We start from the raw sequence: 144,179 nt of genomic DNA on the forward strand, positions 1-144,179 counted from the left end.
ATAAAAATGACAATACAACAATAAAAATAATACAAATAAAAATGCAGTATAACAACTATTTGCATAGCATTTACATTGTATTGAGTATTACAAGGAATCTAGAGATGATTTGATGTATATGGGAGGATGTATGTAGATTATATGCAAATATTATTTTATATGTGTATAAGGGTCTCTAGCATTTTCAGATTTTGACATTGGGAGTGGAATCCTAGACCCAGTTCCCTGTGGACACTGAGGGATAACTGTACTAAAAAGCAATTGATTGAGGTTTATGATACCAAGGACTTAACATGGCAGTAGAAATGAAGAAAGTATATTGAGTAGAGATTTTAAGGAAGTAAATGATCTGGTTTGGTGATAGATTGGCAAGCTGACAATGCAGTGCAGTAGATAGAGCATTGGGCTAGGATTCAAAAGAACAGAGTTTTAGTTGACCTTTAACCAACTCTTGTTCATCATCCCCTTTCTCATCCATCTCAATGTCAAGAGATATTTACTTAGGCTACTGTGGGTTGAATCCTGTAAAGGATTCTGGTGAATAGAACAAAGTAGCTACTTTCTTAGAGCACACTAGTTGAGAGGATAAATTCTAGGGTCTAAAGTTATAAATTTGTGAAATAAAGTTCCAAGAGAAAAGAAAAGTGTTATTGGCTTTTGTTTTGTTGACTTGGGCAACTAGAAGAATTGAGGGTGTTCAAAAAGAAATGAAAAGGTTGGGAAAGGATTTGGAAGGGGAAGGAGTGTCGGAGGTGAGTAGCATACCCAAGTGGAGACATTGCATAGGCATTTAAAAATGCGGACTTGAGTGCAAATAGGATTTGAACTGGAGTTGTCCTCATAGAATTAATCGTTTCTGAAACAGAGCATTGGGCTTGTGCAGATAATTAGAATAAAGAAAGGTGTTAAGCAGAATAAAGTTCTGAAAGGAAGGAGGATGCTATTTGTAAAGGAAGATAAAAAGGGATTTAAGGAGGTCATTTGAATGGTCAACAATATAAAATGTCTTAGGTTAAAAAAAAGACCTTGTTTTCAAAAGAGGCAAGTGATCGATAAGCTTTTGGGAGTAGAACTAGAAGCTTTTGGGAGTAGAACTAGAAGCTTTTGGAGAGCTGGTAGATGTGAGTTCACACACATTATTTCGTAGCCAGGAGAGATAGAAGAGCATGTTATGTTAAAAAAAAAAAAAAAAGAAAGAAAGAAACTATAACAACTAGAGTGGCTTCATGCTTGTTATGCTTCAACCCATTCTACACAATGCCACTAGATTTGTCTTACTAACATAACATGCCTGTCCCTTAATAAAACATCTTTCATAGGCTTCCTTTTGTCTGAAAGACAAAAGTGTAAACTCTGGCGTTAAATATGTGGTCTGGCTCAAACCTTTTGTAATTTATATTTTCCACTGTTTTTAATGCAGACTTTCTGTTTTAGCATGGTTAGCCTGTTAACCTGGTAGTAATTTATTTGGGGACTGTCTTTGTAGTTTATAATTGAAAACTAAGGCAACAAAAGTATTGTGCCTTGAGTTTTATAGGCTAAATACGCCTTACCCAATTTCTTAAATATATCATTATCAAGTAAGTTTAATGTATAATTATTTTCAACAGCTTTGAGGACAAGTTGTATTGGCAAAATTTTTAATGGTGTGTTGTGATATCAAAACTGAACATACTACGTTGTTTTGTAAGTGCTTCCCTATGTTGGATCAGTGAAATTACAGATCGATTTAGTGAAACAGTCCTCTAATAGAACTTGATATGTGGAATATTTAAGCTTAGAGAATCCAAGACCTATCCTACATCAGAGTGAAGATTAAAGATCAGAAGTACTGAAATTCAAAGGTTTGATTAAAAACAGGCACTAGAACATAAGAGCTTTTTTTAGCTAAACTGTAGTGTTCCAGGTGATTTGACTGTGGACTGTTGAGGCAGCCAGATAGAATAAAAATTGGAAGGAAAAGGGGCCATAGTGTGCTTGTTGGCTTATAGATCAAGCAGAAGAGAAGCAATCTTAAAGGAACCCCAAACTGATACTTGATTAAGAAGAATATTTGTCTTTTAGTAAAACATTGTGATTGAAAGAAAATAGGGAGTATATTGGCAAGGGCACTGGAGGTCCAGTGATTTATTTGATCTTTCTTTTTTTTTTTTTGAGTTGGAGTCTCACTCTGTCACCCAGACTGGAGTGCAGTGGCCGCTCCCGGCCACCGCAGCCTCGACCTGCTGGGCTCCGGCTATCCTTCCGCCTCAGCTTTCCAAGTGGCTGGAACTACAGGCACATGCTACCACGCCCGCTAATTTTTGGTTTATTGTAGAGATGAGGTCTTGTCAAGTTTTCCAGGCGAGTCTCCCTTGGGCTCAGGCAATCCACTCACCTCGGCCTCCCAAAGTGCTGGGATTACAAGCTGAGCCACTGAGCCCGGCCGGATCTTCTTTTATTACTGTTTGACCAATGTGGTTTTCATATTATGCACTCGCTTCTCAAAAGTTTCTCAGTACTTCATAGGATTTCTGTGTTTTTTTTCCCACCAAATTTCCAGGCAGTAGTATTTTTAAAAACTATAGTTTTCACTGCTACTTTAACCATATGGCTCTTAATTAAATGATTGACACTACATTTCTGTACAAGGGATTAGATCTGAATTTTTGTTTAAGAAGCAATTTTTCATTGCACAGTTCTGTTCTTATTTTTGCCACAAAGTCTTCTCTGATTCTCCCTTTTGTTGAAAGCTTTCCCAATCCATAGTTAAAGCTCAATAGATTACAGTGCTGGGAACTGGGTTATAAGTTCTCTGTCCTGGAGGTGCTTAGTCTTGTGTGAGAAACATAAAAATAAACAGTTAATTCCAGTTCAGAGTGTGTGTGCTCAGATGGAGATAGCCAAAGGGCTGTGGGGTTATAAAGAAGGGCCACCATCAAATCCCAGATTTTGGAAATCCGGAATGCCTCCTAGTTCCTGACTAGTTCTTGCCCCCAGAGGAAAGAAGAATTACAAGGATTTAGTCAGTTTTTAATTTTAATTTTTGAGTTGTAGAGGTGAGGATTTGTTACAGAAGTAAATTGTGTGCAGATGAGGTTTGGGCTTCTAGTGAGTCCTCTTCCCTGGTAGTGGACATGGTACCCTATGGGTGGTTGTGTGTTCCTTATGTGCCTGCCTCCCCTGCCCCACTAGTAGTGCCCAGAATCAGGTTTTGAATGGTGGGAGTGGGAACAGGGGCAGAACATTCTTAAGGGAGGGAATAGTATGAACCAGAGATTTGGAAGCATGAGACAGCATGGTCTTAGTTCAAGGAACTACTACAGACGGTTCTGTATGACTGAAGTATAAAGTGGGAGGCAGGGAGTGACAGGAAATAACGAGCTGAAAACTTAGACAATAACAGAATTTTAGAGATTTTTAGATATGTGGGGAGAAGCTCAAATTTTGACGTGTAGTTAATGATGTCTATAAAAGATCTTAAGCAAGGGAATGGCAGTCTGACAATTTAGTGTTAGATTTTTGGCAATGGTGTGAAGGATTGATTTGCAAAGGTAGCAAGATAGGAATTAGAGGGCTCTGTTAGGAGGTTGTTGTAGATAAGAGACGAGAGCCTGAGCTAGGGCAGTCGTGATAGGGTTTGAGAAATGGTTTTTAAAAATTTGGAGTAAAATAAACTGGAGATGGTGAAAGGAAAATGAAGGCAAAGTAGTAGTCACAGATGTTTTTCAGGTTTCTAATTTGAGGACTGGGTGGGTGGTAGTAGCAAATGATGGGGGATGTAAGAGGAAGACATTTGAAAAAGGGAGATAATGCGTTCAATTTGAGATTTAGTTTTTGAAATATCTTGGAATATGAAGACAGATCCAACTTTTAAATGAACTTTATTCATTCCCAACATTAATATAGGATTTCATTAAATAATTTTAAGGAATGAACCAGTCAGGAGAAGATAAAGGTTAAAGATAAAAGTTTTGGTAGCCATCAGCTAAAAACCATGAGAGTAAATGAAGTCTCCCATGTAGAATATAAAGTGAAGATTCAGAGTAGAACCCTGGGAGCATGATAATTTAAATAGTGAGCAGAAGCAGCATATCAAAGGAGACTCAGAAGTTAGTCAGAGAGAGATAAGCAGAAGTGAGTAATTTGACAAGTCAAAGCAGAGAGGGTTTCAAATGGAAGCAGCAGTCAAAGATTCCACATGCCGCAGGGAAATTAAAAGACAGGGAAACTCTGCTATACCATACCAGTTTCAGTGGCATGATGAGAGCAGAAACTAGATTTCAGTGGGCAAAGGACTAAATAAAAGATGAAGTTGAGATTACAAGTATACACTACTCTGAAATTTGATAAGTGGAAGCAGATAGAAAAGAAAGTGACTATTAACAGCTAATACTTAAGTGCATTTTCTATGCTAGGCTAAGCCCAGCACATACATTTATTTCAGTTCCTCATAGTAACTCCATTTTAAGCGTTGATGTGGAGGCCTACAGGTTTTGTAACTTGCTCAAGATCATATAACCAATAGGTGGGGGACCTGGGATTAAAACTTGGTTGGGTCTTTTGACTTTGAAGTCAGTGTCCCTAGCCACTATACTATGCTGTCTTCATATTTATCACTTGTTGCCACTATCAGAATCACAAAGTGATTAATCAGTACCCCTCCTTTGTAATAGTTTTGGTATTTTTGTATAACTAGCCTTGACTAGTATCACCAAATCTTGAGTGACTGGGTGAATCTTATTTTCTCCGCTTTCTTTTCATTTGTCTGTTGGCCAGAAAATACTTTGGGGAGAGAGAGAGAGAGAGAGAGAGAGAGATCTAAGTTTGCAGTCACAAGTTTGGTGACTTTGGGCAAATTACTTCTGAGCTTCCATTTCTTTATTTGCAAAAATTAGATTAAGACTTTAATCCAAACATCTTAAAACTTTTTTTTTTTGAGTTGGCGTCATACTCTGTCGCCCAGGCTGGTGTGGAGTGGCACGCTCATGGCCATCCCAGCATTGACCTGCTGGGCTCAGGCGATCCTTCCGCCTCAGTCTTCCAAGTAGCCGCAGCATACAGGCATGCACTACCATGCCTGGCTAATTTTTTGATGTATTGTAGAGATGAGGTCTTGCCAAGTTGCCCAGGCTGTTCTGGAACCCGTGGGCTTAGGCAATATCTTTACCTCAGCCTCCCAAAGTGCTGGGATTACAGACTTGAGCCACCACGCCCGACTCATTATTACTCTTTTGTCTTCTCTCTCCAGTCTCACTCTTCTCTACCTCCATCCTTAGACATTCACCCTAAAGTACATTTGGTGAGTGTTTTGCCAGTCACCCTTCCATGTATTTATTTAGCTGTATTTTATTCCAAAATAGTGTTGTTTTGTTGATATGTTTAAGATTTACATAATTGGTTTAATACTCTTAATCTCATTCTTTTTCCTACTTTTCTCCTTGCTTTAGTTGCTTTTTAAAACTTGCCTTAGTTGCTAGGATAGTTATCAAAATGAATTCTAATAAATTAACAGGGTGGCAAATGACTTCAGGAAGGCTTGAAGTCATTCATTTCATTTGTTTAGGTATTCATTGAGCACTTTGTGTTTAGACTGGTTGTAAAGAGAGACTTTATAACAATGATTGTAGTTGGGAGTATTCTGTTCCATTTGCCTGTCTTTTGCTATCCCAGTATCAAAGTCTAATTATTTTTGCTATCACGGTATCAAAGTCTAATTAGAGTAGTTTTAGAATCTTAATTATCTAGCAGGGTGAATCACATGTCTTTGCCTTTTTTGTTAGTTTAGTTATTCTTGGACCACTTTTTTCCATAAAATATTTATCCTTATTTACTTAACTCTTTTTATGATCGTCAACATAGTTAAACAAGTTATCTCTACATATGGTTGTGAATTATTTTTCTTAGGTTAATTTCTCAATTATTTTTTATCATTTGTTATTGCTAATAGTTTGTTATTTTCTATTTGGTTATGACTGAGGAAGAAATTTTTTGGCTTTTTTGTTTCCTGTATTTTGAAATGGAAATAATTTACACACAGTGAAATGCACAGATCTAAACTATATAGTTGGATCAGTTTTGACAAATGTACATACCTGTGTAATCCACATGCCATCAAGATGTAGAATATTCTTATTACCCCTAAAGGTTATCTCATTTTCCTTTCTAGTGAATCCCCCAAAGGCAACCAGTGATCTGGTTTCTGTCACCATGGGTTAGTTTTGCCAATTCTGGAACTTTATTTAAATGGAATTGTACGGTATTTACTCATGTATCTGACTTTTTATTTCTTTTTTTTGAATTGGGATCTCACTGTAGTACTCAGGCTGGAGGGCAGTGGCACAATCACCACTTACTGCAGCCTCAACCTCTTGCACTCAGGTGAACCTTCCACCTCAGCCTCCCTAGTAGCTTGGAACTACAAGTGTGCACCAACACACCTGGCTAATTTTTCTATTTTTTGTAGAGGTGATGTCTCACTATGAAACTTACGCTGGTCTCAAACTCTTGGCTCAAGCAGTTCTCTCACCTCAGCCTCCCAAAGTGCTGGGATTACAGGTGTGAGCCACACTGTATTTGGCTGACTCTGACTTCTTTTATTCAGCATGTTTCTGAGATTGAGCCATTTGTTTCATTTGGTACTAATTAGTTCCTTTTTATTGGTAAGTAGTACATTGTATCAATATACTGCGGTTTGTTTATTCTTCATGTTGATGGTTATCTTCATGTTGATGGTTATCCGGGCTGTTTCCAGTTTTTGAGGTATTAGGAATTAAAAACTACTGTGGACATTCATGTGCAGTCTTTCTGTGGACATAGTTTTTGTTGCTCTTGAGAAGTACCTAAGAGTGAACTGCTGGGATAGATGGATATTGTATGTTTCTGGATGTAATACTCTGAAAAAAGATACAGCATCACTTGTGAAGCATTCTGGCCAGGAATACATAATCTGAATCTAGTCATGATGAAATATCAAGCCTCACATAAAGGCCCATGTTATTGAAAAGGTAAAGGACTGTATCCCTTAAAAATATTAGCGTCATCTATAAAATAAAGGCCAAGAAGTGTTCCAAGTTAAAGAATGCTGAAGAGACATGACAAATGCAGGACATGATTGTTGACTGAGTTTTGTACTAGGGAAAGGAAGAATTTTATAAAGGACATTACTGAGGTAATTGACAAAATTGCAGTATGAACAGTAGATTAAATTGTTTTATCAACATAACTTTTACTGAAACTGATAACAAATTTCTTTGCCTTATTCTATTTCAGTTATTCTATTTCTTGCACTGGTTTTGTTGTTTTTCTAGAAATGTATCCATTTCACTTGATGTTTTCAAATAAATTTGTACATACAGTTTGTAATATTTTGTAATTTAAAAAGATGTTTTGTCTATGGTTATTTTATCTTTTTATTTCATATTTTGTTAATTTGCATCATCATCTTTCTTTGATTGGTTTGCCAGAGGTATGTCTGTTAATATTTTCTTCAAGAACCAACTTTAGATTTTCTTAACTTTTTTTGCTCTTTGTTTTAGTGATGTCTGTGCATATGTCCTTCTTTGTTTCTTTGCATTTGCACTATTTTTTTTTTTTTGAGTTGAAAAAAAAATAGTGTTTGTCTCCTAATGTGTTAAAAAACTTAGTATTTCTGTTGTTATCTTCCCTGCATCTCATCAGTTTTAACTGGTAGTCTTCATAAGTATTTCATAATGTTCTTTATTATTTCCTATTTAGCTGAAGGATTATTTTTCTACATATTTCTTGCTTCTGGGCTTGGGATATTATTAGCTATCTTTTTGTTATTTCAGATTTGTTTTGACATAGTTGGAGAGTATAGTCTGTTAGATCTTGAGTCTTTGGAATTTGAAGCTTCTTTTGAGGCTTTATGGGCAGTATTTGGGAAATGTTCTATATGTGATTGAGAAAATGTTTTAATTTGTATTTGCTATAAAATTCTGTGTGTTTGATTAAGTTTATTTCTTAAAAACCTCTTGTTTGTAAGTAGGTTTTGTCTACTTATTCTTGTATTTTGTGAGAAGTAATTTAAAACAGGCAACCATAATTTTTGATTATTCTGTTTCTACCTGTAGCTTTGTCAGTGGTTGTAGTATATATTTTATACTCTCAGTTGCATCTGTATTTACAATCATTATTTCTTTTTACTAATATATAATGTGCCTCTTAACATAATGTTCAGTTCTTAATATCTAGTTCAGTAATTCTATGCTAAGCAGATGTAAAAAAGCTATTAGTGTCACTTAAAAAGAGGTGTTTTTTCATTTACTTTTCACATTAAAGAACCTCTTTTTAAGTTTTTTGCCTTCTTATGAAATCTTCTTTGGCTATTCAGGTGGTATATCCTCTAGAAAAATTTTCTTGAGTCTCTCTCCTGTTCTCTTTGGTGAGAACTAATTGATTTCCCTTTGACATTTCAGTCTTAACCATTATTTCTTGAAACACTGTAGTTGTAACACACCCTTAAAACAACAGGATGCCTAGCAGTCATAAAGACTGTAGGTTGCCACTACAAGAAAAATTTCAGTCATTATACATTCAAGTTGAAACTCTTCCTTCAGAAAGAAAATATATAATTTCTAAAATGAAGGCAATCAGGTTTAAGAAAAGATTAAATCCCCAAAGTATGCCTTTTGAACCTAAACATTTCTTCTGGTGTTATTTGGATGCAGACATTCATTCTTTCTGTACCTGGAGTATTATTTTTAACCTAGTAATTATTAAACCATACCTAAAAGAGGTTTTGTGAAAATTACAGGCAAATAATATCTATTAAAAATAGATGAATACATATGTATTCTAAATATGCATATATCTTGTACATGGAGAATGAACAAAAAAAGAACATGTTAATGATAACAGTAGAAAATTAAAATTGAGCATTTTATGATTCCTAATAATCTTTAAACTCTGCAGTTTATACTTTATGAAGAATGCTTTTTGTCCATTTTATATTTATTTATTTATTTATTTTTGAGTTGTAGTCTCACTCTGTCGCCCAGACTGGAGTGTAGTGGCCACTCCCGGCCACTGCAGCCTCGACCTGCTGGGCTCCAGCGATCCTTCCGCCTCAGCCTTCCAAGTAGCTGGAACTACAGGTGCGCGCTACCACGCCCGGCTGGTTTTTGATTTATTGTAGAGATGAGGTCTCGCCAAGTTGCCCAGGCCGATCTCAAACCCGCGGACTCAGGCAATCCACTCACCTCAGCCTCCCAAAGGTGCGGGATTACAGGCTGAGCCACCAAGCCCAGCTTTTTGTCTATTTTAAACAATTCTAGTCTGGCAGCTGTGCTCCAGCTGGGTTTTAGGATAATATTTGTGAAAAATACCTCATTGAATTTTTTTTTTCTGGTTTAAAAATGACAGAATTCTGAAACTTTTTCTCAGAGGAATTCAAAACCATACTCAAAAGTAGCACCAAAGTATAATAATCACCATGTACTCATCACCTAACTTTGATAATGGTAAACCTTTGCCAATCTTGTTTTATCAATCTGCTCCACTTTTAAAAATTGCTTTACTGGGGGCATAATTGACATAAAATAAACTGCACTTTCTTAAAGTATACAGTTTGATACCTTTGGCATTTGTACACATCCATGAAACCATTAGGAAGATATTGAACACTTTCATCACCCTGAGAAATTTCTCATGCCCCTTGGTAATCCTTTCCTTCTGGTCTCCCTTCAGGTAGCCACTGATCTACTTTTTGTACCTGTAGATTAGTTTTTGTTTTTCTGTAGTATTGTGTAAGTGGAATCATACACTATATACTGTTTTTTGGTCTGGTTTCTTTAACTCAGCACAATTATTTTGAGATTTATTCATGTTGTGTGTATTGATAGTTTATTTCTTTTTATTTCCTAGTAGTATTCCACCATATGAGTATACCACAAGTTGTTTATTTGTGTATCTGATGATGGACATGTGAGTTTTTTCACTTTTTGATCACTACAAGTAAAGCTGCTATGAATATTTGTGTTATCTTTTAAGTACCTAGGAGTAAAATGGCTAGATCATATGGTAAGTGTATGTTTGTTTCATTTTTTATTCTTTTTTTTTCCTTTCTTTTTTTTTTTTTTAAGCTGGGGGTGGGAGGAGTGGGGTGCAGATAGAGAGATCTGTTTAACTTTTTAAGAAGTGCCAAATTGTTTTCCAATGTAGTTTTCCAATTTTACATTCCCATGAACAATGTATGCAAGTCAGCCCTTCTCCATCCTAAGCAATAATCGGCATGGTCAGTTTTTTTAATTGAGCTATTCTGCTAGATGTGTGGTGGTATTTCACTATGGTTTTGATATGCATTTCCCTAGTGACTAATGATGTGGAACATTTTTCATTGTTTGCCATCTTTATGTCTTCTTTGGTGATATGTCTGAAAATCTTTTGCCCGTTTTTATTTTTTATTTCTTATTACTAAGTTTTAAGAGTTATTTACTCTGGGCACAACAACAAAAATATGTGCTTTACAATATTTTTTCCCAGCTTATGGCTTTCTTTTTTTTCATTTTTTTAACAGTGTATTTTGAGGAACAGAGTTTTTAATTTTGATAAAGTCCTATTTGTTAGTTTTTTCTTTCATGGGTTATGCTTATTTTTAAAATAAACTTTTATTTTGGAATAATTTTGGATTGTATAGAAACGATTTACAAAGACAGTACAGAGAGTTTCCATATAGCCTTCACTCAGCTTTCCCCAATACTAATACCCCATATAACCATGGTACATTTGTCAAAACTAAAAATTTGACATTGGTTTAATACATGGACCATGCTTTTTATATCATATATAAGAGAACACTTTGCTTTGCAAAATTTTGGGGTGGTGGTGGTAGAATATTTTAAAACTAAGATATACTAGAGTATTATTTATAGTATCACTATAGTATCACTTTAGTGAGAGGAAACACATTTTTGAAGGCAGCTTCATGTACAGGGTGTATCAGTCTAACTTCCCAGCTAATTTAAATTCTTCATGTAATTTTGTTCATGTCAAGGCCAAAATCTAACGTTTAACAATGTAATCAAATGAATTGACATAAAAATCATGTGTAAATAGACATCTCCAAAAATAAAATTTTAAAGTAATCATTTGTTCAGTGTTGTAGAAGTATAGGAAGAGTACAGTTTGATGTCAGAGACATTTCTTTTACAGTAGTTTTATGTGGATCAGAGGATGAATGAACAAGTTAGAGATAGTTCAGAAGTAAAAATTAACTTGTAGTACATCCAGGCAATAAAGTATAGAAATAAGCTGTCAAGCCATGAAAAGACATGGAGGAAACTTAAATGCATATTACTAAGTGAAAGAAACCAATCTGAGAAAACTACATACTGTGTGATTCCAATTGTATGACATTCTGGAGAAGGCAGAACTGTGGAGATAGTAAAAAGATCAGTGATGGTTAGGGAGGGAGGAGGATATGATTAGGCTGAGTTCAGAGAATTTTTTTGGGCAGTGAACTAATCTGTAAGATACTCTAGTGGTAGATACATGTTATAGTAAAAATTTCCAAACCCATAGTGTGTACAACACCAAGAACAAACCCTAATTTAAACCATGGATTTTGAGTGATAATGATACAGGCTCATCAGTTGTAGCGTATGTACTACTCAAATGGAGGATATTGATAATGGGAAAGGCTTTGCATGTGTAGGGGCAGGGGATATAGTTTGCCAGGAGTCCCTAACCCCTGGACCACTGACTGGTACTGGTCCTTGGCCTGTTAGGAACTAGGCTGCACAGCAGGAAGTGAGTGGTGGGGGAGTGAGTGAAGCTTCATCTGTATTTACAGCCACTCCCTGTCACTCACATTACAGCCTGAGCTCATCTTCTGTCAGATCAGCTGCCTCATTAGATTCTCATAGGAGCGTGAACCCTATTGTGAACTGCACTTGTGAGGGATCTAGGTTGTATGCTCTTTATGTGAATCTAATGTCTGATGATCTGAAGTGGAGCTGAGGCAGTGATGCTAGCACTGGGGAGTGGCTGCAAATACAGGTTAACATTAGCAGTGAGGTTAGACTACAGAGACCATAATAAATCAATTGCTTGCAGACTCATATCAAAATCCTATCAGTGTGTGACAAGTGAGTTGATGTGCTTCAGTTGCACAGCTGCATCTGGTGGCAGGCTTTAAGTTAGAGTCTGACAGAAATTTTAGTCCGCATGTGGCTGCCCGCCCACCCATTATTTTATTTACGTCTTTTGTCCCCACCTCTTTTGTCTCATGCTGAGTTGTATCATTATTTCATTATATATTACAATGTAACAACGATAGAAATAAAGTGCACCATAAATGTTATGTGCTTCAGTCATCCTGAAGCCATCCCTCCCAGTCCATGAAAAAAATGTTTTCCATGAAACTGGGCACTGATGCTAAAAAGTTTGGGGACTACTGTAGTAGGTTATATCTCCGTACCCTCTGCCTAGTTCTTCTGTGAATTAAAAACTGCTCTAAAAAAATAGTCTATTTAAAAAGTTAACTCAAAGCAGTTCCCATCAGTTTGTTATTCTCACAGAGCCATGTTCTCAGGCAAAAACATCACTAATTTTCATCCTTTCTCTTATAATTGAACTTTTTTTCTCTTTAATAAGTATTATAATGGCTACTATTCTATATTTACTATGTGTTGTCCTCAGTTCTAAGCACTTTAAGCAGTCTCATCAAATCCTCAAAACAGTTTTATGAAGCAGGTAATATTATGAGGAAATAGGAAATAAATATTTGTTTAATGAACTTGCCTGAGACTATATAGGCTGTATGACTCTAGTCCTTACTCCTGTAATCCTTATTAGTACTTCCAGGCAATAGAGCATTATATAGTGCTGAATAGAAGTGAGCTGTCAAGCCATGAAAAGACATGGAGGAAACTTAAATGCATATTACTAAGTGACAGAAAGCAATCTTTTGACCATCCTGCAAGGCCAACTACAGTTTATCATGATTGAATGTACTTTTTTTGTAATTGCATGTGTCTCTACAAGTCCTTGCTATCTGTTATTGTGACCTCCTGACGGGATGGAAAGACTGTACTACTATATTCCTTTTATGCAGTTTTATCGTTATTCTTCATTAGTGGTTATTTTGTGTACCAAATTCTAAATTAGTGATTATGATTTCAAACCTCTTATCTATAAACTAGCAGTAATTATGATTTAACACCATCAAATAACTGATGTAGTAGTACTTCATTTGCTTATATTCATTTGAATAGCTTTTTCTGGAAACAATAAATAAAAGAAGGGTCCTAATAGGCATTTTTTTGAAGTACTATTCTAGCTTAAATTTTATTTTTATTACTTTCCACTTTTCATAAGACCCTAATAATTATTTGCTGTAGGCCAGAGAATTTGAAACTGTTGCAGTTTAAAGGTCTTGAGGTAGTTATGTAGTAATGATTTACTACATACAGTATACATGAGCATATGCATACATATATATTTAGTTTCAACTCAATTTCAAAAATTTAGAAGAATTTACTTAGTTATTTGGTGAACTTTGTCTTGTGCCTTTGCTAGGCTTCCTAAAATATGTTGCTTGGTTATATTATTTAGATTAGAGCACCAACTAAATGAAAAAAAGTAAATTACCATTTGATTGGCAGAACATTTACACAACTATTGTCTTGATAAGGTATTAAGTGGATATGATTGCCAAAAAAATTCCATTTCCAACTTACTCTGTATAAAGAAAACTGTGTGATCTAAGATCTGTTCAACACAAATCTCCTAAAGATATTTTTCCAGCCATACAGACTTGTTTCATTTTGTTCGTGATTTACTGTTTTAATTTTTAAACATTTTTCTTGCTCAAGACATTAGATACACTGTGGTTGTTTCTGCTGAAAAGCACGCACACACATACATGTATATATTTTATAACTAGTTAATACTAGTGACTTAAGACTTTCAGAGTTGATGTTAATGATATTTTCAGTAAGAACAGTAATAGCCTAATGGCTCCAAAGTGTGAGAGAGTAGCGATGCTGGCAATTTGGATATACCAAGGGAAACCATTGGGTCTGTAAGTGAAAAGATGAAAGTAAGAGCTACAGTAAGAATGAATCTTCTATCTGTGAAATTGTGGAGAAGGAGAAAGAAATTTGTGCTAGTTTTACTGTTGCAACTCAGATTGGTTATGCACCTTAAAGTTATGGCCACAGTGTATGATAAGTGCTTAGTTAAGATGGAAAAGGCTTTCTGTGGGTGAAAGACATGAACAGCAACATGTTCCTATTGACGGCAGTTAGGTTTGGTACCATTCGTGGTTTCAAGCATCCGCTGGGTTCTTGGATCATATCCTCCGAAGATAAGCAGAGACCACTGTATATCATCTTGTTTTCTTTAGTGAAAAGTACTTCAGTATTTCTTTTAGGTAGGGTGATCTTCTGGATACCTGGAGTAATGGCAGTAATAAAGTTTCATTTCTAAATAGTCATAATTGAGGGGAACGGAATGTGATTATATGACAGTAAAAACAAGGATCATGAGATTTTAATGTACATTGGCTATCTTCATACTAACTTTCACACACAACTCTTGATTTACAGAACTAATACATGCTCATGGTAGAAATTTGCAAAGTATAAAAAGGGACAAAACAACAAGGGGCATAATCATCAGAATTCCAGTACCCCTAGTTTTGGATATTTCCTTCCAAACGTTATGTTGTGTTCATTCTCTCTCTTTCTCTCTCTCTCTCTCTCTCTCTCTCTTTCTGTGTGTATGTGTGTGGATTGCTATATGCATAAATTTTATATTCTGTTAATATTGTAGTTTGGAAATTCTCCATAAAAATTAAACATTTTGCTTTTTTTGAAAAATGCTTTTTAAAAGTTATGAATAGGCAGTATATTCTTGTGGTTCAAAATTCAAAAGACATACATTATATACAATGAAAAATATCTTTCTATTGCCATTGACATGCAGTTACCCAGTTTTCCCTCACGGAGGAAAGCAAGGTGGTCCTTTAAATTAAAAAAAATTCTTGTAGAGAAATTTATGCACATACAAGTAAGTGTACACACATGTATAAGTGTACACACAGTATACCATATGTATTATATACTAAGCTTTTTCCCTTTTTTGTTTTAATATATTCCTACTTTAAAGTCAAATAGCTCTAAAAGTGTTTTTTTCCCCCAAAGAAGCCATTCCTTCCTTTCTCCTTCCTCATTTTCTCAAGAAAACCACTTGCATCTCTTAGCTGATTAATTTGGCATTCACCTTTTTGCCTCTAAAGTAATTGCTTTTATATCAGTTTCAGGTGTTTTTTTTTAACTGCATGCTGCTAATATAGTTCTGTCATAATTTGGGTTAGATCAGTATTCAGTGTTTATATTATTAGAACTTATACATTCTATTCATGACTGAGCCAAATAGTAAAATCTGATTACTTTTTATTTTCTGTACTATTGCCTTTTCCTGAAACCAGTATTTGACTTCTTTTATTAAGTTTACTTGTTTTTCTATTTAATTACAAACTACAGTATTTTGCCAATTGTGTAAATTTCTATCCAAGACTTTCAAAGACCCATCCAGATGTGCTGTAAATTTTGTCCTTCTAAATAAGGCTTTTCTAGAGCTACTGATAACCTCTAGTCTAGATTGGTTACCCACTGTTACTTGTTTACAGCTAACATCCTAGAATTTCCTTTTTAGTCACCCTGGGATTTCTTTTGCTGCTATCATTTCAGTTTCTTTTTTTTTTTTTTTTTGAATTTTTTTTTACTAACTAGTATTTTTTATTGTGATATTGTGGGGTACAGTTAAGGGTTAGGTATACCAATATGTTCGTTCAGGTACTCTTGTTGATAAGGGGTGTCTTCCCGTCCCCAGATAGATATTTACTACTGTTAATTCCACCTCCCTTCCCCTCCCCCCCATGGTTTCCCATTACTGTCGATCCTTTTCTTATAGTATTATGATAGATGTTCAAGGTCCACTATATGAGTGAGAACATGTGATACTCAGATCTTTGTTTCTGTGAGAGGTCACTCAGTATTAGTATTATAGACTCTAGTTCCATCCAGGTTGCTGCGAAATTTATGATTTTGTTCTTTTTTATGGCTGCGTAGTATTCCATCGTGTATATGTACCACATTTTTTTAAACCATGATGATGGACATCATGGTTGATTCCAGGTTCTTGCTATTGTGAACAATGCTGCGATAAACATATGTGTGCAGGTATCTTTTTCATAGAGTGATTTGAGTTCTTCAGGGTATATTCCCAGTAGAGGAATTGTGGGGTCATATGGGAGTTTGATATTTAGAACTTTTAGGAATCCCACACTGTTTTCCACAGAGGTTGCACTAGTTTGCACTCCCACCAGCAGTGTATAAGTGTTCCCTTTTCACCATTTCAGTTTCTTATAGGTCTAGTTGCCTCATATAAGAATCTTCTTGATTATTTCTGGCTTTTTGTATAAAAAGTTTCCCTTTTTACTTCATCACTAGGTGGTTCACATATCTTCCTGATACATTATTTTGAATTGTTGTGAAATTGACATTTTTTAAAGTGAAAGAGTTGTCAAATATTGACAATTTCGTTTATTTGTTTAATTTTTGAGTTGAAGTCTCACTCTACTGCTTTGACTGGAGTGTAGTGGCACGATCATAGCTACCACAGCCTTGACCTCCTGGGTGCTGTCTCAGCCTCCTGAGAAATTGGGACTACAGATGTGCACCGCCATGCCTGGCTAATTTTTTTTTTAAATTTATTGTAGAAATGAGGTCTCACCATGTTGTCAAGGCTGGTCTTGAACTCCTGGGTTCAGGCAATCCTCTTGCCTCGGCCTCCTGAAGTGCTGAAATTACAGGCATGAGCTACTGCACCTGGTCAAATACTGGCAATTTCAAACAGTTCTAAGGATAGTTTTTGCTACGTTTGTACCTTAGTATTTTATTTTTTTTAATTGTAAGTGGGTACTTTTCTTAGATTATATCTTATAACTGGTGGCGATGGTTTGAATATAGAGAGTTACTTGATTTGTTTCTGTGTTTTATAGCTAGTAATATAATTTTTATATCTAGGACTTCATTTAATAAGTGATTCTTTTGAATTTTCCAGTTATATAAACTCATCTGCAGCTAATACAGATAAACTCATTATTTGCAACTGTCTCCTTTTTCATTTATATATCTTTTATTCTCAAATTTTGCAATACTAATGATAATGGATATTCTTGTCTTATTTCTGACTAATATGAGTATTTTTATGCTTTTTCACTAAGTATGTTATTGGCACTTATGCTTATGGATCATATGTACATGTCCCATGTTAATTACATAGTTATTTCTATTTTATTATTGCTTTTAAAAAATCTTGATGGATGCATAAGTTTATCAGATGTCTTTCAGCGACTCTGTAGATAACCATAAGATGCTTTTCCTTGTACATGGCAAATTAAACAGATTGTGTTATATTGAACCAGCTTTGAATATCAGAGCTAAACTCTACTTGATTATAACAGTGTTATAGTCCTCTTTTGGTATGTTCCTAGAGACTTTCTTCTTTTTATTGTTTTCTTTAAGTGTTTTGCATCTTATTCATTTGTGTGCTGTTTTTGTTAATTTTGATATCACTGTTAAGTTTGCTATGTAAACATAATCTGGAAGCTTTACTTTTGTGTTTTGAAGCAGTTTAGATAACTTTAGAATTATTTGCTTTTAAATGTTCAATAGAATTTAGGATAACATTGGCATCTGGTACTTTCTGAGAAGGTTAGCTCTTTGGCAGCTTTCTCTGTTCCTTCTATGCAGTATCTTTCAGATACTGCTTCTGTGAAGTCTTTCCTGTTGTACCTTTGTGGAATTTATAATGCCTTACTTGGTATGCTGATGAAAATTTTTATGTTTTTCTTAAGGCATGAGAAAGCCCTTGTCTTATGTATATTTATTACTTACATTGTTAAGGGCGTTAGGATAGGAACCATCTGTCTGTTCATTGCCTGAAATTCTAGTCCTATAGAAAATATGTTGACTTAACTTTTCCTTCTTTTCTTCTTCTTGGTGGGTGTTTTACAGGCTTCCCAGTTGGCGTGTATGTTGTAAAGAGAGTTCTTCAGCTTCAGCAGCATCATATTATTCTCAAGATGACAACTGTGCATTAGAAAGTAAAGATATACAATTCCAGAAAAAGGTGCTTTAAGTGAAGTTAACATAATTTGTGTGTCAGCTTTCTAAGACTGTCTCAAAATATTCAAAATAAAAGTAATTTCAAAAACATGCCATAATTTTTGGTGGAGATTTTTATTTTTCCTTGCTATTAGGTAATTCTGAAATTAAGATGGTTTGGAGATATTTATTGTTTTTGTTTGTGTTTGGTTTTTTTGTAGCATCCTTAGTCCTATAGTAGGGAGAAAAATAACACATGTACAGTGAACTGAAAACTAGTACTCTTTTTAATCTCAAAATTCTTAAAGTGTTAAAAAAAAACCCCAATCATATAAATTAATAGCTATTAGAAATGAGTATTATAAAGAGAATCTGCAGTCAGTGACTTTGTAGTTTTATATAATTAGGTATAGTCAGTAGAGTCTAAGAAACCTGATGGTCTCTAAATCGTGTATTATTGTACCATTTTAAACAACAAACGGTGATTAGTAAATGGATTTGGCTTTTACCTCCAACTTCAGTATAATTATTTAAAATTAGAAGTAATTTATACCGACTACAAAATATTTGTATTTGTATCCCATTTCTCTCCCCAAAGAAACAACTGTGTACTGTTTCTTGCAAAAATGTTCAGACCTTGTTTTGTGGGTATAGATATACTTTATATCTATGCCCACAAATTAATATGTCATTTCCATTAAGATGTCATATAAATATATTACAATTTGACTCTCCCACCTTGAATGATATCTCATGTTACCTTTTTGTGTTGATACATATTTTTGGCTGCATTTTTATTTCATTATACATCACCATCTATCAATCATTTCTTTATTGATAGACTTTTTCATTGTGTTCTCAGCTGTGTGTATACCTGTATCAACACATATTTACAGTTAAATTTCTTGCTTGGGCTTTTTTAGTATTTCAAGTAGATTATTTAAACTTTGAGTTTTGCTGGATATATTTCTGAAATACAGTATTTAAAATTTTTGAAGACTTGCTAAATAGCTCTTCAAAAAATATCATTAATATTTTCATCTGTAGTCTATAAGATTTATATCTAATTTATTTTCTTGATGAAGTATTTGGAGACCAAAGTCACAAAAATGAATTTAAGCAAATCATTAAGGGGGAGAAACATATTCCTGCAGCATTTAGACACCTGGAATGTGCTAGGTAGAGTCACATAAACAAAGATGAATATTAACTTTGTTTTTATGAAATATATATTCTAGAAGACACGTTTAAAGATATAAAGATGTTGGAAATCCTAGCCTGAATGTGAATAAAGTTCAAAAGAGAAATGAAAGAGCTTTATGTACATTCATCAAATATTTATTGAAGTTTTACTATATGCCTAACACATAGTTCTTAGTAGTGAGACTAAAGTACTTATTAAGAAACCAAATGAAATTTTTGAAGTCATGCACTGTACGTTTTAAGTGTAGTGGCAAGGGAGTGGGATGCAGGAGACAGATAAGCATGTAAACAAGTGAAAGTGATTCCAGTCAAATACACAAGTCAGTTTTCTGGCTTTAAAGTATAGGAAGGGATGGTCTTTCTTATTGCTTTAGGACTGTTTTGTGAAACAATTTTATCACTTAGTCTTTTATTATTGTTATTGCTATATAGGATGAAAGAAAGGGACCTATCAATGCCGAATTATCTGGAAAATTGCATTCAAATTTACCTGTTTCTCCAGAAGAACAAAAATTAAAAGATGACTATGCTGTGGATGTGCAAGTAAGCTATATTGCTTTGATTTTTAATGATATACCCTTTCAAACTACTTTACAAGGTAGTATGTGCGACCACCATATTGTGTATTGTTATTTTTTCATTTTGAAGTATCGTGTAACTGGACTGAGAAAATGTAAGACTACAGATTTAATAATAAATGTGGCCAGGTGTGGTAGTTCATGCCTGTAGTCCCGGCACTTTGGGAGGCCAAGGCAAGAGAATTGCTTGAACCCCGGAGTTCAAGATCAGCTTAAGCAACATAGCGAGACCTTATTTCTACAAAAAATCAAAAACTAACTGGGCGTGGTGGCATGCGCTTCTAGTACCAGCTACTTAGGAAACTGAGGAGAGATGATTGCCTGAATCCAGGAAGTGGAGGCTGTGTTGAGCTGTTTGATTGTGTCACTGCACTGAGCCTGGGGGACAGAGTGAGACCCCAACTCAAAATAATAATAAATGTGATTACTCTTTTTGTGGTTAAAAACTCGGTATAAGTTCTCATTTCTTTTTAGGTTCCGTTTTGGCTCATTATAATGTGTCTTGTCTTTTCACATTTTTAACTGTCAGGAAATTTTCTTCTAACCTGCTTGACTTTTAACAAAATAATTATTTGTAGGATACAGAATATTTCAGTACCAACATTTTCACTTATTGTGGAGAATGAATCAGATAATGGGTTAAAATATGTTTTCTCCCTTTTTCTCGTATTACATTCTGAATATTGTTATTTATTTTGTGTATCAGACATTATGAAAAATTAAAAACTAGATTATATACACTGTAAGCTGACCATAATGCTAAGGTGTCTATAAGCCATTTATTATCAGTAATGGGTGAAGGAACTGGCGATATTTGATCTGGAGACAGAATCATTAAGAATAAACTAAGTATCTCAAATAGTAAAATAAATGAAGAAAGAAAAATTTCTGTTCAGAATGAGAGGGAGTTCTCTTCCTCTCTCTTTTTTAAATACAGCCAGGACTATTTTATAACTTACTGGGTTATCTAAGGATATAGAGTGAGTTTCATTTTATTGGATTCTAAAAGATATTTGTCAAGGGTTTGTGCATAGGGGTTTGTGCATTATATAACCCTTCTAATTATATGACTGTCCTGAGCAGTCTTGCTGTTACTCATTTCCTAGAATTTTTATCATGGTACACTCTGGCTCAAAAACTTTTAAGTGCATACCACATCTAATATACCTATGCTGTTCAATATAGTAGCCACTAGCCACATGTGGCTATGGAGCATTTAAATGTGGCTAGTCCAAATTGAGAGATTTGCTGTGAATATAAAATACACAATGAATTTTGAAGACTTAAAGAAAAAAAGAATATAAAATATCTCATTAATTTTTTAAATATGTTGAATACATATTTTTTTGAGATGGGAGTCTCACTGTGTTGCCCAGGCTGGAGTGCAGTGGCACAGTCACTGCTCACCACTCCTGGTCTCAAGTGATCTTTCTACCCCAGCCTCTTGAGTTGCTGGGACTACGGGCCCAGGCCACCACGTCTGGCTAATTTTTTTATTTTTCTGTAGAGACAGGGTCTGCCTGGGCTGGTCTCAAACTCCTGGGCCCAAGCTATCCTCCCATGTCGGCCTCCCAAAGTGCTGGGATTACAGATGTGAACCACCGTACCCAGCCATATGTTTTTTGATAATTAGGCAGTAGTCCTTTTTGCAAGGCATCCACCATAAAAATGCAAACTACTATTAGTATTCCTTTGTGAAGTTTTCAATGTAAATAATTTCCCAAATGATCATACTTTGTATTCTCCTGACTCTATGCTTTGTGTTTTTTTCCTGTTCCCGGGCTTCAAGGCCTAGTTGTTGTTCTTTTTTTTTCTGAGTTGGAGTCTCACTCTGTCGTCCAGACTGGAGTGCAGTGGCCGCTCCCAGCCACCGCAGCCTCGACCTGCTGGGCTCCGGCGATCCTTCCGCCTCAGCCTTCCGAGTAGCTGGAATTACAGGCGTGTGCTACCACGCCTGGCTAATTTTTTGATTTACTGTAGAGATGAGGTCTCGCCAAGTTGCCCAGGCGGGTCTCGAACCTGCGGGCTCAGGCAATCACTCACCTCAGCCTCCCAAGGTGCGGGATTATAGGCTGAGCCACCAAGCCCGGCTACCTAGTTCTTCTAATTCATAATAGTTCATAGTTTCTCTTTCCCTCGAACTCATCATGGTGAGAACCTCTCACTTAATATTCATTAATTGAACATTTAAATGCCAACTGTGTGTTAGGTGTTGTGCTAGACACTGGGAATATGAAGATCAAGAGAACATAGTTTATACTTAGGGCATGTATAGTATAGTTGAAGGAAAGAAGGAGATTTGAATAATGGCAATTGAGGTGTTATATGAGTTGCTGTCATAAAAGTCTGTAGAGAGAACAGTGGAGGTATAGAGACAGGGGAATGGCTAATTCTATTTAGAGTTGGTTGTGGGAGAGAGGTGCTGATATGAAACAAATATGAACAGGTGTTGGGTAGATTTCAGATTGTATATTGGAGGAGTGAATGACCAAGGCATTTAGAACTGAAGGAGCAGCAAGAATCGTGTACTGCTTTGTGATGTTACTTGAACATTCCTTATATTATTGTTTATTGATGCACATTGTTTGCTAAACCGCTTAGGGACAAGAACTAACCATGTTGGACTGTTTTGTATATTTACAGAGGATTTCTTTGTTGCTGCTAGCATTTGTTTGTTACAGTAAGAGGGAAAGGGAAATATTTGTTGGTCCCGATAACAAAGTAGGCAATGGGAGGGCAAGAGGAGTTTATGAAATATCATGAAAAATTTGAAGAGCCTGAATTTTAATATGAAATACATTCCTTAGGGTGATAAAGTTGAAAGAAAGGATTTTTATAAAAGTCCTTTTTTAGTGAAGTTTTTTAATATTGTCATTGTTTGGAAATAGTGTCTATAAAACTCTTGTTCAGTTAAAGAGGTGATTTCTTAATTCTTAGCATTTAATACAGCTGACTCTTTTTTGACAGAATACAGAATCAAAAAAGTTAAGTCCACCTGTGGTTGAGACACTCCCTACAATTGATTTACATGAAGATTCTTCCAGTGTAGTTGTGGACAGTGAAAACACTGAAAATACTTCTAGTACATCTACCTCAGAAATCACTCCAATCTCAAAGCTTGAGTAAGTAATTACAACAACTACAAAATAGAATCTCTCTAGATAATGATAGAAAAATTTCTTAATGAATAAGATAGTTTGATACTCAAGTTTGAAGTTTAGACTGTATATAGGTCTAAGTTATAATTAATGCCTGCGTATTGTGTGTCTGCGTGTGTGTGTGTGTGTGTGTATGTGTTTTAAGAACTAATGAAGGTATTTAGAATTTTTTAAGTTAAATATTTATTTCAGAAAGAATTTAGCAGTAGATATATCTTGAACAATGAACCTTGTTCTCCCATTATGTTAAACATGTCTGTTTAGTGAAATAGAGGTGAGGGAGAGAAAAATATTAAGGTGTGTATATATATATTTTTTTGAGTTGGAGTCTTACTCTGTCACCCAGACTGGAGTGCAGTGGCTGCTCCCGGCCACCACAGCCTTGACTTGCTGGGCTCCGGCGATCCTTCCGCCTCAGCCTTCCAAGTAGCCGGAATTACAGGCATGCGCTGCCACACCTGGCTGATTTTTTGATTTATTGTAGAGATGAGGTCTCGCTGCCCAGGCGGGTCTTGAACCCGCGGGCTCAGGCAATCCACTCACCTCAGCTTCCCAAAGGCGCGGAATTACAGGCTGAGCCACCGAGCCCAGCTTAAGGTGTATATTTTTTAACAAAACTCTAAAAATGTCTTAAAACTTTAGTGAAATATCTTAATATAAGAGAACATTTTTGATGCTAAAGGCAGCAACTTGATTGCTGGTAGAATTAATGTAGTGATAGAAATTAAACTTTAGAAAAGATATGTAGAATAATTTTTTAAAACCCTATTTTTGGTAAGAACAAATATTAACCTTTAATATTTTGTTTTAAAATTTGGTAATTAGTTATTTAGAAGCTAAGGACATTAACAGATGGAGTTATCAATTGACTTTACACAATGTAAAATAAGTGAATTTGTAAAAACATTCTGTACAGCTCTTCCTTTGGCTTAGATTATGTTTTCGAAATAAATAATAGCAATTTTAATTTATGTTTCATTGATTAAAGTCACATTAAGTTCATTTAATTACCAGATTGTCTTTTTAAATTTTTTTTTTTTAATTTTAGTGAATTAGAAAAATCTGGTACTATCCCTATAGCCAAACCAAGTGAAACTGAGCAATCTGAAACTGATTGTGATGTTGGTGAGACTCTTGATACAAATGCTCCAATTGAACAACCTTCCTTTGTTAATCCACCTGAAAGGTGGGTATGAGCAGTTGTTTGTCCTTGGTATGACTCTGTAATAGCAGCAGTGCCACGTTTCAATGGACTTTGGTGCATGCGTAATTCCACCTTTTGACTGACAGAAAGCTGATGCTCTCTTTGTGTTCTTTTCTTGGTTTACTTTATACATGATAGTTATGACAATTTAGATTGTATGAAAGTTATTACCCAACTGATTTTTTGAATTTAATGTATCTTGTGTTTTCAAATAGCCTTGTTGGCCAGCATATAGAAAATGCATCATCTTCACATGGCAAAGGAAAGATAACAAAATCAGAATTTGAATCAAAAGTTTCGACAAGTGAACAGGGTGGTGGTGATACAAAATCTGCATTAAATGCATCAGATAATTTAAAAAATGAGGTAGGTATATAATTTACACCATATCCTAGTTTAGTATGTAATATCTTTTTGTAGTTAGCTCATCTTGTAGTAATTTGCTAACCATATTTATCATGAAATCAGGGCGATTAAGTACAAGAACGTGTGGAGCTGATGTGAACTGTGCTCCCTGAGAGCAAGTGGTTACTTCATGGCATCATTTCAAGTGTAATATTTATACATAAGGTTGTTCCAAGTATGAAATCTCTTTGGTTGTATATTACTAAATGGTTTTCTGCCACCACTAGCAGTTTCATGCCAGCTACACAAAGTCCCTACTTAAGCAATTTTCTTATAAAGCTGTGTAGAAGAAGCACAGAAACAAAAATCTGAGAACCATATGTTCTCACTGAACATTTACCATAATGCTGTAAGAAAGAGATTGGCAGTAGCCGAAAACGGCCAGGGGAATGGGATGGGGAGGGCACATAACATTAATAAGAGTACCTGATCTCAAACCAGGCAAAGTGGGGACCAAAGGTGGGTCCAAACTTTACCTGTACAATGACCACTTGTATGCTTAATCCTGAATCGTATGTACCATGCCTAGCTGATTTATTTATTTTTGTAGAAACGAGGTCTCACTATTGCCTTGTCTGGTCTTGAACTCCTGCTCAAGCAATCCTGCTACACCCTCTTAATTTTAATAAATTTTACAAAGAGAAAAGAAAGTTGTGTAGAAGAAGCTATGACAATTTAATTGTCTTCAGAATATAAGTTAATAATACAAGATTAAATTTAGGCTCTTTAGCCAGAATTATTTTAATGGGACATTTTACCTTTCATTGTTTGTTTGCCAAATACAACTAAGCCAAATTATATTTAAAAGTGTGATTCTTGAAATGGAGAGGGCTTATCACAGTGGAACAGTTTTGCTTTCTTTTCTTCTGAGTTCTACCTTGACTTCATATAGAAGTGTCAACATAATGGTTTAGACTCCCCTCAGGTAAGTTATATTTAAGCAAAAGAGATAAAGTCTACTCCATGAACCTAACAAGAACAAAACAAATGTCATCAAAGAGTAGCTCAAAGTGCTGAGTAGTACCACATCCACATTTGTTCCTTTTTAATTTGGAGTCTTCTGTTTCCTGTGTTCTTTTTCACATATTTTCAGTGAGTCTGCACTTAGAACTAACTAAAACTTCATTCTGGAGACTTTCATTATCACTTTACTATGTTTCTATGATGCTTCTTACAAATATAGGAGCTCAGCATTCCTGTAGTCCAACATCTTAAAGGACCTCATTTTCCCAGTGAAACCAAATCAAGTGTGTTAAAATTTAATTGTCAAATGTCACATTCATCAACAAAATTAGACAAATGTTAGAACCTGTCTCTTTTGAAGCTATTTAATAAATGTATCAGATGTAAAACTCAAGCATGACAGCCAGCTTTGAACTAGATTTGCTTGTTCTCCTAGACTTACTACAACTGTTCTATATTACCTAAGAGACTTAAACTGTTTGTAAGTCTGTGCTAATAGACAAAAGAGTATAATTTAAACTATATTAATTACTTTCTAAATAAATTAGTATCCCAGCAAAATCATCAGGGATAAATGAGCACTTTATGAGTAATACCCAGTAGTTTTATGTAGTATCCAATTCAGATTAAAAATTAAGTTTTTGAAGGTAGGAGAGTTTGCTTTCTAATACAAGTAGATCTTTGTGCTATTCAGTTACCTCAAGGTTCTCTGAAACATTGTTTACTATGCTTATATACATTGCTTCAAAGTGATTTTATTTTATTGTTTGTAGATACTGTATTACAAATCAGTAATTTGTAATCAGTGATTTTATTGTATTGTTTTAGTTATCTTATTTGCTGCTAAGAGAGTTTAGTGATTACATTGTCTGGGCCTCAAAGGGTATGTATATGTTCTTTTTTGTTGTTGCAGTGTTTGTATTTAGATTTTACTGTTTAACATTTTTTTTTTTGAGTTGGGGGTTTCATCACTCAGGCTGGATTATGGTGGGCCTGCCGCAGCCTTGACCTTGGGCTCAGGTTATCTTTCTGCCTCAGCCTCCTGAGTAGCTGGGACTATAGACAGACACATTCTACCATGTCTAGCTAATTTATTTATTTTTGTAGAAACGAGGTCTCACTATTGCCTTGTCTAGTCTCAAACTCCTGGGCTCAAGCAATCCTGCTGCAGCCTCCTAAGATGCTGGGATCGTAGGCATGAGCCACCGTGCCTGGCCAGGTTTTACTCTTGAGTGTCTCAGCTAGGTTAATTTTTATAAGTATGTTTCTTATTTATGCTCCTCAATGTATTCACACTAGCTTTTTATTATTTAATTAAAAAATTAAATTAGTAAGTTATACTAACTATTTAATCTTTATTTTCTGCTATGTATTGTTTTTTAAAATAGCTGTATACTTCATTTAGTACGTTAGCTAATTCTGCAAAGCCCTCTAAGGTGGAAGTTGGGTGGGGACCAAATTGCTAAGTATTTCTAAAGGGGGCTTTGGAAATGGTTCTACTTCCTTTTTAGGGCAAAAAAATTTTTAAAGAATGGCCAGGCACAGTGGCTCATACCTATAAAGAGAGAGAGAGAGAGAGAGAGAGAGAGAGAGAGAGAGAGAAGGAAGTTATACTTCCAGAAGTTATTGGTGTTTCATGTTGGTGCTTGAAAGCATGCCCTACAGCAAATATATACTAAATAGGACTTGTGTTATTTACCAGAGTTAGCTGTCTAAATAGACTTTGTGCACATCTCAAGACACTGTTATAAATACACTAAGCATTGTTATAGGAATACAGAAATTAAATAATGGAATGAACATCTGAATATTCCTTATTTATTTTACAAAAAAAAAAAGCACAGATTATATTTCCTTCTCCACGTACATTTTTCTTCTTTTCTTTTCAGATACAACCACTATCTTAAATTTGGTATTCTTAAAGTTTTTATTTTAGAGCTTTCCAAATATAAACAATACATACTATTTGCCATATTTTGAAAAAATATAGAATTACATTCTTGCCTTTAGTAGCATTTTACCCCACATTGTTTTTGAGATGTTGATTTATTGTTTTGACTGCTTTGTTACAGCGATTCTACTACATTTTATTTGATCTCCAGTTAATGGATATTTAAGTTGTTTCTCATTTTTTGATATTTTTTAAAAGCAGTGCTGCAATGAGCATTTTTATACATTTTTGTAGGCACGAGTACATTTCCACTGACATACATAGGAGTGAATTTAATGGGTATGCACATCTTTACTTAATGTTGCTAAATTTTAAACTCCCTTTAGCAGTCTGATAGATGTCCCATGGCTTAGCCACAAACTGTCACACTATATCTCTGTCAGATTGGTATAATCTATATAATATCTCTGGCTTTTATCTACATGCCATGATTATTAACTGAATTTTTTTCCCTGAATTTATTGTTTTTGTTCTTTGCCCTTCCTCTGCCCTCTGCTTCTGTACCCTTATTGATTTGTTGGTATGCTTTATAGTTGGTAGTAACTGTTGGCTGAATATGTTGCATGTATTGTCTCACTCTGTGGCTTAGACCACATCTTTTATTTAATCTTTTAATTTTAATCTAGCCAGAAGTATCAGTGTTTTAAAGTGAAAATGCTTTTATTAATGTGATTTATACAGATGCTTTTCTTTCTTCTAAAATGTAAAGTTTGGGGTTTTTTTACATTTAGATTTTATTTATTTTTTATTTTAAAGATGTGGGGTACAATTCAGGGTTAGGTATATAAATGTTCATTATGTTGATAAGGTGTGCCTCTCCCTCCCCTGGCAGTTTCCATCAACTGTCAATTCCACCCCCCTCTCCCCTAGCAGTTTCCCTTTCTCATAGTATTATAAATTGTTCAGGGTCCACTTATGAGTGAGAACATAAAGTACTATGTTTTTTGTTTCTGTGATGGATCACTGAGTATGATAGACTCTAAATCCATCTGGGTTGCTGCGAAGTCCATATGTTTGTCCTTCTTTATGGCTGCATAATATTCCATTGTATATATATACATTTTTTAAATCCAGTCCAGCTTCAGTGGGTAGCATGGTTGGTTCCATGTTTTTGCTATTGTAAATAGAGCTGCAACAAACATATGTGTGGAGGTATCTTTTTTGTAGAATGATTTGAGTTTATCTGGGAATATTCCCAATAGGGGGATTGCTAGGTCATATGGAAGGTCTATTTCTATTTCTTTCAGAAATTGCCACACTGTTTTCCAAAGAGGTTGCACTAGTTTGCATTCCCACCAGCAGTGTAGAAGTGTTCCTTTTTCTCCACATCCTCACCAGCATCTGTTGTTTGTTTTATTAATGATGGCCATTCTTACAGGGGTGAGGTGGTATCTCAGTGTGGTTTTGATTTGCATTTCTCTGATGATGAATGAGGCTGAGCACTTTTTCATGTGTCTGTTGGCTGCCCGATACATTTAGATTTTAAATTCACCTTAAAATTTTTGTGTATATTATACTACTAGTTAGGGATTTTGTAGAAATAATATACTACATCTAAAATTAGTTGACTTTCTTTAATAGATGGATTATTTCAACTTAAATTTTAAGGTGGGTACACCACAAGTGTAGCATTTATTAAGTTGTACAGTTTATGTTTCTGTAATTGTTTGCTTAAGATATATAGATTTTTGAGTTATTAATGATGACTTTCCTGACTGGAGTTAGGTGGTTTGTCAGTGTGGTTTTGATTTGTGTTTCTTTGATGATTAATGAAGCTGAACATTTTTTCATGTATCTGTTGGCTGCTCATATGTCTTTTGAGAAGTGTCTAGTCATATCTTTTGCTCGCTTTTTAGTAGGGCTGTTTGTTTTTTTCTTTTCAGCATGTTTGAGTTCCTTGTAGATCCTGGATGCTAGGCCTTTGTCAGATACACAGTTGGCAAATATTTTTTTCCCATTCTGTGGACTATCTTCTTGCTCGCTTGATGGTTTCAGTTTGATGAGGTCCCACTTGTGTGTCTTATCTCTTATGGCATGGGCTTTTGGGGTTTTCATCAGGAATTGGTTACCTATTCCAATTTCTGTAAGGATGTCTCCTGTGTTTTCTAGGATTCTTATAGTTTGAGGTTTTACATTTAGGTGTTTGATCCCTTTAGAGTTGGTTTTTTAGGGTGACAGGAGAGTTGAAGTCTGCTTCATTCTTCTGCATGTGGTTAGCCCGTTTCCTCAGTACTGTTTACCTAATAGGTTCTCTTCTCCCCAGTGGTTGTTGGTAGAGGCTTGTCAAAATGAGTTGGTTGAAAATTTGAGATTTTGCTTCCAGAAGCTCCATCCTGTTCCAGTGGTCTATATGCCTGATCTTGTATCAATACCAGGCCGTTTTGATTATTGTGGCCTTATAATAAAGTCTGGAAGTTTAAAGCTGGAAGTGTGATACCTCCTGCTTTGATTATTTTGCTGAGGATTTTTTTGGCTATTCGTGGATGTTTATGTTCCTTATGAATTTCTGTTTTGTTTCTAGATCTGAGAATTTTTTTTTTTTGTTACAACCTGTGCTTATATGGCTAACATGTTGAAGAAATACCTCCTAAGTAAAAGACTTGATTTTTTCAAGAGAAATTTAAGTTTTATGTAAACCAAAACTTTTCTTCATATCTTTTTCGTTTTTTTAAAGAATATTGTCATTCATTACAATTGGACTTTTATATAATTTGACAGAAACATTTGTATTTTAATGGTATATTAATTTGTATTGTTTGAGAGTTGAAGTCTGCTTTTTTGGGGGCATTTCTTTCAGAGTTCTGATTATACAAAACCAGGAGAAATTGACCCTGCGTCTGTAGCAAGTCCCAAAGATCCAGAAGATATACCAACATTTGATGAATGGAAGAAGAAAGTCATGGAAGTAGAAAAGGAAAAAAGTGAGGAAGCACTGGAATTCTTTAAAAAATTTATATAGTTTTTTTAATTTGGGGGTGTGGTTTAAATGTCCTTTTCTCTTTTTTGAATGGTAAAATAAAATAAAACTTGAAAATTTTTAAAGATGAAACTTACTAAGTTGCCTTTGATTACTCATGTCATTTACCTGTATATAATTATATTTAGTTTTAATCCTAATTAAAATCCATACTTGTAGATTATTAAGTGAGGATAAAAGACAAAGAAGGTAGAGCAGTGATTTTCATCTCAATTTACAAGAGGAAAATTAGGCAAGGATAGGTGACTCATACCTGTATCTCCAGTATTTTAGGAGGCTGAGGATTGCTTGAGCCTTGTTTGTTATGTAGTGAGACCTCGTCTCTACGAAAAGTAAAAAAATTAGCTGGATGTGGTGTTGCACACCTATAGTCCCAGCTACTCAGGAGGCTGAGATGAGAGGATCACTTGATCCAAGGAGTTAGAGGCTGCGGTGAGCCCTGATCACAGCACTGTACTCTAACCTGGGTGACAGAGTGAGACCTCAACTGAAAAAAAGAGAAAAATTGAATTATGGAAAGTTCTGAGTCAGAAAGATTTAAACTGTAAATGGTGTTGCACAGTATTAAATTTTCTTTTTGCTTTTGTAGAATAAGTCTCAGAGTTAAGAATTCTTAATATTAGTGCTACAGATAGACAACACATCCTTAATAGAATAAAATGTAAATTCAGAAAGCTTTTATTCTCATGGACAAGCTTCATTCTGTGAGTTATGTTACTTAGACATAAGCAGTGTGGGTTTTTGTTATGAATTTATTTATTGAGGATATTTTAAAGCTACTGAAATGAAGCATTTTGAATTTCTTTTGGATTTTAAAAATATATTCTGAAGCATTAAAACCTATTCTCTAGAAGGCAGCTTGTTGCTTTTGAGAGCATTGTATTGCTGGGGTATTTTCAATCATAGTAATCAGATATAAATGTTTATAATAAGGTTTGTCTGCAGGTCAGTCAATGCACCCATCTTCTAATGGAGGGTCACATACCACCAAAAAAGTCCAGAAAAATCGAAATAATTATGCCTCAGTAGAATGTGGTGCCAAAATTCTGGCAGCTAATCCGGAAGCCAAGGTACTTAATTATAAAATGTTTTTATGCATATAGGAAACAAGTGACTTTAAAAAATACTGGCATTTGTTTTCTGGGAACTATATTTTCATGTGAGCTATTTTCCAAATTCACTAATAAATGCAGAGTATGTTTTTCAAGACATTTTTGTATATGAATTCTTAGTTATATTGAGTGATAAGTTGCACCTTGTTTTTTAACTTTTAAAACCTGTATGAAAATAAAAAGGAAATAGCTAATAAATTTTTTTTTTTAAAGTAACAGACACTGGATTTTAAATATGTTGTAAGGCTTATTTAATGCTGTGGCCGTAACTGGTAAATCTTAAACACTGTATTGAATGTTTCAGAGTCTTGAGTGTGTTTTAAGATCTAACAATATAGAAATCCTAGAAAACTTTAGAGTTGAGATAATTTTTTGTATTTTTTTATGTTTTCATGTTATTCTTTAAGTAATTTAATGCCTTTCCCTTTTTTGGAAATAGAGCACATCTGCTATTCTTATAGAAAATATGGATCTTTATATGTTGAATCCTTGCAGCACTAAAATTTGGTAAGTAATAGAAAAATTTAAAAAGTATATTCTATATGTGTACTCATTATGTTAAGCTTTTACATTTGACTTATCTATATAATTATTTAATAAGCATTTATGATTGATTAGTGCTGGTACTATACAGAATTGAGGACAAAAAGCCTTTTCATTTAAGGAAGTCACAAAAAGCAGTGCAGACTTTTTAAACAGTTATGAAATGGTATGAAAAGTACTGTTGAAAGGGTATTAATAGAAAGGGAGATGATGTATAACTGCAAAAGGGGATGAGAGAGGGCTTTCTGGAAGAGGTAATTCCTGAGCTGAATCTGGAAGGATTAATAGGAAGTCATAGATGAGAAAGCAAAGGTTTTCAGGAACTGTAAGAATAAAGAGACAGAAATAAAGAGAAAGAGAACACATTTCTCTGGGCGACTATTAAGTGTGACAAGAATAAACGTACAACTAGAGTAGTGGTGTAACATGAGGCTGGAGCACTAGTTTCTCTATAACCAGGCCATCCAATGCTATGTATACCCAGTTTTTAAAAGTTTGAACTTTATCTTAAAGACTGGAGAATGAAATGAAAGTGCATTTGTTTTAAGTAAGAAAGTGACATAATCTCATTGGCATTTTAAGAAGCCTTGTCCTCTAAGGATGGCCTACAGAATGGAATTGGAAACAGAGAAACCAGTCTGGGACCTGTTGTCATAGCCCAGGTGAAGAATGGGGACTTTAAGGCATAGGCAGGTTGGATACAGAGGAGAGTAATATATCCGAAAGACATTTACAGCAGGTAAAATTGGCAGCTCTTGGTTAGTAATTGGATATTAAGAAGAGAGAGATATCTAAGAAATCTCCCAGGACTTTGACTTTATTGTATGGATCTATGATTCTTCCATTAACTAGGAATAAGGAAAAAGAACAGATATATGGGGGAAAATAATATGTGATATGCTAACAATTTTATTAGATTACTTGATTTTATTGCACAACACAGCTGTTTAAAAAAAGAACTGAGGAAATCACCACCATCACATTAATTTACTAGATTGGATGAATAAATGAGTAAATTGTATATATGTGTGTATGTGTGTATGTATATATTTAATTTAAGGAGTCACTTTTTAAACTTTAAAGATATTGCTTATTCTTTTCTACTCTTGGCTTCCACTCCTTTTGGAACTGTGCTTATTTAGATTCAACTTGAAAATGATCCAAACTGTTTAAGGGTAGTAAGGTTTGGTTTTAAAAACTTAATTTTTCCTTATATAATTTGATGTGTAAGTTGAATTTGAGTAAATTATCTGAGATCATAAAGTATTTCTCTGGGGTTTTTGTTTCTATTTGTAACCGCCTCTCTAGTGAGTGAAAACTCAAATTTTTATGCTCTAAAATGTTCTATTTCAAGCAAAGACATACTGGGAGGAAGTCATATGTAGCAGTCATTTTTCTTTATTATGGTTTACACCATAAGTGATCACAGCTACCCATTTGTATTTTAATGTTTCTGCCAGAAAGCATGTATAGTCATGTACCACTTGACACATTTCTTCAGTCAGCAATGGCCTGTATGTATGAAAGTGGTCTCGTAAGATTATAATATCATATTTTTACTGTACCTGTTCTGTGTTTTGATACCTGAACACTTACCATCATGTTATAATTGCCTACAGTATTTAGTACAGTAACTGTACAATTTTGTAGCCTAGGAACAATAGGCCTTGCCATATAACCTAGGTAGCTTGTACTATCTGGGATTTTGTAAGTGCCACTTTGTGATTGCACAATGACAAAATCACCTAAATGGTTCATTTCTCAGAATATATCCCTGGCATTAAGTGACATATGATTGTATTTGTATTTATGTGTTTACTGTATATTTTATGCCCATTTATATGTCTTTTCATTGTGTAATTAAAGAGCCTAAGAACATCTTTAACTGATTTTACTTGGTTTAAATAGGTTAACCCACCTAAGGGTGTAGTAAGACCATACTGACTATACCTTTATAAGTCTTAATGTCTAGTAGAGTGAGTTTATATACTACTTCTTCTTCAGAAGAGCCTTAACTATTCTTTTCTCTTTATTTTTTATTTTAAAGTTTAGGATTATCTTGTTGAATTCTATAAAAAAGTCATGCTGGCATTTTCATTGAAATTATATCAGCAATCTTATGGGATAATAGACATTTTAGAATAGTGAGTCTTATCCATTCTTTTACTGCTTTTATGTTTATTGAGCACCTATTATGTGATACTGCTGATCCTGGAAAAACTTTTTTTCCATAAGATAGACTGAGAGCTATAGATCTGGTATCCTAGAGAGGTGCAAATCCTTGGTCCCTGATGAGACTGAGCATATCTTCATGTATTTGCCATTGGTTTTTCCTCTTCTTCTGAAATGCTTGTATTTTCCTTTGTTTCCTCGTGATTTATTTCTGAGTTTTTTCTTACTATCTAGTAGAAGTATAGATATGACTTAGCAGTTTATATTATACAATAGATACAACTTAGACTATTGTGTAGAGCTCTGGATAGGCCATTTAAGTTATGTATGTGACACATCTTCTCCAGCTTGTGGAATGTTCTTTCAATTTCTTTCTAGTGTCTTTCAATGAAAAGAAACTTTTAATTCTCATGTAGTTGAGTTTATCTGTCTTACAATGTTGGAGTTTTTTTTTAATGTTGGGGTGTTTTTTTTGTTTTGTTTTGTTTTTTTTAATGTCAGTGATCTCTCCCTGCCCTGAGATCACAAAGATATTATCTTGCATTTTTTCCTAGGATTTAAACATTTTGCAGTTTATAGTTACAAGCTTAATACGCCAGAATTATCTTTTATATGAAGTGCAGGAATGATTCATTTTCCTTCTCCATTTTTCTATTTAGATAATGTTTATTCAATAATGTATACACACCTCTCTGTTGTAAAATGCTAGCTTTGTTATAAAGTTCCTTTATATGCATGGGTTTTTTTTTTCTGAATTTTTGTTCTGTATCATTGGTCAATTTATCATTACCTGCAGCAACACCACACTTTAGCTCATAACTCTTAATATCTGGTAGGGTGAGTTAGGGCTGACTTGGCTATTCTTCTACTTCTGCTTTTTTAAAAATAAATTTTAGACTTTTCCCTCTGAGTTCCCCAATTTTCATATGGGAATCTTGTTTGGAATTGTGATGAATCTTTAAATGACTTTCAGATACTGAATTTTCTTTTCCATATAGGGCCTGTCTTTTTTTATTGTCTTTGGTATTTCAGTAAAGTTATTATTTTAAAAATTTTTCCATAAAAGTATTATATATCTTTTGTAAAGTTTTTCCTGGGTACCTTACTTTTTTGTTGTTGTTACTATTGTACATGATATCTCTCTAAAATTACATTTTGTTGTATACAGTAATGCAGTTGATTTTTATATATGAATCTTATATCTAGCTACTTATATTCTTTTACTATATGTAATAATATGTAGATTCTTTTGAGATTTCTACGTAGAAAATCATAACTTTTCTACATATACTTTTTTCTTTTTAAATATTTTTAATCCTTTTACTTTTTTTTTTTTGTCATAACATGTTGGCTAGACCCTTGACAATTAAGAAACATGGCCAAGCTTAGGAAATACAATCTTTGATGGATAGCCACATGCTCAGCTGCACCTTGGGGGTTTCTGTTACTAAAAGACAAAAGGGAAAGGTGTGAAGTAGCCTATTGGTGTTTATTGAGTCATTCTATAAAATAAAGATTAAAAACCCTTACAGTTTGGTTGTTAAGAAATGAATCAAGGGATGGATATAAATTATCTAGTGTGATATCTGACCCAGAGTAAGCATTTAGCAAATATTAGTTTGCCTTTCTTCGTGAGCCTTTCTATGAAACCTGCTTATTTTTACTGTTTCCTGGGACTTAGTTCTGTTGCTAAGATTAAATACTATGTTAATTAATGCTTTTGATTTATTTAGCATTTTTCTAAGCAGCAATATTTTGTGACATCATTCCGAAGTTCATAAATATCAGCTCCTAGCTTCATTTTTAAAAAACTTTATTGGGGTATAGTTGACATACAATAAACTGCATGTACAGTACTATGTAATTTGGTAAGTTTTGACATTTATGTGTCTGTGAAACCACCACCACAGTAAAGATAATGGACATATCTATAGCTTTCAAAAGTTTCTTTGCACCTCTTGGTAATTTATTTTTCTCAAACCCTCCTCCTCCACAGCAATTACAGATCTGCTTTCTGTTACTATAAATTAGTTTCCATTTTATATAAATGAAATGACAATTTCTAATGCCAGGTTTAATGACTGCTTAGTATTTCATTGTCTGGAGAAATCACAAATTATTAATCCTCTATGCTAAGTATTTAAGTTGACTTCTCCCCTCCCCCCAGCTCTTATCAACTATGCTTTGTTATAGCAAAATGTATATACAAGGGTGAACACCTGAATCCGTGTGCCCTTAAGATACATTTTAAGAGATAAATTAAAGACTGTGATACTTTTAAGACAGTATATGAGGAGGGATCCAAAAAAACCTGGAATTTATTTGCAAAAAAGTGTGTATTTATTCTTACATGTCTAAACGTCAGTCATCTTCAAAGTACTCTTTGTTTATGCAGTATATCTATTGAGATGCTTTTTCCACCGCTCAAAACTGTTTTTGAATTCGTCAATTTTGATGCCTTTTAGTGCTTCTGTTGTTTTTGTTTCACCTCTTCCACATGACCAAAACATTTCCCTTTGAGGACCTTTTGCATCCAGGGAAACAAAAAGAGTTGCTCCACTAGGTGAATAGGCATGAGGATCATTCCATTTTTGGGGAAAAACTGCTGAACACTCGGCGTGGTGGTGTGGACAAGTGTGCTTGTAAATCACCCATCATGAAATGGGCAAACATGTTGAAAGAATCTCCAGAAGAAAAATTCACTGAAGTGGAACACAGCATTTTACAACCATGCTAGCTGTTATGCTGATGCTAATGGGTTCCTAAAACACTTAAGCTAGCAGGGGAGGCCGGTACTACAAGGGGCCTGCCCTTCCAAAAAAAAAATTCCAGTGTTTTTTGGGTCCTCCCTCATATATGCCAAGCTATCTCTAGACTAGTCAGTTTTCACTATCACTGACTGTTATCCCCTTTCTAAGAATGACCATTGTCATTAAAAAGATAATCTTTAAAAAAAAATGATGCAGTAAAATCAGCATTTTGTTTTTTTTACATTTTTTTCCTCACTGTTGATATGCTTGGGAAATGCTTAAAGAATTTCCTTTATAGATAACTCGGACTACAAATCCTCATCCTTTCTTTACATTTTAATGAATAACTTTTAATTGGAAGTCTGGTTTATACAAACTGTTAATATGTTGAATACAAACTTACTTTATGTTGGTTTATATAAATAATTGTCTTGTGTTCTTTTTGAAGGTTTGTTATTGAACTTTGTGAACCAATTCAAGTAAAACAGCTTGATATTGCAAATTATGAATTGTTTTCATCTACTCCTAAAGATTTTCTGGTTTCTATCAGTGACAGGTAAATTCTGAAGCTGATTTCTATAGAGTCTGTGTTAGATCTCTGGAATAAAAACGAATGTGGTCATTCTTTTGACTTCATTTTATTTTTTAATTTTAATATCTGTGATAATGCTGTGATATAGACTATTTTAATCTGTGATATAGACTATTTTAATCACTTTTGTCAGCTCATATAATGTTTTCTACAAGACAACCGTATGATATTATTTCCTTATAAGGTGAGTAAATAGGCAAAGGGAGGTTAAGTAGCTTGTCCAGCTCACATGACTTGTGAGTTAGAGAAGCAAGTTTCAAATGTAGAGTGCCTACTTTTAATCATTATGCTCTATTGCTTCCAAACACTTTTTTTAGTTATTAAAAACATGCATGTTGAAGGTGCTTCATTTCATACTCTGAGGTGTATTTTTGTTAAAGTGTGTTCTGAAACCTTACTATAAAAGAAATAGACATATTGTAAGGTATTTGGAACAGAACTGCATTCCATCAACTATAAAAAGCCATTGTTAGCATTTTAATATATTCCTTCCAGTATTTTCTATGCATTTATTTATTTATCCAATAAAACTTTTACTTCTTACGTCCTCAGAATATTATTTTGTCTTTTAAACATACCATTTTTAATGTGTACTCAGTATTTTTCCTTCAGTGGAGGTATTTAATTATTCCATAAATACTTTTTGTGAGTGCCCATGATATGCCATGTAGGACACTATTGTTCATGTAGCTGTTCTTTTATCGTTGATCATTAAGGGTTTTCCTGGAGTTTCTTCTTCCATCTCATACTCAGCATTGCATATATACAGTTTTTAAAATCAGTTCTCAAGATTTCTTGAGGATTGCATCTATTTTTCTGCCACTAACCTTGCTCAGACTACTTCCTTTTTCTCTAGGCTGCAATTTTCTTATATGTCAAATGAACATATACAGCTTTGACAAGTAAAGTGTTTTTTATTTTTTTATGTGAGAAAAGAGAGGTCATTGTTTTTGAGAGTTCTTTAAATGTTGCAATAAATAGAAATAATAGTTTTAGACTTTCAAAGTAGTTTCTCTTTTAAAGGAGACATATATCACATTCAGATATGATTGTGGAGTGTTTTTTTTCCCCCTGATTTTTCTTTTCACCACTACTTGTATTTATACTTGACATTATCACACACTTGTTAGTATATTAAGAGTTGTGCCATCTTCTTCCAAGACAATCTCTTGGCTACTCTCTGTTTTAAAACCTCCAGGTAGCCCTCTCAAATTCAAGAAGCAATACTGGTCCTACTTTTGTTAATGGTATGATTTTTTTTTTAAATATTCTTTCCCAGTAAGGAGTAACTGATCATTTTAGTAGGAAAAGAAATATTTAACTCAGGAACCGGATATATTTTAACTGTGTTAAGTGTGTTCATCTGGAGAGCAAAAAAATGTACAGGATATTTTTTGAAAATGTGATTGAACTTCTTGATATGTCTGTAATTTAAAAAATTTTATATTTTATGCTTTCTAGATATCCTACAAATAAATGGATTAAGCTGGGTACTTTTCATGGCAGAGATGAGCGGAATGTCCAAAGTTTCCCTTTAGATGAACAGATGTATGCGAAATACGTGAAGGTAATGTTACGGTTCTATGTTCTATAATGAAAACATACCTGTTATTCATACTTTATGCACCTCATCTATTTAGAAGTCAGAAAAATTAAGAGGATATTAACTATATTGTACCATTTAATAAAAATGGTTCTTACCTGGATATATTATTTTATGAGGCAAATGTCTACTACATTCCCTTTTGTATCACTGGAGACCTAGGCCAGTTTTTTGTTATTTGTGGCTCTGACAAAATTCCAAATTATAATTCTTATAACTCTTAAAATTTTTTGAATCTTTATGCAAAATGTTATCTTAACAGTATTTCTATTTTGAAACCCAAATTGTTGCTAATCACTGAAGTTGTTATAGGAGGTCTGTTTTCTTAATAGAATCTAATTTTTATTATAGATAATTTCAGTTTTAACCATTTATTTGGCATTGTAATTCTATGTCCAAAATACCAGTTTCAAATAAAGAGGACATTTAAATACTGATATTCAGTGTTCTGCTGCTTCTTTCACCAACTAATCAATCATTCTTGTATTGGATTTAGACAAAATTGGGGAAGGTTTTACTCTTCCTGCCCTTTTTTTCCTTTAAAATAATGACCATACCTTAAAGTAGTGTTGTATTTTAATAATAAGATCTTTTGGAATGCCAGCAGTTCTGATTTCTTTCCTTTCTTCTTTAAACATGAGAACTTAGCACTACCTAATTTTTGCCTTCTGAGATTTTATTGTCTTCATTTAAAGCATGTATTAAATTGACTTCTATCAATGGATAAACTTGTAGTATTCTTAATCTCAGTACAAAAATGCTAAATTCTATTTTACAAATACAGTTGATATTCGCAGTTAATAATTCAAGAGTTCAAAAAAATGAAGGAACATCTTCAATTTCTTTTAAAATGAATACTGAAGCAATTATTTAGTGGCATTTTATATAGTATACTTTCTATACTGTGTAGAGAAAAAAGTGTTAAAAATAATCTGCCAAGTAATTATATTTAATTTTGCAAGTAAAACAACTCCCATGTAATAGAGTAGTTTTAAGAATCATCCTGTACACCATCTACGTTGTAATGGAAGAGTATTTTATTTGCAGCATAAAATATGACCTGTAAAACTTTCTACCTTCTACCTTATTCTCTCTCTTTTTTTATTTTTATTTTTGAGTTGCAGTCTCACTCTGTCGCCCAGGCTGGAGTGCAGTGGTACGCTCTTATGGTGGGAGACTATAGAGCATTTTGAAGATTAGTTCTATTTAAAAAAAACAAACCCTCTGGTACAATTGGGTCTAAAAACAAAACACTTTTATGTTCTGATTATCATTTTTGTTTTTGAGTTGAGGTCTTCTTTCTCACCCAGGCTGGAGTGCAGTGGAATGATTACAGTACACCACAGTCTTGAACTCGTGGACACAGGTGATCCTTCCACTTCAGCCTCCCAAGAGCTGGGACTACAGATGTGTGCCACCATGTCCAGCTAAATTTTTTATTCTTTGTATAGATGGGGTCTTGCTATGTTTCTCAGGATGGTCTTGAACTCCTGGGCCCAAGTGACCCTTTCGCCTAGGTCCCCCAAAATTCTGAGATTACAGGCATGAGGCACCGCACCTGGCCTGATTATCGTTTTATAATATCAAATATTAGACTGGGCACAGTGGCTTATGCCTGTAATCCCAGGACTTTGGGAGGCCAAGGCAGGAGGATCCCTTGAGGCCAGGAGTTCGAGATCGGCCTAGGCAACATAGTGAGATATCGTCTCTACAAAGAGTAACAATTTTTTAAAAAATTAGCCAGGTGTGATGGTGCATGTCTGTAGTCCTGTCTCCTTGGGGAGGCTGAAGTGGAAGGATCACCTGAGCCCAGGAAGTAAAGGCCGCGGTGAGCAGTGATCATGTCACTGCCCTCCAGCCTGGGTGGCAGAGTCAGTGTTTTTTCTGATTCGAAAAAAACAAAACAAACAAATACTGTAAAACTTTACACGAGGTTTTCTTATCCTAAGTAAACTAAACCTGAATCTAACTACTTTTTAATAACTTGCATTTTAAAAGTGAATTAATATCTGTCTTTCACTTTGTAAGTTATACTAGAAATAACATAGCCTACTAAAAATTCATGCTTTCCCTGAAACAACTTATATACAATATTATTCACATATAAATATCATTTCATAATATACTAATTAACCTTTTTATCAGTATGTATATCCATAGAATATATACATATGGATATCTACATATATCAATATATACATGCATATGAAGGCATATACATGATACAGATTTGTAATATTTAGAGTAATCTAAGACAGATAGATTGTTTCTAGATACTATCTGTTACTTTTAGAATGCATTCGTATTTAACAGATACATACAATAACAGCAATGAAGTGTAGATTAGTTGACTTTATGACCTTAAAATTAATATATTTCATGAGTTATTTTGATTATACTCTCTAGTTGTAATGGTAAAAATTTAAATCATTGCTTTGATTTCTGCAACGAATTAAGGATACTACGATGTTACCCATCTCAATACGTTGCTTTCTGTACTTTAATTATACAACATAATTTATATTTAAAGTTTCTTATGGCATGTTATCTAGACTTTGGAACTGATTTCTTCTTCTTTTCCTTTCTCTCGCTTCAGATGTTCATCAAGTACATAAAGGTTAGCAACCTTCTCTTTTGCAATATTGAATAACAGGGCATGGCATATTAATGCATTATAAAAATCTTGCAAATATTGACTTTTGGGGAAATGAGGACTTTATTTTTAGAAATGTTATAATGAAAAAACTGAGTATATTGTTAAATAATCTTATATGTACTCTGCTGGCTTCCCATTTTGTGTGCTTTTATTCTTTAGGTGGAGTTGGTATCACATTTTGGATCAGAGCACTTTTGCCCATTAAGCCTTATAAGGTAATGGTGAACAAAATACATTTACTAAGTGCTTTTTAAAAATGATATACAAGCCTGGCTCAGTGGCTCAGCCTGTAATCCCGTGCCTTTGGGAGGCTGAGGTGAGTGGATTGCCTGAGCCCGTGGGTTTGAGACCCACCTGGGCAGTGAGACCTCATCTCTACAATAAATCAAAAAAAAAAAAAAAATCAGCTGGGTGTGGTAGCACATGACTGTAATTCCGACTACTGGGAAGGCTGAGGCGGAAGGATCACCAGAGCCCAGCAGGTCGAGGCTGCGGTGGCCGGGAGCAGCCACTGCGCTCCAGTCTGGGCGACAGAGTGAGACTCCAACTCAAAAAAAAACAAATTGATATACAGAAATCCTTATGTATTTAAAATGAAGAAATAATTTTCTCTTATGTGAAGCTAATATCATAGAAACATAAACTGTGAAACCTTTCTCTAGACTGCATTTTGGAAAAATGTCAAAATAACCTCTGTTAAAAATTAAACTTCATTTTATGGGTTTGGTTCAACTTGCTTCCTATACTGATGATCATAAAAACTTGATCATTATATTTCTAAATGCATCAAATAGAATAGTTTTACATTTTAATGGAAACATTAGATGACTAAAATGTAAGAAACTGCCATTATTTTGGATTCCAAAAGCCAGTGGTCCTCAAAACATGACTAAAATTGATGTATGTCATTTATTGTGAAGAGGTGAGTCTTAACTCTGTTTTGTTTTGGAAGTCTTTAATGAAGTTGTTGTTAATAGGGTATTCGGCACTAGCATGGTGGAAGAATATGAAGAGATTGCTGATTCCCAGTATCACTCAGAACGTCAAGAACTATTTGATGAGGACTATGGTAGGTGACTTTAAATAAGTAACTGTTACATATATATTTTTTAACTTTAAATAGTCTAATAATAGTGGATGGGTTTATGACTGTTGTCTATAGACTTACAGTATGTTTTAACTATAATAACAAGTTTTTGTTTTGTATTTGTACTGTGTTCCAAACTTATTAGTCAGTTATTTTTAACTGAAACTTCTTTCCATAACATCAGTGTTATAAATGATGATTATATCCCTCTGCCAGGTCCCCAAACCTGTTAAACTCATAAGGTAACTGAAATCCTAGAAATGAGCATGAATTTCTTTGATTTGCCATAAGTCTAAGAGGAAGCACATTAAGGCCTGAGCCTTTGAGAAATTCCTGTGAGCCTGACGAGGTAGAGGAAGGTTTTATGACAGTCTTTATTTCTACTTTAATTCCTTATTTTAAGGTGTCTTAAGCCATAATTTGAAAACTAAATTTTTTCTTTCCTTCATTTCCAATAAGTGAAATTAAGACATTGACTAATAGTTGGTAAAGTATTATTGAAAACTTGAATGAGAGTCTTATATATGTTATTAAAATTTTGGTAAGCGTTACAGTTATTTTCCTTGGTTTACATCTGTTTGTTAATAGCTTCTGAATCTTATTTTCTTATTGTGAACGTGTTTTAGGTGTGCAACTCATGTTTATTATAAAATGTTTTAAATGTCAGCTGACTTTGGCAAGACATAATTTGAGCTTTTGTACATAATATTATTGGAGCTAGTTCTTAGCATAATTACTTTTATTTTCTCTTTAAACAGATTATCCACTGGATTATAATACTGGGGAGGATAAATCTTCAAAAAATCTTCTTGGTTCAGCTACAAGTGAGTATTTTGAGCTTTTCCTATTTTTGGTACTAAAGTATTTCTCAACTTTTTCACTGAACATTTTGTCACAGTATCATTTAGGAGACTGCTTCTCTCAGTGTTGAACTTTGAGTTGAAATCAAAGATACTGAGTTTTGAAATGAAATAGGAAGAATGATAAAAGCAGAGAGGAGAGAGGAAAATGCAAGCATAATAAAGGTGTTTCTTCTACTCTAATTAAGCACTCGTATTTTGGGCAAATTCCTTATAGTGAAGAAAGGGCTGTGAATTTCCTTGGGGAAAGAATTATTGAAAAAGTCATACATCAGTAAAATCTTAATGAATGAGGACTCATTAATCTATGAATATGGCTAGTTTCCAATTTGATTACAAAATATAAAGGCTTGTCTATCCATAATAAATGGAGTACTAATAACAATATTAGTAATAATAATATACTCCTTGTAAACTAAAGAAACAGTGACTAAGAACTTGGTTGTTTAGTTTGTTGTCATTCTAATGTAGTACCCAAACCTAGTGATAGACTAAGAAGACCATTTCCCACCTGGCATTTTATTTTTACTGTTAGGTTGTGGGTAGGTGTATTTTAATGTTATTTTTGATTATTCGTTATTTCTTTTTATTTGGAGATTAATAATTGAATTTAATAAAAATAAATCTTAGTAAAGTAGAAGACTGGCTGCTTGTGCATTGTAATTGTTGGTCTTAGTGAATTGAATTGCTTGGATACCATTGTTGGTGAGAACACTGACTTGATGACTCTTAGATATTCAACCAGTAGTGCATATATTTAGGTAGATATTTTGTATAACCACAGTATATGGAGTTAAGAGTCAGTTTTCTTTTTTTTCATCTTACCTTTTCTATCCTTTTTCCCCTCTTTCCCTCCATAGAGGAATATGTGTACTTCAGTGAACTTTGTAAGGGATGAGAAGAAGAGTGTTAAAAATGTCAGGAGGAGAATTCTTCTTGATTAAAAATACTCAGCTTTGTTACATATCAGTTTTATTTTATTTTATTATTTTTTTTTTGAGTTGGAGTCTCACTTGGTCACTCAGACTGGAGTGCAGTGGCCGCTCCCAGCCACCGCAGCCTCGCCTGCTGGGCTCCGGCGATCCTTCCACCTCAGCCTTCCGAGTAGCTGGAATTACAGTCATGTGCTACCACACCCGGCTGATTTTTTGATTTATTGTAGAGATGAGGTCTCGCTGCCCAGGCGGGTCTCGAACCCGCGGGCTCAGGCAATCCACTCACCTCAGCCTCCCAAAGGTGCAGGATTACAGGCACATATTGGTTTTATATACTTGGGTTTACTTTGTTGTTAGGTGTCTGACTTTTTAGATATTTGTGATTACTTTTAAATAAAATCTTTAGCTATGTAGTTGATGATGATATAAAAATAGGTGTCTCATTACTGCTATGGGATATAATTTTTTTAGAAGTGAAAGAAATGATGCTATTTTGTCTGTCTGGATATTAACTTTGTTGCTTGTGTTCTTAAATTTGTATTAATTCTGTATGTTACATAACAGTAATTTTCTGCCACTTATGTAGCTCAATACTGAATTAGCTCTGAGGTAGCATCACTATTTTATGAGGTCAGAAAATAGCCCCAGACTAAAAGATCTCTAGCTTCTGATAGTTACTAGAAAGGAGAGGGCATCTTATGGAAGTAATAACGTCTTAACCATAGTTTTAGGTGAAGGAAAACTCTTGGTATTCTGGGTTTTCTTTTTTCTATCTTCCTACAGGATTACCTCCTAGTCACCATTAAATCCTAACCATTGGAGGACATCCTGTTTGTAATTACATCTCTCACTACTAAGGCGTCAGTGAAATTCTAGTGAATTCTGGGTGTTGAAAGAATTTGTATAGTGAGACAAGATGAATGGAAGGATGTCAGCTGAGTCTAAGTGTGGAGAATGAGGTTTAAAATGATCTCTACCTTTGGAAGTTTCAGAACAAGAGAGGCAGAGCAGCATGTGGGAGCTGCATGATAAGACTGGTGTCATAAAACTACATGGCCTAGCACTGTTTCCTTCTGCATCTGTGTCCTTGTAACTTTAAGGAATAAATAAGACTAGAGTCAGGCCATAGAGCTCGTCTCTGGCATGAGAATATCCAAGTTTAGCTTGGATATTTTGAATGTAATTTTTAAAAATTATTTTAAATACGTACACAGTGTTTATAAAATAGAATTCTGTGGCTTTAATCTTCATAGAAATTCCTTTTTCTTTTTGCTGTTTACTAATTAGTTATAGGAAATATATGTCACCAGAGTACGTTGCTTCTGATGAGACTTGGGTGTCAAAGAGCATGCACACTGCGTATTTAGACATTCTTAACATTATACAACTTATTTAACTGCTAAAAATGGAGAAGCTACCGTCTTAGAGCAGCATTCTTGCCTTTGTGTATTTGTCAGTTTTGGCAACTCTTTTGCCTGATTCTTTTGTTTACATTCTTGAACTAAAACATTTAAATCTTATACATCAACAAGAATTCTTCATATCATTCTTCTTTCCCTGTGCTTTGTCAGGTGAATTTGCCAGACTGCTGCCTACTGTGAAATTCATGCAAATCTGTCTTTGCTCTTAGATCTGTATTTCGTTAAAATCTGCTAAAACCATATCTGCTAAAGGTAGACATGTACATATTTAAGAAAAAAATGTAGTTTTTGTTTTAACTCATGAAATATGTTTATATAAATATACATATGTAAGTAAGTAAAAATACATATGAATATATAGGTCCTAGAAGGACCATAGAAAATGGAAATGGGCATGCTTTAGAGGTAGTACATATAGGAGGGAATAGTTTTTAGTTAATTATGCTATGTTGTAGCATAGGTATAAACTCTTCAGCCTCAGCAACCTGGACAGAGGTTTGTTTTCAATATTAAAAAGGGCCATTGGTATACTGAGGACTGAGTAATAACATGGAGATATTTGGTCCGTAGGAAAATTTCATTCCTAAGGGAATGAGATGGGATGAATAAGTTGCCCTCAAAATAAAGGAGTTGACTAGTCCAGAAGAAATTAGGGACCATTATCTCTAGTTGCCACTATATTCAAAGTTATTACTTTAGCTATTGTGAAAGCTTTTTATTGACCAGATTATCTTGGTGATAAGCTGTCACGTGTTTAGATGCAAATTGAGAATGGTTAGAATAAAATATTCACAATACTGTTTTCTCTCAAAATTAAAAAAAAAGACTATATTAAGCAATGTTCTGTGAACATGGGACAATTATTTCTTTTAGTTTAGATGGGCTGAGAAATTTGCTAAATTTTGCTTTTGTTACCAAGTTCCTTGAAATGATGATGATGGTATGTTAAAAGAGTGGATGGTATAATTTTTTTTTTATTGTGGGTTCTAGTGTTAAAAGTTAGATTAAATACTTACCTGGCAGGGGAGATACCATGATCATGAAGGTGGTTTTCTCAGGTTGAGGCTTATCCATTGCACTCTGGATGTGCTGACTCCTGTGATTTCCCCCAAATGTGGGAAACTCTACCGCATACTTTGGTGTAGTGGGGGACTGCGTTCACTCTCTCACCTGGTTTTCTGAGTTAAAAAAACAAAACAAAACAGTACTCTAAAGCTAATTTCCTTACACATATTAACATGAGTTGTTTTCTTGAATTTTTTAAAATAATAAATGCCCCCAAAGTTGAAATTTGTGGTAAAATCTTGCTTTGTAGTACACAAGAGCATAAACTGTTGATCCCACAATTTGGGTTTGTGAAGCAGTCAGTTTCGAACAAACCTGAGATGGCAGTGTAAGTAGAGGATCATTTGTAATATTGTAGTATTAGAAGTGGGTTTATGAGGAAACAATCTCCATTCTTGACTTTACGTTGGTTTATGAGAAAATAAGGAGTTTCCATTTCTGTCGTTGTCTTGTGTTACCGTACCTCTTTAACCTAAGTAAAAACCAAGGTCGTTTCTCCGTTTACCAGTTTGCCAGGTCACAGGGCAGTACATTGAAAAAATCAATTAAACATTTAAAAGTAGCAAATATCAAGCTTTTGTGCTATACTAATGATTAGAAACAAAGTACCACTACTCGATTGTTGTCTTTCAGAGTATAGAATCATACTTACGTGAAAATTAAAACTGTAACTGTTTCCTAGCCATCACTTTTCAAGCAATCTAAAATCTCCTACTACTTTCTCCCATTCTAAAACATATACGAGAGGGGAACCCCAAAAATCTGAAATTTATTTATAGAAAATTGTATGTTCTTGCATGTTTAAACTTTCGTCACCTTCAGAGTACTCGCTGTTTGATGCAGTACACCTATTGAGATGCTTTTCCACTGCTCAAAACAGTTTTTGAACTCATCATTTTTGATGCTGTTAGGTGCTTCTGCCCTTTTTTGTTTCATCTTTTCCATATCAGCAAAACATTTTCCTTTGAGGTCTTTTTTTTGTCTAGGGAAACAGAAAAATGTTGCTGGGGTGAGATCAGGTGAATAGGGAGGGTGGGGCATGGGAGTCATGTGGGGGATGGGGTGTGGGCAGGTGTGCTCATAAGTCAACCACCATGAAATGGGCAAATGCATTGAAAGAATCTAAAAAAAAAATTCACTGAAGCCAAATGTAGCCTCTCACAGCAAAGCTAGCTGGTACACTGATGCTGAGGTTTCCTAGAACACTGAACTAGTGGAAAAGCCTGTACTACAAGGGGCCTGCCCTCCAAAAAATAACTCCAAGTGTTTTTGGATCTCCTCTCTTATTTACAGGATCAGCTCCATGCGATAGCATCTGACTTTCTGTCAACCTTCCTGATATACAAGATATTCTTCCCTTGGGTAGTTTCCTACTTTTTACATCTCTGGTTTTCATCGAAAGTGTGATGGAAACCCCATGGATCTCTTAGGAAAGGAGACTAAGATAGAAATAATTTAGGAGACTTAATATGTAGCTTCTGTCATATTTTAGTATTTTAATAGAAGGAGGAACTGATATCAAAGAATTAACTTCTAGTGGAATTTCGAAGATTAGATTGGGAATGGAAGTGAATTTCACTTGAAACTGAATAATGTTACTGGAAGGAAGCCTTTCTGTTCTAAGCACAAGATTTTTAGAAATTTCTGCTATTTTGTGACCCTCATATACAAATATATCTGTTTGTATAGAGGTTTATACCCACTTTTGCTTATCACTCAAATATCCTTGGAAAGAGAGGGAGGATTAGCAAGTATGCAAATATCTCTACCTAAACACTTTATTTTATGACTTTGACTTTTAATTCCTCTGTCCCATACCCATCCCCACTCAATTCACAAAAGAATTTGTATGCTTTATAAACCACAAACATTGTCATTTTGGCCAATGAGTTTTTAAAAGTCATCAATTTGATTCTGTGCAGTATCCATTTGGAATTTAACCATATTACCATAGATAAGACATGCTATTAGTTGAAGATAACAAATATTTTCTATTTTTCTTTGAATAACCTCCCTGCTTTATTTATTTTTACCTGTGATAATCACTCAATTAGGAAATCTTTTATTTGTTTGTTTTAAACTGTAGAGCCTTTTAAAAGAAAACAGGTTTTTCTATAAAATAGGAATTTTGGTTATCACATTTTTTTCCCTGCCCCAGTACAGGCCATATGTTGAGTTTTACTTAAATTTTCTAGTAAATTGAAGACAGTGTTTTGGTAAAAGGTTTGGGGAAACTTTACAAAAGTACTTTTATATTTAAAATTTCTTAGCATAAAAATTCAGATTTTTACTCTGCTTTTGGCTGAAATTTACTCAGGTCCTATATTCGATTTTAAGTAGTCAGGTGAATAAAAGGGTAACCAGTCAAAAAACACAAAAAGATCATTATCAATAATTTTTTGACTTTCTGATATTGACTTTTATGGAAATATTTAGGTATATTGGTATTTTTTTCTGATTGAATTTTGTTTTAGATGCCATTCTAAATATGGTGAATATTGCTGCTAATATTCTGGGAGCAAAAACTGAAGACCTGACAGAAGGTACCTGATCATTTTATGGGTCTTTTAAGTAGTTGCTACTCCAGGGATCCTTCTAGTAAGGAAGATTAAGTAATGAGCCAAGAAAATTTGATTTTTCATTTAGAAATATAGAAATAATTAAAAGGAACTTCCCAGTCTTCTATTATTCATTATTTGAATTTTGCAAGTTCTTTTTTTTTAATAAAAGAATCTTGTCGACACAAAATTCATGTATTTGTTTTTTGTCTCTTCCCTGCTGTAATAGTAATAATTTATTCCATATCTCTTACTGAGTTTTTTATGTCTTAATGATACTTCCTTTTATGTTTCAAATACCTACTTGATTTAGAAAGCCATTTTTTCTTAACAGAATGGCAAATAAAAATATTAATACCAAGGAGGAAAAAATTTTGCTTTTTTTTTGTTTTTAAAATGCTTAGTTCCAAGTGCACACTTGAAATGACCCATTTATTTTTTCTCATTTTCTTTCATACTTCTTTTACTATCTAGAAGGCATATTAATCATTTAAGATTATAGAAAATTCAGTCACCTGACCTCCTTTAATTATCTGAGAAATTTAGAAATAATAGTTATTAACTGTAATTGTGATCGTATATGATCATTTCTTTCTAAAAGAACTTTGATTTACCAAAAAAAAGTCTGCAGAAAGCAAACCTGTTTGACTTTTTTCTCCACCTCCAAGAAATTAAATTTCTTTATTTGTTATAATAAAATATTTTCATGGTACAGCTTTTTAAATTGAACTCAACATGGGCATCTTTCTTAAAATAGGAAATAAAAGTATATCTGAGAATGCCACTGCCACAACTGCACCTAAAATGCCTGAATCAACTCCTGTTTCAGCTCCTGTTCCATCTCCTGAGTAAGTTACACTGTGATATTAAATAGAGTTCTATTACAATAGACAGCTAAGTTTTCTAGCATTAAAAAGAAGGAACTTGTGATTTATATGTGAAATGATTACTACAGAGAGCTCTGTATCATAGGACAGACATTCTACACCCACTTAGAACATCTTTCAGTTGCTTTGCACTAGTGCATATGCATACAGGGGATGCACTTCATTCCAGACCAGACATTTGTTGTTTTGATATTATGTGTTACTTTGATTATTCACAACACTGAGTGTTTTCTTTATTGCAACTAATTCACCTGTTTATTGCAAATAATTCACATAGACTTGAGGACAAAATTTTAAGGCCTGTTTTTATCAAGTTATGATTTAAAACCATTGATTATACATATGTGGTATTCCTAGAAAGCTTAAAAGTATACTCAAAATGCCTAGAGTAGTGGTGGTTCTTGAATTATGTGTTTGTCAGGCAGCAAGAGCTTATGGTGTTTCGTTTCTCTGAATTATAGACTTTTTTCAAGGTTGCAGTGGGGCACTTTGGGTAGGGATGTATCTAGATAGGTAACATATTCTTTTTTTTTTTGTCTTTTTTTGCTAGAGATGACTACTTTTTGGGGGTACCTTTATTTCTTATCTACAGTAGATAATAAGATCATAATGATTTAGATAAATGAGTATAGTTATTGTAGATCTAATTAATGTATATTCCCTTCAAAACTTTGAAAGTCCTTTCTGTTAGAAGAACTCTACTTAGGAAGCTCAGCCATTTGAACCTGATACTGTAGTTTAAGGGAGTATGTAATGAGACCTGCGGAGAGTATGCTTTGAACAGTTCCTACTTACTATGCTAATTTAAAAATGAGATTTTTGTGCTTTGAAGGACGTAATCAGAAACTTACATACTTTTGTGTTAATCCTAAAAGTGACTAAAGACATTTATTAGATGATTAGAGAGAAAATATAGCATATGTATTATTGATTCCTAGAAGGACCTAAGAAATCTATTGGGGATAGAGACACTCTTGATGTTTATAATTATATGGAACTGTGATTGCTATTCCTGATTTTGCAACTGGGTTTCTTCAGTTAATAACACATGGAATATCTTATTTTTCAAAACTAAATAAAACTCATTTCATAAATTTATGTATACCCACTTATGTATATACACATAGGTAGGAATATTTGTTGGAAGATATAGTCACATGAGCCTAATATAGCAGTTTTTGCTTTTTCATATTAGTTTTTAAATAGATATTGCATAATTTTTCACTAATATTTCTTCATGTTTGTGTTAAATTATTTTTAATGATTATATAGCAATCCTTTGAAGAAAATAAATGAAAATGAAATAATTTATGATAGGATGTTACATTAAAATTATTATGAAAGACTAACTTATTTTATTTTCCTAGGTTTTAGTGAATTTGTTTTTTTAAGTATAGTTCTGATTAGAGTATATATAGATGGTACTAACATCTATATAAATTAATTTTTACCAAATTCAGTTTGGTTTTCTCCCTTCCCTTCTTCAGATGATTTTTTACTGTCATAATTTATTTGGTGAATAATAAGTGATATTACCCGAATATGTAAAAAATGTTATTAAAACTATATATATATATGACTACAGTTTTTTTTTGTAGAAACATAGCCTAATTATGTTTTAATCTGGTCCATTTATTATTTCACTGTCAACAAGTGAAAGTCCATCTTATAGATACTGTCTATTTTATTACCTTATTTTATCTTTGCTGTTATGACATTTATCTTTATTTGAATATATTTCCTGACATTCTTAGTAATTTTTCAGAGTAGGAAAGTTTATGTATGATACCAAGTCTTTTTAGTATTCAGATGATCATATTTTGTCGTATGGTACCTCTCGTGCTATAAGGCTGTATACAGAAATTAATTATCTTTATCTTGGAAGGAACCACAGACATTATAATTTAGAACACTATTTCCATCAGCTTCATTACTCCACTTTTTTCTACCCTAAACACATGCTCTAGAGCCCAAAGCTGGGATAAAATTAGTGGCACTGTTTACCACAAGCTAGAATTTTGATTAAAACGGTTAAGTATTTGGTTTTTAATGATAGAAAATTAGACCAGATGATAATAAGATTATTTTGGGAAGAGGGATGTGTTTCTTCTCCCTAAAGCAGGTAAGAGAGTTTGTGTGTGTTATATGTGGTGTGTGTATGTGTAATGCTGTGTTGAAATTCCTTAAATTATCCTCAGAAAAATTATCTTTGAGAAATCTAACTGCCTTTTGAAAGTAGGCAGAAAATAGAAAAATCAAGTACAAAGTGCATTCATAAAGATTCAGGGCCTAGCTTTGGAGCATATTGCCCTTGAGAAGCTTAATTTCTGATAAGTGGTAGTGAGACTTGTAAAGATTTGGTGAGTATATATGGGAGTAAAGGTACAATTTCAGTAGATGCAAGTATTCACTTACAAACAGTTTTTAATCATTAAAAGAAAGCAAGTTTGATATGGTAAATATGGTGATTTGAGTCATCTGGCTGGTTACCTAATAAATGATATTTCTGGTTAATTTTTGAGCCATATTTATTTTTATGATATTTCTGGTTAATTTTTGAGCAATATTTATTTTTATAAAATGTTTTGAAGGTGAAAAATTCATCTAAAAATGAATTTCTTTCGTATTTCCAGTCTTCCTTTAGCCTTATATATGATGCATTAATTTTTATTAAATATGTTTTAACTTCAGACTTTAAAAAAAGTGATTGGTACTTATGCTGTATATTTCTAGATATGTAACTGCTGAAGTAAACATACATGACATAGAGCCATCAACACCAGATACTCCAAAAGAGAGTCCCATTGTGCAGTTAGTTCAAGAGGAAGAAGAGGAGGCAAGTCCATCTACAGTCACCCTTCTGGGCAGCGGTGAACAGGAAGATGAATCATCACCTTGGTTTGAGTCAGAGACACATATATTTTGCAGTGAACTAACCACAGTTTGCTGTATTTCTAGTTTTTCAGAATACATGTATAAATGGTGTTCAGTTAGAGTTGCTCTTTATCGGCAGCATAGCAGAAGTGCTTTGAGTAAAGAAAAAGATTCTTTTGTGTCTGCTCTGCCACCATTACTACTTCCTGCAGAATCAGGAGATGTTTCTGTATTGCAGCCTCTGAGTGGAGAATTGGACAATAAGCATATGGAGAGGAAGGATGAAACTGTTGTTCTTCATGACTTAAGTAGTATGCACTTAAGTGATTTGGTGAATCACACTGTAGATGTAATTGAACTGGAACCAAGCCATCCTCAAACTCTTTCTCAGTCTCTTCTCTTAGATATTACTCCAGAAATCAATTCGTTGTCTAAAATAGAAGTATCTGAGTCTGTTAAATATGAGGCAGGGCATATATTATCACAAGTGATTCCCCAAGAGAGTTCTGTTGAGGTTGATAATGCAACAGAAAAAAAGACCAAGAGCTTTAGTTCTATAGAGAAATCATCTGTTATCTATGAAACAGATAAAGTTAATCAGATAATGGATAATATTGTAAAAGAAGACATGAACTCCATGCAAATTATTACAAAGCTGTCTGAAACAATCGTGCCACCTATAAACACAGCCACGGTGCCAGACAATGATGATGGAGAAGCCAAAATGAACATAGCTGACACACCAAAGCAAATTTTCACTCCTGTTGTGGATTCTTCTACCTTACCTGAAGTAAAAGAGGAAGAACAGTCTCCAGAAGATGCACTTTTGAGAGGGTTACAGAGGACAGCTACAGATTTTTATGCTGAATTGCAAAATTCTACAGATCTAGGATATGCTAATGGAAATCTTGTACATGGATCAAACCAAAAGGAGTCAGTATTTATGAGACTTAATAATCGTATTAAAGCCTTAGAAGTTAACATGTCTCTCAGTGGTCGGTATCTGGAGGAGCTTAGCCAAAGGTAAGCTTTATTATGAATCAGCACAATCTGCTTCACAAAGTGAGCTAGTAGCAGAGTATGTTCTTTGATTACAGAAGGAGAGGATTTGATTATCTCATGATGTAATAGTAGTAAGTACTATTACTATTGTAGCTAGAGAGAGAAAGGAAGCGACCTTAATGGTGATCAATGATTTAATGTATTTTTGTTGTTGTTTTAAGTTTTAGAGGTACTTCTCAGTGACAACTCACCTTTATTATTAGACTGGTAAAAAGTTTGAATTACTTATACTCAACTTTCTTCTTTTGTTTAACTCTAGCCACTTTTACTGCTTGAATCCCAGAGAGCTTGTGGGAAAAAGGATAATATGGGAGGAAAGGTTAATAGCTTAGAGCTCTTAGTAGAACTTGACCAGATGAGAATTTAGATAAGTGAAGACAGAGGTGAACTGAACTAGATGATTAGGCAACAATTGCAGCTTACATCCTTTTAAGACAAGTCCTAGCATCCTAGTTCTAGTTATAATAATTTATGTTCTTGTGCTTCTAAGTGCCAGAGGCAGTGTTGATATGTTTATATAGTGATTAAGACTTCAGACATGGCTCTAGTTTTTAAACCTATTTACTTTTTTTTTGTCCCTTAAGTATCCCCTGTCTATCCTTGGAGCTTCTCCCCTAACATTTTGCAATCATCTAGGCACCTGAGTTCCTGAAATACTACCTTTTCTTACACCTTTTAAACTGGAATGCTCCTAATTCTAGTCATTATATCCTATGTGAGACTTCTTCCTAATTCATATGTATAGTTTATTGGCAGATTGTGTTTGTGTGCCCACTTAGCCACCACACACCTGCTCTTGTCTTTCCCTCCCCCCATCTGTACCCTAAGGGGGCTGTAGAAATCACTAAATTTTATATGACAATAAGATACATGGAATCGATGTCTCTGTAGCAAATACTTCAAGGGACCTCTTTATTACACCGTTTCAAGTGTTCGTATATTGCACAGGCCTGAATAAGACATTTTAAGAAAAATGGATTTATCTTATAAATAGAAATCAGAGCATATTTTCTGTACTAAGTGAATAAATAAGAAATCAATGCTAATTTAAATCAATTCTTACTCCATAGGTATCGAAAACAAATGGAAGAAATGCAAAAGGCTTTCAATAAAACAATAGTAAAACTTCAGAATACCTCAAGAATAGCAGAGGAGCAGGTTGGTCTTCGTCCTTTATTTTTTATATAAATTTCCATTGAATTTTGTAGGATCTTATTGGTAAAAGGATAAGTATTATTGGTTCACTGTTTCCCTGCTATTCAATGTTATGATGTCATGTTTGGAAAGTTATTTTTTAACTTTTTTTTCTCTTATCTCTTGGCTACAGCTATAAAGTGATATAATAGGAGTGGTGAGAGTGACCGTTCTTCAATCTTGTTGATATTTAAGGCAACAATTTCAGTTTTGCACTTTTAAGTGTGATGTTTGTGTTACCACAATAAAGAAAGTTTTAGACTTAGCTTTCCTAAAAGGTTATTTGGGATTAGGGGATGTTGAGGTGAGGAGACCTCAGACTGCAGAGAGTTGAGTAGGTGCATCTTGCTCTTCCATTTACTGCACATTCTAATTGTAGTCTCTGTCTTATTGGTTTGTTTTCCTGTAATTGAGGTTTTACATATTCCAAATTACAAGTCCTTTATCAGAGAAAAGCTTTGTAAATATTTTCTCCCAACCCGTTACTTTTTTTCTCATTCTCTTTACAATGTGAAGAGCAGAAGTTTTTGATTTGTTGTGGCCCAATTTATCAGTTTTCTCTTTGCTCTATCAAATCTTTACACAGAATCAAATTTTTAAAAAAATTCCTCTAAAGTTTTATAGTTTTAGTTTTATGTTAGATCTGTGATTCAGTATGAGTTTTTAATGTGTTACAAGGTGTGCATTAAAATTCCTTTGGGGGAAGGGAGGCTGGAGGGGAAGGTGTATGGTATCTGTTTGTTCTAGCATTATTTACTGAAAAGACTCATTTCTCCATGGAATTTCTTTGTACTTTTGATAAAAATTAATTGACCATATATATGTGGGTCTGTTTCTGTGCTCTGTTTCATTTATCTGTTTATTTATCTTTATGCTAATGCCACAATGTTGTGACTGCTGTGGCTTTATTATAACAATTGAAGTAGGTTAGTGTTAAGTCTTCTGCTTTGTCCTTTTCCAAAATGGTTTTGGCTACACTAGAGTTCTTGTATTTCCATATGGATTTTAGAACCAGCTTATCAGTCTCTACCAACAAAAAACCCTTTTGAGTCTTGATTGGAATCACATTAAATTTACAGACAAATTTGGAGAATTTATATCTTAACAATATTAAATCTTCTGACTCATGAACATAATATTTAGGTCTTCATTAATCGTAATACAATAATTTACCCTTTTCTGTATTTTCTCTTTGCTTTATATGTAATATCTGTGTCTTGGGTCTCAAAAACTTATGTGATTACTCTTCAACAATCTTGTGTATTAACATTGTTGGAAGTAATTGATTACAAACATTTTTTTAAAACCCATTTATTAAGTTTAATAGCTTGTCCTTTAAATGTTTATGTCTTGCATTTATTATTGTCAAATGTCAGTCACGATTCAAAAGAAATAATTTAATGAGTCACATTTAACATTTTAAAAAAGATGAAGTAGAATAGAAAATACCACAATGGATCACATTAAAAGAAATAAGTGAAACCCTTGTTAAAATTTTATATACCCTCCAGCCTCCCCACACACAAATAGGTTCACAGCTAAGACTTAAAACTTTTTTGAATCTAAATTGGAAAAACTTAGGTAGGTCTAGAATAATAAAGAGTTATGTAGTATTGCATATAGGGGGTCCTAAAAGTTGTTTCCTTAATATAGGTTCCTAACTCTGAGTGTGATGTATAATTGCCTGAAATGTACATGCAAATGATATTTTAAATGATACATGTTTGTTGATTATAAAAGCTTCTGAAATTCAGAGCTGCCTAAAACAATGGGAAGATAGATATTTTTTATACATTTCTTTTCATTGGTGACATTTTAGCATTGAGTAGATGAATAATTGTAGATATTTGATGTGTAACATCCTAAGTTCCACCATAATATGCTATGAAAAAGAAATTGCAAAACCTTGTTCTTTAGCCTACTTTATATCCAAAAACATTCTTCCAAAAAAAGTTAATGTGTCTTTTTGTTGAGTGCTTTAAAAACACAAAGTTGGCAAAATGACTGTTTTTGTATATAGCTGGTTATATGTTAGCTTATCCATATGGAGCCCAAGTTATCATGAAAATTAATCCATCTATTTCTGTTATGCAGTATTTCATGTTATAGTAGTGAGTGGCAGACAACAAAATTTAGAGGGTGAGGTTTGAACACAGTCCCAGTTTCTTGAAGGGTTTTATTTGGTTTTTAAATTTCTGGTCAAAGTTTATAATATTTATTCATTAAGAGCTTCCTATTAATACATTTGTTTTGGAATAATTTACTGGATTCTCTAGATTATTTTACTTCAGTTTATATATAGATAAAACATAAAGGAAAATAATATCTATTCGTCTATCATAGGATCAGCGGCAAACTGAAGCTATCCAGTTGCTACAGGCACAGCTGACCAATATGACACAGCTTGTATTAAACTTGTCAACAACAGTAGCGGAATTAAAACAGGAGGTAAATGTTCCTGCTGGTGTTGTGAGACACAGTGCATGTGTGGTGGTTGTCATGAGCTCCAGCTTGGCGACATGAACGTGGTACCTAAAAACTTTACTAAACACATCTGTCATCTGTACAGAACTTTTCCAGAACACTAGAATATGGCATTTTAAGTTTTGGAAATATATTAATGATCACAATATTTTGTAAAATAAAAATATGGCTTCTATAATTTAAATCTTACCTGTAATACAGGTGTAAAACTTCTAACAGACCTTTTACAAGAAACGCATACTTCATTTCAATTCAAAAAGACTTATAAAGTTGCTTAACAGCAAAAATTTCATTGATTTAACAAGTATTTATTGAGCTGTACTGTGCTAGGTCATGGTACACAGCAGTGAATAGTACTTGGCCTCACAGGGTTTATATACTGGAGGAGGGACAGAGTACAACAGTAAATATGTATATACAGATAATTTCTTCTAATGGTGAGTGCTGTGAAGAAAACGTAATGTGTATGTATCAGGTGGTAGTGGTGTGGGATGCTGTTTTAGCTAGGGTGATCTTGGAAGGCTTGTCAGAGGAGGTCGCATTAGAACTGAGTGCTTCAGAGAAATTGGCACCCACACAGTGCCTGGGATGAGAACAGACGTCTTACTGCAGAACAAGGGCATAGGACTCGAGGTTAAAAATGGTGTGATTTGTATGAGCAGATAGAAAGATAGTGTGTCTGGAGCACAGTGAGTAAAGTGAGGCTGAACAATGGGTTCAGGATATTGGCAGGGGCCTGGTCCTATAGAACTTTGTTGGTGGTTTAGAGTTTAAATTTTTTTTTTTTGAGTTGGAGTCTCACTCTGTCGCCCAGCCACCGCAGCCTCGAGCTGCTGGGCTCTGGTTATCCTTCCGCCTCAGCCTTTCAAGTAGCCGGAATTACAGGCATGCGCTACCATGCCTGGCTGATTTTTTGGTTTTTATTGTAGAGATGAGGTTTCGTTGCCCAGGTGGGTCTCGAACCCACGGGCTCAGGCAATCCACTCACCTCGGCCTCCCAAAGGCGCGGGATTACAGGCTGAGCCACTAAGCCAGCTGAGTTTGAATTTTATTAGAATCATTGTAGGTCATTAGAAAGCATTAAATAAAGAATTGATATGGATCATGTCATTAATGCTTAACACCGAGATTCTCCACCTGTTGTTCTGTGGAGAATTGCCTGTTGGGAGCAGTAAGAGCAATAGCAGAGAGAAAACCAGTTCAGAGGCCCTTGCAGTCACCCGGGTGAGGTGATGTTGGCTTGGGCTACGAGTTTGGAAGTGGAGAACAGTGTCAAGTTGATGAATTCAGGATATACGTAAGAGGGAGAAAGATAAGCCTTGCAGAAAGGTTAGATGTGTGGGGATGAGGAATTGCAGGTGGTCTCCAGGTTTTTGTCCTAAATAACAGGTTGGTTGATGGTCTTATTTTTTTTTTTTGAGTTGGAGTCTCACTCTGTCGCCCAGACTGGAGTGCAGTGGCCGCTCCCGGCCACCGCAGCCTCGACCTGCTGGGCTCCGGCGATCCTTCCGCCTCAGCCTTCCAAGTAGCCGGAATTACAGGCATGTGCTACCACGCCCAGCTGATTTTTTTTATTTATTGTAGAGATGAGGTCTCGCTGCCCAGGCAGGTCTCGAACCCGCAGGCTCAGGCAATCCACTCACCTCAGCCTCCCAAAGGCGCGGGATTACAGGCTGAGCCACCGAGCCCGGCTGATGGTCTTATTTTGTAAGATGAGAAAGACTGGGTGAGAGCACAATTTTTTTTTTCTACCTAAGGAGGAGATAATGCAAACAGAAAGACAAGGTAAATCTGACAAAATGTAAGCAATTGATGACAGTGCTCAAAGACATAAACATATTTATTATATTATTTCTAAAACGTTTCTATAGGTTTGAAAATTTTCAAGGAAAGAATTCGAGTGGGAGAGGGGGAAGTAAAAAGGAAAAACATTGATTTAATAGTTCATTTTCAAAGAGCATGCCCTGCGTTTATGGTCTTGAATAACATTGAAAAAAATGTTTAAAATGATTTTTCTTTTGAATTTTAGATGCCTCTATATTTTTCCTAATATGATTGCTGTTATTATTATTGTTATTAGCTAACCCTCTTCTCATCTCAGGTTTCAGATCGACAGAGCTATCTTATCATATCTCTGGTTCTCTGTGTTGTCTTGGGACTCATGCTTTGTATGCAGCGTTGTCGAAACACTTCTCAATTTGATGGAGATTATATTTCAAAGCTTCCTAAAAGTATTCAGTATCCAAGTCCTAAAAGGTAATACCAGCATTCTATTTCACAATTTTTATTTTTCACTGTGATTTTTATATTTTTGAGAAATTTTGAACAAATAAGGGATTCAGGTAATTTCTTTCCCTGTATGATTTTCTTGAAACCAAAATGTTAAAAACGTCATTAAGGTAGTAAAATCTTTCTATGCCTAAATGGCTCTGTAGTCTGTAGCAGAGAAAACACTGATAGTAAGCATGTAAACCCTTGAAATGTTTGGTTAAGAAAGATGCTCAAATGTGAAATTCAGAGGAGGAAGAGAATATATATTTTAATACAGTAACTTTTAGACAAAGATCTTTAATTTTTTTAACCTGTATTAACAATAACTGAGTATGAAAATTAGTCCTATGTGGCATATACCATTTTCAATAGCCTCCACTTAGCTTCACCTAAAGGGTAAATTGTATGTAGTTAACTCATTATACCCAATTGTATTTTTCTGAATATGTTAGGTGTTTCTCTTCCTATGATGATATGAATTTGAAGAGAAGAACTTCATTCCCACTCATCAGGTCCAAGTCTCTACAGTTAACTGGCAAAGAAGGTAGATTTTTGTGGCTATTTAATATGTATATGTAAACAGGAAACTAGCTTCTGGCATTAAGTATAATGGCAATGTTGTGTTTGTGACCAGCTGCAGCAAAAAATGGATACAAGTAACCCTTGTCTTTGTGCTGTGTCAAAGCCTCTTGATCATTTTCACATTTATATCTGTTTGTTCTTAAAAACCCAGAGGGTGGGGAGGGGGGCTTAGTTTATTTAATTAGCAGTTGGTAGCTTTGTTTGCACATGCTCCTGTTTAGAAGTATTTCTTTTTAGAAAGGGATGTTTGAGAAAGTTCAGCAGATATGGAAAACCTGAATGTGCTCCCATAGCATCCTGTGCTTATCTGACTCCTCTTCTTGTACAGGTAGGACCCCTTCTGTATCTAGTTGAGGACTATGAGGCACTTTCTGAACAAAAATCTGGTCTGTCTCTTTTTTATAGCCCTAGAGCCTAAAGTTGGGTTCCATTGTCTAACACTCAATAAATATTTAAATTTAAATGGGTGGATATGTACTGAGTGGATTCCTATTTCTTTGTAATGAATGCTTAGTAAGTACCTTTTAATAATACTTAGTAAGAGACTTAAAAGTTGTCTTCATACCAATATTTAAATAACCAAATTAATCACGTATTTCAGTTAGGAGTGCTTTCTTAATAATCTTTGGCTGTTCTTCCTTTCTTTAATAACTGAGTAGCATGTTTCACTTGACTGAATCATTCAAGTAATCATTCCTGAGCTTCACTAGTTTATTGTTATTACAACTTTATGGACTTAATGCATTATATGTGTGTTTACTTAAGGCTAATCAATCTCTTCCTTCTTCCTGCTTTTTTCTTTCTCTTTTTTTTCTTTTGGTTGACATGTCTTGTTAAAAGTGAAAATTTTAATTGACGTATTACATATAAGAAAGTGTAATTATCATATATAAAACATAGTGAATTTTTAGACTGAACACAGCTGTGTAAATGACATCCAGATTAAGACAAAGTACATTATCCAGCACCTCAAAAACGTCCTTGTACTCTATTAGTCACTATGCATCCCCTCCCAGAGTAGCCAGTGTTCTGACTTCTAAGTATTGTGAGATTTACCCTGTCATTGAATGTAGTCATGTATTTGTTTTCATTCCTAGATAGTATTTCATTATACAGATATATGACACATTGTTCATTTATGTTTGGATTATTTTCATTTTGAGGCTATTACATATCTTCTGGTGAACACATGTATGTATTTCTGTTGGGTAAGCACTGGAAATGGGATTGTGGATCATAAGCTATATTGTATTCAGCTTTAGTAAATACTGACACTTAGCTGTCCAGACTATTGAATGATCTTAGTATTCTTGTCGAAGATCATTTGACTGTATGCATGAGGGTTTATTTCTGGGCTCTTTATTTTATTCCATTTGTCTGTCTTTAAGCCAGTACTGCACTGTTTTGATTACTATAAAGATTTCATATGAATTTTAGGGTGAACTTTTCTATTTCTGCAAAATGTGTGCCATTGAGATTTTGATAGAGTTTGCATTGAATCTATAGATTAGTTTGGGTAGTGTAGACATCTTAACAATGTTAAGTCTTCCTATCGATGAACATAGAGTGACTTTCCATTGGTTTGTATTTTAAATTTGTCAGTGTTTTTTTAGTTTCAGTGTTCAAGTCCTCTGTTTAGGTCTCAGTCTTTTGGTGAGGACTGTTCCCTTGGACTGTGAACCTCACCAGTGCTTCTCAGTCCTCTCCCCAATCCCATGTAGGTGGGACAGGCTGGCTAGAGGGAGCTGGAGTTGAGTATATCTCTTTCCCCAGGTAGGTTAGACTCTGTTGAAAAACCCTAGCAGGTTAGACTGGCATAAAATAGTTTCTCCTGAGGCCAGACCTTGTTAACATAGTGGTTTGGTGTATTGTAAGATGGCGTGAGGACCTGGCAGTGCTCCTGGAGGTAAAATTCTTATGATTTCCCCCCACCCCCATGACTGGATCGCCTGGAGTTTTTAACTCACAGTCTTGTCCACACTGAGTCTTCAGTAATTCATCAGTTACAGTTCAGGTTTCCATACCCTGGTGCTGGTTTCCTCAGCAGTTTCTGCTTCAGGGATTTTGCTCCAATAAATTGTGATTCTCACCGGGCTTGATGGCTCAGCCTGTAATCCCGCGCCTTTGGGAGGCTGAGGTGAGTGAATTGCCTGAGCCCGCGGGTTCGAGACCCACCTGGGCAGCGAGACCTCATCTCTACAATAAATCAAAAAATCAGCCGGGCGTGGTAGCACATGCCTGTAATTCCGGCTATTCAGAAGGCTGAGGCGGAAGGATCGCCAGAGCCCAGCAGGTGAGGCTGCGGTGGCTGGGAGCGGCCACTGCACTCCAGTCTGGGCGATCAAGTGAGACTCCCAACTCAAACGATCGAGTGAGACTCCCAACTCAAAAAAAAAAAAAAATTAGTTGTGATTCTCTGTATCCACCTAGCTGTCTTTCCAATTTTGGAGTAATGGTTCACCCTGTGACCTCACATCTTTGATAGACCAGAGGAGTTTTTAGTGTTTCAGTTTGTTCAGCTTTTTACTTGTTAGGACGGAGTGACAACCTCTAAACTTCTTACATGCTGGACCAGAAACTGCAAATTACTAGATTTTTATATAAGTAATCTTTTTCCTGGAATAGCTTATTTGTAGGTGATTTCTTATTTTCTGTCAACATCAGCACATATTCTAAGAATAAAGACAATTTTGTTGTTTTCTTTCCGATCCTTATAGCATTTCCTTTGCTTTTTTAGCTGTGATGGATGACGTTTTCAGCATTGATAAATACAAGTGGTTGACAGGCATCTCTGTCTTGTTCCTAAAGGGAAAGCCTACAGTGTTTTACACTTACATAATATATAGTGTTTTATACTATAATAAACTTACATTTAATATTACAATATTGTCATAAGTGTTTTGTAGATACCCTTTATTTGAGAAAGTACTTCTCTATTCCTAGTTTGCTAATAGTTCCTGTCACCCATGAATCTGTTTAATTTTGCCAAAAAAAATTTTTTTTTTTTTTTTTTTTTTGTATTTTAAATTTGTCACTCAGTCGCCCAGAGTGGAGTGCAGTGGCCGCTCCCGGCCACCGCAGCCTTGACCTGCTGGGCTCTGGCGATCCTTCCACCTCAGCTTTCCAAGTAGCTGGAACTACAGGGGCGCGCTACTATGCCCGGCTAATTTTTGATTTATTGTAGAGATAAGGTTTCGCCAAGTTGCCCAGGTGGGTCTTGAACTGGCGGGCTCAGGCAATTCACTCATCTCGGCCTCCTAAAGCTCGGGATTACAGGCTGAGCCACCGAGCCCGGCCACCAAATATTTTTAAGCATCTTTTGAGATTCCATTTTTATTATGTTATAAAAATGAATTATATTTAGTTGATTTTCTAATGTTAAACTGATGTTGCATTCTTAAACACATTTGGTCATGATTGTGAATTTTATACTGTATGTGTTGTTTTTACATAATTTTATTAGATAATTATTTAAGGATTGACATGTAGCATTTTATTTCTCATGTTTGGTTTTGGAACATAATTTATAAAAATGGATGATGCTCTCCCTTTTTTTGGTTCTCAGGAGGAATGTTTGGGATTATAATGTTTTGTTTTGTTTTTTTTTGAGTTGGAATCTCGCTCTGTCACCCAGACGGGAGTGCAGTGGCATGCTCCCAGCCACCGCAGCCTCAACCTGCTGGGCTCCGTGATCCTTCTGCCTCTACCTTCCAAGTAGCTGGAACTACAGGCACGCGCTACCACGCCCGGCTAATTTTTTTGTTTTATTGTAGAGATGAGGTCTCGGCCAAGTTGCCCAAGCGGGTCTCGAACCCGCGGGCTCAGGCAATTCACTCACCTCGTCCTCCCAAGGCACAGGATTACAGGCGGAGCCACCGAGCCCGGCAATTATTTCTTTTTTAAATTAGTAAAGTCCTTGTCGGTCTGGAGTTTTCTTTCAAAGAGGATTTTGGAGCCTTTAACTCAGGTTATAGGAACTGGGGTTTCTTGTTACATTACAAAATCCAGAATTTGTCCATTTCATCTAAATGTTAAAATTTATTAGCACGAAAGTGTTCTTTTACCTGTTAACTGTTCTTTTTTTTTCTTCAAGATTTTTTGTTGGGGAGGAAGTGGATATTTCCCATTTACTGCCATTAGTTTGGAAATTGTACATTGTTTTTGTTTTTTTACTCGTTACCTTAGAAATTACAAGTAACTTGTTAAAGTTTAAAGTTAATCAATACTTTTACTTCCTCCTCAACAATACAAAGATCTGAAAACTGTTACTTATTCCCCACTTCTAACTTATATGTTGTTGTTCTTGCATATTTTAATTTTTTTTCTGCTTAATTTTAACTCAGCAGGGTATTATTATTTACTTAATGTTTATTTCAATTTACGTACACATTTAATAATTTCCTTATTCTTTGGACCTTTCATTTGTCATCAGTTTTTTATTAGTCTCCTTTGTTGTTCTTTAATCCTGTTTGAGATTTATTTAGGTCTTTGTGTCTCTGGATTGCTAGGTATCTTTTATCAGTACTAGATAATTCTTAGCCATTATTTTCCCCTAAAAATACTACTACTGCCCCATTCTCTTTTAGATTCTCAAGTTTTGTTAAACATGTTAGTTCTTTTCTCCATGTCCTCTTTGTCTTGTAAACTTTCCATCTTTTTTCCTTTTTGTGTTGTATTTTGGATGATTTCTTCTGTCTTCCAGGCCAAGTTTTCAGCTCTATCTAGTTTGTTACTAAATTTATTTATTGACTTTTTAATGTCAGTTATTGTTACCATTTCTAGGAGTCTTTTTTGTTGTTTGTTTTATGTTTCTTGCAGATATTTTCAAGCTTTTTTATTTAGACATAGTAAGCATAAGTATCTTTATGTTTGATAATTCTAATATCTTAAACTTTTTGTAAAACTGTTCATTGTCTTTGTAGGCTCTTACTCAAGGTGCATTGTATCTTTGTGTGCTACTCTTTCTCTTTAAAGGATTATTATAGGGATAATTTGAGAGCTAGATTATAGGTTCTTATTCCAAGGGGAATTTCAGTTTGCTTTACATTCATGTAATACTTCACATTCATGGTTTGAGGTTTGTTGGGCCACCAGGTGAGGGAACTTTGGACTGTAAGTCCATGCGTGGCTTCATTCTTTCCCTGAGGACATAGTCCTTGGGAGTTTCAGTTTACTGAATGGAGAGAGAGGTTATCTTACTAGACTACTACTTTGGATCGGCTGTGGAATCTGAATCTGATCCATTCCCTTATCAGAACCAAAGTTTGTATATTTTTGCTTTGGTAAATACTCTCAAGACACACATGACTTTTATGTTTCACTTTACTGTCTGGGTTCCTGCTTTTCTTTCATTTTTGGCCTGGGAATTACTTAACTTTCTTGGCAGCTCTTCAATGCTTTTAGTGATTTTTGAAAATCCATCATATTTAGTTGCTTTCATTGGAGAGGTTGTCTGAATAACATAACCATTCAAAGAAGTAGTGATTTCAAAAGAAAAAAAGGCTATTTAAGATTAGTAATCTGGATTGGGCTAGGTGATTTACACCTATAATCCCAGCACTTTGGGAGGCCGAGGTGAGAGGATTACCTGAGCCCTGCAGGACAACTTGGCGAGACTTCATCTCTACAATAAAATAAAAAAATTAGCTGGGCATGGTGTCGCATGCCTGTAATTCCAGCTACTTGGAAGGCTGAGGCGGAAGGATCGTCTGAGCCCAGCAAGTTGAGGCTACAGTAATCGGGAGCATGCTACTGCACTGTAGCCTGGGTGACAGAGTGAGACTCTGACTCAAAAAAGAAAAAAATAAGATTAGTAATCTGATAGAAATGACTATTCAGAAGAATACTTTGATATTTTCATGGTTGAAGGCTTTCTTAAGAAATTTCTAGGATATACTGTAAAAAATTACAATTGGCCAAATTGTGTTATGAATAAATGTCCCGTATGTAAAACTTTTGCAGTGAATTTCCTATGTATAAACTCCTCTCTATCAGACCTTAAATTGTTTACTTTTAATGGGTTAATAGGATTAAAATCTCATTGCCTCTCTTTTATGTATGTGTTCATTTTGTCATTGTGGGAGTATCTTGAATGTGCTTAGAGTAATGAAATCAGAAAGTTGGAACTAAAATTAATAGATCTGATTAACTCACCATGCCAAAAATGGTTATTCATTATTGCTTGTTAATAAGCGTGCATGGTAAAGCTATCTTTAGGTTTTGGAGTTCATAGTTTTGATCACAGTAATAAATAGTTGGAAAAAATTTTATTGAGTCTCTCTTTGTGTATGTTTCTCTGACTGGCTTTCGTGTATGGTCACAACTGTTTGTACGTTGTTAATCCACCTTTGTGACCCAGTGCAGAGGTTAGTCTTGTAGAGAGAGATTCAGATGATCTGTAGGTTTGCTCTTAGCTAATCCAGGAATATTATTTTTCTCATCAGGCAAGAGAGTAGGGCTGAGCCCAAAGAAGGATCCTTACTGTGTTGGTTGATAACCAGCTATTAGTTAACAAGGAAGTATAGTTATGTATACTAAGTTATTTTACAGTTGGTATGTATAAAAATGTGACAAAAAGGGATAGTTATTTGAAGATGACCAATTAAACCCCAAATAAAAGTAGTACCATCTCCCACCTTGCCTCTTTTTTTTCATAGTTAACCTGATGCAAACTCATCGGTTCTATTACTATGAGATAATCACTTTTTTAAATTGTTTAATCATAGCATAATCCACTTTTCATTTTTCATCCGCTTTTTTTCTTACAGTAGATCCAAGTGATTTGTACATCGTAGAGCCTCTTAAGTTTTCTCCAGAAAAAAAGGTAATATTTTGTTTCTTTTTAAGTTTATCAGTATGTTATATGATAATATATGAAGAAATAGTTTGAAATTTTTAACAAAATCTTAAAGAGGTCTTTAACTTACTGTTTATTTTTTTATGATAATGGTGTAAATAAACTTTGACAAGGGTAAGCAAACTGCGACCCACAGGCCATATGTGGCCTATTTTGTATGGGTCAGGAGCCAAGAAGGGTTTTCTCATTGTTAAAGGGCTATAAAATAAAACCAAGAAGAATATTTACTGTCTGACCCTTTATAGAAAAAATTTGCTTATCCTTGGATGACAGTCATTATTTATTGAGTATCTAATGTATGCCAGGTAACCTCACAACAACCTGAAGATGGTATTATTTTCATTTTTTAAAAATAAAACACTGAAACTCAATGCATTTATGATATTTTGGCTACAGTCTGTGCTTTTTCATTTTACTTTTCAAATTAAATTGTACTCATTTTGATTAGCAGGCATTGTTTCTGGGTGAAAGAACTTGGGGTTCATAGCCAAATAGCCCAAGACTGAATCCCCAACAGGCCACTTACTACTTTGTAACTTGGGCAAAGAACCAAACCTCTGACCCTTGGTTTTCTCATTGAAGAACCAGGAATAAAGTGCCAACCTTTCAGGGTTAATAACTAAGATATAGATGAAAGCAATCTGTATAATACCTAGCACATTTTTTAGGTGTTGGTTATCACTCCCTAAATCTGTATTCACGGGTAGAGGTAAACAGTTTAAAGAGTTTTGACTGAGTAGTATTTACACAACGGGAAGGTGATGACACAGAACATAACAGTGTGTGGTGTGTGTATGCAGTCTATAATACTGTTCTACTTTTCACCAGGAGGTGGCACTTTCTTCCACTAGCTCAGCTCTCTAGATGTTTTTGATTAAGGCCACCGAAAGGTCTCATTTCTGTTTCTTTTGTTTGTATTACAGAAAAAACGCTGCAAGTACAAAATTGAAAAAATCGAGACTATAAAACCTGCAGATCCATTGCACCCTATAGCTAATGGAGACATAAAGGGAAGGAAGCCCTTTACGAACCAGAGAGATTTTTCTAATATGGGAGAAGTTTATCACTCTTCTTATAAGGGTCCTCCATCTGAAGGAAGCTCAGAAACTTCATCACAGTCAGAAGAGTCCTATTTTTGTGGCATTTCAGCTTGTACAAGTCTGTGCAATGGACAGTCTCAAAAGACAAAACCTGAGAAGAGGGCTTTAAAACGAAGACGATCTAAAGTCCAAGACCAAGGAAAATTGATAAAAACTCTAATACAGACTAAGTCAGGATCATTGCCGAGCCTGCATGACATAATTAAAGGAAACAAAGAGATCACTGTGGGAACATTTGGTGTTACAGCAGTCTCGGGACATATCTAAAATTAACTGAACTTTTCATACTGGAGACTTTTTTTGTTCTTTGAAGAACAGTCTGTGGTATTTGAAGGGTTTGGGGGAGGGAGAAAATATTAATGGGAAAAGTATTCAGAAATTTTGGTTCCTGCCTTTTTAAAAAGTAATGAGATTATGTCAGTTTTGGTTAATGAGCTGCAGTTTTACAAGGCTGATCACTTCCTACAAGGACAATGGTAGACATTTTATAAAGATGTTTTTTTCACAGATTAATTACTGGGACAAAAGTAATTTGGAAGCCCAGTTCCTTAGGTGGGATAGGAATGAAAGCCTAATCCTCTTCCTTTAGCTTTGTTCCTATTTCTTGCACCTCCCCATATTTATGTGCCTTTTGTCTATTTATAATGCCACTGGAAGAGGAGGGAGAACTTTTTCTGTCATTTGATTTCTTTTTTAACTTTGTTAGGCTTTTGCAGCTGCAAACACTACGAGGCTAAAAGGTGGTCTGTGCCCGAAGCTCAGCACTGTGGGTGAGACAGTGCAAAGATCCTGAAGACTTGCCAGCTAGATCTGTTTTGCAAACTCACTGGAAACAAACACTTGGCCAGAATGTTTAAGTCTGTCCTTTCTAGGTGAATGGTGATGTTATCAATGTTATTTTCATTTGACTTACTTGGACTGGGTTACTTTTTTGTTAGTTATTAACTCAGAGAAGAAAAAACTTTCTTGCAAATAACAGGTATTCGCAGACAAATTTTTGATAAATTCACCTTTTAAACACATTTAACCACTTGTGAAGGTTTTCTTTAGCCACATTACATTTTAAACATTCGCAAAAACACTAATCCTTCAGACTTTCACATCACTGTTTTTTATTACTATAAATATAAAATTTAAAGGTTTGGCAAATGAGTCCAGGTTGCATATGATATAATCACTGCCTATGTACATATGCACAGATCCAGCTAGTGAGTTCGTCAAGCCTTCTCTGATTGGTGAAGTCTAAAGAGATTACTATTCCTTGATGTTTGCTTCGCATTGGCTACAAATGTGCAGAGGTATACATGTGTGATGTCAGTGTCTTCATTTGTCTTTTTTTCCTTTAAAAAATAATTGGCAGTCACTGTATTTGAATAAAATGATTTCTTAGTGTGTGATTGTATGATTGTACAATGAGTGAAAGTGGAACATGTTTCTTTTTAAAAAGGAGAATTGACCATTTTGTGTTGTGAGATTTAAGTTATAACTTATTGAGCACTTTTAGTAATAACTGTTTGTAAACTTGTCTAATACCTCTCTTGGGTATTGTTTGTAATGTGACTTATTTAAAACCTTTATTTGTTTAAGTTGCTGCTTTAGGTTAACAGTATGTTATAGAAGTTTTAAATTTTCTTTCCATTCTGCACAATTAGTCATTCAGAGCAAGAGGGCCTGATTTATAGAAGCCCCTTGAAAAGAGGTCCAGATGAGCGAAGGAGTTACATGATCTGTGTGTTGTGGAAAGAGGACTTTCAGTGTGTAACTACGGAGCTGTAGTGCCATTAGAAACTGTGAATTTCCAAATAAATCTGAACACTTGTCTTTATTAATTACTGACTCTTGTCTTTTGAAAGAGAACTCACAAGTTTATTATTAACCTTTGAATAGAAATTTAAGTTTTTTTCATTCTTAAAGCTAAATATAGCAACATCACATTGCAGCCAACTGTAAAATGATTATACTTTCACAAAAACATTTTTCTCCCTGTACGTTCACAATTTCCCCTTTTCAAACACTAAAATAACTGTTTTGAATTTTTATTTAGTAGCACAGTTTTTTTAGTAGTGTGTGCTGTTCTCATACTAGGTGCCATCTTTCAGACGATGAACTTTTTAAGCGTTTCTATATCTACAGAAAGCATAACATTTTACAGTTTGGGGGTTATTTTTCTTCTCTCAGATTATAACTATATGGGGGAAAAAAAACTTAAGGAGTGAGAATTCTTGCCAGTATATTTGTATCCAGTAAGCAAAAACTCTCTGTCTCTGTCTTTCTCTGTCTCTTTCTCTCTTCCTCTTCTCCCCCCCTCCCCCCTCCTCTCCCCTCCCCCATTCTTTTCCCCTCCTCTCCGTCTAAGACGTTTTAATTTAATATTTATTGAAGTTATGTATGCACATAATTTGAGAAAGTAAATAGTTCTACAAAGCTGTATGTAGAAACAGCAGTCCTCTGCTCCAGACTGTCATCCCCGCAGCACCACCGCTATCCACCTTCCCCACCAAGGAGTGAGCTCTTGCTTCTTGTAGCAACCATTTTAAATTCTGTGTGTCCAATTATTGTGCTTATCTTGCTGCTTATTGATTTTTCATTTTTAGATGTGTGTCACTTTGAGTATATAAATTTGAGGGCATGGATAGTAGTCAGATATAAACTTGTATTTGTTAACCTAATTGAATAAATCAATTTAAAGGCACAATATATTAAGTAACATGTCAGCATTAAAATACTGCTTTTTCAAGTCTACATTTCAAGAACAAAGTTACTAAAAACCTCACATGCAATATCTAATGTATAACTTATAGTCAGATTTCTCCAGTGGCCCAAGGTTCATGTGGTTATATTGTCTGTTTAGTCTTTTTAAAAAATATATAGACTTCATGACTTTGCATGTCTTGTGCAAGGGCCATCCTGGCTTCTCCAAATCATTTCAGTTGTAGTGAATGAGCTGCAAATAAGTTCTAAGAGCTTTTGTGAGTGATATGTCGTCAATGTAAGCTTTATCCCGACCCACGAGTATTCATCTATAGAACGTTAAGACATGTACAAAAATATCCTGTTGGGGCATATATTCATGAGCTCTTCGTATACTTCCCTTACTCTGTTACTTTCAAAATTAATCTTTAGAGTATTTGTTTACAATAGAGTTCATCACTTGCTGTCTTGAAATTATATACCCTGAACTACCAAACCTGTCTCATTTGCTTTTTGACAAGTAAATCAGCAAATATTAAGACCCAAACAGATGCCTTCTCTTAGAACATTTGTATTTTTGAGCAAACAAACATTTGTGGTTTTTTAAAAATAGGAGATAAAAGCAACTTTTAATCCCAGTATGGTTTAAAATAGCCAACTCCCCAAGGAGATGGTATAGTATATGGTTGAAGAGCAGGTGCTTTAAACCAGACTGCTTGATTTCATTTTTGCTGTTTACCTCTTACTGGATGTGGCTTGAAAAGATCACAGTCTCATTCAGCATCAGGTTTCTCCCTTCAAAGGGTTCTGAGGAGCAAGTGTGCTAAGAGCTATCATGTCCCTAGCATGTAATACACTCTCAATGGTAGCTATTATGACTGGATGCTCAGCGACAGGGTCAAGAGAGGAGCTCATTATGCTTGAAGTAAGACTGCATCATCTCCAGCCTCAGTCTACACCACCACTGAAAAGGTCAGCAGGGAGCTTTGAGCCCAGTGTACTCTGAGGAAGACTACCCCTCAGTTTTTCCATCACAGGGATCAATGGGCTATTCCAGAACTCTGCAGAGCTCCTTCGAAGACCTTGCCACCCTTTTCTACCACCCAAAATAAAGACTTACCACCACTTTATGCCTCAAAACCAATAAGATGAATTTTATATGTCCTAGATCCTTGTTAATTTTATACACAAGAAGACTCATGCCTCTTAAAACCCTCCTTTGTGGACCCATATTCCTTCCCCAACTCCTAAAACACACTAGCCCTCGGGAGCTCTAATTCAATCAGGAAAGTTTGCTGAAATCTTTGATCTCTCAGTCTTCACCTTGTTCTAGTTTAAACCACTTCCCTTGAATCTCCTCAGGAGGCCCCTTTTTTCTCCTACACCCCTTACCATTGGACACTGGGCCTGGAGATAGGCTAGATGTTCTCCTTAATCTCCAATGCCACTGTAAGACTACTCTCTGTTTTCTCTAAAATTTCTCTCTTTGAATCATCTACAAATTGTACCACCTGCTGTCTCTTGCTGAAAATCACCTCATTTTCTCTCACCCTCATTATTGGGGCCAGTCATTTTACTGCTGCTTCTGTCACAGTTCTTGGTTATTTTAATGTCTATTACAGTATTTTTTCCAGTTTCTAAGTTTTTTGCTTTCTTTAACCAGTGATCTCATTCTCCTGACTATATTGGCCACTTGGCCACTTACTCCATGATCAAATCTTAGTTTTTGTCATTACCAATATCCATAATTCATCCTTAATACCAATTTCAAGCATCCAACTCTAACTACCACCTCCTATTTGTCTAGCATATGCCCCTTCACACCCTAACTCTCAATTCTTTCATTCTGCCAAGTCCTACAATACCTCTTTTGCACCTTTCCTTGTTCCCTTGAAGTCCTTACTTTCTACCAAGCTTGAATCCCATCGTCCTTAAGATTGCTTTTTCAGGTACCTTCAACATCCTTGTCATCTATTACCTTGATGTGTTACTGGGAAAAAACCTTGGTTAAATCCAACTTTCTGCTACTGCATACATGTGTTCACAAAGCTCAAGTTGGCCAAGGAGAATCACCATGACTACTTTCACTTCAATTTCTGATGATTGCTTTCTAGGCCCTTAATGCTGCTGGCAGTCATACATTTTCCTAGTCCGTTCATTGGTTCTCCTGAACTATTTCAAGTTTTCTCTTCAAACACCCACATCTCCCTTTCCCTAATGTTACAGATGACCTTCCTGTTTCACTGAGAAGAAACAGAAGGAATCAAAGGCCTTCGCATGAGCTCCCACCTACAGCGTGTGTCCATATGATCTGCCTTTGCTCCTGTGACCGTCTCCTTGAAGCCAACACTCTCCTTGTGGACTAGGTTGCATCCTTCATTTTACCTGTCTGAGGACATTGCTGCATTTTTTTCTCTCCTGCACCATCATTGTTGTTCCTTTCAAATAGATCACTCCCATCAACTTACTAATATGCGGTTTCTCCCTCCCGTTACACTCCCCTGACCTCACTTCTCCCTCCAGCTACTGCTGTTCCATTTGACAGCAAAACCCCATGAACGTGATACCTGCTCTTAACCATCATCATTTCTTACCATTCTTGCTCGAAATCACTTCAGTCAGGCCATGGACCTCACCCTCTACTAAGACTGCCCTTGTCGTGGGCGCCAGTGATCTCATGTTGCTCATCTTCCTGGACCAGTCGACGGTGCTAATCTCGGTGGATCATTCCCTCTTTGCCACTCTCTACTTGGCTTCCAGAATGCCACAGTCTCCCTTTACAGCGACACATTTGGTCTCACGTTCACCTCTCCTCATCTCCTTCTGATGCTGGAGTGCTGTAAATCTCACTTCTTGGACCGCTGTACTCTGTCTCCCCGTTAAACGTGTGATGTTGACAACTCCCTTTTTATGTTGCGGTTTCAGGATTTTCTATCCCATTCTGTTGATCTCTGCATCTTTTTTTTAGCCAAATGCCCACTGTTTTAATTATTATTAAGTTTAATTATCAGTTAAAAATAAATATATGTATATATTTGCATATATAGATAACTGAGAATGACAGATCTACTAATGCCAGAATCTAGGAGGAAATATATATATTTGTTGTTGGGTTTTTTCCCATAACTTTTTGGTTATTTTAGTAGAAAGCTGGGAGATGCTGCATCTAGGACAGAGGCCGCTTACCTACCTTAACTCTTGAAGAATTAAATCTCAACCTTCATAAAAGGATGGAGTGTTTCTAGGATCAGTGGTAAGCTGGTGTCTTGCAGGAATCTGAAGATAGGTCTGGGCTTGTAGAGAAGTTTTTAGCTGCTGTTTCTTGTGAATGTTATAAACTATTATAAGTTTAGTATATTTAGCAGGCAGGACTAAAAGTGTAATTCTAAGAGCAACTTTATTTTGTTTACCTGCTCAGTGGGATTCATCCCACCCTTGCTTCTTGGCAGGCCTATATTGCTCTCAGTACTAAGATACAAAGCACTAATTTGGCAGGCCTATATTGCTCTCAGCATTAAGATACAAAGAGTCTCAAATTGTCATTTAGAACAGCTGCTGCCAGATCGTAGGAAAACTTCCCATTTCTCCAATTGAGAGCTCCTCTCTTGTTCCCAGGTAAGACCTAAGGCAAGTCAGAAGCCTGGATGAGGGGGAGTGTGGCTGGCGGTTTTCTGCTTTGTCCTCTCTGTCAGCAGAAATGCTAGTTTGGGGTTCGTTGGTTATTCATGAACAAAGAATTGGGCACAACACCAGACTCAGGACAGCAAGGCAGAGTTTTACTGCAAGCAGTATAGCAGAGCAGGCTGAGCTGGTTTACTCCTGAGAACCAAGGGGAGCAGGCTCTTTAGAGAGTGAGATAGCCCTGTTGATTTATTTGATTTGGTTTTATAGTTTATTTTCTTTGTCTTAGTCTCTGGTTTCGGTGGGTGAGTTCCCTCTCTGACTTGTTTTCCCTCTTTAACGTTCGGTCATAAATCCTTCATGTGACCTTTGACATAAACTAATGTTTAGATATTGTTAACTCTACCTTGTTAAAGTTATAAGTGTCTGTAAACCATTTGGGGGCTACACATCTTCTGTCTTTTCATAACTTATTGCTCATACATGCAATGAACTCTAGTTGACAAGACCAAGCTCGTGATTAACATAAAACATAAGTCTGGAATTAAATATCATGAAGGAAAGGAGTTCGCATTTTTAGGACTTTAGGGAATTTCAAAAGAGCCCAACAAGATTGTTCCTTATCTGGGTTTGAGATGTTTCTTTAAAGATGTGTAGTTTCTCTATGCCTCTTGGTTATTAGGTGGTTTAGTGTGGCAAGTTGTTCTCTCAAACATTAACAGTGATTTGCTAGATAAGGTCTCCTCTCTAACAGGTTACAGAGAGAAAGGGGAGAAGCCAAATTCCTAAGGGCAGAAAAAGAAAAAAAAAAGTGCTCTTTAAATCCAAGTGGCTTTTGCGTTTGGCCCAGCTCATCATGAAAGCAAATTTCTAAAATGAGTAAATAACTAAATGTTAGCTGGCTTCCATTTCTCACCCTTCTCCTACTTCGTCCCCTGCTCATGTCTGCCTAACCACATAACAACTCTTTGTCCCTTGCTTGCTAACTGATGTTTCAGACACCTCCAGGGTTGGAGTCCGGGAGGAGGTAAAAGAGAATTCTAAGTTGACTTGTTTTTTTTATAAGAGGACTTCAGGCTCTCTGGATCTTACAGAGGACTTTTTCCTCTTGGACACATTTGAGGGTGTTTTGGAGAAACCTTTTCCAGTGTGTCCTTGCTGTGAATGATACACTGGTCTCTGGCTTGCCAGTGCCTTCTTTCCGGCTCCTTGGATCAAGCAGCCCCACCAGCTTCTTTCTGCTGGGTCCTGACTGCTCCCAGGCAGTGTTGCTGGGGAGTACCCAGTCCAACCCCTCCAGACGGCTCTCATGGTGGCAGGGGGGGTGGGCGGGGGAGACACCTATATTTTGTCTCCAGAAAACAGATGTCCTTGGCCCACAAACTCTGGGAACACTGCCCGGCCCCGACACGGTAACAAACTCTTGGTTCACATCAGAGTAGAGCACAAGGCCGTCTCTCCACTTTTAAATCTTCTAGGTACGAGTCAGACATTAGTCTATTGTGTTTCTTTTTCTCCCAATTTCAGGGGTGTATATTCCTGGAGGAAGTGCTCCTATTCCCAGATCATTTAAGCCAGTCATGGCAAATCCATTTGCCTTGCTGGTGGGTGACCTGGGCATGGGTAGCTGAGTGATGCTAGCCAGTGACAAATAAGAGAATTCTGCAGGGAGAGGGGCTTTTGAGAAAAATTTCTTCACTCTTATAAAGCAAGTTGTAGTAAAAGATCGACTTTTGCCCTCTCTGGACAGTTTCGTGTCCAGACGTGTGTACATCTCTCACATGTGACAGGAGCCTGTCTGAGGAAAAGGTGACATGGCGTGGACTGCAGAGTGGGCTAAGACGTTCCTGACGACGACCGAGGCACGGAGTCAAGAGATCCTGGGGCCATGCCACCACGAGACGCCTTGAGTGAAACATAAATCCTCATGTGCTGAAGCTGCTCTCAGCTGATGTTGGTGTTCCTGGTAGCCAAGAACCTCCCACCTTACCCTCTGCCATGGCAGTGCTGAAGTGCACACTGTCTTGTGTAACAACCTGTATGTGTGAGGGGCGCTATTGCCCCAGTTCAGAGATGAGGGAACTGAAAGGCGGGGCAGTCACAAAGCCAGGGAGTGCAAGGGGAGGGATCCAAACCTCACTTGTCTGTGTGACTTCAGTGCAGGAGCCCTTCACCACCATGCTGTGATGCCTCCTGGTGGGGACATGAGGGACACGACCTGAGAACACCAGGACAGTCCTCAGAGTTCAGACAGTGGGGATCATTTGCACAAGCACCAATTTCTGGCACCAGACTGGTGGAACTTGTCCCGTGAAGTCCTTGTTTTGTAGTCACAGTCTGTTGAGACCGAGGACTCAGAAATGCACTCACGTTATACTCTATACTCTTGATAACTGCTTAACTGCTTGGGGTAGAATGTTGCACTTAGTATCTGAGGATTACTTTTTAAAAAACTAGTTATCAGAAAAGCTCCAAAATTATGTTTTCTAATAGTACTTTGTGGAAAAAAACCCCATAAAGCTCTTTAAACAGATTATGGTACCAAATTTCTTAATGGAAAAGTTGTTAAAACAAGCAAAACAATGATTTAGTCCAGGGAATTGGGAATCTGAGAGGAGTTCTAAGATAATCTTTAAGAAGCTTTAAGAGAAAATGTCCAATTTAGGAAAAATATGCCAAGAATATGCATAGCGTGTGGTTACTAGATGTGAGTATGAGTCCTTCTTTCAAAAGTGTGTTTTGTTCCATGAGGAAAAATACACGTTTTATGAACCCTGTTGTTAGGCAAGGCCTGCACGGCTCTCAGCCTTAAAGGGTCACCAAGTTTTAAGATCCAGGTAGCAATCAGGAGAAATGAGCAGGATTTATATCCGCGGTAAAGTCTGTCCTCTCCAGGAGCAGGAAATCAGAATTTTTTGTTTATTGGGGTTTATGGAACTTTAAAAGAGAAAGTACAAAATGACTCAAAGTTCCCACATGAAACAGAATATTGATTTGAGGGAGCATGAAATGCTAATAGTCATCAGATCAAAGAGACTGCTTAAACATAACAGTGATGAGCACCGCAGGGAGTGGAAGCTGTTGCTCCCCTTTGCCAGGCCTCTGACCCCCCAGAACCCAGACACCATTCATATGTGTCATGGAGCTCCCTCAGGCCTCATTAGCTCCAGTCTGTGTGTCTCAGAGCAGCCAAGCATACCACATTGTTCAGAAATAGCTAAAATAATTGCCGCACAGTGCCATATTACTCTTCCCAAGCTAGCTGTAGCACGTGTTGTTTGCCTGGTTACAAATAATATCAATAAATAAAATGGGGCATTTTAGAGTGTTTGTTTTCTTGAGGGCCATCTCTGCGGGCTGCTGTGAACTTTTGTAAGCCTCTGTGTACGTCATCAGGGTTGGCAGTCTGTGCCTGGTGCTAATTTGATCACTCTTTTTTTTGAGTCGGAGTCTCACTCTGTCACCCAGACTGGAGTGCAGTGGCCGCTCCTGACCACCGCAGCCTCAACCTGCTGGGCTCCAGTGATCCTTCCACCTCAGCCTTCCAAGTAGCTGGAATTATAGGCGTGCTACCACGCCCGGCTAATTTTTGATGTATTGTAGAGACGAGGTCTCGCCAAGTTGGCCAGGCAGGTCTCAAACCCGTGGGCTCAGGCAATCCACTCACCTCGGCCTCCCAAAGCGCTGGGATTACAGGCTGAGCCACCGAGCCTAGCCTAATCACTCTTAATCATGTGGTGACGCCGTAATGGCAGTCTGTAGACTACCATTTCTGGCAAAGAAATTGTCAATGAGTCCCTTTTGAAAAGTGGCTAAGGATTTGTCTTTCTATTCTTCAGTTTTAGGGGAGAAGAGTAACAGAGCTGAAGACGAACCATTAAATGGGGCTTGTGCTGACACATTCCACATCTCCTCTGAGAGGAATCACAAATGTGCAGACTTCCACTGGTAGTTAGGTGGGTTAATTTCCCACAAGTTTGGAATCTGGTGGCTATCACTACATGTTTGACCATCCCAGGGCTCTCTCTGTGGAACCTATTAACTGCAAGTTGTTTGCAATTGATTTAGTACCCTGAGTTTGTAAAAGGCCCCAGATCAAGTATTTTTATTACCTGACCCATTAAACTTTTCCTCAGTAGCTCAACTCAGGCCTTTAAAATAGTGCCAGTCCAATAATACATTCATTCTCCTAATGTAAAGACCCCTTTGGTAACCAGGTCATGCTGGGCCAAGTTCAGCCTTGTCTGTTTTCTTCATGGTGTAGCTAGAGAAGGGAATAAGACCAGGCCTTCCTACCTCCTGCCTTGGCGAGGGCCTGCTTCTATCTCTATGACCTCTGCTTGGACAGGTCCCCTGGAGCACACACACTTACCAGGAAGACAATCCCAAACTTTCAGACAAAGACTGTCTAAATACACATTAGATCCCTTTCAGGATCTGCAGACCTTAGAAAAAAAATGTTTTAGCCATTTTCAACTCCCCAAAACATGACTCTATTCTAACATTTAATCATATTATTACCCCACCACTACACAATACATCCATGTTATAAATACAGATGTGTACTCCCTGAATTTAAAATACAACTTAAAAAATCATACTGTTATAGGCACAGCAATTTACGTATGTGTCTCTATGACACATGCGTAAATTTCCTGAAATTTACCCCTGCCTTTAAAATACCTTACCCGCAAGACATCGGAGAGGTCAGGATTTAAACATTAAACATTATGTACCCCTCCTGACTAGAACTGTGAGGGTCCTGAGAAATTGAAGTCCTAGAATAATGCCAGAAGTACGCATAGTTCAGCAGAATTCATAAACGACAAATTCCTCATCGAGATCTCTGTCTGAAACATCTGCCTTTGCAGTGATGAAGCTTCGCCAAGACAAATGCAGCGCTTCGGGAAGAGCTGTCGTAAGGGCTGTGTTACATGGACAGTGCGTAGTCTCCCATCTCAAGATCCCCCATCAAGAGAGCAGGGAGGACAAAGAAGGGCAAACAACACCTTAACACAGTGTCATGGCCAAACACTTCAGCAATGAGTGAAAAAGCCATAGGAACAGGAAGGGTGTGACTGTGCCAGGGAGGGCAGATTTCACAGAGGACTGCCTTTTGAGATACGTCTTGAAGAATGAAGAGGAGCTTCTCAAGCATGGAAAGCAGCAGTGAGGACCACTGTCAGGGAAGGGTAGAGGTTAAGAGTGGGCATCAGAAAAGCACTTCATGCAGAAAAGCCTGAAGAAACCCAGAGGTGAGGCACGTGCAATGAGCTTTATAGCAACAGCTGGCACTGACCAGATGAATTTAAATTCTTTCCTAGGGCAGAGGTCATCAGACTTTCACATCTGCTCTTGGTTTTCTCTCTGTGTGTGGTGATGTCATTCCTGAGTCTCCAGCATGAGGTTTTCTGCTCAAGGCCACTGAGGTGAAGCAGGGATGCCCTTTCAGGATCTGCAGACCTTGTATACATGAAAGTAAAGGAAAATCTTGAATTCCTTCAAGGGAAATTCCAGGTATCTAGCTAGCCCTGAAAAGAAACAGGCAACTTGATTAGCAAGAAAGTAACAGCGGCCTAAAACAATAGCCAAGAAAGCTAGAATCACAGAGTGTTTCGCTCCCCTAGATAAACTAAAGATAACATCTTTTTTCTTTTTTGAGTTGAGTCTCTCATGCTTCCACCTTCTGGGCTCCCGTGCCACCATGCCTGGCTAATTTTTTGTTTTTTGTAGAGATGAGGTCTTGCTATGTTGCCCAGGCTGGTCTTGAACTCCTGGTCTCAAGCAATCCTCCCTCCTCAGCTTCCCAAAGTGTTGGGAATATAGGCATGAGCTACTGCACTTGGATTAAAGATAACATCTTAATATATGTCTGAGTTTTTTTCCCAGAAATCCAGATCCCCACAGAACAGATCTGCTGGCATGTAGACCTCAGATACAGGGAATCTGAAGAATGACCTCTGACCACCGTTCTTTGTTTAAAATTTCTTCCTGAGGGTCCTGGAAGGAGTCACACCCACAAGCCAGAGCTGACATTCCTTTCTCCTGCTAAATTTTCTCTTCCTTAACCAATTTCAAATCAGAACATCTTTGAATATACTTATAACCTGTAAGTCTCACTTTAGGATATCCCACCCTTTTAGACCAAAACCTATATTTAACCTCCATATATTGATTTACAATTTTGCCTGTAACTTCTGTTTTCCTGAAATTTACCCCTGCCTTTAAAATCCCTTACCTGCAAGACATCGGGGAGGTCAGGACTTAAACATTAGCTGCTTGGTCCTCCTTGCTTAATGCCCTGCAGATGAACACCTTCCTTTCTATTGCCACAGACCTTGGTGTGGATGCCTGGCCTTACTGCTCTGGGTGAGTGGACACAGTTCAGTTCTATAACAAGATTAGTAAGTGTGAAGCCTTCAACTACTGTATAGCCCCCTGTGACTGGAGGTTTACATTTCAGATGACGGATGGCTAGCTGGGGTTAGGGAGCAGTCTTTTGCTGTGGTCATGGATTCTTACGGAATACTTGATTGGTTCTACTCTGGGCTAATCAACTGAATTAACTCCTGTTCCCCAAATCTATGGGTATCCTAGAAATTTTAAACTTCTTTTAGGCAAATAGTGGAGCGAAGTGAGTCACCTCACCACTTTCTTCATTGCCTTTCTACGGAAAGCGTATAGAAACGACTCCAAAGTAAACCTAGGAAGAACATAGTTGTAAATGGTAATTGACATGGAGGAAACTGAAGACACAAAAGTCCAGGGAGACTAGGTTCAGAAGTCTGAATCAAGGACACGATCAGACCTGAGAGATACTTATCTCAGGACAATATTCCTCTTCCACAATAACTCTCTCTTATAGTAAAAAGATTTCAGATCAAAGAGGCAACCCACCTGGCGGAATTATTTTCTTTGAGTAAAGTGAGACTGAGAACACACATGGAATCCATTCCTCCATGCTCAGAAGGTTTTTCAGGTGACTTTGCCAGGTGTGTGTCTCAGTGGGAGGGGAATATAATGCAGAATTTGGACCTTACCCTTGGGGCCCCTTGGAGTATCACTGGTCTAACATGAAAACTCGATCTGGGCTTGGCAGAGTGTGTCTGAGAAACCTGAAATGCTCTGCAAAATTTTGAATTTGATCCTATTTTTGTAGGAGTTTTTCAAGATGTCTTTTTTTTCTTGGAGTCTTTCATCAATTTCACAAAGGACTCTGCCACACCCAAGCAGGTTTAAAACCCCTAGTTTAATACAATGTATTTTAAGTCTTTGCTTTTTTCATGGGGAAGGGGTGGGAAGAAAAGCCCGACGTAGCCTCCTTTGATGTTATAGCACACATACCTCCAGAGAGACCTGAAGGACACACAAACATTACACCAGAGACCTTTCATCTGACTGTTTTTAAAATTCTGGCAATAAATCACAAAGTATCCAATGAGGGAGAAATGAAAAGCCAGCATCTACAGAGGCCCATATTTCTACACTAGTTCAGATACAAATAGAACCTGTATGCAGGAACACACAACAGTGGCACAACTAAGTGTGATGATTGCAAGAAAGACAAGAAAACATGAGGCGAGGCTTGCAAAAATGGGACAGCTAATGACAAGATCTTCTTTTGTTAGATAGGAGCTAAGGACCCTTGGAAAATATGAATGACATAGTTCACTGAAGACAGAGCCTTAAGAATAACCGTGTCCTGTCTCAACCTGGGAAGGTAAGCAAGACATCACTACAAAGAGTAGAACAATGGTGCTCAAGCTAGTTCAATGGGTAAAATACTTGGGCAATTTTATTAGCAGGAAAGATGGTAATCAGCTATGTCACAATTTCTGATTCAAGCCTGAAACAAATATGTTTCAGAATTTTTAAATGTTTTCATTTTAGAAAGGTGATGTCTTAGGTGGGGCTGCTATCACAAAACACCATAAACTGGGTAGTTTAAACATTTCTTTCTCACAGTCCTGGGGCTAGAAGTCTCAGAACAGGGTGCCAGCAGCGTTGGATTCTGGCCTATAGACAGTTGTCTTCTTGCTGTGTCCGCATATGACAGAAAGACCTAGCTAGTAGCCTCTTTTTACAAGGGCACTAGTCCTACTTGTGAGAGCTCCATGCTCATAATCTAGCTATCTCCTAGAGGCCCCACCTCCAAATACAAACACAATGGATTTAGGGTTTCAGCACAGGCCTTTTGGAGGACACAGACGTTCAGTTCATTGCAAATAATATAACATCTACCTTGCGCATGATGTAACACTTCCCATGTGGATCAGTTCTTCATGATCAAACTAACTTTTTATCAAAATTTACATTTCGAGTGATATGAGTTTTCACACTAATGGGAAAGTGTACTCTAAATGCCCTCATGGCAGATCAAATTAAATATCATCATCAAATGGATTCAATTCAGCTTTTGCTGCCAAAGAATTATTTTAAAAGTTCCAAGTTTTTAAACCTTTTTGGAAGAAGGATTGTTGATCTGTATTACATACATATACCAGGGATGCCAAAAAATTCATACACATTTTAAGAGATGTTATCTATGTATTATTTCTTCACAGGTGAATTGAATTGTGGTAGTATGACGTTCACTGAAAAGATGGTATTAATCAGATGAACACTAGTGTCAACAGGCGACAGGCGGGTATATATTGAGTATTATAATTGTAATTGTGTATACATTTTTTTGGCAGCCTCTATTTATACAGATCTCTACAACTCAACAAATGAAATGGGAAGGGATCTGCTCACTGGAAAGACCAAAGCAGGACTAGAGGGTTGGAAATTTTAGTCCTACCCGCAGGCCTCTGGGGCAGGGAGAGAGAAGGGAGATTGAGTAAACCACCATTGACCTGTGATGTAATCAATCAGCCTAAGTAATGATTCCCCCATAAAACCCCTACATGACAGGGTTCAAAGAGCTTCTGGGCTGCTGAAAGCACTATGTGCTGGGAGGGTGGTGCACCCCAACTTTATAGAGACAGAAGCTCCTTCACTGGGGACATTTCTGGACCTTTTACTCTTCATCTGGCTGTTCATTTGCATCCGCCACAATATTTCATTCAAGAAGTAAATGTAAGAAAAGTGTTTCCCTGAGTTTTGTGAACTGCTCTTGCAAATTATCCAACAAGAGGAGGGGGTCATAGGAGCTCCCAATTAATAGCCAATTGGCCAGAAGTGCAGAAGGTCTAGGACTTGTAGATGACACCTGAAGTCAAAAGCAGTCTTGTGGGACTGAGCCCCTAACCTGTGGGTCTGCCAAAACGAACTGAATTGACGAATGCCCAGTTGGTGTCTGCAGAATCAGAGAACTGGTTGTAGGTGTTGGAAGTTGCCCAAATTCTCAAACAATGTTCCCATGGAATAGCTGTGTTTTCTGAGCTGACTGAGGTTCTCTGCAGTGTGGCTGAATAGTGTAGTTGGCAGCATTTTGAATTTTCTGGAAAAAAATGAGGAGTTTCTCTCTCTCTCTCTCTTTAGAATTGTGGGGTGCAAGTGAGGATTTGCTGCATAAGAAAGCTGCATGGGCTATATGTTAATTGACCTTGCAGGAAAGCTTCCCACCACAACCACCCTGCCAAAGACTGAATTGAGAACTTGAGGGGCTTCTGGGCAAGATGGCAATGGAACAGGTTGGACTGTGAGAGTCTCTGCAAAAGGGAGTGTCCATAAAGACTCTTGGTGTGAGTGAGTGTGTGGCGGTGGATGAGTGAAAGTCTGAGGGGAAACTTGGGTTCATGTACCCAGGGGTTTCCTCCGGAGGTGACTGCAACCCACTACTGCCCTGAGATTGGAGACCCGGGCGAGCAGGATTGTCTGCCATTCTCAGGGCTCTTTTGAGAGGAGGCAGCATAGAACAGCTGCCCCTCACCACCTGAGACCTGGTCCATACCATCTCCAACAGTAGTATCCTGGGCACAAGCAGGAGGATCTGTGGAGAAGGCAGGTCATAGAAAACTGGAATAAAGCTCCAACGCCGGTGACAAGACACTGGTGGGTGCTATCTTCTTAGTCCTGGGATCAGCAGAGACTTGCATTGCCCTGCCCAGCTCCACCCAGCCTCCATCTTGGGAACCAGAGGCTATCTTCTCATCAGACTTGAAGAGACAGATGCTCCTCCCCCATGCTGGAACAGGCACAGACACATCAGATCTGAGTGGGAGACTTGACAGCAGCAGCAGCGAGGACGGGGGAAAGCAGACACTCCCACTGCATGGACGAATTCTAAGGCAATGGGAAGTAGGTCCCAGAGGGCCCACACACTTGTCAGTGGATACTGGGATCTGCAGATAGCTTATGAATCACAGCTCCCCCCTTAATTAAATCTCAAAACGGCAAAAAGTACAGACCCCACCCCTAGTCCAGCCTCAGAATTGAACAAAACCGGCAGATCTACATAAGGGAGAATAGGAGATTGAGCAAACAGAAATAAAAGCTATCATCCCTATCACTGAACAAAGAATTAAAGAAGAGGTAAAAAAATAGGGAGGAAAACCTATGCAAATGAAGAAAAACCAAAGGAAGACTATGAGTCTCACACAGACCACTGGGAAGCCAGCCACTGAGAATACAGACTCTGGAACTCAAACAATGAAGAGTCCTCAGAATGACTTATCTCAAACCACAAACCCAGATATCAAGATATTAATAGAGTAGACAGAAATGAGGAGAGACAAGAGGAAAGAATGAAGGAGTTAATAACCGAGATAGCAGCAATAAAGAATACAGTGAATGAAATAAGCAACAAACTGATAAGTATGGAAAGCAGAATTAAACAAGCAGAAGAAAGAATCTCATAGCTTGAGGACCAAAATATAGAACTAACCCAAACTGTTAAACAAATAGAAAAGAAGCTTTAAAAGACAGAACAGAGCCTCCAAGAGACGAGCAATTATTTCAAGAGGCTGTACCTAAGATTGATTGGAATCTCTGAGGCAGATAGAGAGATAGAGACCACCCAGGAATAAATATTCCATGAAATTATCCGGAAAAACTTCCCTCATCTCATCAGTGATGTGACCATTCAAACACAAGAAATTCAGAGAACCCCTGAAAGACAACAAATGAGAAGACCAACTCCTAGACACATAGTAATTCACCTACACAAAGTAGATATAAAAGAAAAAAATCCTAAAGGCAGCAAGAGAGAGAGGTCGGACTACCTACCAGGGATGAACAATTAGAATAGCAGTAGACTTATCTACAGAAACACTTCAGGCTAGGAGAGCTTGGAGTCCAATCTTCAAAATTCTCGAAGATAAACAATTACAACCAAGAATTACCTACTCAGCTAGGCTAAGTTTCATCAGTGATGGAGAATTAAAATTCTTCCCAGACATTCAGTCCCTAAGAGTTTATGCTGCCTCCAGACCAACTCTACAAGAAATACTTAAGAAAGTATTAAATACAAAAGAAAGGAAAAAAAGAACAACAATGCCCTTCACAAGAATGCAGGAAAAAGATTGAAAACACACATGAATCAACCCAATATCAAAGGAAAGACAGCAAACAAATAAACAAACAGCATCAACAAGAACAAACTCTATAAGAACCTCACGACAGGGATAAACTCTCACATTTCAATAATTAGTCTAATGTGAATGGACTAAATGCACCACTGAAAAGACATAGAATAGCAAATTGGATAACATATTATGAGACTACAATATATTGTCTCCAAGAGACTCATCTCACCAGAAAGGACTTTCACAGACTCAAAGTAATAGAATGTAAAACAAAATTTCAGGTGAATGAATCATAAAAGAAAGTTGTGATCTTAATATCAGAAAAAATACCCTTTAAGCTATCAAAAATTAAAAAAGGTACAGAAGGTTAATACATAATAATAAAAGGTTCAATTCATCAACAAGAAATATCCATCCTAAACATATATGCACTCAACATAGGAGTACCAACTTGTATAAAGCAGCTTTTGGGTAAACTAAAAAAAGATATTGACTCTAACACTACCATAGCTGGGGACTTAGACACCACACTATCAACCCTAGACAAATCATCAAGACAAAAAGTCAACAAGGAGATCTGGAACCTTAACAAGACGCTTGACCAAATGGACCTAACTGGTACCTACAGAACGCTCCACCCAGCAACCATGGAATACATATTCTATTCATCACCACATGGAACATACTCTAAGATCGATCACATCTTCGGCCATAAATCAAACATAAACAAATTGCATAAGATTGAAATTCTGCCATGTGCCTTTTCAGACCACAGTGGAATAAAAATAAATATTAACACTAACAAACTTCCCCCCAAACCCACAAAGATGTGGACACTAAACACCATGATGCTAAACAACTCCTGGGTCACACAGAAATCAAAACAGAGATTAAAAGATCCCTGGAAACAAATGAAAATGAAGATACATCTGACCAAAATCTCTGGGATGCCATGCCCTAAGAGGGGAATTCATATCTCTATGAACACATAAGAAGAAAATGAAAACACCACAAGTTAACCACCTAACAAATCACTTAAGGAAGCTGGAAAAGCAAGACCACCAAAACCCTAACTTCAGCAGAAGAATCCAGATCACCAAAATAAAAGCCCAAATTAGGGACATAGAAAAAATATATAATACAAAATATCAGTGAAACAAAAAGTTGGTTCTTTGAAAGGATAAACAAGATTGATGATCCTGTAGCTAGACTGACCAAGAAAAAGAGAGAAAAAACCCAAATAAACACAATGAGAAATGCAAAAGATGAAGTCACAACTGACCCCAAAGAAATACAAAAGATTATCAGAGATTATTATGTACACCTGTATGGAAACAAACTTGAAAACCTAAATGAAATGGAGTACTTTCTGACATCACACAGCCTTCCAGGTTGAAAGAAGAAATCAAGACCCTAAATAGACCAATAACAACCTAGGAAATTGACTATATCATAAGAAAACTACCTACAAAAAAAAAAAGGCCCTGGACCAGATGGCTTTCTGGTGGAATTCTACAAAAAACATACAAGGAGGAGCTGATACCAATTCTGGTAAAGTATTCCAGGCAATGGAGAAATATAGAACTCTCCCCAAATCATTTTATGAAGCGAACATCACATTGATACCCAAACCGGGTAAAGATCCAACGAAGAAAGAGAACTACAGGTCAATATCTTTTATGAACATAAATGCTAAAATTCTCAATAAGATTCTAGAAAACTGGATCCAATAACACATCTCAAAAATCATCCACCACCAGTAGGCTTCATCCCTGGGATGCAGGGCTGATTCAACATCCTTAAGGCCCAAAACGTAATTTAATACATCAACAGATGTAAAGACAAAAACCACATGATTATATCATTAGATGCAGAAAAAGCTTTCGATAAAATCCAGCACCCCTTCTTTTGTTAAAATCCCTCAAACATCTAGACATACATGGAACACATCTGAAAATAGTAAGAGCCATCTACAAGAAACCCACAGCCAACATATTGCTAAACAGACAGAAATTAGAACCATTTCCCCCTGAAAACCGGAAGAAGACAAGGATGTCCACTCTCACCCCTCCTGTTCAACATAGTTTTGGAAAGCTTAGCTAGAGCAATTAGACAAGAGAAGAAAATCACGGGTATCCAAATAGGAAAAGACGAAGTTATCCCTCTTTGCAAACGACATGATTCTGTACCTAGAAAACCTAAGAGAATCTGTCAAAAATCTCCTTGCACTGATAAAGGTTTTTGGCAAAGACCCTCTCAGGGTATAAAATAAATGTGCAAAGGACAGTTGTATAACTATACACCAACAATAAACAAACAGAAACCCAAATAAAAACCACAAACCCATTCACAATAGCCACACAAAAAATGAAATACTTTGGTATCTTTCTAACCAGAGAAGTCAAAGACCTTTATAAAGAAAACTACAAAACACTGCTCAAATAAATCAAAGATGACACAAACAAATGGAAAAAGTATTCCACGCTCACAGATGGAAAGAATCAATACTGTTAAGATGTCAATCCTATCCTAGGCAATCTACAGATTTAACACAATACCCATTCAGTTACTAGCAGCATTCTTTTCAGACCTGGAAATGACAATACAGGAATTCATATGGGAACATAAATGAACATGAATAGCCAAAACAATCCTTAGCAAAAAAGACAAAGTAGGAGGCATCAAGCTACCAGACTTTAAGCTTTATTATAAAGCTACAAAAATCAAAACAACCTGATATTGGTACAAGAACAGGCATATAGACCAAAGGAACAGGTTAGAGATTCCAGAAGTAAAACCTCAATTTCTCAACAAACTCATCTGTGACAAAGGCTCCACCATCAAACACTGGGGAAAGAAGAACCTATTCAGTAAAGAGTGTTGGGAAAACTGGCTGACCATACGCAGAAGATTATAACAAGACCCCTACCTACCCCCATATCCCCTTCTCTCTCCAGTCACACCAGCACCTGTTGTTTTTTGACTTACTAATGACCCCCATTCTTACCGGTGCTAGGTGGTATCTCATTGTAGTTTTCATTTGCATTTCTCTAGTGAGGCTGAGCATATTTTCATGTGTTCATTGGCTGTTTGTATGTCTTTCTTTGAGAAGTGTCTACTCATGTCCTTTGCCTACTTTTTAATGAGGTTGTTTGTTTTTTCCCTTTCATTTGTTTGTGTTCCTTATAAATCCTGAATGTTAGGCCTTTGTCAGATGTGTAGCTTGAAAATATTTTTTTCCCATTCTGTGGGTTGTCTCTTTACTCTCTTGATGGTTTCTTTTGCTGTGAAAAATTTTTCAGTTATAAAGGTCCCATATGTCTATCTTAGCTTCTGTTCCATTTGCTTTTGAGTACTTAACCATGAATTCATTGCCTACTCCAATGTCCAGAAGGGTGTTCCCTAAGTCTTCTTCTAAGATTCCTATAGTTTGAGGTTTTACAATTAAGTCCTTGATCCATTTTGAGTTGCTTTTTGTAAATGGTGATTGATACGGGTCCAGTTTTTTCTTTCTTTCTTTCTTTCTTTCTTTCTTTCTTTCTTTCTTTCTTTCTTTCTTTTTTTCTTTCTTTCTTTTTTATTTTGCATGTGGTTAGCCAGTTTTTCCATCACCATTTGATAAACATGGTTTCCTTTTCCCAATGTTTGTCAAAGATGAGTTAGTTAAGGGACCATGGTTTTATTTCCTGATTTTCTGTCCTGCTCCATTGATCTATGTGTCTATTCCTATGCCAATACTATGCTCTCCTGGTTACTGTAGCCTTGTAGTAGAGTTTAAAGTCTGGAAATGTGATGTCTCCAGCTTTGTTCCTTTGGCTGAAGGTTGCTTTAGCTATTCGTGGTCTTCTTTGCTTCTGTATGCATTTCTGTATTGTCTTTTCTAGGTCTGTGAAAATGATGTTGGTAATTTGGTAGGGGTTGCAATGAATCTGTAGATTGCCTTGGGTAGGATGAGTATCTGGATAATATTGATTCTTCCAATCCATGAGCATTGGATATTTTTCCATCTATTTGTATTATGCTTGATTTCTTTGAGCAGTGTTTTAGAGTTTTCATTGTAAAAGTCTTTCACTAAAATAAAGAGTTTTTCAAACTGTGCTTCTTGAAAACAAAATTCATAAACATAATACATGGTCAGAATGTCACATTTATTGGTTAACATCTGGCTGAATATCAAGGAACTCTGGCACTACAGATTCCACAAACTCTGTCACTAAGACTAGTTTGAAACTCAAACAAATCTGGGTTCTGATCTTGACTCAACTACTTACAAATTGTCCAATTTTTGACAAATTATTTATCATTTCTAAGTCCCATTTTCCCTATCTAACTACCTATCTATCATCTATCTATCCATCCATCTATCGTATAGCTATCCATAAATTTTTTTCTGTTAATCAATTATCCATCATTTATTATCTATCATCTCTGTCTCTCCAACTATCCACCTACAGTATACATTAAACTATTCTTCAGTACCTATTTCCTTTTATATTTAGGCATTTAGGGTGATCACACACACAGCTATACATGACATAGCCAATGAAACATGAGTAGATATGAAGACTTGCATTTTTTCCAGCAGAACTTTCCTTCTCCTGCTGCAGTGACTGGCCATGTGGATGGCAGATCTTTGCTGGACAGGGCACCATGAAGGCTCTGTAGAGCTCACTGACTATGGCTTTGTGTGAACACAAAATACGCCATTGTTATGTTAAGCTGATGAGCTTACAGGGTTGCTTGCTACTTAACCTAATTTAGCCTGATTAATATATTGTCTTGCCTTGTTCCAAAGAGAATTTAAAGAAACTTAAAGAGGAATACAATACAATAGGAGAGAAAAGTAACTGAGAAAAATAAAGATCACATATAATAACATTTGTCTTACAGAATCATTAGAATAAAACATACATGTATCTATCAGTGTGACTGATAATCAGTCAATAGATATGGCATTTTGTGGTACTGGTGCTTTCTTAGTTTGGATCCTTCTACCTGCATAATTGATGGTCCCTCCCCTGCCAGAAATCTCCTTCACTTTCCACCATGAGCGGGGAGGCCTTGCTTGACCTGCTGCTAATCACAACCAATTTTCCTCCACCCTGCACTCAATACCACCCTCACTTACTTACTTTTTTTCCCATTTTACTGATCATCATCTGCCATACTGTGTATTTTACTTATTTATTTGCTTGACAAACATTAGAGCGAAAGCTCCATGATGGCAGAGATCTTTGTTCCCTGCCATATTCCCAGCACCTAGGGCAGTGTCTGACACCTGTCATTTCTTCGTTTCTGCTCTATAAGTATTTCTGAATGAGTTCTAAACTGAGGAATTGTGACTTGAGAGGAGCCTCCAGAGTCCTTAGTGTAGAAGACCAAAAGGGAGTATGTAGTCAGTTGTGAGGCATCACCCCGCACACTGAGAACTGCCTCCACGCACAGCCTCCTTGGGGTTGACCTGGTCACCGACATGCACCCCCATTGCCTCTGCTTCCTTCTTCCTCCTTTCCTGCATCCTGGTTTTGAGAGGTGCTGCCCTCTAGACAAACTTTAGCAACCATAATAACGAGAACCAAAGGAAATTCATGATTAGCAGTTATTACTATTATTATCACTATTGAGTTGGGAGGTCTCATTCTGTCACCCAGGCTGGAGAGCAGTGGCATGATCACAGCTCACCGTAGCCTCCACCTCCTGGGATCAGGTGATTCTTCCACCTCAGCCTCCCAAATAGTTGGGACTACAGGTACCTACCACCACACCTGGCTAATTTTTTGTTTTCTGTGGAAACGAGGTCTGACTTTGTTGCCCAGGCTGGTCTTGAACTCCTGAGCTCAAGCAGTCCTCCTGCCTCAGTCTCCCAAATTGCTGGGAATACAGGTGTGAGCCACTGCATCCAGCAAATTAACAATCATCGAGTATTGCTTGTTCTGGCTTGGTTCAAAGCTAAGCATGTTTTAGTCATAATCTAATTTACAACATATTTCAACAAAGCCGTGCTGTCAGTGTTATTATTATCGTCCTTGTTTATCTACACAGGACAGGCAGGTGATAGGTGAGTAGGGAAGGCTTGACACAAGATGTTGAGGCCAGGGCAGGCTGTGCTGAACTCACAGCCCAGGTGTTATTAAAGGGGCGCCTGCTGCTCAGCACTGGCTAGCTTTGCCTTGCAAGACTACAGGCCTCATATGACTGCATCCTGCGAATTTCTAAAGGAAATCCAGCAATATAGGTTTTTATATCAACTATCCTACTTCGAAAAACATGGTGTTGGGCAAGCAAAACTCTCCTGCGTGTGGCCTGTGGATTGCCAGTTTGTGGACACTGTTCTAGAAGGCCCAGCCAAGTGCACACTCCCCCGCACAGCACACCAGGCCCCCAGGCCCTGCGGGGCTGCCTCTCCTACTGTCCAGCCATGTTTCTCACTCTCCCTGAGTGCATTCAGCAAATGTTCACTGATCTCTCCTATGTGCCACATGTGTTCTAGGTTCTGGGATGCAGCAGACAGTCAAACAAAGTCCCTGTCCTCAGGGTGCTTGTATCCTAGTTCAAAGAGACAGACAATAAACAAACACAGGTGTAAAATGTCAGCGGCACTCTGTACCATGGAGAGAGACAGGACAGAATGGGCCCCGCAGGCAGGTGCATGGCATGTCTTGAACTTGGTCCTGCTCTTTTGTCTGCCTCGAACGGCCCTCCTTCCCTTTCAGCTTGACTGCCTCCTACCTGTTGCCTGGGGCCTAGCTTGAGGCTTACAACCTCTGAAATGCTTTTTCCGACTCTGCCCCACATCCTGCCAGGGTGAAATCAATGACACTCCTCCTTGCCTCTAAGACACTTGTGCCCACTCTTACCAGGTGATTGTAACTGTTTTTTTCAGTTACATTGACTTTTCAGTATCTCCTAGGAGACAGTAAATTGAAGTCTTCTAAGATTCTTAAATTTTCTCTCTGTCAATCAAAAGTACAGCCTCTTCCGAAAGATCTTCAGGGCAGAAGCTGCTTGGTGGAAGAGGAGTTCTCCTGCCCTTCATCTTCTTCTTCCCCCTTTCCCGTAGTAAAAGTTTATTTTCCCCGCTGTCACAGCACAGAGGCATGCACATGGTTATTTGGCAGGCAAGAATTCTACCACTGAAGCCGATACCATGTGGTTATTTGGAAAACCAAGTTAAAGACCTTTGCTTGTGTCCTTTGGTTTGGGGTCCAGTTATTCAAAATATGATCTTACATTTTCAGTGAGTCAGAGGGGCCCGAGCTAACTTCAGCTGGTTGTGAGATACTGGTATGCATACGTATTTATGCACACATTCAGGCACATAAAAAGAGGAGCTGCACCCTGGCATCACAGGCTGGGACTTGCCCCTGTGTACGTCCACTGCACAGCCGAGGCCAGCAGGACGCGCACTTCTGCTCACTTACTGGCATCAAACATCATGAGCTGCTACTGGCACTGTCCTCTCTCTGCCAGTGTCTTTGAGTTTCTGTACCCTGTGGTTCTGTCTGACTCTGGCTGCCTGAGTCTCTGTGGTCGAAGCCTTCCTCGTCTAACATTCTGGGAATATAGTGAGTACACTTGAAGTCTGGTTCAGTTTTCTAGAAGGTCTGGGTCTGGGGCTCCTTCTGCCCCTGTGTTGCTTCCCCATGGATCAAGATGATGGCTAAATTTCTTTTGCTAGGCAGATCACATACATGTTCCACTGAGCTCTGGAACACCTGAGCTCTTGAGCCCAGACCACAGAGTGCCGTGGGTAGATCAGCCTCTGATCTGTCTCATCTCTGGAAACCCTGACTTTCAAGCTGTGTCAAAGACTCCTCAGAAGAAAGTGACCAAGGCTGAGTCTCACTCGAGGAGTTTGTACCCTGGGAGGTGGGCTGTGAGGACACAGCTGCCCAGGGCACGGCGCGTATGCACCCCTTGTGAGGGAGGCTGGTCTGCACTGCGAGTTGGCTGAGCCCGGCTGCCAGGGACGCCCAAAGGGATTTGAACAAACTTGGCGATGTGGGTTCAGGTCCCTCACCAGACTTACGATCTCTCTTCAAATGGTTATTTGTGCCATGTGATCCTTTCAATGAAATGAGCCCAAAGTTTTATTGTTGCTGTTAACTGTTTAGACAAAAAGTTAAAGTGGATGGAGATAATAAAATAAGCCCACGTCAACCCCAGCTTCTTGACTAAACATTTCCTCAGCTCCCAACTCCATTTAGCCCTCCACCATCATTCTCGTGATGCTTTTTCTCCTCTTTAACACAACACTAATCTGCAGGCTCCTTAGAGTGTCTCCCACATTTAATCTTGTGATGCAGGACTGTTCCATGAGAACTCAGATTAATGCCATTTTTCTGACTGTGGACGGCTTGGGCTCAAGGACTGGCTCGCCCCTCTTTGCCTCTCTGAAGTAGCTATATAGAACTTACCTTACAGGAGCTCCATGATCAATGGTAGAACAAAAAGGACTGTTGGACTCGCACCATTTCTTGCCCACTCCTGTTGACCTGATGACCTGCACTGGTCACATGCTGGAAAGTGACTAGCAGAGAGATCTGAATGTATCAGACAGGTTGAGTCAGGTTGGCAGAGCACAATACAGGGCTTGAGCTTCCAACATGTGTTCTGTTTTGACTGCCCACAGTTTTATAGCTATTTTATAGTCTGAGAGTTACAAACAAGGTTCCCACTGATACTAGTTGTGAAAATTCCTTGCGGACGAAGAATATTTGTGTTCCATTGCAGCCCCATGAGCTTCCTAGTTCCTGGTGCTCAGGACGGGTTGTGGAATGACTGGCTGGGCTGTCTGGCTTTGCAGGACTCATCAGTATATAATTTGTGCCAACCCCGCCCCTCCCCACTCTCTGTAGGGAGGAGAGACTGATGGTAAGCAGGAAATTACCCAGGAAAGGCAGCAAGAAGTTAAAGCATCTACACAAAAAAGCAGGATTTGCAGCATGTCATGAAGGCCTAGGACTGTGCTTTTGTTGGAGGATCAAAGTCAGCCCTGTTTGTATTGGGTGAACAAGAGAGGGATGGCAGTCACAGGGGAAGAAGGACTTTGAAATCTGGACACCCATTATAAATTAGCAAGAGAAAAAATGGAGCTGGGGTCAGGCTTTGTGGGTGCCTCTAAGCTAAAAATTGCATTCTTGGGGCCTGGAAAGCACTGTGGGAGTCAGAGGAGGTGAAACCTTCACAAATGCAGTTTCAAATTCTCACACTGAAACCCAGTGGAATGTTAGGTGGGCGGGGGACTAGATGTCAACCCGGGACAGGCTCTGCTGTCCTGGTGAGCTCTGTTATGCCACCAGAGCCCCTGCTGAGGGCCAGCACCCCTGGATGGGGCTGCCCTTGCCTTTTCCCAGGAGCAGCAGGACTCAGACCAGTTGCCCAAAATACTCTCCCTTCTTTTTCACTGAAGCGCTTCCTCTCCTTAGGTATCTGCTCCCTGTCCTTGTTGAGGCTTTGTTAGGTCTCTTTGTTACAAACAAGAAGAAACCCAACTCAAGTAGGCTTACATTGGAGGAAAAAAAAGGAAAAGATTGATTTCCCAAATTATAAAATTTAGGACTAGATTTCCCAGATTGAGGCTTGTAGTCATTTGCTCAGATGCTATCATAAGTCAGCTGCAGTTACCTCTGAGCTCTGCTGTCTTTAGATACTCTGGGGGAGTTCACGAGACAGGCAGCTCCAGGCTTCCTTCTGTGTTACTAGCAGGCCTGGCAGAACAAGAGTGCTTCCTGCCCAACAGTTCCAGCAAAGGTCCCAGAGCATCTCAGGGATGGTTCTCTCGGGGCCTTTGATTCTTCATAATCTGACCACAGGGGCTAAGGAGACTCATGGCTCTGAAGGACCAGGCTAAGTCCCTTGCCTGTGCCTGGAGCAGAATGGGGCCCAGTGGGTCAGCTGCAACCGAGCCACGTGGTCTGAAGGCGAGGACAGGTGGTTCCTCAAAGAAAACTGGACTGTGGCTACCAAAGATGAGGTGACAGTTGCTGAGCACCTTTATGTTACCGTGCTGTCACTCTACGTGTATGAGTGTAAGGGTGCTCACACAGAAGCGCTCATTTCCTTCCATCTACGTTTCAAGGGTTGGGCCCCTCAAACTGGTTCTCTCTCTCCTCAGGCCCCTCCTCACACCACAGAGAAACAGTTTGAAAAAGAGTTCTTATTTTCTCGTGGAGGGCGATCATCAAGGGGGCTAATGCATTCTATTTTCTCCCAGAGAATCAATGAAGAGTCTGTTCCTCAGTTGAGAACAAATGTACAGTTTCTAAAACCAGTTATGCAGGGACAAAATCACAGCATCGATTTATCTTAATGGAAACAAATGGTCATGGGTCTGAGCCCATCTCTGGGACAGCCAGGGGTTTGTGCTTCTCGGGGGGCACTTGGCCCTGCCTGACTCCAGGGCATGGTGGGCTTGACTCCGGCTCTGCTGTTCACAATTGGAAGAGCCTGGGTGATTCGCTTCCTTCCTGGGCCTCCATTTTCTCATCTTTACTATTAGGATTGGGACTAGACACTTTCTTTCCATTCCCTTTCCTAAGAGTTTGATTTTTAGCTGACACTCAAATCCATAATAACCTGAGTTTCATAATCCCACATTCATAGGTGGGAAAGCTTAGGTGCTATAAGGGTTAAACAAAATGTAATAAAATCCCAGCTTTCTACTTGATTCAGAAAGGGGAATATGAGTGACAATAACATTCAACCCTTCCTGTGGCCATCTTCAGATCCAGTGGGGACAGCATGTGGTGTCTGGGACATTGTCAGCCAACTGTCCTATTTCTGACCTTGTGACCTGGGGCTACCCACCAGTCACAACTTGGTGCACCCAAAAACCTGAAGCAGAGAATGTGAGCAGGAAGGAGAGCCATGCGTGCATAGGAACCTTTAAATCTAATGTGCTTACGATTTAATCTGCTCCTGTTTGCTCTGAGGCTGCCAGTCACCATGCTCAGAATGTATCTGCATCCTGGGTGATGAGGAAGTTATCATGGGTGATCATGGTGTTGAGACCCATGGGCGGGGTCCATGCTTGGAGCAGGGACCTATGGCAGATGCACAGTGAATGAATGAATGACTGGATAGATGGCTGAGTGCTACGATTCCTTCCAGTCTTGAACACGGGGATTTCTCTCTAGGAAGGAAATGGTACATAGGTGCAGGGAGGTGAGGAAAATGAAGAGCACAGAGAACATCTGTCTGTGAACTAGAGAAAGGGGCTGTGGAGTGGGAAAGAGACCTTAAAGGGAGAGGGCACAAGCTTAGCTTCTGCTGGGCCTTCTGCAAGAGGAAGTGCTTCCTGTCACCCCCGACCACTTCCTTGGTTTCTCACCACCCCACTACCCCCATTGCACTCTGTGGAACTGGAACTGAAATAGAACCCAAGAAACTGCTTCGGTCACCACAGTTCCTAGGCTCTTATCTGTGTCTTTATTCTTTGCCCACCCACTGATTCTCTCCAGTCCCCTCCTCTGCCCTCAGTGTGGGGCTGGTTAACCCGAGCACTGGGGGATCAAGCAGGGATCTTTGCAGGGGGTTACACACACAAGCACATGACACTTATACATGTGCATACATGCATGCACACACACATGCACACACGCACATGCACACACTAACACATGCACACACAAGCACACATGTGCACACATTAACACGTATAAGCCTGTGTACCCAAGTGCACACATGCACACACAAGCATAGACTCACACACACAGTGCACGCATGTGCACAGTGCACAGTACACACAAGCACACATGTGCACACACATGCACACAAATGAGCATGCACACACAGCCCTCTGCCCCAAGCTCCTGCCCTCATTTATTACTTCAACATCTATTGGGACTGGGAACAGACCACGGCTCAGGCTGCTCATTCTGCATCTGCAAAGCTTTGGCGTTGGCTCTGTGGGATCCCCAGGAGGCAATACTGTTGCTCCTGCCCTTAGGGAACTTAGAGTCTAGGGGAGCAAAACCTTCCACCAGCCGGTCTAGCTCTACCCCATAAGGGCTCCATAGACAAGCACCACTCAGTAAATATTATTTCCTGTGTACCAGCCTCTGGGCTGGAGATTATGGGTTCAAAATTAATAGGAAGTCATTTCCAGTGGTCAAGATGCTCACATTTGGCCAGGCTTGGTGGCTCAGCCTGTAATCCTGCACTTTGGGAGGCCAAGATGAGTGAATTGCCTAAACCCGCGGGTTTGAGACCCACCCGGGCAACTTGGCGAGACCTCATCTCTACAATAAATCAAAAATTAGCCGGGCGTGGTAGCACGTGCCTGTAGTTCCGGCTACTTGGAAGGCTGAGGCGGAAGGATCGCCGGAGCCCAGCAGGTCGAGGCTGCGGTGGCCGGGAGCGGTCACTGCACTCCAGTCTGGGCGACAGAGTGAGACTCCAACTCAAAAAAAAAAAGATGCTCACATTTAGGTAACAGAAGAGCTTTCTAATGACATGGTGTGCTAAGTGTCCTAACAAGCAGGCTACAGGAACCTAGAGGAAGGCAGGACTTGCTGCACCTGGAAGGTTTCACAGAGGAAGTGATATTTGAACTGCTCTTGAAAGGATGAGGTCACCAGGAGAAGGAAAGGACTTTTTAGGCGGAGGACATGCCTAGGCACAACTTGGAGATATTGGGTCAAACCGGAAAGCTAGAATAAATTAAAACTGGATTAACTGTGAATGAAGGAAACAAATCAAGGAATGGGCTTGAGTAACGCGGGACCCCAGAAAATGGAGGCAACAACAGGACCTGGAACACACTCCGTGTGGGGCAGTGAGGTCTGGGAGTGGGATCTCTGAAGGGGTCCAAGTGTGGGTTCATCCAGGGATTTCTGTGCACACTGGGCCCAGGTTCCCCTTCTGTGTAGAAGAAGGATTGGCACCTGGGCTTCCTATCTTGCTGGTGATGGGAGGGGGAGAAGGCTCAGAGCCAGAGCACAGAAAATCCAGAGGGGAATACAGCTAGTAGCTGATAGCTTGACTTTAGATTTTTTTTTAAAAGAAAAACAGGAGGTGTAGAGAAGTGGTAGAGATAGGTGTGTAGGGGTGTTTGAAAGTGAAATGAGGAACTTCAACCTGGATTCATGTTCCCTGGAGTGACAAGTAGGGGTTTTGATGTGTTATGTGTTGGGGAAATCTTATTTGTCAAAGGCATTCTGAGGGCACATGAGAGTCTGCAGGGAGGAGGCACCCCCATGAGAAGAAAAAACTGAAGAGTGACAGTGCAGTCATGTGGAAAGGCCTGAGTTCACACCCAAGCTCAGCCACTTCAAGGGTTTTTAACGTCTGTAGAGAATTTGTAAAGGGGGTGACAGTACTCATCTTAGAAGACCACTTGGAAGTCCAGTGAGGTGATGTCGAGGATGTTCCGAGCACAGTGCCTGACATGCAACTCCTTCACTCTTTCCTTCCCACCCATCTCAAGGAGTGAGAATGAGTGCTCTGACTGAGAAGGACAGAGGGTCCTGGGGAAGCCGAGGGCCTGTGGGGACAACATGAGAGCATGATCCCCACACTGCGCATTACCCCAGGAGCCCACCACAACCACTGTGTCTGCACCTCCTCCGTGGCACTTGCACCCATTAGTGCTCCAGACAGGTATGGATGGCACTGAACAGAAACAAACACTGCTGTTTTTCATTTCCAGACATTTCAGATGTGGTAGGGAAGCAGGAGGAGATGGGACAGGGTTTCTTCTAACTCTTCCACACCCTGACTGTGTGGTCTTGGGAAGGCCCTCTTACCTCACTGAAGTTCTATGTCCACATCTGTGAAATATGAGACAGGAAGGTGGACCTCCGAGTTGTTCCAGTGTGGAGACACCAGAGCCCTGCAAGGTTTTGGCTTGGGAAGACAGCTGCCGGGGACGGAATTGTGTCCTTTCCAGAATGTACATGTTGAAGCCCTAACTCTCAATGTGACTGGTTAGGAGTGAGGGCTTTTCCGAGGTAATATAGGTTAAATGAGGTCATAAGGGTATGGTCTGGATCTGACAAGATCGGTGGCCTCACAAGGTGAGCAAGAGTGAGACCCCTCCCTCTGCCATGTGAACACACAGGGCAGCTGTTGGCAAGCCAGGAGGAGAGCCCGCACCAGAGCCTAGTCATGCCAGCAAGCCTGCTTCCTGCTTCCAGAATTGTGAGGAAATGCATGTCTGTGTTTAGGCCACATGGTCTATGGTATTTTGCCACAGCAGTGTGAGCTGACTAAGAGACCAGTACTGCAGCTGGCTTGCAAATAAGGGTCAGAGGAGAGTGCTTATTCATACAATAACAGACTGGCACAAGAGTCAGAGCTCTTTTCACCACTGGGCTGAGGCCACACTTTTCCTGTTGTTCCAAAGCCTGTGACAGACAGCAAACTACACTGCAGACTTGGAGACTGCATCCTTAGGCTTTGCCTCTCATAGGACCCTGAGGGTGGAGGGCTCTCGAGGCATTCAGCCGCCTATCCTTGCCAGCACCTGCTAGGCACTCAGAGGAAACAGTGGGTGACAAAAGCAACAACTTTGACATTTAAGTCAGTCTTTGGTGCCTCTGCTTTCCCACAAACCCACCATGACACGTGTTTTTGCTATGAAGCATTTCAAACACCACAAACTTCATAAAAGAGCCCACAAGCCCCAGGCATTTCCAGTCTCAGTAGGCGTTGTTGGGGTCAGCCTCCCACCCACCCCACCTCCTCAAAACTCAGCAGGGGTAGCACTTCCAGTCTTGTGGACTTGGAGGCATGACTCACAGGACAGCCTTGAGCATTGCTTCTTATACTCACCAAAGTGTCCTCTTTGGATTAGAATTCTGGCTCAAATGCCCAGTCTGTGGGATCCCAGGCAAGACATTGCTCTAATTTGAGTGTCAGTTAGTTCATTCATCTGTAGTCATCTGATGAACATTTTTGGAATGTTCATCGAATGCCTCTAATATCAGGCACGAGTTGCACCTTGGAGTTCTTGTTTAGCCTTTTCTTTTTGAGTAATTCTGGCAGCTGTCACCGGCATGACGTAGTAACCATTGCGTGACTTCCACTCCTCACAGCTGTGCACGCTGGGCTGTGCTTGCCCATGAGACAGAACAGTAAATGGTCCCTCTGCAGAGCCACCACCCAGACTTCACCACAGCTTCACCACAGCAGGGTTGGCGACCAGGGCTGTACCTGCTGAGAACTCGATAAACCTACTGAGAGAAACAGAAGATGCACTGAATAGGGCCAGGAGGGAGGACAGAGGTGCTCCCTTGATTCTTGGGATATGTTTTGCGTGGCAAGAAGACCATCTTGAAGCAAGAAAGACCAAAGGCTGCCCTGGGATCCAGCTGGATTTTTGGTAGGACTAAAGCTGTCAGGAGGACGCCTGTGCAATTCTTCTCAAATATCTTCTCATTTGTTTCAGGGTTGAACAGTAAAACATGAGTAGGAAATTGGGACAGTGGATTATGTGGGAACTTGAGAGTGTTATAAAACTTGGGGAGTCTGTTAAAATTGTTTCAACAATTATTTATGGTGTGTTCATTTGTTGCCAAGCACTGAGCAAGGCTGGGTATACACACCCCCTGCACTTACGGAGTTACAGTGGAGTACAGAAAATAAACATTATAAAAGCATGTATATATAATGTAATATAATGTATATGTGTGTGTGTATATAATGTATATATAAAATGAGAAATTGTGATAATTGCCAGGAAAAAAAAAACTCAAGAGTATATGAGACCGAATACTGACAGGGATTATCCTACTTAGATGGAGTGACCAGCCAAAGCCCATTTGAGAAACTGATGTTTTTTTAGGACTGAAGGATTCTAGGAGCTGGTCATATAAAACTGGACAGAGGTGAGGCAAAGGGCATTCCAGGCCCTTTGTCTGGGAGAGTCTCAAACAAAGGCCCTGAGGTGGAAAAGAACTTGCCAGATTTGATTAACTGAAAGGCCATCGTGGCCACAGTGTAGTGAGAGAGGCGTAGGGTAACATGAGATGCGCTGGAGAGTTAGGAAAAGCTCAGATGATGCAAGGTCTTGGAAGTCGTGGGGGAAAGGTTCGGATTTTATCCTAAGGTCATGGGAAGCCACTGAAGTGTTATTTTAGGTGGCAGCCTGACATGATCAGATTGAAATTTATATCAGCGACAATTGAAGGAGAAACAGCCCACCTCAGTGAAGCCTTGCCACGTATCTTCCACAGTAAAGGCAGTAGAAAGCCGACAGGGACTACGAGAGCCACCAGGAGATAGAGCACATAGCATCACTGAACCAGATTGCAGAAGAACCTTAATTCCCAACAGGGAGTCCTGTTCCTGACCTTCCGGCCTTCCTTAGTCAGTTAACATACACTTGTGAGTTTTTACCAGTGATGGAGAACAGACACAGCATACCACGTGTAACTTGCTAACACTCAGTACCATCCCTTTTTTTCTAGCCTTTCCCTGTCCCCAGGAGCATAAAGCTTCAAAATTATAATTCCTATACTCCATTGCAAGTGGGATCCTTATCGGAATTGACCAACAAGAGAGTTGCATGGGATTTAGAAGATGGAAGAGAAGGAGCAGCCACTGTCCTTCACTGACAGGCCCGTGGGAGACGGCCAAAACTGTGTAGTGTCTTCCCACTGCTTCTGGGGGTCCTCGGAGGAATCACCAGGTCAGTGCTGCCAGCATCTGAAATGACTGGTTGTAGCATGAGCACTGCACTTTAAAGATTCCTGAAAGTGGCCTTCCTGACCCTTGCTTGCCCAGTCTTTAATTCTACATGACTTTCTCACCCTACACACTTAGAGTGGCTTGTTTCCCTGACCAAAGTCTGGCAGGTATGCATGGGACAGGGAAAGAAAGAGTCGTTTGGAGACCCCCATGATACAGTTGTGTGGGATGTCAGGGTTGAAGGAGAATTTTGACCCCATTGCTCTGTCGCCCCACAGCCTCTTGATTCCCTCTCCAACCTAGTATGATTTGGAGAAATGAGGGTTATGCCTGACAGCACATCTTTTCACTGAGAAAAGGACAATAAGATCTTCTCGCTCTTGAAAACTAATCTCAACCAATATCTTGCAATTTTTTTCTAAACCAACAAGCTCTTGGGAAGGGGCTAGAGAAAGGCTATGTACAAAAGAATAACACAGGTTGAGCATCACTAATTCGAAATCTAGGACTCCAAATGCTCCTAAATAGGAAGTAGGAAGTTTTATGAGGGCAGACATGACACCACGAGTAGAAAATTCCACTTGATCTCTTGTAGCAGAGCTCAGTAAAAATGCAGTAAAAACTTTGTTTCATGTACAACATTATTTTAAAATAATACATTATGTAAAATTATCTTCAGGCTATGTATGCAAAGTATCTATAAAACATAAATGAAGTTTGTGTTTAGAATTGGGTGCCATCCCAAGATATCTCATTATACATATGCAAATATTCTAAAATCCCCAAAATTCAAAAGCTGAAACCCTCCCAAGCATTTCAGATAAGGGGTGCTCGACCTGTAGAAACAGCACACACCTCTGGAGATGACAGACTTGGGTGCAAATGAATCCTGGTTACACCTGTCACCAGGTTACTCTTCTTCTCTAAGTCCAATTACTCATCCATGAAGAGAACACACCTACTCACTTTTGAAGGATCATTGTGCATATTACTAATGATGATGGTGATAAATAATAATTATGCCTAACAGTTGTAGAACACTGGCTATATGCCAGGAACGTTCTTCTAAATGTCTCACATGAATTAACTCAATTAATCCCACAATAATGTTAGAAGCGACAGAGATAAGAAATGTAGCAGGGCTGACAAAGTTACATACTAACATGGGTTTCTGACTTCATTTCCCGAATCAACTCCAAGAAACAAGGAGTAGCTTGATGGACCTGAGAAACTGACAGACCTGAGAAATTCTTGGTCCCCTTCTTGTCCCCTCTTGAGAAGGATGGCTCTTGGTCTTGGGGTGATGTGGATGTCTGTGTATAACAGCTCAGTGGGAACCCTGTCAGGTGCCACAGGGTGATAGGTTGGTGTTGGAGCTTTATGATTCTGCATATTTCTTTTTCCACGTCACTTGGTTGTCACTGCGAGGCAGATGAACAGCAGTGCTTACCTAGAGCCAGCAGAGGTCTATGGGGTGACACGTCAAGATGGGGCGGAATCTGGCTGAGGGGGACACGTTAACAGCAGGAGGGTGACTCTGACATAGGGAGACATCTCTTGGAAAATAACAATGTCAGGCAGAACCTCAGAAGAGTCACTTGGCAGGTGGGAAGGATTGGGCCTACATTACAATGCCAGAGGCTCTTCATCCTGAGGAGTGTTTTACCACCAACTCCTGAGACTCACTTGGAAGGGAACAAGTGACTCCTGGATTCCTGGGCTTCAGCCACTGTCTCCCACCCCAACTCTTCCACACATTGACAAATCATCCACGACAGCTAATACCTCCTTGTAGAATGTGGCTCCTGAAGAAAAGTGATGGGCTGGCTGCAAATGTCGACTGTCTTCCCCACACATTCTCTCCTTTATTCTAGAAAGTACCCTCTCTCCTTGCCTATGGTCATCACAACCCTGCTCCTTCTGGCTCTAGAGCGTTGTACTATACCTTTTGGTTTCCCTATACCAACCTACGTGTTTGTAAACAATACTGTTTTTAAAGCTCTTCTTAAATTATCCTAATCTGAGTGTTCCATCTGTTTGCTGATGAGATCCTGATGATTTAACAGCAAACTTCTCTTATTGACAAAGGCAATATATTCACAGTAAAAACCTTTGGAAAACATTATGCTTATTATGAGAAACTTTATTTTTATTTTTTTTTAATTAATTAATTATTATAACGATGTGGGGTACAATTCAGGGCTAGATATACAAACATTGATCATGCAGTTACCCTTGTTGATGAGGTATGCCCCTCCATCTCCTAGCAGCTTCCCCCAACTTCCAGTTCCACCCCCCTTCCCCTGACAGTTTTCTGCGACTGCCAATCGCCTCCCCACAGCCTTATAATTGTTCAAGTTCACCTTATGAGTGAGAACATATAGAACTCAGTTCTTTGTTTCTGTGAGTATGATCGATTCCAAATCCATCCAATTTGTTGCAAAGTCCATAAATTTGTCCTTCTTTGTGGCTGCATCATATTCCACTGTGTATATGTACCACATTTTTTTAAATCCAGTCCAGCTTTGATGGGGTTTTGCTATTGTGAATAGAGCTGTAACAAACATACGTGTGCAGGTATCTTTTTTGTAGAATGATTTGAGTTCCTCCGAGTATATTCCCAATAGGGGAATTGCTGGGTCATATGGATGAGAAACTTTAGATGCAGTCTTTTTAAAATTAGGATCAAGACAAAGATGTCCAAAATCACTGTTATTGTTTTAAATAGTCCTCAGGGTCTGGGACAGCTTGAAATAAAAGGAAAAAGAATGAGCTATAAGGATTAAAAAGGAAGATTTAAAATGGTCAATTTTTCCACTGATAATACTATATATACATATTTAAAAATCCAGAACTTGGCCGGGCGTGGTGGCTCAAGCCTGTAGTCCCAGCACTGGAGACCGAGGTGGGAGGATTGCCTGAACCCACAGGTTTGAGACCATCCTGGGCAACGTGGCAAGACCTTGTCTCTACAACAAATAAAAAATTAGCAGGGCGTGGTAGCCCATGCCTGTAGTTCCAGCTGCTTGGAAGCCTGAGGCAGAAGGATCACCTGAGCCCAGCAGGTCGAGGCTGCGGTGGCTGTGAGCGTGTCACTGCTCTCTAGCCTAGGCAAGAGTGAGGTTCCACCTCAAAAAAAGAAGGAAAGAAAGAAAGAAAATAAGACACCACTTATAATCAGCAAAATTACGAGATATCGGGCAATTCATCTAAGAAAGACTGTATGAGACTACTCTGGGGAAAAGTTTTTCAGGTCAAAACAAGATATGGAAAACAAGATATGTTAATAGGGCAAACACATTTTTAAGGTAACACTTTCCCAAAATTATAGCAGTCCAGTAGGACACTTTAGGAACATGATTTTTTTCCCTAACCTATGTGTGGGAGATTAAATACATGTAAATAGCAATGTCAGTTTTAAAAGAAGAGCAAAGAGGAAGGAATTTTGCCATATCAATTCTCAAGACAGTCCACAAAGCCACAATCATGAAAACTGTAAGATCCTGCTATCAGAATAGGTAAAAGATCAATGCAACCAAAATAACAGTCCAGAAAAAGGGTCTTTGTGGAAACTTGATATGTGATAGCCATGCCACTGCAACTTAGTGAGGGGAAAGATGGGTTGTATGGAGAGTTGGTTCATACTTGGAGAAAGACAGACACCTGCCTCATCTCACCAAAGATGGATGAAAGCCTAAATATAAAATCTACAATGACATGGAAGAAGATACTTGCAATGTCTAAAAGCAGCTATGGAGTAATATCTAGAATCCAAAGAACAAAAAGATCCTGTAAATTGGCACAAAAGAGAGAAGAAACCCAATTTTAAAATGGCCAATTTGAATGCCTAACAGTACAGGACCAAAGTTCAATTTTGCAAGACAGCAGAGAAGGAAAGATCAACAGACAACGATAGGCAACTTTATAGCCATCACACTCGGCAGAAATTAGAAAGGTGGATAATGCCAAGCAGAGATGAAGATGTGGGAGGAGAGAGTCTTAAGCAGCTGGGGTGATGTCGAGAGATTCAGACGTGCCTCCTGAAAGCACTTAGTGAAATTAAATTCATAGGATACATGTTTGTAGCTAGGTGCCTTCGTTTACCTCTGGGGACAACCGGACGATTTAAACTTTTCGATTCTCCTCTGAGTGTGGGAAGGTTCACGGCGGTTCCTTTGCTCACGCACCTCTCTCTGCTGCTGAGCCACCTCTAGAGCTCCGGATTGCAGCCCAATGAGGCCACTTCCCTGCTAGAACACAAGGCGACTTGGGCTTGGGAAAGGTTGGTGGTGGGGTTAGAACACCACTGCCGTGTTACCAGCGAGAGACAATCAAAGTCTGACCCCAGGCAGTGACAGGAGAAAACTGAGAGTGAGAGAGCGTGCGGAGGGGCGGATGAGAGACAGGACGCAGGTAAAAGCCACAGTACTGGCGACGAGCTAGAGGCTGGGAGAGGACAAGGGAGAAGTTGAAGTCGTCACCACAAATAACAGCTCAGGAGCCACAGATGGTTTGAGGAGTGGAGTGGGCAGAATGTGGCAGGGAGAGCACACCTTGTGTTGGCTGGGGCGGGGGGAGAGCCAGAATGACAGAAATTCCCATGCGGGACACAAAAACTAGTACAATTCAAGAGTAGAGCTCTGCCGTGAATGAAAACTAGAGGCTTCTGGGGGGTTTATAAGGCTTGGATGGGAGAATGGCTGGTACGGAAGCCAACTGCCTGGAGGTTCTCGGCCTGTGAATGGGGAAAGGGTGAGGTGAGCTGGGTCAAGAACAGATGAACAGAACAGAATTAAAACTGGATTTCAGATAAACAATGAATGACCTTCTAGTATATTCCATTTGATGCTTAGGGCATACTTGTCATAAAAATTGCTTATTCCTTGCCTGAAACCCGGGTTTTAATGGGGCACTATGTGTATGTATTTTACCTGGCACACCTGGCAGGGGCTGCACACGGAAAGGCCTGCAGGGACAAGGCAGGGTTTTCCCATGCTGAGGTGGGGTGGGCTGCAGCTGGGGGTCTCAAGCACCTGTGTCTCCAAGCACCTGTGTCCCCGAGCTCTTGTGTCCCCAAGTGCCTGTGTTCCTGAGTGCCTGTTCCGCATTCGCGGGCAACTCCTATCCGGTTGATTGGGGTTAAGAGATGCCCTTGAGGGCGCCTAATAGTCAGATGTTTCAAAAGAGAATAGAAATATGTCTTTTAAAGTTATTTAAAAAATATATGTAGACATATATATTAGAAATATCTTTTTTATACTGTCAAACTTTACCTGTATGATGACTACGTATGTACCTAAAACCCTGAATTGTACCCCACATCTTTAAAATAAAAAAAGATCATTTGACAATAGAAATATTTATTTTTGATATCAGTTTTAAAAGTGTGCAGCCAGTGTAAAGAAAAACATTGCGATGTACAGACAGACTAGCTCCCCAAAGCCCATGGGCCAATGTTTGGCAACCCCTGATCTAATCTCCACAGTGAGTGGGGTGGGTTTTTTACCTGTCACTTTTGGTGATTCGCAATACCAGGGCAAATAGTACTTGGCGTGGGGATGGGGTGGTGGCAGGAGACGATTTGCTTAAGCAAAAAGATAAGATGTGGGAGTGGCTTCTCTGCCATGACTCTATGGTCTTCCCCCCACATCAGTGTCTGAGCACCGCTCCCCGCCCCCCCAGCTGTGAACAGGTCACACCCACAGGGCAACGCCCCATTGGGGAAGGCAGGAAGGTGAGTCTAGCACACAGGCCTTTTCAGGTAGCCCAGCGACAGCAATTTGAAAGCTTTCACAAAAAACTGTGGGTGGAAACTTCCAGGGGTTGCTCTGAGCTTCTTGAGGCTTCTCAGCTGCAGAAGCAAAGTGAGTGGGTGTCTCTCTGCGACACAGAAACAGAGAGAGACAGAGAGAAGGGGAGGTGTTTCCCTTGGCTATGGAAACTCTATAAGAGAAATCCAGCATCCCTTCTCTTGTGCAGTCAGCAGCAGGCCCATCCTTGACACTTCAGCCTCCCCAGAATTGAGAAGTAAAACCATTTGCTGGGGCCGGCCAGAGTCACCAGCTGCCATGCAGCAGCCCTTCAACTACCCATACCCCCAGATCTACTGGGTGGACAGCAGTGCCAGCTCTCCCTGGGCCCCGCCAGGCTCAGTTCTCCCCTGTCCGACCTCTGTGCCCAGAAGACCTGGTCAAAGGAGGCCACCGCCACCACCACCGCCACCGCCGCCCCTGCCTTCATTACCGCTGCCACCCGTGAAGAAGAGGAGGGATGGCAGTACAGGCCTGTGTCTTCTTGTGATGTTTCTCATGCTTCTGGTGACCCTGGTTGGATTGGGGCTGGGGATGTTTCAGCTCTTCCACCTGCAGAAGGAGCTGGCAGAACTCCGAGAGGTAAGCCTGACTGTTGCTGGCTGTGGCTGGCTGTGCCTGGGTCACTGCATAGGGCAGCACTGCTGCGGAGAGGGTGGGGGTGGAGGGCTGCCATGACCACACAGTCCACTACTTTGCTTGCAAAGCTTTTCAGTTCTCTTTTTCTGTCTTAGAAGTAGGTTGCTTTAGGCATTCTATTCTGTAAGCAGCGAAGTGGTGGCTCACATGAGTGAGGATTATTTTGTCTTGTGCAGAATCAGAGCGAAACGGCCCATTTCTCCATGTCAGCTCAGCCTGCTGAGCCACTCACTGCCTCATGCCTAGTGATGGGAGAAGCAAGGACACACAAGCAAAAACCCTGAGTCTTGTTGGAAAGTAAATTTATTCAAATGACCAAATTCTCTTGAAAATACTTAAAATGTTGGTACAAGTCACAAAACTGAGGGACAGTGAGGATCATTTGCTTGACCAAAGCCTGAGTTAGAAAAAGTTCTGACTGGGTGCAGTGGGTCATTCCTGTAAACCTAGCACTTTGGGAGGGCTAGACAGGAGGATCACTTGAGTCCAGGAGTTAAAGATCAGCCTAGGTAACATAGTTTTCTCTACAAAAAATTAGCCCGGCATGGTGGCATGTGCCTGTAGTCCCAGCTACTCAGGGGGCTGGGGCGGAGGGATCTCCTGAGCTCATGGATCGACGCTGCAGTGAACCATGATTGTGCCACTGCACTTCAGCCTGGGTGACAGAGTGAGATACCAACTCAAAAAAGGGCCGGCCTCGGTGGCTCAGCCTGTAATCCCAGCACTTTGGGAGGCCAAGGCGAGTAGATTGCCTGAGCCCGTGGGTTCGAGACTCACCCGGGCAACTTGGCTAGACCTCGTCTCTACAATGAAAAAAAAAAAATTAACCAGGTGTGGTAGCGCACATCTGTAGTTCTGGCTACTTGGAAGGTTGAGGCGGAAGGATCGCTGGAGCCCAGCAGGTTGAGGCTGCGGTGGCCGGGAGTGTGCCACTGTACTCCAGTCTTGGAGACAGAATGAGACTCCAACTCAAACAAACGAAAGAAAGAAAGAAAGAAAGAAAGAAAGAAAGAAAGAAAGAAAGAAAGAAAGAAAGAAAGAAAAGTTCTGAGGTATTTGGATTATCTTTCCAGGTCTTGGTTTGTTTGACAATTTTGCCTCCTGTGCTTAAAGAACTTCATATTTATTAACATCGTTTCCCTTTCACTTTTGCCAGTCCATCAGCCAAAGGCATACAGCCTCATCTTTAGAGAAGCAAATAGGTGAGTCTTTTTTACATGTACATTGAGTTCCCCAAAATTATCCTCAACACTGAAGCAAGTTGGTGGGATGCCTTGTGTTCCATCCATTCCTGGGCTGGTGTATACTATGAGAGCTCTTCTGGCTAATTCTGAATCTCTGGTCAAAAAGGTTTTTTGAGTTGCTTTAAAATGTGAAGTGAATTTAATTGTTCAAAATCAGCTGAGTATTGAACACAAGTCAAAGATCATTTCCACTTGACTGTGGAAAGAGGCACATGTGCACAACACTGCCCTTGAGCAGGGATTCTGGTCCTTCCCCTGTCCCCAGGCATCCAGGAAGAGAAGGGAAAGTGAGGCCAGAGACAGAAGTTTTAGGGAAACGCTAAGCTCTTTTCTTTTAAGCTCTCTAAGAGAGATTCCAACAGTGAAACTTTATTTTGAATATATTTTATAGAATATAAGTAAGTTTTTAAAAAGTAGGCAACGAATCGACCACATTAGCATTGTTCTTTTGGAGTCACTGGGAAGCTTAGGGGAAGACTTCGCCATTATTCAAAGTTTTGCTCAGTTTCACCCACAGAGGCTGTGATGAGCAACTTTCCATAATAGAGGAAAACACTCTGCCTGGGAGCAGAGACAGGAAGAAGATGAACTGTTGAGCACTGACTTTGTGATGTTTCAAGCATGGTTCGGAAGCTGCGAACAGAGAGTTTTAGGATATGCTTCGCTAGTTGAGGATTCACTGAATTTTTAGAATTAGATTCACACTTAGATTCACTGAATTTTTGGAGCTGGAAGGGAGCTTACAGGTATATCTGGCCCAGCCATTTCATGTCTGAGAAGAGAAACAAAATACCAGACGGATGAGGTGAATCTGTCTAAGACCACTGGTGTGAAAGTGGACTAGCAGGAGACCAGACTCCTTCTGCCTTGTCACCTCTGGGGCTTCTCAGTACATTAACTGATGCCTCATGAGGTAGGGAGACTCATGATTCTCTGTAGTCACCACAGAACGAGGAAGAGATGGAAAGCAGAATACTCCTGCAAAGGCCACAGGTAAAGCTCACCCTTAGAAACTCAGAACACAGAAGGCACCACTGGCTGTCTGTTGATGGAATCAGTTCCAGTTTCTCAGGATGTGTCTCTTATGGGCCACCCAGTCAGCCCAATCCTGGAATGTAAGCTCATGTAGGAGACCACACTGGGGTACTCTGGTCCCTAGGCTTGGGTCCATGTTAGAAAGTCCACACCTATGTGAGCAGACTGGAAATATTTGTTAGAAAAATGAAACCTCTAGAGGGCTTCTATAGCAAAATCACTTTGAAAATCAGTGGAATGTGGCTGGTCTGGTGGCACCAAATGACTCATCTCCCACCCACTCTCTGTAGGCATTTTAGTGATTAACAGTCAAACAAGCAGATGAGTCAGGTCTACCTGCCTAGGAAACAACAATCTTCTCTAGATCAACCCTGAAGGACCAGAGGTTGGTGACTTATCACATGGAAATCAAACTAGTAACTTTACCAACAAGATAAGAGTTGCAAATTAAAGCAAGGGGATACCTATTTTCACCCATCAAATTAGTAAAGCCTAAAAAAAGGCAACCCAGATTGACAAAGATGCAGGAGAAAAGGGCCTGCTTAGGCCTTAGTTTCAGCCAGTGTGTATGTACACTGCTATCACTTTTCTGAGGAGCAGGTTTGAAGTATATGCCAGAAACTTGAAACAATTAGTTTTTCTTGCAATCCCATCACTAAGAATCTATCTAAAGAAAAAAATCAGAGCTGTGCCTGAAGTTTTATGTACACAGATGTCCATTGCTTCAATGTGAGACCTAATTGCCTCATAAGAGAATGTTGGTCATTTTGCATTGTGATATCTTTGGAGGAGAGCATGACATGCAACAACAAAACCGCCTAACAGGAGGAAATTTGGTGCCATAGAGATTGTGCACTCTGTATTGCTGGGTAAAAGGCAAATCACAAAAGGGTATGTTAGTTTAATGCTGACCATGGAAGCATATATGCATTTTTTATATTCTTTGAAAGGAACTAGGTTTTATATACCAACATACTAACAGTGATTTTCTCTGGGAGGCACAATGAAAGATTATTTACACTTTCTTATTTGCTCCTTTTTCCATTTTCCCCACAGTTCAGTAATTAAATATTTTATTCATTCCCAGATGTTCTTGGAGAGCATCCTAGGTGTGAGGCCAGGTGTTGGGTGGCGGAGAGGCCCCTCTGAGCAGATGCTGTGTGCGCTGACACCTGGGGATTGGAGGCTGCCAAATGTAGGGCTGTGTGTGTGTGTGTGTGTGTGTGTGTGTGTGTGTGTGTGTGTGTGTGTTGAGTGGGCTGGGCTAGGAGTGCAGGGATCATTCCAGCACTGGGAATGGCAGACACCTCATTACAGGCAGGCAAAGGCCCTGAGTTAGGAAACAGTCACTGCCAACGTCAGGGATCTGCTTCTGGTTTATTTATTCCAGTATTAATGCAGTGGGTATTCTTAGTGAGGATAATGTGGTACTTGTCTCTGGAGGAGCTGTGAAGATAGGCAACATGTGGTTCTCTTCCATTTCCTGCCAGCATGTGGCTGAATGCCAGATGAGCTTCTTGGGTGGTTTGTGCTGAAGGAATGCAGAGGAGACTCAGTTTTGCCTTTCCTGTTCACTAACACCTCACCCATGGTGGTCGTCTTGGGTGACTTCCGAGGTCAGGCAATGTTCTCAGTGGATTGGGCCATTTTCATGCCGTATGTGAGTTTCACAGGCTTATTATGAACCCGACATAGACAAACACCTTTCTAGAAGTCTTTCTTCAATGTCTTAGCTGAATTCATTAGCTAAATGGTAGCTCTCTATCTTGTCTGAAATATTTGAAATCAGACAAATAGTGTCTATTTTGAGAGCTATTGTTGTTTTTAACTTTTTCAGTTTAAGTTGGCAAACTTACTAGTAACATGTCCTGTGTTAGAAGCTGGGAGAAACTGTCTGGTGAGTTCTGCATTTGAAAGGAACTTGCTATTACCAGAGGGGAATCAGATAAGCTATACACTTACCATAGGAAATGAGAGAGGTGAAAACAGGGTGATCTAGCCTTCAAAGGAGGGGAAGATCATACTTTATAAAAAAGGCTTAAGAGAGTTCGCCTAAGAAAGAAACACTGCAGATGGACCTCACAGGATTTTTAAGAATTTGACACAGAGATCAGCTTGGGAGGACATTCCAGGCAGAGGGCATAGCATGAGCAAAGACACAGAGGCAGGGAAGTGGGGTGTGTTCAGACCGCAGAACTCTTGTTCTGTGGCAGTGCCCAGTGCCCAGTGTACGTGGGTGAGAAAGTAAGTCTGGACAGGTGGGCTGGCACTGTGTGATGGGGGAAACTGCACCCATCTACATGTTCAAGGAGGAGCCAACCCACACCATAAAGGGGTTTGGGACCTCTGTGATAGGAGGTCACTGTTTCAGGCCTTAGGATATTTAACTTGGGGTTGATTGCAGGATGCTGTGGGGAAAGACTGTAGTCAGCCGGTGGCTTGGCAGTCTTCTTCAGTCTGCAGAGTCCTGGGGGCAGCAGAGCCAGTGTGAACAGAGCCCTAGATTTGGAGGAAGCCTAGGGTGTCACTTACATCTTTGATACTGAGTAGTTGGGTCTTCTTGGGCTAGTCATGCAACTTCTAAGCTCATTTTGACATCTGTAAGGTGGGACAATAATCCCTACCTCACAGAGTTGTGGTGTGTTCTAAATGCAGTAACTGATATGACTGCTCTTTATGAATCTCTGTATTAATCATGTTTTACTGTAACGATATAAATTATGCATATGTATGTCTTAATTTAGTTTACCTTTTACTTTTCTGTTTCTGAAATAGACTGCTGTGAATCCTACAGTTGGACTTGCATAATTAGTATATATTAGACTGTTGCCATTTATGGTTTAACAATTATTTTATAAGGTGGTAGAATTTAGAGTCCCACCAAAATAATAGTTGGTATCTCATTTTTACATGTATTTTTCATTTCTCTATAATACAGGCTATCCCAGTCCACCCCCTGAAAAAAAGGAGCCGAGGAAAGTGGCCCATTTAACAGGTCTGTATCTCCAGGGCACTGGTGGGTTTTATTGAAAAGTGTTTGGTAAAAGGCAGGATGGCTGGGTGGTTTCCATGACCAGGCTCTGAGGGAATTACTTTCTGTTGACAGTGTCTGGAGTCCAAGAATACTCACATCTTTCTAGTCAGGTCCATCTCAAAAACATATTTGAGAGCCTATTCTAGCTAAGGCCTTCTTCTAAACTGGAGATCTGGAGCTGACTATTACATGACCTCTGCCCATAAGGAGATCACCCTTTTCAATCATTCCAAAGACTCAATCATTCCAAAGAAGATTTGGGGCACAGGTCCAAGAGGTGAGAGCTGAGAAGATGGGAAACAAGAAATTATTTTAGTCAGGCTTCCCTGATTTTCAGGAAGAGCTTCACTCTGCTTTGTCCAAAAGTAGAACCAGAGGAGAGAGAGACTCAGTCCTGGTACTGTGAACTTTCAGCATGTGCTTGTAGAGTGGAGTGAAATGATTCAATAGCAATATGGCCTGGGCACTCATACCATAAACTTGCTAAGTAACTAAAAAGTGGTTGGGGTCATGTTAAGTGATATGCCACTGTCCCTGGAATTATTTGGGTAGAGACTGTAGAGTAATCTAGTTGGAGCAATACTTATTGAGCACCTGCTGTGTGCCAAACTTTTTAGACAAGGAGATGAGTACTATATGGCTCCTGCCTCCAAGGAACTTGGCATCTAGGGGGGAAAGACAAGCACATTGCAATCGCTTCTGTACTGGAGAGAGTACTCTGATCAAGGTTTGCATATGATGATGTGGCATACAAGGGAAAGTGATTTTAGTCCAAATTGAGGAGCTGAAGATTCCTTTCTGTAGGTGAGAAGATGGACCAGATAATTCCTAAGATCCTTCCCACTTTAGAATTTTAGAGTTCCTTGGATGTGGCTTTTTCCTTCCTACTTAAAAGCCTAGTAGTTTTGGTGCTAGTTTTGAAGATTATAAAATCTTTGTTCCAGAGAGTTAAAATTATCTCAATAATTTCTTACTGTGATTGGTTAGGAGCATATGCTATTTGTCCCAATTGTGTGAATGATATAATTGGACAATGGTGTTGAAAAAATTCAGTGATGGATTGAGTTCTAACCCCTCTGCCAGTTCTACATGGGCTATATCATTCTGGGTAAAACATGAGTTCAAGGAAGTTCCTGCTGTTTTGCCTTAGAAACTTAGTTTGTCAGATGCATGAGCATTTCTGACTAAAAACTCCTTTCTGATTTATTTCAGGCACACCCAGCTCGAGGTCCATCCCTCTGGAATGGGAAGACACCTACGGCCTTGCCCTGCTCTCTGGAGTGAAGTATAGGAAGGGTGGCCTTGTGATCAATGACACTGGACTGTACTTTGTGTATTCCAAAGTGTATTTCCGGGGTCAGTCCTGCAACAACTGGCCCCTGAGCCACAAAGTCTACATGAGGAACTCTAAGTACCCTGCGGATCTGGTGATGATGGAGGGGAAGATGATGAACTACTGTACTCCTGGACAGATGTGGGCCCGCAGCAGCTACTTGGGGGCAGTATTCAGTCTCGTCAGTGCAGATCATTTATATGTCAACGTATCTGATCCCTCTCTGGTCAATTTTGAGGAATCCAAGACATTTTTTGGCTTATATAAGCTCTAAGAAAAGCACTTTGGGATTCTTTCCATCATGATTCCTTACTACGAGCACTGAGAGTGTTGTCCTGAGTGAGGGTCTTTTCAAACTCACTTGAGGTCAAGCAAGCAGACATGAACCAAGGTATAGCCCCTCATCTCACCTAAGGCCCACAAACCAGAGGAGAGGAGAAATGTGACCGAAGAACATGAAGCTCTGGGCTGCTACACGAAGATGCCCAGGCATGGAATAGCAGCTACCAAATGTTCTACACTCATCATCAGTGGTCAAGAGCATGCCGGCACGTTGAAAAGGGCATCTTTTAACTCACTTCTTGGAGTGGGTCTCGCTACCTCAGGGGAGGCTGTCTTGCAGAAACATGGTTATGATATGAGTGAATAAGGGATAGAGAAGGAGGACTAGAGGCTTGCATAATAAGCTAAAGAGGCCCATGCCCATTGGCAGGATCTTCACTCCTAAATGCATAGCTTGGACCACTAGGTGTGATATTAACAGAGAAGCAAAAGGGATCTTTTTATGACTCAGCCCATTCCCTATACAGCATGTGCATTTCCAGTGCAATTGTAGGGGTGTGTGTGTGTGTGTGTGTGTGTGTGTGTGTGTGTGTGTGTGTATACATGTGTGGTGTGTGTGTATAACTAAAGAGTCACACAAGTAGAGAGAATGTAGAGATTGTGAAGTACATATTAGGAAAATATGAGTTACAGTTGGTGGTAGATTTTGAATGCTTCTTGGCGATCAACTCTAATGTTCCTCAAGAATCTTTGATTGTCAGCTACTGATATTGTTTTCTTATAATATAATCAATATTTATATACATTTTTAATGAAAATAAAACATGCATTAAAAACTATATTTTAGAATAGAGGTAAATATTGTGAAGATAATTTTTGGAAATCACTAAGATTTGAATCTTTTGCTTGTTATTTCTTTCCTCCATGGTTTCTTCATTCAGTGTGACTTTAGATCACTTTAAAAATAATTTATCTGGCTCAGAAGAACTATAAAGCAAATCTTTCCATCTTTGCCAGACTGTTGTCTCTTTCTATTCTCTTTCCTTTTCACCTCCTAGAGTTTCCATTACCAGTATTATTACCAGTGTTAAGCTCACCCAACTTTCCACAGATTTGATGACAAATTTTCTTTTCCTGGAGTAGAGCTGTGGCGTGGTGAAAAAGGCACAGCCTCTGGACTAAGAAATTTAGATTTAAATCTTTGTTCTTTCATATACTAACTAGGCAATCTCTGAGCAAGTCACTTTGAGCTTTCTTGGACAAAAAAAGAGCTAATAAGTACATAAAGTATCAGATTATAATAGAATGTCAAAAAATGGTATCAACCATGACTAATCAGGCATTCTGTTAGAGGCACTTCCTTCTCCAAAAGAAGCTACTAATCTGTGGAACCTATCTAAGCACAAGGGTTCCTTGCATTCACATGCTTGTCACTCACAATGGCCCTTTCCTCTTTGCTTCAACTGCTCACAGTTACAGCCTCTTCCTATTATTGTTAGAAATGATAATACTGCCTTTGGAATTTGATTTCAGATATCTTATTTTCACATCATCCCCTATTATTCCAGCTCAATTGGTCCAACATTTTCTTTCCTAAGTATTTTGTAAAATGTTGAGCTCTCTAATTAATAAACTCTATTATTTTCTTATATATCCACCAATTTCTCCCTCATGTCCTCTCTTGGTCCAGCTTAGATTTCATCATCTGTCGTTTCAACCAGAACCTTGGAGAGACCCTCAGATCAAAAATACAAACTACTTCCACCATGTTTCCCTTGTGAAAATCCTATTTTTTCAAGTCTGTCGTTTCTGCAACTGAGTATTGCTGGGGAAAAATTGCCCAAACTGACTGACTGGTTTCATTTTATTTTGTATCTATTTTCTATCTAAATTGATCAATCAGTTATTGATGTGTCAATGATTTATTTCTGTCTTTTGACTAATTTGAGTAGCTAATACACATACATGGAACAAGTTTGAAAAGTACTCAAGGACATAGGGTGAAAATAAATCCTCTTCCCACCCTGTTTGCCTCAAGAGAGGATCACTGTCTTCTAATATAGTCTTGCAGAGATGGTCCATACACAGATGTGATATCACTTTCCATCAGGGTTTCTTACCCTTGGCACTGTGGACATTCTGAGCTGCATAGATCTTTGCTGTGAGCTGTCTTGTGCATTGTAGTATCCCTTCTAGATGCCAGTAGCATTCTCTCCTCTCTCAAGTGTGACAACCAAAAAATTTCTCCAGAATTTGCCAGATGTCCTTGTGTGGGTAAGGGGGACAAAATCATCCCTGGCTGAAAACCTCTGCTTTTCATGAATGATCACAGATCTCAAATGGTCATTTGACACTGCCCATTACTTCAGTTCCCTAGTGAGAGTATTTCTTCACTTTTCAAGTCAATTATGTCATATTTTTCTTCTTCTTGCAAGCCAACCACCTGCCTTCCTCCAAACTTGTCACCTCCCTTCTGCACAGAAACACAGTTCCACCCACAGGATCTTGCAAAACATCGTCCTTGCATCGGCTCCAGTGTGGAAGGAGGACGATCGTTTGCCCACTAGACTCACTTTCCCTCTTCCCTGCTCTGCCCCTTTCAACATTATCTTCTCTCCTCTGAATCCTCAAGCAACTGCCCCTGTTTATGAAATCATTCCCAGCAGTATATACATATGTCGCGTATCCCCTTTCATTAAAAGACAACCCATCAAACCACACAAAACCGCTTTTCACCCCTTTCCTCCTCCAGCTCTGGCTGCATGTCTCCTTTTCAGTCAGAGACAATACCTGAGCTGTCATCCTCACCACATGGCTCTGTTCTGGCCCAGAAATGCACGTCTCCAGGTTCCTCACTTGGGCTCAAGTGCCACCTCCTCCATTATCCTGAGTAGAGCCCTATTTTCTCATTTTATTGCTGCTGTTTCTTTCTTCTTGATAGTTACAACTTGTGATTATATTATTTTCGACCACTTTAAAAATATTTGGGTTGGACATGGTGGCTCACACCTGTAATCTCAGCACTTTGGGAGGCCAAGGCAAGAGGATAGCTTGAGCCCAGGAGTTTGAGACCAGCGTGGGCAACATAGTGAAACCTCATGCTTTACAAAGAAAGTTAAGCAAGTAACTGGATGTGGTGGCTCTTACCTGTAGTGTCAGCTACTCAGTATGCTGAGGTAGAAGGATCTCTTGAGTTGAAGAGGTGGAGGCTGCTGTGAGCCATGAGCATTGTGATCATGCCACTCTATTCCAGCCTGGGTAACAGAGTGAGACCCTGACTCGGGGAAAAAAATAGCATCTTTCACTGGAATGCAGTCCAAAAACAGGGCCTCTTCGACCTTGTTTTTCAGTCTCTCCAAATCCCCTCACCCAGGGCCTGGCATGTATCAGGCATGCAACAGCTATTGTTGACTGAATCACCTTAATCAGAAGGCAAGTGTCTCTCAGCTTGGGTTTGTGGGTGCATGTTTAGGAGTAGTGAATCTATATCAGTGTTGCCTCCTGAGTGCGTGTGAATGTTTATCTAGCTTTGAGTAGACTGTCCAAGGGAAGTTGGAGGCTACAGAGGAAAAATAAATGCATCCTAATTCATTTTGGTCCCTGGAATTACCAGGAGTTAGGGGATGGCCAAGGGAAACTGCTGAGTCACCAGAGCGAAAGTTGTTGTTTAGACAATACTCAGTAAATGTTTGTCTAATAAATTAATGAACAAGACCAAAGTTCCAGGTTCAAATATGTCACCTGTCCCCACAAAGCTCTTTTATGCATTCATCTGCTTTGGATGGCCAGGTTTCTGGCCAGGTACCACATGGAGAAAGTCAGGGGCATGTGGCCTTCCTCTGGCTGCTAGTCTGTATTCCCACACTCAGGATGAAATCCTCCTTGTTCTTTCCCTCTTCTTTTGGCTTCAGCCATCAACTGTGCCAGTTCCAAGGGCCATGAGACGTTTGCTGGACCTTTCATTTCTGTCACTGGACCCTTCTAGATACCAGGGTGAGAGCACAAAGGGAGAGGAGAAAACACTGGGGCATCCTGAGTTGCCCTGATGCCATCAGCTAGTAGTGATATCACTAGCACTTTCACCCCTCTAAGTTTGAGCAGTTCTAAGAACTAAGATGGCTTTGGAATTTTCTGAAGATAAGATTGTAGCTTATATGCCTTAATTAATCATTCCAGGGAAGAGATATTGACCGTTCCTTTAGGAACCTTGAATTTATTTTAGCCTCACTTGGAACATTAAAAATATAAAAAACTTTTGAATGTGGTTATTGAAAATGAAATGAGATTGTTCCTTTATGAAATGCTGAACCCAGAGTAAAATGCGTGCGTGCGCGCGCGCGCACACACACACACACACACACACACACACACACACACACACAGGTATTTCTATCTAGTTCAGTAGTTTGAGGTTTTCTTTCTTTTCTAACAACTAAAAACACATGAAACGCATGTCTTTTCTTAGCCCCCCAGAGTGGTGGCTTCGTATTCTCTGAAGTAGGTTTTGACTCACCACAGCTTAACAGGAAAAGAGCTCTGTTGTGGGGGCCTCACTGCAAAAGTGACTCATTTGAAACAGCAGCTCTTTGGAAGAAGAGAGCTGGAAAGGCCCCTCAAAGCTGTCGTATAAACTTTCCTTAGTGTTAAACTTTAGACGTTCCCAGTCCTTATCTAAGAAAATGTGGAGGCCACATGTTATATTACATTTGTCAAAGGGGTCTAGGTAAATTCTGATGATAGTAGAGCTAGATTTTTACCTTCTGTTTTTATTTTCTTTCCCAAGGTTTTGGATCATCCAAAGACAGAATGGGCTAATCTTAGAAAAGGGGACTCAGATTCCATTCCTTAGAGTCCTCAGACTCAGAAATGAGTCTGTTTAGAACTAATATTGTTACAGCAACTGCAACAACTCACCGGGAACAGGAATGAATGCACTCAGAACAGGTACCAAAGCCTGAGAGGAAAACTGAAGGTGTTCATCCTGGAAGTCTGGGTGGAGTAGCCTCCCAAAACCTGAGCCCCGACCCTCAGTTTCAAGCTGCTTTTATAGAGCTTTTTGGTTACAACATATATGGGTTTGCCTTTGGTAGGTTTACAATTTTAAATTTAGTACCAGGAACAATTACTTCTACTTCTACAACAAGCATTGAAGCAGACATTTTTATGGACATTTTCATATGAGGTGTAATAAAGCGTGTTTACAGAAGCAGAGACTGCAGTTAAGGAAAATGGCATGTAGCTGATTACTTACAGCACAGTCGCAGAAGCAGAAATGGCATGCAGTTACTTGCTAAGATAAGATCCTTGAGATTAGCTTTCCTGTTTAATTCCTGTTCTTTTCTATCTTAGTATAACATTTTGGTGACAGGGGCCTTTGGAAGTCACCCGGAAACCAGCCTGCCTCGGCCTTGTAGATAGCTGAGCAGATACTCTGTTCTCACAGTTCACCCAAAAGGTAGGGCATAATCATCCAGTCATGGACCGTCTCACCTGGTCAAAGCTTCCCCTTTAATGGAGACACTTTTCTAGTGCTCTGGCTGGCACTCCTTCAGAAAAAGAGCAAAGCAAATGTCTCCCATCCCCCTTGGAGGCTCCACCAGCCCTGCGGCTCACCCTTTCTTCTGATTCTCAATGAATTACATGAACCTCCATCTCACACTCTGTGCAAAGTCTAGTCTTCCCTTCAAGCTTTCTGAAAATCCCAAGGGAGACTCTCTTTTCCTTGGCAGTCCACACTACCACAGGCTTCCTGGCTTTCACTGGTAGTGGATATGCCCCCAGGACTCTGAACACACCCACTGCACAAACTCTTCCTTGTCTTCAAGGCATCACCACCACAGGTTCTGTGTTTAGACAATGTTGACTGAAGTCTTGGGGTAACAAAGAGGTATTATCTTACAACAAACACAGTTGTAAGCTGTGCCTAAAAATGAGTATTAGACATCAACACCATCCCCCAAATTTGCTATACATGTCTCCTCAAATGTAACACCCCACATTCTAATATTTGAAATGTACATGCTTTTATTCATTCAAGTGTTTATTGATTATCTGCCATGTACCAGAAATTGCCCTAGATGCTGTGGACGCAAAGATAAATTTTCTTATGGAGTTAAATTTTAATGGAGAGATGGTAAATAGACAACAAAAAAAAGCAAATAAATATTTAATAAGCCGTTTGGTAGAAAGTGCTGTAAAGAAAAATTGAATAAGGTAAGGAAGTAGTGAGGGGTGGAGGAAGGACCTTGCATGATTCGTTGTGGAAGAACAAGCCACATGGACATCTGGGAAGAGCACACCGAATAGAGAAATCGCAAGTGCAAAGACTTAAGACCCAAAAGTGTTTGGTAGGTTTGGAGCCAGTGTGACTGGATGAAGAAGCTGGCAGGAAACAGGGCTGCAGAGGCAGTGTGAAGCCAAACAATGCAGGTGCTTGGAGACTCTGGAGAGGAGGGTGAGTTTTATCCCATGTGTGCTAGAAAGCACTAGAGGGCTGAGAGCAGAGTGACATGACAATTTTCAATGTGCAAGGAATATTCTGGTTGTTGATGAAGAGCAGAACATGAGGGGTCAAGTCTGAGTTAGAAGGCCAGTAAGAAGGTTGCTTCAGCAACCCAGGGAGGTCCCAAGGTGTTGATGACAGAGGGGCTGAGAGGGTCTTGTGATATGGATGCTGGGTGGGGTGTGAGGCAAAACTTCTGGATTCTTTGGCTCATTTCCAAAGTGAATTTTAGAGCGGCCAGCAAAGCTTTAAAAGAAAGTTTATTAGAGAAAGAAGAAAGAAAAGAAAGGGAGATATGCCAGAGCTGGCATGGGTGAGAGAAACCAAACATTTTGCTCTTTACTATAGGCCTGATATACCTTCACAATGATTGATATGCTAAGGAGAGTGGAGCCCAGGTAACCTCTACTCCAGAGATGGACATCTCCCTGCTTCTGATAGGAGGAGAGGAGGGAGGGGATGGTCTTTTCCTGATCACATTGTCTTTTGCAGGAGACCTAGCAGACGTTTCCAGTTCAAAATTTCCTGATCTTATTATCATTTCTAGGACTTTGGTTAGTTAAGGAGTGGTATCGGATCTTCAGCCTTTGACAGGGAATCTGAAAGATTCTTGGTGATTATTATGCTAAACCATTAATTGAATTGTTGGGTTGTCCTGTTGTTACATCTGATGGAGTTTTCTTTTATTTGCTGTGGGGGTAGAGTAGGCTGCATCTTGGCCTGAAGTGTAATTTTAAAAATGTCTGAACACTTCCTAAAACATGCCTATGGGAAATTTATCTATGTATAACCTGTGCTAGCTACCTCGCCGTAATATAAGAGCTAACCGGAGTGAGAAAAATGATAGTTCTCTGATTTTTGGCCTGAACAACTGGATAAGTGCTGCTGTCATTCACTGTGATGAGTTTTGCTGCTGTCACAGAGGCACCATCTTTGATGAGGCAGAGAATTCTGCTTCCTGCTACCTTCTTGGGTTTGTACCAAGGGCCGGCTCATCACCCAAGAGTCAGAGGCACAAAGACCAGCCTATGGGTTTTGCCCAAGGCCTGCTCCTGGGCAGAACTTCTTTATAACAACCTTAACAAGAAAGGAAAACAGTGAGTATTAAGACTACCATATAAAAACCCAAAGCTGCCACCCTAGTTGCCAAATTCTCATCTCAGATTCTGGGCTCAGAAGCAACCCTGGAAACACTATCAAGTACCCTCTGTCTAAGGTGGAAGTCCTCTTCACCACCTTTCCAGCAGGGCACCCCAACCTCTGTTGTTAACTTCCTGGTGAGGGGCCTCGCTGAACTTCAAGGGAACTCACTTCTGCACTAGACTGTATCACACGGTAGAAAGTTCATTCTTAGGTTTGATTGAAAGCCCCTGTGTTGTGACTTCCACACATTGGATGTAAGTTTTTGCCGCTTGATGATCCTGCAGCATTTTTTATTTTTTTGAGTTGGAGTCTCACTCTGTCGCCCAGACTGGAGTGCAGTGGCCGCTCCCGGCCACCGCAGCCTTGACCTGCTGGGCTCCAGCGATCCTTCCGCCTCAGCCTTCCAAGTAGCCGGAAGTACAGGCGCGCGCTACCACGCCCAGCTGATTTTTTGATTTATTGTAAAGATGAGGTCTTGCTGCCCAGGCTGGTCTCGAACCCGCGGGCTCAAGCAATCCACTCACCTCAGCCTCCCAAAGGCGCGGGATTACAGGCTGAGCCACCGAGCCCGGCTCCTGCAGCATTTTATGGCTTACAAAACTCTCATGCATCTCATCTTGTTCAAATTTCACTCCAACCCTGTAAGATAAATTGTACCCTCATTTTATACATGGAAACAACCAAACAAGCTCGCAGAAATGCTATGAGCTTGCTCACTGTGAAATCGGTTATAATGATGGTGCTGACTATCTAGGCCTAAAATTTGTGTTTAGGGTTTCCATGTGCAAAGAGAACTATACCTCATATGATGGCACTCATGTGAGCCCATTCCATTGATTTCAGTGACCCCTCTTATTTTATACTCATCTCTGCTTTCAATTTCACCCACCTCGCCTAACATCCATACTCTACACTATATAACGTAAATATATATTTTGATATATATTTGATATCATGGCCCTATAGACAGAGGTCATAAGTTTCAGAGTTGAGAGTTGCTCTGAGTGTCTTCTATAGTTTCTTCCTGAGAATTGCTAGTCAGTCAGTCAGTCTCTCTCTCTCTCTCTCTCCTGTGTCCTACCTGAAAGTGTCTTTACTGACCCTCTGCTGCCAATAGCATCCTGGTTTTAATAAAGGAAAGGTATTGAGCTTGGGGTCAGAAGACCTGGGTTTGAGTTTAGCTTCTACTACTCAACTAGCTATGTGTGTGACCTTAAGTCAGTCACATGAACTCTTGAGGTTCAGTTGTCCCCTCTGTAAAATTAGGAAGCTGATTTCCACTATGACAATATAGGAATATTGTTAATGGCAAACAGAATGATACCACTTTGTGACTAGGAAATGCACTCTTGAAGGTAGGTCAATGGAATTGTTATATTCCTCAGCAACTTTCCTGGTAGAGTCATTGTTAAAAAATTCTTACTTGCTGTTTAATGCTTTCACAAAGTTGTTCTTCCACAGTTCTACCATACATAAAATACCATCAACCATAAAAATACCAACTAGAAACAACAGCTAGGTAAGTCTTGTCCTCTGAGGTACACAGATATAAGAATGCTGTCTTAACACTGCCATAACCTTCTACAATTTTTCTCATACTTCTGGCATTTATTTTTTTGAAACATGAAATAATACACATGGAAGCAGCAGGCATGTGTCAGAGTCTCTGTGAATGTTAGATGAACATGTTGACTATACCCTGTGCTCAGCACATTCACCGCTGAGTGCTTAACCCTTTGGTTGTCTACTTTCTGAATCCCAAAGTACAGTTAAGTAGGGTGATATTTATACATTTGACTGGAATACCATAATACTGGAACCCCTAGCTTTCCTCAAGTATAGGTGGACACTTCCTCCACCCAGGGTCATCTCAGGAGCTGTGGAGGCACAGGGAACCCCCGTCTTCAACACTGCTTGCTGCAGACGGCATGGAACTTCTTGGTTCTTGGGTTGCACCCTGGCTTTCTGTGGATGAACCACTTCAAAAACAATGTGAGTTGAAGTAAGAGACACCCTTGAAGTTACTGAGTTTTTAAAGTGTCCACACATGTAAAACACTGAAGGCAAGAGAAGGACCTTCGCCAAGGAGCTGAGTGAGTTGGATAAGCATCTGTTGGCATCTCAGATGTTTCTCTGGTCCAGAATCTTCTGTTTCATTTAGTTTAGGGCTCTGTTTTCTCACACACCACCATAACACCACTCCTGCTCTACTTCTCTGTGGGAGAAAACTTAGTGCACATTTTCTGGAAGGGAAAGTTCTAGAAGTTATTTCTGATTGAAAAAGAAGGTCACTGGAAGATTTGGGAGGCTTCAAAGAAGCTTGTCTCTGTCCTTAAACATTGGAACTGAGATGCTAGACTTTTGCAGTAGAGATTAAATACTGTAGTTGTAGGGATGGAGGCTTTGGTAACACGAAACGTGTTTACCCTTCTCAACTCCATTGAGAAGAGATGGCTGTTTAGATGGCGAGAAAGAGACACAAATGTGTTAAACAGAACCCTGAGGTGTGAGCTACAAGGGAAGACTTGTCTCAACCTCAGCATCCTCTTTGCATCATTTGGGTGGGTTGTGCTTGGCTTTTAAGAAATTCTGGAGGCCTTGGTGTGGTCTGGAAGGAGGGGTGAAAAGGACGTGAGGCAGGGACTGGGATGGTCCATTTGTTCTTTCATGCCCTGTTCTTGGGTTCTTGCTGCTGCTGAGTCTGGCTAATTAGCTTTTCCAACCTCCAAAAAGAGGATGAGAAGACTGCTTCTGTTCTGGAAGGCAGTTAGTGGGAGCAGGTGTCCAGGAAGCTGATTTCATTTCTTTTTTTTAGGTAAAGAAAGAAAAGTTTATTTAAAAGTAAATTAGAGAGCGAAAGAGAAGGGAGAGAGAAGATTCACCTCCCCAAGGTGGGGGAGGGGGTCAAAGCCAGGAAGCGTAGCAACAGCCATAGCTCAAAGAGCAGGTGGCCACACCAGAGTGATTTCACTTTGAAAGAAAGGTGAGTAGGGGCATGTTTGTTCTGCCCTACTGCCAAGCTTACATTCACGACTCACTAGACAGGTAAGAATATCAATTTTTCAGCTGAAAAGTAATGGGACATTTATCACAATACTTATTCTTGCCCCTGAACCAAATTATTGCAATAATGGTTTCAATTTATTGACTCCCTTTTGGCAAGAATCATGCAAAGCATGCTACACTTATGTTTACTAATTCTCAACAATCCCATAAGTTAAGTTATTAGTAACTCCATTTCACAAGTGAAAAAACTGAGGTTCAGAGTGGATAAACAACTTTCCCAAGTCACAGCAGAGCCAGTATTCAAAACCAGTTGGTCTGATCTGAGCTATCTCACCTCAAAGAGTTTCACATAGCCCCATAATAATGCCAATATTCTTCATTTATTTAACAAACTTTTATTAATTACCTACTAGATGCTAAGCATTGTTTAGGGTATAGAACAGTGAACAAGACTGATAAGTTCTTTGCTCCCTTTAAATTTACAACCTAGTTTGGGATGGGAGAGAGATAATAGATATAAATTAGAAAATTATAAGATAATGATTTGTGCGTTGGAGAGATAGAAATATCATTTAAAATGGCAGTGCATTTATTAGGTGAAAGAGCGCTTTAGAGGAAGCCAATGTTTGTGGGCCTGCCATTGATGTTTGGATAGAACAATGTATTCTTGCGCCCAAGAATGTGTCCTAGTCACAGTGACAACTAACCCTCCCACGCCCCCTCTCCCCTCACACACCACCCTGCCTCCTTTGTTTCCAAACTTCCCTCTGGTGGCTTCCTCTTCCCTCCTTGTTGCAAATCACTAGGGCAGTGCAATTGTCCTAAAGCGGGAAAGAACCGACTTGTAGTGGGAATAGAAGGAAGGAAGAATGTGGCCAGAGTTGAGGACAGCAGGAGGTGGCACTGGTGAGGTGAAAGAGTGCACTTCCTTCAGGGCTGAGTAAGCCAGGGTGAGGAGTCTATATTAATTGTTAGTTTCAAGGAAAGCCACTGAGAAGCATAGCTTGCGTTTCAGGGGAAATTGGAGGGAAGTGGAAAATTTTGACATACATTTTGATAGAGATTTCAGGTCCTTTATTGGGTGCTGGGTGCATGCAAAAGAGATGAATCAAGGATTACACCTACCTTTTTTTATTCTGTTTCCTTTACAGCATCTATTGCAATTATTCCCTAGATTTTATTTTTCTATTTGTCTATTTTGCCAATTATATCCAGGTTGACTTTTATTGTGGTGTTCAATATGACTATGCTGAATGAATTATTGAACAGGCAGTATGGGCATCTCCTCTTACCCTTTACTACAGACTTACTTTATTCTTTTAAAGGTCTTTTTGCATAATTCATCACATTTTCAGTCAGTTCTCTGCTAGGGGATACTTAGGCTGTTTCCAAAGTTTTGCTCTTTCTAAAAAAAAATGCTGCAATTTTCATATACATGTCTCTGTGCATTTCTCTAGGATAAAAAGGTAGAACTGAAAAGGCTAAGGCAAAAGCTATATGTTATAACTTTCAGTGGATGCTGTCAAGTTGCTTTCTAAAAGTTGTACTAATTTGAACTCACACCCACATCATGTAAGAGTGCCTTTTCTCTATACTATATGCACTATTCTATATTATTATAAAAATTTTTACAACACAGGCAGGCAAATTTGTATTTTAAGCATATTGGAGAGGTTGAAAATTTTATTTTTATTTTTATTTATTTCTAATTCTTCTCCGGTGAGAAGAATATAACTGATCCTCTTACCAAACTGCTGTCTTTATGTTGCTGGTTTATGACAGATCTTTATATGGTATAAATGTAACTCTTCATTGCTTACATGCATTACAAATGTTACCTCCCTGTGTGTCATCTGTCTGCTAACTCTTTCCATAAAGAAATGTTTAATTTTGAAAGCCAATCTATTGTTTCCTGTATAGCTTCTTGTCATACTTAGACTTACCTCATCCTTTGATTATAATATATTCTTTTCTATTTTCTTCAAATAAAAGTTTTTATGGTGTCTTATTTCCATAATGCATTTAAAAATCTATTTTTATATAGTGTGAGCTAGGTGGTAGTAAAGATAACTGATACCATAAGCAACACTATTTAAAAATTACTCTTTCATGTGAAATGGCAGCATACCCTAGACTAAGCTGCCCTTATGCCTTGGTTTGTTTCTGGACTCTCTTCTGTTCCATTGATCTCTCCATTGATTATTGGACTAATGACTCTGTTTTAATAACTGCATCTTTATTACTTTTTCATCAAAGTATCTTTGGCAACTTTTGCATATTCTGTATATATGTAGGTTTTGCAATCAACTTGTTGAATACTTCGCCCTTCCTCTCACTTCTCTGTCATATCCTTGTGGACTTTTGATTAGAATTACATGGAGTTAATTACAATGTTATTTGGGGAGACTTTGACGTCTTACACTATAAAAGTCTACCTTTCTAGGAGGAGATATATGACTTAGCATTTATTTGACTCATATTTCTTTCAGAAAAGTCATAATTTCTTTACACAGGTTTTGTGCATTTCTTAATTTTTTTCCTGAATATTTTATAGTTTTATAACCTCTTATCTTAAATATGCTAGACTTAAAATTAAAATGCTTGGATTTTTTTCTCTTATTATTTGATGCTTTCCAGCTTTCTGAACTTAAACCATACAGTACTGCTTTCTAAAGGGCCTTACTCTTAGGTTGTTGTACTCAAGTAAATGATAAAATGTCAACCAAGGCATTGGTCAATAATTGGGAAGTTAGTGTCTTGAGTGGTTCAAGGCCAGATATAACCAGATTTACACACATTTGCATCTTTCCACCAGGTCACGCTTTTACTGATGCTGTTTTAACCATAAAAGCTGAAAGCTACATGGAGTTCCCAAGGAGGCAATTCTGCACATTAACTTGGGAGTCAGAGCCACAGGCACACAGCCTCAACCCACTCCACAAGTCATTCAGCATTGTGAGTCAGTCACACACAGTAGTATATGTAATCAATACATATAAATGTTACAGATTAAACTTCCCACACCAAACAAAGTAACATGTAATTTCAAGAGGGAAGGGATAGGAAAGGGGTTCACAAACCAGACCAAGGAGTGGTGTGGGCAAGGATGTGCCCTGGGCTGATCTGGGTGACCGTCAACATCCTGCAAGGAAGCCTCTGACAAGAGGTACTATGCGGCACCAGGCCAGGAGACTCCATTGCTTCAGCGGTACATGCCAGGTGCCAACCACGAGTGACAGCAGGATGGTGTCTTTGGAGAAAGCCATGTCTAGTCAGCGGAGTCCTGCTCATTTTCCAGCCTTGAATTCTCTGGTAAGGACTGATAGGAAGGAGTTGCGCTCCTGCCTGGTTGGGTGCTGTCCCTGTTGATCAGGCCAATATCTGGATCTTGTTGGCCTGATACCTTTTGAAATTAAGATGGAATCTTTCTTTCAGGTGGAGTTAATGACAGTCCATGCTCTGCCTTGACCCAGCTGGCTGGCTTCCCAGGCTGCTGGAGGTAATGGTAAGAGACAGAAGGGGTCTGGGCCTTCTCCCACTTCCTCTTCTCCTCTCCCTTTCCCCCTCCCCACCCCTACTACACAAGTCATGTAGGACTCTGCCCCCAGCTGTGTCTTCAGGACTCCACTGCTACCTGACAGGCCTGCTCTGCTCCAGTCTCTGCCAGCAGGGCTGGGTTTCAGTAGTTGATCTCCTTTCCTTTGTCCCCAGCTGCTAATGCCTCACCTTCTCCCATCACCCATGTGTGCTATTTTAAATACTTACAGTGGTGTCCTTTTTCCTGGCTGGACCCTGCCTGACACACATCTTTTCAGAGGGTTTTTGAATTCAGAAAGAAAGCAAATGAATTCTTTAAAAAATCTGCAAAGAACCGGGCTCGGTGGCTCAGCCTGTAATCCCGCGCCTTTGGGAGGCTGAGGTGAGTGGATTGCCTGAACCCGCGGGTTCGAGACCCGCCTGGGTAGCGAGACCTCATCTCTACAATAAATCAAAAAATCAGCTGGGCGTGGTAGCGCATGCCTGAATTCTGGCTACTCGGAAGGGTGAGGCGGAAGGATCGCCGGAGCCCAGCAGGTCGAGGCTGCGGTGGCCGGGAGCGGCCACTGTACTCCAGTCTGGGCGACCGAGTGAGACTCCAACTCAAAAAAAAAAAAAAGTCTACAAAGTATAGGTGTAGTTAAGTTTTCTGGGAGAACTTCAGGCAGGAGAGATGTGGGCTGAGGTCCTGCAACCAGTGGTGAGGAGGAGGGAAGGAGGTGGCTGGCAAGGAAGGCAGAGAGGAGCAACTCATGGCTGTGTAGGGCCTGACCTGCAACTGTGGCCTTCCAGGTACTTTCTAACAGCGGTCTTGCATGGTTCATATGATTTCTGCTTTTGCAGATGAGACAACCCAGACATAGCATACCCAGTAATGTCATATAGCAAGTGGCTGAGGCACAGCCTACCTGGCTTCAAAGCAGATCTTTTTTTTTTCTAGATTGGAAAATATAGTTTATTTAGAAAGTAAATTAGAGAGAGAGGAGATTCACCTACCCAAGGTAGGGGAGGAGGCCAAAGTCAGGAAACATGGTGGCCATAGCTCAAAGAGTCATGTGAACACACCAGAGGTTAACAAAGCAAAGTTGGCCACAGCAGATCTTCTCACTACATGGTTTTGCTCCTAAAAACCCAAAGATATGAACAAATCATTAATCATATAATTACCAATGGTGAAATCCATATGAATTCTTCTTCCCCATGGAGCACTCTGGAATTCCAGAGATAGGTCCTTATGTGATTGGGCCTCCGTCCACCTGCGGCCTGCAAAGCCTTGACTACTGTGAAGTCTAGTTTAACATATTTTATTTTGGTGATAGGTTGTTTGGTGTCTTCAAGGAAAACTGTTCACTAATATTTGTTTCACCTTTTTATTCTAAAATCTAATTTTGCTTTTTCTCAATGGAAACTGAAAGTAGACCCTGGATAATTAGACTTGTTCAAGATACTCAAATAGGCAACATTTATATCTGGTGATCTTTTTCCACTTTAGGGGATTTTTCCTTTCATTTTTTTTGCATTCCTTTTCTCAGGTACTGTACTGCACCAGGCCAGGAAACTCCATTTCTTTACACCTTTATCTTTTGCCCTTCATCAAAAACTTTCTTTTCTTGAGTTTCTGTCTCTCACTTAAGAGACGAACATTTAATTAGTTAATTAATTGATTAAATTTTAATTGAGAGGCAATTAAATAAGTTCAAAATTAACCCTGGAGAAAGTGTGAGGCTGTATCATTCTTCTCAGGTAACTTAGTGCCGTCACATAGCTAAAATGCATATTTGTCCTTGTAAGGTCCCTAGGAGCATTGCTTATTTTGGAGATCACAGTAACTACACAAGTGAGGTGGAAGAACCTTTCGGAGGGAGGGGCCTGCAACATCGCCCCAGGGATGGCATTTGGTGTCTATCTGCTCCCTCCTGGGTTGCATCCAGATCTTAGGTCCATATAAAATGTGGTTTTTGAGTCATACTTCAATCAGACTCCAGTTTCATGGGAGATTACTGGGGGCGTTGATAGAAGAGAACACACATGAGAGCACATATGCGAGCATGTCTTGTAATGTTTTATCGTACATTGGATGTGACCCAATAGTGTTATCAGAGGTCAGGTACCTCTTGGTTTGATATGTCTCCTGACAGTCTCTAGGTGCTCACATCTCCCTGTATCTAAGCCTGAGGTTAGCTGTGCTGTATACCAGCACATTGCTCGGCAGGACCTCATTCCCTGCTGAAGTCTGGTGGATCAGCCAAGGTGGCCTTTGGCTTCCGAGAGCACTCCTGGAGTGTCTTTCTTCCACTCTCCTGTTGAACCAGCTAGGTCATTTGGCTCAGGCCTCTCCAGGAGATTAAACACTTAGACTTGGAACATTCAGGACCTCGCAGGTTCCTTCTGCTTCTGAGGGACCCTGGGGGCTGGGGTGGTTGATTTCCCTTTATGCACACGCAATCCCTCAGCATCAAAGGGATCTGAAGAGACTAGTAAGGTCACAACACAGACAAGGCAGGGGGCTGAAGAAGGGCGACAGGTGCTGTCAAGTGGCAGGTGCTCACAGCTCAGTCAGGGGGCCGATCTGCCTTGCTCACCACGGCATTCTCAGTTCCTGGCACTGAGATGGGCGTAGAGCTTTAATTGTGGCAGAGAGGTTACAGGTGTGATTGCAAACTCAGTGATACCTTTATCTCTGGTAGGTTGTGATAAGGGTTACGTTTTCCTGGCATGTAAACTAGTGTCCTTTCTATTTTCAAACCCGACACATTGAGTTTCCAAATACTCTAGGGTTTACAATCCATAAGTTTCACATATAGCTCTAGAACAAGAACACCTAATCTTTGGCACAATTATTATAGACTGTTAAATAGCAACTTTGGTAACATCACTACCAATTGCAGGCTCTTCTCAGAATCTTTGTGATACTCAATGATAGAGCATTATAAAAGATCTGGATTAACGTTCATTTGGAATTAGAATCTCACATTCTAAAAAAATCTTATGACTGACAATTCTTGTATCTTGGCATTTTATTTATTTGTAAATATATTTATTCAAGCATTCATTAAATAAATATTTATGGTGCTATTCTGTGCTAAAATGCTGATACTCAAGATGCAACAGAGAAGACTAGCCAAGATTCCTTACCTGATTATACTCTGATGGGGGATCTTGGTCCCCTCCTACCCCCTGCCTTTTTTCCCCCACTCCTATGCACTCATGCCAGACTCTCCAAAAGTTTCTCTAGTGCTCTGAATTTTAGAATACTCACAGTGGGATAGATTGTGATTTTTCCATACTGTGTAACAAATACAACTGGGAGGAGCAGGAAGCATGAGATCTTAGAAAACAGTCTTACCTTCTGTAAGGCAAGTGCAGAGAAAGAGAGGATGAGTGATTAAAAATTTTTTTAAGAGGGAAAGAAAAAAAGGCTAGCCCTAAAGAAGAACCAGCACTTTTGTTCTTTTGTGGGTCCCTTTAAAAATAACAATGGCCACCCTTTCGCCATGTAAGCCCTATCACCTTCAACCCAAAATATGTTTCCATACTAGCTGGTTTCCAGTGAGCTCACTTTCCACCCTGGATAGCAGGTGCCACATCAGTCACCACCGAGGCATACGACATCCGACTGTACTCCTCCATTAGTAGCTGCTGTAGACAGAATGACTCAAGACCACCAGCTAGAGCCTGTCTTAGGGATGAGCTGTGAAAACCCAGAAGTGGTAGAGGAGAAGCAAGTACTCTGTCCAACAAGAAGAATTAGCACTCAGGCATTGCTCAGTGGTGGAATTGGAGGGTGGATGCTCACAGGACTGAACACAGGACACAGTGGTATTTGTGACGGAGGTTGGCATTCTCTTATGAAGAATCTGAGTAACATTTCACAGAACCAAATAATGAGGAGTTTTAAGATGACCAGTTGTGGAGAGATCAGAAATTGGAAAGCTAGATTACTCAGGCTGCTAATTTTAGCTTCTTTGTAAAGATTTTAGAAATTCTTATTTTCTCTGTCTCACAAATTATCTTTTCTTTTTTATTAATTTATTTTATTCTCATGGATTCACAATTATGAAGTGAATTACAGGGATTTTGCTATAAGAAGTTTTATTACCTGTCAGTAAGTTTTCATAATTTTCTTTTTTTGAGGGATAAATAATCTTTATTTTATTTTATTTTTTATTTTAAAGATGTAAGGTACAATTCAGGATTAGGTATATAAGTGGTCATCATACAGGTAAAGTTTGGGCCTCCCCTGGTCCCCACTTTGCCTGGTTTAAGATTGGGTACCTTATTGATATTATTTGCCCCCTGCCCCCCAGTTTTCATACTTTTCTTTATGAACATCTGCACACCTCTCCTGTTTAAAATCTAAAACAAAATATCCAGAATCAGTGCCCTTTCTGTGTGCTAAATGTACAGTTCAAAAGCTGTACATTATTGTAAAACAAACCTACTTAATTCCAAGGACACTGTGATCCAATATTCAGCATAATTGGGAGATTTCCCTTAAAAAAAAAAAAAAAGAAATACCTTTGTCCAAAAGGTTGAATATAACCTGATATTTACTTAACAAATAACTACTACAGGTTAAACCCAAAACACTAACAGATAATACAGTCTAGGAATATATATAACCACTGCAAGGTGGTTCCTAAGGTCTAGGAGTAAAGGAATCCATCTTGGATTTTTACACTGCTTTATTTTCATTAGTAGACATCTTCCATTCCCTACCTCTATGTGTATTTCCCCTAAAAGCATTCCAATAATTTACTTTCTAATTGCAACCTATGCTAAATGATTTTTAGTCTGGAAAGTATATACATTTAAAAAGTTACATCTTATTCAACAATTATCCTTTGAGCTCTGCTGTATGTTAGGCTCTGGACTAGGTATTGGGATACAGAGATAAAAGAAAAAAAATCATTGTTTTTTTCACAAATAGGACTTGTTATTTGTCATTCTTAAAAGCCTGGATGTTTAACAGATTCCTGGACTGGACAAACCTTGTTTTTAATGAGCTAACAGGTTAATGGTGAGGTGGTAACATCATACACATAGCAAATTCCATTGGACAGAGGCTGTGGAGGGAATTAACACAAAGTGCTATGACAGCACCAACAAGGGATCCCCTAATTCATTCTGAGTGGGCAGGGGAGGCTTGACAGGGAGGTCCAAATGAAGAAAATTAAAAGTGCTCTTGGGGAAGAAAAGGCAAAGACATGAAGGGTAGGAGAGCACGACTGAGGGTGGCTATTGTCAGCAGTGTGTATGGCTGGAGAATGGACCATTTGTGGGACAACAACAGGAGGTAGTTTAGGAGTGGGGCATCGCAGGAAGGGTTTTCCATCCAGAGTGGGTAAATTTCAGTAATAAATTAACTGGTATACTCCTCTTCCCTTTTCTGGTTAGCCCAGGAACCATTCTGCCATAGCACAATCAGCTAGGATTGTCTATGTTTACCAGTCTAGGAAGGGCTATTTTAGAAACACTCGGGAAAACTTGATTTCAGTAGACTCTAAGCTCATCAAAGGGAGAACTTATTTCCAGGTGTCCCCAGAACCTATAACAGTTGGTCCATAGTGGTACTCAGTGAATATTTGTTAAATTAGTAACCAGATTTTTAGATGTTCGGTCTTTAGCTTATTTTAAGTTATAAGCACCTGTGTTCTGGAGTTTCAATGGTCTAAGTCCTAAGGACTCAGGTAATCAAACTAAAGACCAACATGATAGATTTGGAAGGGTAAAGGATCAAATTAAGTTTTTGTTACTCCACACTAAAAAATTCTTCTACCTCTGTGGAGGAGATAAGGTCTGCATGGGAAGCAGAGATGTGTACTGCAGCAGTGAGTGCTGCTGTGAGTTCCTGAGGTGGGACCTTCTCCAGGCTCTCCTTCAGGTTCGATCTGGAAATGAAAGCATAGGTCACAATTCCTACAAGTATACGGGGGATAAGAGAGCAGAGGGTGACTATGCTTTACAATCTCAGTGAAGCCAATGCAGCAGAGAAAGTTGTGAAGATGTTTTCCTCTACTCTACGTGGGATGAGAGTAGTGGGGTAGAGAGTATCATGTATAATATTTAAGTAAAAAGACCTTGAAGAACTTCCTTTGACCCAATAGGATGTGTTCTGGTTGCCCACCAGGGACAGCATGGAAGTCTCTGGGAGAGAGTGCAACCTGAGGAGATCAGTGAGCAGGGCAGGAAGAATGTAGCTGTGTCTTGTATGGCCCAGAAGCCATCAACCAGAAGGGACTGATGGTTTTTCAGCTGATGCCAAGGGGGCACATGAAGCCTGAAGGCCAGGCACTTTTCCTCCCCTGCCCTGATATCCTACATGACCTGAGATGTGACTTATACACGACCGGGGGACGGGCAGGGAAAGAAATTCTGAATAAGCCAAGAAAACTCTGGAGTAAACTAAGATTGAATTTCCTCTAGCAATGGAATAGATACACAAAATAAAAATCAAGGTGAGTGGTAACAAGATAAACAAGCATGCATTTTGCACATGCCTGAATTTGTGAGTGAGATGTGTCTCATTAATACGTTAATAAATATGAACTCTGCATGAGAGGATGTCCATCATTCCTTCATCCTTTCGCCCAGCTTTTGGTATGCACCAGGTATGAAGAGGCATGGGGGACAAATTCAAATAAGATAAACTTCCTGACCTCAAAGTTTGTGCGATAAAGTGGGGGAGAGTGGCATGAATACAGTCAATACAAGATAGAGCTGGAGCAGGGGAGTATACAGAACTCACAGGTGCTTTAGATAGTGGTTCAAGGGATTCAGTAGTGACTTCTCACAGGAAAGAGCTTTTAGTTATGTCATGAGAGATGAGAAGACGATGACAACTGTATGTTTAGATGGAGGGATTAGCATGGGCAAAGGCATTGAGGCTCAAGAGAGCATTGGTTGTTCAGGGAAGTACAGTAAGTTATTGCTGTCTGAAAGTATCCTGTGATGGCACAGGGTGGGGAGAATGTGGAGGCAAGAGAGGGCAGCCCCAAGGGGACTTGTTAGTAGTTCATAGGAGTTTTGTTTTATCAGGTAGTCATTCCATTGGAACCAACGAAAAAATTTCAGAAAGTAAACAGAATAGCAGCATAGCCCGATCTGCATGTTGAACTAATCATTTAGGCAAGATAAACCAGAGACTTAAAATGGAAGGCCATGAGCTCAGTGAGGAGGGCTGTTGTCTTGTTACTACTCCTGATCTTGCCCCTGCAGCCATTTGTGAACTCATACCTCTGTTGGGCATTTTGTACATTTGCTTCATTTTATCTTCATACCAACCTTATGAGGTGGATATTTATTGTCTCATTTTATAGATGGAATCAAGGTTTAAAGAGGTTAATTCACTTGTTCAAGTTCACATAGCAAAAAGCCTGGGTAAAATAAAGACTAAACTGAAGTCAACAGATCAGCAGGTTTCCAAAACTGGTATTCTTTCCAGTATGGTATAAGTCTCCAGTGTCAGTCTGGGAAAAGAATGCTGAAGGCCCAAATTAAGGACGTGGCAGAGGAGAAGACGAGAACTCTAACACGGGAGAAGTTTAGGACTTAGTGGCTAACTGAATGTAGGAAGTTAAGAGAGAGAGAAAGCCAGGGCCAGTGCCCAGATTCCAGGCAGGCCAGTTGGGTGAGCCATTCACCAAAAAATGTAAAACAGGAGAAGAGCAGGGTGTCTGTGGAAGATAAAGAGCTCAGTTTGGGGTATGCAATTTCTGGTGCCATGCATGAGATAAAGGAGAAGGCGTTTGAAAGTCTGAATGAATTGTGGAAGTGAGAGAACCGTAATAGAGTATACCATAAACTTAGGCTAAGAGCATGCTATAACCCAATAAATATGTAATCAGCTTGTGGACAATAGCACAACCATTTTAGTTTTCTGCTTTAAAACATAACCTGTAGCTGTTTAAAGTTTCAGTTATGGGAAAAACTGCAAAGCTCCAGTTCAAGCTTCAACCCCTTCCCTTGACCCACTTTCCCCTTAGCAACAACCAATCAGGTGCCAGGGGAAAATCACCTAAAGTTTCCTAATGTCTCTGCAACTTTCCCCGAGTCAAGCTAGCCAATCCTCCATGATTGAGCTGACCACCAGAGGTTACTACCCAATTAAATGGTAACAAGACTGGAAAGTCCCCCCAAACTCCTCCTCCCTTTGTGTAAAAACATTAAAGGTGTCTGCTTAAGGAAGTCAGGGCCTCTGGGTATACTCTGCTGCGTTGGTTGTCGACAGAGGTCCAGGCTTGAGCTTGCAAATAAAGACCCTCTTGAACTTTCACTAGAATTGGCTCTTGGTGGTTTCTCGGATTGAACATTCGGCCACTACAGAAGGATAAAAAGGCAAGAAAAGAGGAATAACCTGGTAAAGGAGTTGTTTAAATGATTCCCCAGTCAACTGGAGGCCTACAATCTTTTTATTTTTATTTTTATTTTTTTTTGAGTTGGAGTCTCACTTGGTTGCCCAGACTGGAGTAAAGTGGCTGCTCCCAGCCACCATAGCCTCGCCTGCTGGCCTCAGCCTTCCGAGTAGCCGGAATTACAGGCATGCGCTACCACGCCCAGCTGATTTTTTGATTTATTGTAGAGATGAGGTCTCGCTGCCCAGGCGGGTCTCGAACCTGCAGGTTCAGGCAATCCACTCACCTCAGCCTCCCAAAGGCGGGGGATTACAGGCTGAGCCACCGAGCCCAGCTGAGGCCTACAATCTTTACTGATGTGTCAGACTCCTGAGTCTTCACGGCATACATCTCCCTCCCTCTGGAGTACAAGTATCTTACAAGCTTCTAAAATATCTGCCACTTTTTGATTATTGGCTGATTAACATTGAAAGGAGGGACCCGAGGAAACTTAGAATAGACTTAGCTTTAGCACAACCATTTTCCCCTAGCATAGCCATTTTGCTTGCATTTTACCACTGACACACTTTACTAAGCAGCTTGCACGACTTCCACGTCCCTCTTACTTTATAATCATTAATAAGAAAAATCAACTTTCCCGAAATTGGTTCCCAGAACAGGTTTTTCTGGGTCACATCTTATAAATCAGTGATTATTCATCACGTCCAGTCCTCCTAACAATCTTTCTTCCAGACATTCATATCAATACATTGTTTATATTTTATTTTTATTTTTTTGAGGTGGAGTCTCACTCTGTCACCCAGGCTGGAGTGCAGTGGCACACTCACGGCCACCCCAGTATCTACCTGCTGGACTCTGGCGATCCTTCTGCTTCAACCTTCCAAGTAGCCAGAACTACAGAGGTGTGCTACCACAGCCCTGGCAACTTGGCGAGACCTTGTGTCTACAATAAATCAAAAATACATTGTTAACAGCCGTCCATGAGGACCTCCAGCCCACCACCCAAGGTTGTGAGATGCTGGAGTCTGGCGATGTCACGATTCAAGACATGTGATTGCTTTCAACATCAAGAATGCAGCCCTGGACATTCCTTTTGGCCCAAATCCTACCAGGTCCAAACCCCACTTGTCCCAAGGGACTTAAATGCACTCAGTTCTTAGCCCTTCGAGTGCTGGCCTCCTTTCCATCTGTGTAAGGTGAACTTCTTTCTACTTCCTTCTTAGTTGCAATCTCGTGTTATTCTCGTGGTACCCGCCCAACTTGCCTCAATTTAACCTTTCAAACATGATGCCATCTACAGAATGGACTAAAGTGATGTTCTTTGGAATGTTCAGATGCTCCAGGTACATTTAGACTATGACAGACAGAGGAAGCGGGTTATATAATATAGCCCTGGGGCAAGATCTTACACGTAGACTATTGTCCCTTCCAAGTGAATGTGAACTGTTTCTGATCTATTGTCTTGAAAGGATGTAAAAGAACTCATTGACCAGATCAATGGCACATGCAGCTGAGGTTATGCTAATCTGCTCTACAAAAACCACATCTTCACAGTAGCTACTGTATTGGTATTGACAGAGTTTTCAGCAGTCCACTGGCATTTCCCAGGGTCCATAGGGTGTCTTCATGGGTCAGACTTATGAATTAAGTGGAAATATGATGGGGACTACCACCTCTGCCATTCTCCCTAGCGTGCAAGATTGCTTTGGCTTTACTATCTTGACTGACCAGTGGTGGTGGTGGGGTTTGGTTTTCCCCACTATGATATATCATGCTGTTAATGACCCTAGTTATTAGTTTGGTGGCCAGAAGGGGAGGTGGGTGTAAATTCTTCTTTGAAAATATTGTTTTGCAAGGAGTGGCTTTTCTGTCATCTTCAAGCAAGGGAGAAGTATTAGCTTTTAATGGGAAGGAGTGTGCTACTACTGCAGGCCCAAAAAGGTCAAGGGAACCTGGCACTTCAAGGATTTTAAGTATATTGACTTAAATATCTCATTTCCAAGTCTTAGGGTACCATTGTTTTTGAACCAGAGCTCATCCTTGGGGCTCACTCTGTCACCCAGGCTGAAGTGCAGTGGCATAGTCATGGCCACCCCAGCATCAACCCACTGGGCTCTGGTGATCCTTCTGCCTCAACCTACCAAGTAACCGGGACTACAGGCATGCATTACCACAGCCCTGGCAACTTGGCGAGATCTTGCCTCTACAATAAATCAAAAATACATTGTTAACAGCTGCCCATGAGAAGCTCCAGCCCACCACCCAAGGTCAAAGTTGAGAGTTTAAATTTCTTACTTGCCAAAGTTGAAAGTTTACATTTCTCTGGAGTCCATTGGCCTTATAATCATGACCTAGAACTGACCCTCATATGTTTTGCCTTCCAGCATCAGGAGTTGAGCGTCTCTTTGATGCTGCCAAAGAGGCCTTCTGACTTTGCACTCATTAACTCTATCAACATTTGGAGTTGGATAAATCTTGTGGTGGGCTGTCCTGGAGACAGACACATAATTAAATTAAAACCAAATTTTACCCAGTGTGTTGCAGGTCCTTTTCCTTCAGCCATCCTTCAGAGCAACTTCCTGTTCTCATGAGGAACAAGCCAGAGTGATCTACTTTATGCAGAAACAACAGATAGAAGAAAAGCAGTATCATTTCCTATGCTGAGATTATGACTTAGGTCAGGTTTCTAGCAGAAAGAGGGAAGCTCTGATTAGACAGCTAACTATGGAGGAAGATGATGTGTTTAATTTTAGAAATATTGAGTTCTGGTGTCTAGTGAGGTCAACCAGTATGGGAGGGAATGCAATTAGTCTGGCTGTGAGCATGCTGAGTTTAAAGTCCAGGGGTACTTTCACCAGGATGTGTACAACTGGCACACAGAAGAGATGTCAGGGTCTGAGATTAGATTTGAGAGTCACTTGTACATTAGATGCTTTGAGAGGTGGTGGGAAAAGACATGAAGTGATAAGAACTGAGGATAGTGTCTTGGATTAGACCTGACTTGGCAGAGGGAAAGAGGAAGTAAAGCCAATGTTAGAGTAAGATTAGCCCATGGGATAGGGAAATTGTGACAATGTAGCCTTTTGCATTACCGGGGCAGATAGAATTTTGAGATGGAAGGCATAGTTATGAGTGTCTATGGCTAAAGAGACATCAGGAGCATGAGAGTTGACTACAAACCCTCTGATTTGGTGACCATGCCCTCTGATTTGGTGACCATGAGCCACTGGAGAAATCTGAGATCATTTCATTGGAGTGGTGTGGACTGGAATAGAACACCTGGGATAGGGATAAGGGTAGGGATAGGGATAGGGGTAGGGGTAGGGGTAGGGTTAGGGGTAGGAGTAAGGGTGGGGGTATGGGTAGGGGTAGGGTTAGGGGTAGGGATAAGGATAGGGGTAAGGGTAAGGGTAGGGATAAGGATAGGGAGAGGCGTAGGGATAGGGATAGGTGTAGGGTTAGGGTTAGGAATAGGGATAGGGATAAGCATAGTGGTAGAGAGAGAAGAGTAGTGGTAGGAATAGTGATGGGCATGAGGTAGGGATGGAGTAGGGGTCATAATAGGGATAGGTATGGGGTAGGGATAGGGGTAAGGATAGGGATAAGACTAGGGGTAGAGGTGGGAATAAGAATATGGGTGTCGTAGGAATGGGGTAGGAATAAGGATAGCCATAAAGGTGTGTTCAGGGCAGGGGCATGGATAGGAATAGGGGTAGGGTTGGCTCAGGTAGGTGTAGGGATAGGGATAGGGATAGGGATAAGGATTGGATAAAGTTACAGATGTGGTAGAGATAAGGATAGGGATAGGTATAGGGTTTGGGGTAGAGATAGAAATAGGGAAAGGGACATGAACAGGGATAAGGGTAAGGTTAAGGATAGGGATAGGGATACGGATGGGCATAGAGATAGGGATGGGGTAGGGATAGGAGTAATGTTAGAGGTAGGGGTAAGGATAGAGGTATGGCTAGGGATAGGGTTAGGGATAAGGATAGAGGTAGATAGCAACAAGACATAGAGATAGTGATGGAGTAAGAGTAGGGATAGAGGTAGAGATAGGGATAAGGATAGGGATAGGGAAAGGGTTTGGGATAGGCATAGGGATGAGTAGAAGTGGGTGTAGGCATCAGGACAAATATAGGGATAGGGATAGAGACAGGAATATGGGTAGGGATAGAAATAGGAGTAGGAATAGTGATAAAGGTAGGGATATGGACAGAGGTAGGGATAGGGATAGGGATGGGGTAGGGATAGGAACAGGTGTAGGGGTATGTATAGGGGTAGAGATAGTGGTGGGAATAGGGTGAGGATAGGTTTAGGGATAGGGATAGGGATTGGGATATGGGTAGAGATAGGGATAGAGGTAGAAGCAGGTACAGAGGTAGGAATAGGGATGGTTATTGGGTAGGGATAATGATAGGGATGGGGTGGGGGAGGGATGGGGTAAGGACAGTGATAGATGTAGGGGTAGGGTCAGAGGTAGGAACAGAGATGTGGATGGGGTAGACATAGGGATAGGTATAGGGATGGGGTAGGGGTGGTACTTGAGATGGGGTGGGAGTAAGGATAAGGATAGGGATAGGGGTATGGGTAGGGAAAGGGATAGCAGTAGAAGTGAGAATAGGGATAGGA

The 144,179-nt window shown here is 39.0% G+C and overlaps 2 protein-coding genes across 3 annotated transcripts; both read left to right on the top strand.

Moving 5' to 3' along the window:
* The first annotated feature begins 18,031 nt into the window (after positions 1 to 18,031).
* SUCO (SUN domain containing ossification factor) lies at positions 18,032 to 71,048 on the top strand. Its single transcript, XM_021718843.1, has 22 exons — positions 18,032 to 18,141; positions 19,752 to 19,862; positions 22,865 to 23,019; positions 24,104 to 24,241; positions 24,475 to 24,625; positions 30,376 to 30,499; positions 31,501 to 31,625; positions 32,107 to 32,174; positions 37,581 to 37,688; positions 39,186 to 39,291; positions 42,143 to 42,198; positions 42,961 to 43,052; positions 43,829 to 43,894; positions 49,826 to 49,894; positions 50,667 to 50,757; positions 53,530 to 54,693; positions 55,803 to 55,890; positions 58,270 to 58,374; positions 60,512 to 60,666; positions 61,134 to 61,225; positions 68,031 to 68,086; positions 69,043 to 71,048. Exons 6-22 carry the CDS (start codon positions 30,478 to 30,480, stop codon positions 69,484 to 69,486), a joined length of 2,907 nt encoding a protein of 968 aa, XP_021574518.1. The 5' UTR covers positions 18,032 to 18,141; positions 19,752 to 19,862; positions 22,865 to 23,019; positions 24,104 to 24,241; positions 24,475 to 24,625; positions 30,376 to 30,477; the 3' UTR covers positions 69,487 to 71,048.
* A 38,505-nt stretch (positions 71,049 to 109,553) lies between these two features.
* FASLG (Fas ligand) lies at positions 109,554 to 117,059 on the top strand. 2 transcript variants are annotated; one of them, XM_008070641.1, is made up of 4 exons: positions 109,554 to 110,023; positions 111,237 to 111,282; positions 115,298 to 115,354; positions 116,606 to 117,058. In XM_008070641.1, exons 1-4 carry the CDS (start codon positions 109,700 to 109,702, stop codon positions 116,998 to 117,000), a joined length of 822 nt encoding a protein of 273 aa, XP_008068832.1. In that variant the 5' UTR covers positions 109,554 to 109,699; the 3' UTR covers positions 117,001 to 117,058. The 2 variants fall into 2 exon arrangements, with proteins under 2 accessions (XP_008068832.1, XP_021574519.1); XM_021718844.1 differs by lacking the exon at positions 111,237 to 111,282 and having other exon boundaries at positions 109,661 to 110,023; positions 116,606 to 117,059.
* The last annotated feature ends 27,120 nt before the right edge of the window (positions 117,060 to 144,179 follow it).

This window comes from Carlito syrichta, unplaced genomic scaffold (assembly GCF_000164805.1).
Source record: "Carlito syrichta isolate Samal-C Ts95f unplaced genomic scaffold, Tarsius_syrichta-2.0.1 Scaffold313876, whole genome shotgun sequence".
In the NCBI taxonomy this organism is placed as follows: Eukaryota; Metazoa; Chordata; class Mammalia; order Primates; family Tarsiidae; genus Carlito; species Carlito syrichta.

Coding starts and splice junctions, on each gene's coding strand:
- SUCO (XM_021718843.1), top strand. CDS start 30,478: ATGGAAGTAGAAAAGGAAAAAA. Junction 30,500..31,500: donor GGAAGTAGAAAAGGAAAAAA/GTGAGGAAGCAC, acceptor GTTTGTCTGCAG/GTCAGTCAATGCACCCATCT. Junction 50,758..53,529: donor GCTCCTGTTCCATCTCCTGA/GTAAGTTACACT, acceptor GTATATTTCTAG/ATATGTAACTGCTGAAGTAA.
- FASLG (XM_008070641.1), top strand. CDS start 109,700: ATGCAGCAGCCCTTCAACTACCCATACCCCCAGATCTACTGGGTGGAC. Junction 110,024..111,236: donor AGCTGGCAGAACTCCGAGAG/GTAAGCCTGACT, acceptor CACTTTTGCCAG/TCCATCAGCCAAAGGCATAC. Junction 115,355..116,605: donor GAAAGTGGCCCATTTAACAG/GTCTGTATCTCC, acceptor GATTTATTTCAG/GCACACCCAGCTCGAGGTCC.